Source organism: Chanodichthys erythropterus, chromosome 15, assembly GCF_024489055.1.
Source record: "Chanodichthys erythropterus isolate Z2021 chromosome 15, ASM2448905v1, whole genome shotgun sequence".
NCBI classification, from domain to species: Eukaryota; Metazoa; Chordata; class Actinopteri; order Cypriniformes; family Xenocyprididae; genus Chanodichthys; species Chanodichthys erythropterus.
In genome coordinates, this window is record NC_090235.1 from 6,163,131 (window position 1) to 6,307,309 (window position 144,179).

At 37.9% G+C, this 144,179-nt stretch overlaps 6 protein-coding genes and 1 pseudogene across 18 annotated transcripts; 2 read left to right on the forward strand and 5 right to left on the reverse strand.

Moving 5' to 3' along the window:
• Window positions 1-249: 249 nt before the first annotated feature.
• On the reverse strand, window positions 250-6,077 carry hax1 (HCLS1 associated protein X-1). The gene is made up of 7 exons (XM_067411715.1): window positions 5,897-6,077; window positions 4,615-4,871; window positions 3,302-3,525; window positions 2,718-2,781; window positions 1,187-1,308; window positions 942-1,062; window positions 250-748 (listed from the first exon to the last, which is right to left on the reverse strand). Exons 1-7 carry the CDS (start codon window positions 5,965-5,967, stop codon window positions 684-686), a joined length of 924 nt encoding a protein of 307 aa, XP_067267816.1. The 5' UTR covers window positions 5,968-6,077; the 3' UTR covers window positions 250-683.
• Window positions 6,078-7,009: 932 nt separating this feature from the next.
• ubap2l (ubiquitin associated protein 2-like) lies at window positions 7,010-31,988 on the reverse strand. Of its 6 annotated transcripts, none has more exons than XM_067361706.1 (30): window positions 31,900-31,988; window positions 30,043-30,180; window positions 28,495-28,572; window positions 27,288-27,398; window positions 26,169-26,343; window positions 25,296-25,391; window positions 25,173-25,218; window positions 22,584-22,628; window positions 22,130-22,236; window positions 21,917-21,976; window positions 21,777-21,829; window positions 21,611-21,696; window positions 21,207-21,384; window positions 20,506-20,707; window positions 20,094-20,416; window positions 19,696-19,874; window positions 19,475-19,595; window positions 19,349-19,388; window positions 18,597-18,792; window positions 18,451-18,517; window positions 17,816-18,137; window positions 16,599-16,687; window positions 16,461-16,514; window positions 16,272-16,353; window positions 15,921-16,141; window positions 15,433-15,538; window positions 14,079-14,228; window positions 11,073-11,140; window positions 10,760-10,954; window positions 7,010-8,530 (listed from the first exon to the last, which is right to left on the reverse strand). In XM_067361706.1, exons 2-30 carry the CDS (start codon window positions 30,136-30,138, stop codon window positions 8,435-8,437), a joined length of 3,642 nt encoding a protein of 1,213 aa, XP_067217807.1. In that variant the 5' UTR covers window positions 30,139-30,180; window positions 31,900-31,988; the 3' UTR covers window positions 7,010-8,434. The 6 variants fall into 6 exon arrangements, with proteins under 6 accessions (XP_067217807.1, XP_067217805.1, XP_067217806.1 ...); XM_067361704.1 differs by lacking the exon at window positions 31,900-31,988 and adding an exon at window positions 31,718-31,893; XM_067361705.1 differs by lacking the exon at window positions 31,900-31,988 and adding an exon at window positions 31,182-31,700.
• Window positions 31,989-33,423: 1,435 nt separating this feature from the next.
• tuft1b (tuftelin 1b) lies at window positions 33,424-48,916 on the reverse strand. Of its 4 annotated transcripts, XM_067412313.1 has the most exons (12): window positions 48,831-48,914; window positions 48,484-48,535; window positions 40,541-40,594; window positions 39,669-39,788; window positions 39,513-39,581; window positions 39,234-39,323; window positions 37,534-37,644; window positions 37,209-37,429; window positions 36,737-36,842; window positions 35,735-35,818; window positions 35,558-35,649; window positions 33,424-34,210 (listed from the first exon to the last, which is right to left on the reverse strand). In XM_067412313.1, exons 4-12 carry the CDS (start codon window positions 39,699-39,701, stop codon window positions 34,138-34,140), a joined length of 879 nt encoding a protein of 292 aa, XP_067268414.1. In that variant the 5' UTR covers window positions 39,702-39,788; window positions 40,541-40,594; window positions 48,484-48,535; window positions 48,831-48,914; the 3' UTR covers window positions 33,424-34,137. The 4 variants fall into 4 exon arrangements, with proteins under 4 accessions (XP_067268414.1, XP_067268413.1, XP_067268416.1 ...); XM_067412312.1 differs by lacking the exon at window positions 48,484-48,535 and having other exon boundaries at window positions 48,831-48,916; XM_067412315.1 differs by lacking the exons at window positions 48,484-48,535; window positions 48,831-48,914 and adding an exon at window positions 44,708-44,751.
• A 9,586-nt stretch (window positions 48,917-58,502) lies between these two features.
• Window positions 58,503-71,798, forward strand: LOC137002149 (interferon-induced very large GTPase 1-like; annotated as a pseudogene).
• An 18,903-nt stretch (window positions 71,799-90,701) lies between these two features.
• LOC137002151 (interferon-induced very large GTPase 1-like) lies at window positions 90,702-99,205 on the forward strand. The gene is made up of 6 exons (XM_067361657.1): window positions 90,702-90,736; window positions 90,834-90,871; window positions 91,251-91,490; window positions 93,523-93,798; window positions 93,915-94,187; window positions 94,548-99,205. The coding sequence occupies exons 1-6, from the start codon at window positions 90,702-90,704 to the stop codon at window positions 99,203-99,205; spliced, it is 5,520 nt and encodes a 1,839-aa protein (XP_067217758.1).
• Window positions 99,206-100,769: 1,564 nt separating this feature from the next.
• cgnb (cingulin b) lies at window positions 100,770-129,027 on the reverse strand. 4 transcript variants are annotated; one of them, XM_067361328.1, is made up of 21 exons: window positions 128,870-129,027; window positions 120,644-121,681; window positions 119,102-119,202; window positions 118,605-118,674; window positions 115,046-115,170; window positions 114,141-114,273; window positions 113,724-113,936; window positions 113,368-113,495; window positions 112,097-112,123; window positions 111,175-111,271; window positions 109,788-110,000; window positions 108,319-108,408; window positions 107,922-108,167; window positions 106,181-106,351; window positions 105,654-105,815; window positions 105,354-105,443; window positions 105,149-105,232; window positions 103,378-103,496; window positions 102,833-102,941; window positions 102,498-102,661; window positions 100,770-101,833 (listed from the first exon to the last, which is right to left on the reverse strand). In XM_067361328.1, the coding sequence occupies exons 2-21, from the start codon at window positions 121,670-121,672 to the stop codon at window positions 101,701-101,703; spliced, it is 3,504 nt and encodes a 1,167-aa protein (XP_067217429.1). In that variant the 5' UTR covers window positions 121,673-121,681; window positions 128,870-129,027; the 3' UTR covers window positions 100,770-101,700. The 4 variants fall into 4 exon arrangements, with proteins under 4 accessions (XP_067217429.1, XP_067217430.1, XP_067217431.1 ...); XM_067361329.1 differs by lacking the exon at window positions 128,870-129,027 and adding an exon at window positions 122,110-122,248; XM_067361330.1 differs by lacking the exon at window positions 112,097-112,123.
• A 2,345-nt stretch (window positions 129,028-131,372) lies between these two features.
• On the reverse strand, window positions 131,373-135,801 carry pygo2 (pygopus homolog 2 (Drosophila)). 2 transcript variants are annotated; one of them, XM_067411386.1, is made up of 3 exons: window positions 135,710-135,801; window positions 133,810-133,859; window positions 131,373-133,566 (listed from the first exon to the last, which is right to left on the reverse strand). In XM_067411386.1, exons 2-3 carry the CDS (start codon window positions 133,849-133,851, stop codon window positions 131,944-131,946), a joined length of 1,665 nt encoding a protein of 554 aa, XP_067267487.1. In that variant the 5' UTR covers window positions 133,852-133,859; window positions 135,710-135,801; the 3' UTR covers window positions 131,373-131,943. The 2 variants fall into 2 exon arrangements, with proteins under 2 accessions (XP_067267487.1, XP_067267486.1); XM_067411385.1 differs by having other exon boundaries at window positions 134,977-135,785.
• Window positions 135,802-144,179: the final 8,378 nt, after the last annotated feature.

The following is a 144,179-nucleotide window of genomic DNA, read 5'->3' on the forward strand; positions in this document are numbered from 1 at the left end:
CATTCTACAAGAAACCGTTACATTTAAAGGATTTTAACACGCCACATAAAACTGTGTTCACTATTTTTTATACCTGTTTGCATAAGTATAACTATTGTTAGACTGGAGAGGCTATCTTTACTTATCTATATTGACCGGTTCTCTTAAATTAGTGTTATTTTAAAGGAAATTACCAACTTGAGACTGCGAAGCATCCCCTCAGATGTTACTTAAAACAATAACTGAGAAGAAAAGAAGAAAAAACAAGACATCTCTTTTTTTTTTTTTCTTTATTTCACTCAGAGCGATAACACCGTTAAAAATAGAGTTTATATATATTATACTCCGGTCCATCATCTGCAATATCTTTACGTGGCGAAATCCAACGGATCTTCTTTAACCACAAACTAAAAATGTGGCAGTCCATTTCAGAACACTTGCTTCAACAACTGACCCAAAGTTCAGGATACTGATATAATTAGTTATATATCCTTTAATGGAAATTATATTCAAAAGAAAGAAGTACGCAGAGTTATAGTGTCATTCTGTGGCAGCAAATAATTGTTGTTCGCTCACATAATCAAGACTGGATCTCCACATACACACTGAAGAATTCAATCAAAATGTACTAATTATTATTGGAGCTTGCAGTTGGTGGGTTTGCTGAGAAAGACACTGTCCTTCAGTTTGTGTCCTGAGCTCTTTCAGCCTCGAAAACCTCTGAAGAACTTAGAAAACATTGAGAAATCATCCTGCATGTCAGAACCACCTGAAAGACGCAGAAAATACGTTACTGGGTGATTATTCAAGAATCAAAAGTGTCTTGTAAAAGCATGAGGAATATAACCCTGATATTTTAAAATGTCTTTACTCGCTATAGAAACCAGATTGCTTTTTGAATACAATTTTTATCTTTTACCTTTAAGACCATGCATTACACACAGGGAAAAGAGTTGACTAACCTGGCATGAGAGGACCAGACTGATCTTGTGGCCCATCTTGGCCACCTGGACCCCCAGAGATGGTCACTGTAGTCTCTTCATTACCTTCACCATCTCTGACTGTTCGCCTTTCTTCTACTGTCTACACACACACACAAATGCAATCAGACCTGTTAAAAACAATCTGGACATGCGTGGCATATTTTGAGCCTTACGATTTGTAATCAGAAATACTTTTGAGGATAAAATGATACAGGATCACTCACTCCATCTGGTCTGACCACCTTGGTGACACTGATGGACTTAAAAAATGACCTTGTCTTTGGCTGTGAAGGTGCTGGAGTCAAGATCTGATCCAGCCCACCTGAAGACACCTGTGAGTCCAGATCTGAAGGTGGAGCCAGAAGACAAACGGGTTTTGTAAACCAAAGACAATTTATAGGATTCGCATCAACTGGATATCAAGCAAGAAATTAGGGAATCAAGGCCTATTTATTCAAAAGGCTGAATTGATATCACAATAATCATGGATAAGATGAAAATAACATTTCTTTGTCAAGTCAGCTTTACTTATTTAGCACTTCATAAAATACAGATTTTTTCAAAGCAGCTTCACAGTAATTCAGCTTCAGTGTTGATTGAGTTCATCAATAGTGAAATGAGTTCTATTCAGCTATAAGCAGCTCTACAGAAAACAAGTCATTACTCAGCTTGAGTCAGTTCAATTTTGATTATTTCAGTTCAATAATTCAGTGTCAATGTTGCAAAATTCGTCAATAATGAAATAAAGTTAGTTATAAAGCAGCTCTACAGAAGACAACAGAGTCATCATCCAGCTCAATTGAGGGAGTTTGACAAGCGATCTAACCAATCATAACGCAGAATCCGCCATTTTGTTCGACAAAGCAGTCAGGTTTAACCTCGGTGGACTTGAACTTGAAAAATTGTGTGTATTTATGTCTTTCCGCATTTTAAACAACATTCCTTCTCATGTTTATTTGATGCTATAAATTAACTAGTAGGAAGAGATGATTGGTTCACGAGCCGCTTGAGCTGAGGCGCTACAGCGATCTGTCACGACACATTAAAGAGCCACAAAACGTTTTTTACTGTTCGAATTTCTTAAAAAAAAAAATTATACAGTTTGAAAGCAGGGACTTGGTTTAATATCATAAGTAACCTGCTCTGTCTTGTCTGTCAATGTGTTGTCAGTGTCCTCTTTACTCCGTGATATATTTTTCAATTGACCCTTCGCAAAGACCCGCCCCTCTTAGTTACTGTTGCTTTGTCCGACAAGCCCTGGCACTGTCACGCCACACAGAGTGAAGAAAACATTGTGGAGCAAAGAGCACAATGAAATAAAAAAACACGAGAAGCAATGTTGTTTAAAACACGGAAAGACGTAAATACACACCATTTTTCAAGTTCAAGTCCACAGAGGTTAATCTTCTAACTCCTGACTGCTTTGTCGGACAAAATGGCGGATTCGGCGTTATGACTGGTTAGATCGCTTGTCAATCAAACTCCCGGCGAATGGTCAAAGTTATGTATGCATCCAATAGTGTCAATGTAGTCAAATCGATAATATTACTGAATATGAAGTGTCTTTTAATCCCCTTTGCAGTCTGACATGTCATACTGCAGTGATCTACTATTCTTTTATTTGAAGTGTCTGCATGTCAAACAATAGAGTATCTAAACTTATTTGTGAATTACAAAAATTAGGCCTATAACTTGATTTGAATAATTGTGATTTTTTTGTCAGAACACTAATAAGAATAGTGCAAAATACATTACCTCCATCCTCTTTTTTCTCATTCTCCCTCGGTCTTAATAGACTATCTTTCCAAAGATCATGAAACTAAAAATAAAATGAAGACAATCAGGTGAGAAACCAGCATGGAAAGACTCTATATCAGGGGTCCAAACCTGCTCCTGGAGAGCCACTTTCTTGCAGAGTTTAGCACAACTTGTCTCACACACTGGCCGGGAAGTTTCTATTATGCTTTGTAAAAGCTTGGCTGAATTCATAATCCCATACATCCCTACTATATAACAGGCTAAAAACAGTATGTGACAAAAGAAGTACATATGAATTCACAGTACTCATAAAAGAGTAGGCAAAAATGACCTGGATGACCAATTACTTCCGGTGAAGCACCATGCTGAATGTAGTCTGTGTGGACTACATTCATACTACACACATTCACACATTAGTGCTTATACAAAATCAGTACCTACTCAAGAGAGTATGCGAGTATTTCAGACACAGTCTATGAGCTGGTTCAAGTGTGTTTTATTGGAGCTGAAGCTAAACTCTGCAGGACAGAGCTGGATTGGACACCCCTGCTCTAAAACTGCACTGAATCACTCCGATTCACCTTTGAGAAGGGTCTCCACTGGGGACCAAAGGGGCTGCTGGGACCTTGTGGAGACGAGGAATCCTTGTCCTTTGGTGCCACAGAGGGGGGAGGGAGGGGTGGATTGTTGGGTGAGCTCTCAGGAGACTTCAGCATGAAATCTCTGAACGGGTTACTACTTCCTGCTCCACTCCTGCCTTTCTCGACACCTTCCTGAGGAGGCGGAGCTTCTATTGATGGGACACCTGAGCAGAGAGCAGCAGGAGTTAGTGACTTATATTAAAAATGCATTGCTATCGCTAGTGGGCTTTTGATTTTTTTTTCTCCTTCAATTTAAAATGGAAAAGATTAGATTTACAGTGAGACAGAAGCCTGAGCTCTTCTCTAAAATTTGGTGCCCTTTTCTGGAATAGATTAATCAGTGTTATTTTAGGATCATTGAAAGACTATTACATTTTTATTAATATTTTGATTGGAATATTTTATATTTATTTTTTTTTTCTTCAAAAGTACATCAATGAATTTAAATGAAAATAAGAAATGTTCTTTCTGCAATTAGCTGAAATAAAATAAGTTTAAGATTTTGTATATTTTATTTTATTTCAGTTAATGTTCATTTTATTTCAAGTAACAACTTTTATGGCTTTAGTTTTAGTTAACTATAATAATCCTCATATTACATAGACATGTGTAGTGTCATCCTTACCCTTTTCTTTCCTTCTTTTTTCTTTCTTTGAATTTTTTTTTTAAATTTATTATTGCCCTTTGTTACTTTTCTTATCAGTATATTTAGGGTCCATTTACACAACAAAGGAAAACTTTTTGTGCGCTTTGGCAGCTCATTTACACGACAATGCCATTTTGAGGGCCTGGGAATGCAAACTTTTGAAAACAGGTTTCAAAGTGCAAGTTTTTGAAAACTATACAGTTATTGTCTCTGTGTAAACAACAAAAACATGACTTTGTAAAAACTGTGACGTCATGCGCATGGGTATTACGTGTTCGGCCTATAGATGCGTAGTGTTTCTTTACAAATTGATGCCGCCAACTACTGTCCTGGAATGATTAATACAGCGTTTTTAGTCTTTTTTGTGGATTGGTGTGAACGGGGATCATGTTGACAATGTTAAACGTACCCGTGTGAATAACTATTTTTTCCTGACACCTTTTGTCTTATCATTGTGATATATGAATATAATTTATTAAATTTGTGATTCTACTCAGCTTATAAAATCTAAATTAAATTATGCAAGATGTATACTTTGCACAAAACAGAAAAAAATCCCTGCAAAATGTGCAAATATACATAAACTTGAGGAACAGAGCAAACAAACCTTTATGTCCAAAGCCATGGTGCTCATCAAATTGACCTAGACCTGCAAAGATCTCCTCCATGTCCCTAAAGATCTGGCCGAACAGCTGAGGTTCCTCGAAGCGCATCCCGCCGGGCCCGAAGCTGAAACCAAATCTGAAGGCATCATCAAATGGGTCCTGACGTGGCCTATTAAAGTCATCATAGTGAAATCCACCGTCACTGTCTTCATCTTCATCATCATCATCTTCATGAATCATCCCATCAAAGAAGGGGTCCCTTATCAAAACAGATTTAAATTAGCAAACCAGTCTTAACTAAAAGTCACTGTAGTGTATTAATCTGGAACAGTGCAGGAATAATAAATACACTTCCAGCCAAATCTTTACATTTTTCATAGTTTTAAAACATTAAAAAACAATTATTTCATTTAAAAGAAAAAAGGAGTAAACTCAAGTGACAGGTAGCCTAACATGTTTTTTTTTTTATATTAAAAAATAAATAAATAAATGCATAAGAAACCAGATGCACCTAATTATTACCTTTTTAATTTCTATAGAAAGCTTTATATACATATATATACACATATATATATATATATATATATATACACATATATATATATATATATATACACATATATATATATATATATATACACATATATATATATATACACATATATATATATATATATATATACACATATTATATATATATATATATATATATATGTAAAATGTGTGTGTGTGTGTGTGTGTGTGTATAATAATATGTCATCTGAGGCTGGTTCATTCTTCCTTAGTATTTTTCACATTCTATGATAATAATGATGATCAAAACTATAATATAATTTAGAAATATTCATAGATTACGTTTTTAGCACCAGCCCTCTGTTATTTATGTCCTGATGTGTCAAAGTAAAACTGAAAGAGAATTTGTATTGTGTTCCATATGGCTCCACGGGGAGTAAAATTGCACAGAAATTCTGCACTTGAGAAATTAATTACAAAAGCATTCATAACTGTATTGACAAACGAAAATGCTTTAAAACATCACAATGATCTATAAAGTTTATTTGTATAAAACAGCCATAAAGCATACTTCAATTTACACTAATATAGGAACATCTACGAATAAAAGCAATAAGAGGTAAGAAATAATGTCAAGGATGTCATTTTATAACACTATACAAAACTTTTTAACATATATTATAATTAATAATTAGTTTGATATAATATACGACATAGTGGCTAGTCAACTCGCAGGTGACATTTCAAACTTGAACTCTTAGACAGACTCACCTGCGGCCATCACCACGATAATGACCACCGGGAACCCCGAAAAACCCACGAAACAGATCAAATACGCTCATTTAAGGACACAGTATCCAGGGATCCTTCACAAATGGCACCATAACAAACAGTTGCATCAGAGACCCAGCATAGGTGGAAGGACGAGGAAAACCTACGAGATCTTTCCACTTGCTTCCGGAAAACACATTTCAAAATAAAAGTCCGAACATTGCATTTACGCATGCGCCTACGTCATTATCGACTATTAAAACAAGCTCTGCAATATTTTAAAATGTTTTGTTTTTTTAAAAAAGGTAATTATAACAATCAAAGAATAAATTGTATATCCAGTAGCATTATTATATGTTGCGAAATAAGACTTGCGCAAAGTTCATATTCATCGTTTACACATTCCTGAGGGACGCGTTTACATTTCTGTTTTATGACTCTTCACCAATAGTTTCTTCATTAGTAAACTTTAATCAATAAAAGACTTTAGAGTATAAAAGGGATTTCTCCACTTCCCTGCCACTTGTGTACACAAAATATTTTGTTGGATTACATAAGAGTAAAACAAATTCATCAACTTAACTACAATGTGTGGCAATAATATTTATGGATGATTTCATGTTATTTGAAAGGCAAGAAAAGCTTATTCATTTGAGACCTACCACCTCAAATTGCTCTGAATATTTGTCAGTAAGCAAATTAGTTTTCCCAACTGCTACTGCTCTATGGCCTTCTAAATGCGTTTCATGTATGGCAATAATTTGACTAACATCACAAGATGCATGTTAGAAATTCTCTAAGGCTTTTTCTATGCAAAAAATGAATTGAGTAACCCACAAACTTGACCTTTTAAAATGGGCTGTGTCAACTGGGCATCTCATATTGGGTTTAATTTGGCTACTTTCCTACATTTGTTTGCAAAGCAACAACTCAAATGATCAAACTTTTTAAAACTAAAACACAGAAGCAGACTGCAGTTAAAAGGCACACAAACATAGTTTTCTTAAAAAAGACATTCACATCCAAAAATGATGAAAATGTCTTTTTCTTGTTTATTTACTTAATATTTATATATATTTTTTACAAAATAAAAAACATTATGAAACAAAACAAAAAAAAAGCTAACAAGTCTGTGTAAGGATTTGAGAGGGGAGAAAAGAAGCCATCAAACAAACATAGACTACAGTACTTGTGTTTTTTTATATATATATGTACAAGACAAGTTTATCCATTTAAATCTTTTTAAAACGCACAGTACAAAAAGAAAGTCACTGACAAAGAAAAAAAAAAAACCCATAGTACAATTCTGTCCATCAGCACTTTCCTAATAATCATATTACTAAAAGAATATATTTGGGGACAGAAGGTGGGGCGTTTCAGGGGGAGAATGACTGCAGGTATGACAGAAGGACAAAGGCTGTGGAAAGACACAGGGTGGCCAAAGAAAACGGTGACCTCATAATCCCAAAGCAAATGAGAGAAACTTCACGCTTGCAGCATAACACTGAGGTCAAGTCATGCCTTAACGTAATCAAGTCTCCCTGCAACAGGAAGGGTGGTTAATGAGGACCCCCAAAAAAAAAACAAAAAAAAAAAAAACGGAAAATAATAGTCTGAAGTTAAGGTGACCAGTGCACTTCTCACATCTGGAGAGTACAATAAGGCTCCAATAAAAGAAATAAAAGGAATACACATTGAAGCCTATTTTATAAGTAGAACATTCATATACTGGCCACCCTGATGATGCAATTCATTCATACACGCACAAAATAAAGCCAAACTCACACATGCACATACACACGCAGTACAGAACCAAAGCCTGTGAACTCACCTATACATTTTTTTTTTCATATATTTATATTTGGTAAAAAATAAACTTCACAACTGCACTAGCCGATTTAGAGTGATATCTTCCTTTTTTCCCAAAATAAAATTTGGTAAAAACTCACTGCAAGGGGAGAAACAGAGGAGGTGCAAATACATTTGGATTGCAGGTGCTGATCAAGCAAGCAGCGGAAAAGAGGGAAATAAACAGTGTGCGGAAAACAAAACAATTCTGCCCTCTCTCCCTCTATCAAACCTCTCTTTTTCATTTTATTCATCAGTAAAAAGAAAAAGGGGAAAAAGAACTAAACATTTGTCCTTTTAGAAAACAGATCTATGTTACATATTCCAGAAAAAAAAAAAAAAAAAAAAAGGAGGGTTGGGGGTCAGGGCTTTTATGCATTTAACACAATACAAACTCCAAATACTCAATACTCCGATCATGAAGGCCTAAGTAACTATCCATATATTCGCGAGACCACGCTCCCAGTTAAGACTTCTCCCCCGTGCCCCCTCCTCAAGCGGCGCCTTACAGTGCTATATCTCTCTTAGGACAGCGCCACCAGTGGAATGGGGTTGGTACTGCAGGGTGACCGTGCAGAGAGAGGAGAGAGAACGCCGTGGAGGACAGAGAAAAGGGGGAGGTATCTGGGGAGAAAGAAAAGGTTCCACTAATCCAGCCTTTGGAACAACAGACAGGGCAGGACAGGGGGGTTAATTGCCTCCCCAGTTGTAGCTGTTGTATCCCGACTTGTTGATCTGCGACTTCTGTTGAATGGAGGCGTTCTGACTGCGCTGTCCAGAGCCACTCTGAAAATTAATGGTTCAAATAGTAAAAATATAATTTTAATTATAACAATGTAATTAAAGTAAAACTTACTTTAAAATTTACTTTATACCTTAAAAAAGCCATACATACCACAAAAAGCTTTGATTTGGAAGGGAATACTATTATAATTATTATAGAAAATATTATAGAATAATAGAATACCGTTATTTAAGTATTTAGTACAATTCATTTAAATGTTTATGACTTGGAACACATGTTTGTAGTTATAAATACGATTTATTTGGGGGAGGATATTGATATTAATAAATACAACTTAAAAAAGACAAAAGTACTACGATAAGCTTTGATTTGTAATGGGAAAATAGGTAATAAATCTAGAAGTACTAAGTCTACTACTATTACTAATTTATTAAACAATTTTTAAAAAGTATGACGCTTTGATTTGGAAGGGGAAAAATTAAAACTATTTCAACAACAAAAAAGATCTGGTTACACTATTCTAAAGTGTCCGTATTACAGTGTAATTATACATTTAAGAATGGGAGTAATAATAATTAACCACATGTACTTACTATAGGGTCAGAGTTAAGATAAAGGTTTAGTTTAGGGTTAGTTGCACATAATTATGCATAATTTATATATATTACTACAGTAACTACTAATGTGTAATAACAGGGTTTATGCAGGTTTCAGTAAGTCAAATTTAAGACCTTTTTAAGACATTCTAAGACCATAAAGATTGAAATTTAAGACCTACACGACGCATTACCAAAAAATATTCAAATCAAAGAAATTCTGAAAAAAAAACAAACATTTTATTTCAATGAATTCAGTCATTGAAAAAGCATTAATTTAATTTACAGATAAAGCAATCACATTAGTAACCTTCCACACACATCAATGTGCCAAATGCCCAAAACCTTAGGCCCAAAATGAAAATAGGCTAAAACAAACTTGCCCTCAAATAGAATAGATTTCATCTCATATTTATTTACATTACAAAACAGCATATTAATAGCCTAATAAAGATTGAACAGGCTACTCCAACCCATGTAACAACCAATGTAGCACACACACACACACACACACACACACACACACACCAGATAATCCATTTTAGATAGATAGATACTTACCTCGGGATAATTAGAGTATCGATCTAACATGGATTATCTGATATATGTATGTGTGTATGTGTATGTGTGTGTGTGTGTCCCGCACTGTCCCATAAACTGTGAGCCCAGGTACCTCGACTTAACAATTCCATTGTTCCAGAACAATGGTCCTGGTGGTCTGATTTTAGCTTTCATTGAACTTTACGACATACGGCCCGGTAAGAGTACGAATCAATTCCCTCTTTATAAACTCCCCCAATCCGAATCTCGCCATAAGCGATCTTGTTGGGCCCGCAAGAGAACGGCTTCACGATTACTGAATCAGGGAACATCCCTTGAAAGAGATCGCTAATCTCACTGTTGCTATTAAATGAGTGGTGTTTGTTTAGTCACCGTGTGTACGTTAGTATACAAATCACCTCGGCTTTCGATGTGTCAGTCGCTCCAAAAGTACCCCGAAGGTTGTTCGACGGAGGTGTGATGATATTGCGCTGGAGACCGGAGGGACCAGGCATTGAGGAGTACGACGGCAGTGGTGAGGCTAATTGGCCGAGTCCGCTGAAGGGATTTTGCGGCTAGTTTGTGTTTCTCCGCTCTGTCGTGTGACTCTAGCGCCTTTACACCGCTTCACACCCAGACTCTCTAACTGATTTTTTTTTTTTCTTCAAAGTTTGCAGTGAGCCTCGTACCTGGAGCTGGGTACCGCTTGTAACCAACAGCAGAAATCGCTGTGATCTAGCCATGTCTCGTTGAATGTACACTCCCATTTTCCACACGTAGCCGAACTTTAACAAACTCTGAGGAGACGCAGACGTATTTCGCGGCCAGGTATTGCATTTATCACGGGATTTGTAGTTTTATCACCGCGTATACCAACACCAATATACCCCAGAAAGAACTACGACTCGCTACTTTTATGCTACTTTGTAATAACTTTCAGCAGGTAGCGTTTCTGGAAATGGGTAAAAAAAATTTAAGACCTGACTAAATGAAATTTAAGACCTTGGATGAAAATCTGGCCGTTTTTAAGACTTTTTAAGGCCTTAAATTTAAAGTTCAGAATTTTAGACTTTTTAAGACTTTTTAAGACCCCGCGGAAACCCTGAATAAGGACACTGAAAAAGGCAAGCTCACCTGTCCGTCCTGCTGCAGGTGGTGGTGGAGCATCTGAGAGTGTGGCTGCTGATGGGGGGTCAGGATGTGCATGTAAGGGGCCGGAGCGTAACCCGCTGCAGCCGGTGGGTTGATTGGGCCGCCACTCCCAAGTGCTGAGGGCAAACTGAAGGAAGCACTGGGGGTTCCCGTGTGGAAACCCTGCTTCTCAAAAGACTGGAGGACAAATTAAAAGGCTTTAGCATTTGTTAAAAATAAATAAAATCAAAATGCTTGGTGACTCAAAACTTAGGTCTCCAAGCTAATCAAATTAAAATCTGACAAGGGTGCTCACCTGTGTCTTTGTGTAAACAGACCCTGAAATGTCAGGGACTCCTGTGTTGCTTGATGTCACAGAGACTCCTAAAGCAGAAAAGTCAAAATGCATGAAATGGTGATCACTGAAACTAGCAAAACATCAGTGGTAGTGCCAAGTTAACTTGAGATAGACTGTCACTATAATGCTGAATTGCATTTAATTGGAGAATGAAGAGTTAAGCTTGGCAAATTCAGCAAATGAGGAATGCTAAAATGTGACATTTAAAAAGGAAGATACCCCTAAAATGCTTTTAGGTGGACAGAATGTGGTGCCACAGATAATGAGCAGGTTTTACACACAGCTGTCATAGATCAGTAAACAAAAGTGCTGCCAGTTCAAGGCCAAAAACTAAAAATAAATGAAAATCCACAGAGACAACATCATGAAATGTGCATGAGCCACAAAATGGTACTTGACTATCAAAATAACTTAAAAGGTAAAACGTATGTTTTCACATTCTAACGGATAATAAACAAAACTGCATGCGTCTTGCAGAAGAACATTGTAGCAGGAGCTACTTCTCCGTTTATGTATACAGGGTTTGCACAGATACTGTAAAAAGATTCCAGGAGGAGATCTCACACAAACAATCTCTTTATCTTTTAAATTCTAAAAAAGTAAAATAAAAATATACTATGACCTGGTTTCACAGACAGGGCTTAGGTTAAGCCAGGATTAGTCCTTAGTACCATTAAGGCATTTAAGCTTTTATAAACCTACCTTATAAACATATATATATATAAACATATATAAACATATATAAACATACATATATATATATAAACATATATAAACATACATATATATATATATATAAACATATATAAACATACATACATACATACATATACATTATATATATATATATATATATATATATATATATATATATATATATATATATATATATATAAAAATCCCCCCCCCAAACACCTCAAATAAATTTTGTATATAAAAAAAACAAAGAGAAAAAAAAGATACATAACACCTTTAAAACCAACTAACCAAAAACTAACCCAAAATCGTATTTATTTTTCCGTTTTGATGTCGAATCCATTGATATCCATATGTACACTAAAGACTGAAAAATACAGTGGCAGAAGCATTGGATTCAACATCAAAATTGGAGAGTTCAGGGATGCAAACTCATCAGAATATCTTGATCACAGAATATCTTGTGGAAAAAGCACACACACACAAAAAAAAAAACCTTTAGTAAAGCTGCATTCGTTGCCAAAATAGTAATGTTAGTAGTGTTACACAAGCTATGTTTGGAATAAAAATTATGCTAACAAACATTAGCTTTGGTGAAACCACCACCAACAACTTTAAATCAAAACAAAAGTCAGCCACATCAGGCTAATTAACAGTTCCAATCTTGATATAAATTACTGAAATATTGAAAGTATATCAACATTTAACAGATGCCATAAGGATTTTATGATAACATTTGATACCATAATATCATAATTCTTGTCACCAAATTCAATATCACAAACTACTAGCCTAAATAAACAAGCTCACTAAAGACAATAAGATAAGAAATAAGAAACTAATTACAAGCAATAGGACCAAAAAAAAAAAAAAAAAAAACCCTACAGTAGAATAAATGCTACAAGCATTGTATAAATTCAAATATATAAAAACACTAGTTTTCATTGTGTAAATTAAATGCGTTTACCCTTATTAAAGTTACAAAAGTGGAATAGTCAAGAGCAGTAAGAGATTCTCTTTTGTTTGATTAATATGACAGACATTAGGAAAATTAGACAGCTGGCACTTTAAGATCTTTTACAAGGATGCTTGTAAAGTTGGGCATTTTGACATACACGCATGTATATTTAACCGTTCAAGGCCAATGAAGTGCCAAATATAACTCACGCGCTGTGAGCAGCGGATGTGTCTGTCTCAAAAAGTCTCTCACGCATATGGAGAAATGAGTGGTTTTTCGTTGCTGACTGCGATTCAAAGGCTTAAAAATCACTTGATTTAAACCGCAATGCTTAAAAACGCATGTAAATGATAAGTTTGTGACCATGCACCACTGAAACCTCACATGAATGAGTAACTTAAAGGATGTCCACTTTCAAATAAAAATTCTGTTAATTTACCATTTTACTATTATCACACAATTTATCATTTTACTAAAAATACATTCAGTCGTCGCTCTAAAAATGAATTCAACGAGTCATCTTGTTAATGTTATATATTAATTATGTCTCCGTTTGTTAGAGTATCTGGCGCCACCGCAAGGTTAAAAAAAACAAAACACATTTGCAGAGTATATTCGTATTAAAACGGCTTTTAAAAACAGTTCATGATTCAAAAACATGCACACACTTTTGCTTGCATAAAACTGAAATCTGAAAAGCACACTGCCATCAAGTGTACACAAAACACAAATGTAGCCCAGAAAATCAAGCTGACAAAATGACCAAAAAAAAAAAAAAAACTATTAACAAATTAATGCATTTTCTGTGAGATTCGACAAAAACAAAATCTAAGACCAACTCCACTCATTAGAACTGACTTTTTACTTTGTTTAACAGTCAATTTCAGAGAAACAACTTGCTGATATTTAATAGATATCTTCAAATACTAAGGAAAGGCCATTCAAACGATCCCACTAATCTGATGTTATGCATTTTTTGGGTAGTTGGCTTCTTGCATCCATTAAGAAACACTTTTTGAAAGTGTTAAAGATAAGATTGTCACCACATCGCTGTCTTAAAGTCACAGGTCGTAACAACCCTGATGTTCAATCCAAAGAAAGTGACTTCAGAGTCCTCCACCCTGTACAGAACTTCCTAGGTTCAACAGTTTCCTGAACTCCTTCCATCTGAGACCAGGTGGCATGTGACAGCTTCATCAAGCTTGACCAGTAGTAAGTTAGGAGCAAATGAGGGGAGAGAGAGAGAGCTTAAGAAAGAAAAGGGAGGAGGAACAAGGAAATTGGGGGTTTCAGCGTGAGGCTGCACTCACCCACTCCGGGCCCGGTGACGGAGCTGGCGGGCTTGTTTTGCGCAGAAGCAGCGGCGGCGGCGGCAGCAGCGGCTGCGGCAACGGCGGTGCCGTAGCCGCCCTTACAGAAATCCCCGCTCCCTGCCGAAGCCTGGCCCAAATCCTCATAGCCTGCAAACGGTCAGACACACACAGCCACAGCCCCACAGCATTAGACACACACCAGGCAGGGCCAGAGGGAAGGAGTGAAGGGGACGGGGCACAGGGGTGGAGGCTGGGATGCAGCAAGCTGGGGGAGGGGCCTAATCGGAAAAGAGTACTGGTGACGTTAAGAAGAGGAGGTATGAAAGTGATGGACAATTTACAAACAAAAGGAATGGAAATGGAGAAGAATGGGACGAAAAAAAGAACATTAGGAATGATTAAAATGAACCTAGAAGATATTCATTATGGAAAATGGTAATTACAAAACAAAAAAGGAAAGACGATATGGGAAAAAAAAACTTAAAAATGAAGAAACAAAAAGGACAAGAAGAAACTAAATTATAAGAATATTTTATAAGATGGATGGTGTTAGACTGAGGGAGAGCATAAGAGCAAAGGAATGGGAGGGTATAACACAAACAGTGCTCAAAAGTGGTGGATGGTCAAAAGCAAGCAGCGTGTGGAAAGCATGTGTGAACCCACCACCCTAAATCAAGCGACCTCCCTCCCACCTCATTCTCCTTACATCACTGGTTCCACAGAAACCCACCCACTGGCGGCACTTTGAAGTGCTTAAGACTACTTGTGTGCAAACCTAGAATAGTTTTAATGTCACATTTGAGACTCACTAGTAGAGAGATTCTCAAGTAGATGATTGGCCAATGTTCAAAGATGGCTATATTCTTGAAGCTGCAGATTGATTTTCAGTCCAGAACACTCCAAGTCAAGTTGTATGATGCTCAATTATTAAAACTTCCCCACAAGTAGGATCGATGTTTAAAAGCTTAGCGACACAAAACAAAACTCCATGCAGTACAGTTGTGATTGCCAAGGTCATCTGGTTTTGCAAAACCAAACAAGATGCAGTACTATGGATTGTACCTTTAACATAAGATGAATTGTCTCAGGCTTCACTTCACAGACAAGAAAAGGAACAGACTTGGCCAATGTAGGGTTAAGAGGTGACTGAGCAAGTTTAGCTAAACATGGCTTAAACTCAACCATGAGGAACAAGATGGTAACGAGACCTACTAGTCAGTAGAGTGTTTTTCAAATACTTTAGCAAACTGGTAAACTAAATCTAGGTCAGATTCTGTTGTAAGAACCATCATTCCATCTGAATGTTTTTAATGCATTTTAAATGTTGTATGAATGTAATAAAATGCATTACCAGTGCTATATCCATGTGATCCATAACCGCTAGCCTGCTGGAAGGGTGTAGCTGACGCATTGACACCAACATTCACACCATGCTGTTTGGAGGAGGTAGGAGCCACCTGGGAGGAACATTCAGAAACAGTCCTTAAAAGTCCGCAATGAAACTAACGAAGCGACAGATCTTCTCTTCTGTACCAGTTCAGAAGTTGTCGACTGGATTGACTGAGATATGGTCAGTGCACTCAAAAATACATGCTTGCAGTGAATTGTGGAGGGGCAGGGTTTAAGCAGACTAAATGATTGGTAAAAATGAAGTCCTGCAAATGTCACCAAAAAAAAAAAAATGTTGTCATTTTCACTGGAAGATCCAGTTGTAGTAAAACATACATGGATTACAGGTGGGATAAACACATTAACATTTCAATTACAAAGGTATGCTTTGATACTATGGACTGAGGTGGATCAGAAACTTGGCTGTGAAGATGCCTTAAGAGCTTTTACCGGAAACATGGCAGGGCCGTACTGGAAGGTGTTGGGCAGACCGGGCACACCAGTGTAATAGGGCAGGCTGGTGTAGCTGTATCCTGGTGGAAGGGCCGGGTTAAGAAAGGGTTGTTGGGTGGTGTGGTGCGTTTGTGTCTGGGTCTGCTGGGGCTGGGCCAGAGTTGTGGCAGGGGCAGGAGACGAGGCGTCGCCACGGCCGAACTTCGACAGGTCGCCAGCTAAAAAGAATTCAGAAACGGTTTCAGATAATGAAGCATTGTTTGGGTTCCCTGTCCAGATGCTGAACGCAATGCATAAACCAAAATTAAAAAAAAATAAATAAATAAATAAAAAAAAACAACATCTTACCAGAATAAGGATTGCTCGTCAAACTGCCTTCCCTGCCAGTCAGTGCAGTGGTTGGAGTGGCAAATGGGATACTGTAATAGTCCTGCAAAAGCCAAAAATGACGACTCAGCTTCATACATCACAAACAAACCAGTTTCTGTTGCATTCATGTGATATACTTCAGCTAATCAAACAGGAACAAGCCCTCACCAGTGGTATCCTGGTCTGCAGCATCTGTAAGTCATCGTAGCCATAAACTTGAGGCTGCAGGACATAAGGTTTGTGAGCTAAAACAAGATACCAAATGTGTCAAAGCACTCAGCAGCAAAAAACAGGCCAAACACTCACTGGGTATGGGTGAAGAAGGCCAGGAGCCATAATGTAAGGGTTGGGCAGCAGTGGCGGCACTCCAGGAGGCAGGTTTGGAGGTGCTTTCCCTGTTTAGATGAAGCAACATACAATCAAATGATGTGGAAATGGTTTTATCCAGTTACATCAAGCATTTGACAAATTTTCTTTTTACACATCTCCGAGGCTGCATTTACACTGTTCAAGTGACTCAATTCCGATTTCCCCCCCAATGTGGCACAGTTCGGAAATGACCCACAAACGTGTAAGCAGGTTTGGTTTTAGGCCTCCATGTGTGGAAACAAATCTGCTATGATAGTGCATTTGCGCCTGCTGTGTAATCTTACAGATCGGATATTCCCCCGTCAATGCGAGTCGTACATTGAAAAAAATTTTTTTTTAACATTTTGCGGTATAACAAATGAAACGTATCCAATTGACTAGCAGAGTATTAATTTTGTTCGTTTGTGTTAAATAAAAGGTGATTTGGCTCTTAAATGTGTTACTTTTGAAATCATGCCGAGTGCTTATTGCCGCGGTTGTCAGTGATGGCAACTTCGTGCACAGACACATGGTTCAGTCCAATTGTGGAGACTCCCTATTCATTCCAGTGAAAACAAAAAAAAACAAAAAAAAACAAAGAACTATACAAGGGAGGATTCAATCCCAGACCCTCCGACGTGCTTAAAAGTTCTACAACCTGACAATTATTCCTCTCCCACACATCCTACGGATCTGTGTACATAATTACTGTCAAGAAGAATTTGTATTATGTAATTATTTTGAGGTAAGGATGAAACGATTGCAATAATGCTTCAATGAATTCCATGTCAATAAATTAAACTCAATGTACTATTGAAATTGATTTCTTGATAATATTTGTTTGTTTCACCAAGTGTAGTGTAAATGCAGATATCGGATACAGGTCACTTTTAAAAGATGATTTAAGTGGGTCTTCAAGAATTGACCATCAAGGCCTAGAGTGTAAATGCAGCCTAAGATAATGAAAGGGATGTTGAATAAGTCTGTACATGCTGAAAATGACGTGACGAATGATTATGCATCAATTTAACCCAATCAATCATTGATGTTTTTAATCTAAGCAAATGAAATGATTAAATTTGAAACATACTTTTAAAAAAATATATCTTTCTGAAGGATCCACTTTCTCACAGGAACAGCACTTATATAATGGACTGTAGGATTCAGGTTCTTACCTGAGGCAGCCGTGCTGCGAGATGACGAGGCAGATGAAGGTGCCACAGTGGCCGAGGCAGCAGATGAAGATGCAGCAACTGGAGGGGGGACCATTGAAGCCACACCGGCAGCACTGTTCAATCCCATGGTCAGACTGCTGACGGGGCCCAGGGCGGACTGCACTGAGACCGAACTGACAGACGAAGAGGGGGCAACAGGGACACTGTGGGAGATGGGGGCTGCTGAAGTAGCTGAAGAGGGCGGGGGAACTGAAGATGGAGCCACAGAGACCGAGGAGAAGGATGAGGAGTGCAAGCTGGATTCAGCATCCACACTTGGGTGCTGAGAAAGTTAAAGGAAAATCACAGTGAGCAAAAAAAGATAAATTTAATAGAAAAAAAATAATTCACAAACAATCATCTGTATAAAGAATGAATCAACTAAACATATGAAGAATAAATCAACAGGACTTGATTTTAAAGGACAGTCATTTCAAGGGCAAATCAAGTAAGTATAGTTTCATGACAAGTACACAGACAAGTCATGCAAAACAAGACCAAGAATACATTTTACAGAAATTTACAGAGACAATACTGACTTCACATAGACTATGCTATGTACTGTAAAAAGGAAGTGTGTTTAGTTGCAAACTCACCAGCAGACTTGTGTTTGAAGTGCGAACTGAAGAAGGTGCCAAACTGTTTTGCTGTGTAGGGAGAGAGCTGATAGGAAACATGCAGTATTATTAGTATCTCATCCATACACGCTAAATTGAAGTAACGCAACAACAAAATGCCGTACTTATTGTGTTGAGGAGGGGCCAGTGAGCTGGAAGAGGCATCTTCATGCCCGAGAGCACTGAGAGGCGTCTGATTAGATGTAGTCAACAGGGAAGGAGGACCTGATGAGGGGTCAGCCAATGAGGCTATGTTGGAAACTGATGGTGGGACAACTGATTCGGACGCCGGTTTCATAGGCACTGCAGAGCCTGCTGCAGCTGGGAGGAATAATGGGATATTTAATGTTTTATTATTTGCATGGGGCTCGTTAACACCAATAACTATCAGTGTCCACATCAATGGATAATAACATACTGAGCGCATGCAACAATTATGTTGTCTGTTGCTTTAAATGCTCGAGTTCTCTAAGGTAGGATGTATTCTGATTGGCTGTCAATGTTTATCTTTTATCAGCTGAAAAATTTTATTGCTGATACGGTCTCGTTATAGCTGCGATGTGCACTTTTCCTATTGTCACAGTATTAGAAAGATTAACTTTACAGGGTTACACTATTTTAAGGTGTCTGTTACAGTGTGATTATAAATTCAAGTACTGAGTAAAATTAACTACAAGTACATACTATAGGGGTTAGGGTGTGGTTTTGGTTAGCTGCATGTAATTATAACAATTACTGTAACTTGTACATATTAACTACATGTAACATGAACACTGGACACTCTAAAATAAAGTATTACCCTTTACAGTTAACATAGTTATCGTCCTTGATATTAATGGCCCTTTACATTGAAACCATTTGTTAAAGCTAGTCATACCTTCCAGAGATTGTGACGTCTGTATCGAACTGAACCCATTCTGTGAGCAGAAAAAAAGGTTTGCTTAGATGAAGCATAATATTCATAAAAATTTAAGTGGTACACTGATAGACAACTTGGTCTCACCTTGGGCTGCATGTCTTTCTGCGGCGAGGAGGACACAGAAGGAGGGTAGCGCCGTGTCTGGCTGGCTCTTGGCTCATATAGCTCCATCTGACTAGGGTTGGACAGGGCTGTTGCTTGCTCACTGTGGACAAATCAGAAAACCAATCAATAGACAGTCTGTGATTGTGTTACGCACCATTCAAGAGTCTCAGTCATTGAATATAGTGATGCGAGATACCCACTTGCTAGCACTTGTGTAAAGGCTGTTTTGGCCTTGGTTGCCTGGTGTTGTCGTGGCAACAGCTGCCGAAGCATCATACTCAGGAAGCACCGGTTCAGAACCAAACTGTAATGCTCCAAACTGCAGGTTGAGCCCAGATATATCAGCAGATCCTGGCATCTCCACCGCTAGGGCTGGAATCTGAGTAAAAGAAAAAACATTTGAGTAAAAAGACTGACTTCATTTAATAAATGAAGCAGGAAAAAAGACAATTTGTATGGCAATTATTCATTATAAATCAAAGCTTTAAAACTGTATCAACCATAATCACAATTATTTCTTAGACGATTAATCGGCAGCCAGATTTCATAAATCATGACAGTCCTAGCTGAGACCACAACGAACTAGTAGAATCATGACCTTGGTGGTGATGGAAGCCCTCTTCTTCTGCTGTTTAAGTTTGTGCTGCTGCAGGGGGAGGGGGCTGGACGCCTGCGGGTCGGCTGGGCTGGAAGAGTTCTGCTGACCTGGGGCAGGTCCCGAGGTTTTGGGGACAGGGGTGGTGACGGCCTGGGGCAGTGAAGATGACTGGGTGGACTGAGGGAGCAGAGCTGAGGTGGTCGAAGTGGGTGTGGCTTTGTCCTGCAAGAAGGCATCCATCATGGAGGAGGAAGTGGAGGCAGGCTGATACGGCTGCCGTTTGGTGAAGGGACTGTGCACAGGCTCTGTTTGAGGTTTCATATCTGCAGACAAAAAGAAAAAAAAAAAATAAGACTTCACAGAAAGGGCTGAACTATCATAGAAGCGATTCAAACCATGTTGGCCCTCTTACCATATTGCCCCAGTGTAGTGGGGCTGGTGTCCCAGGTTGAAGGACCAGCGTTGGACGGTCCGCTTTGTGAGTGCTGGGCCGCAAGCTGGGCCAAAGCCTGGGCTGTCTTAAACTGTTCTAGGAATTGAGAACCAGTCGTGGAGCCTCCAGTGGTTCCTTTTGGATCACCAACATCACCGAAACCCTTACTGAGCATGCTCACCTGAGGACAAACAAACAATAGTGTTGAACTTTGCAGTAAGCGTGTAGTGTTGTCAAAAGTACCGATTTCAGTGCCAAGACAGTATTGAAATTTTTAAAATGTGATGCTTTGAGGACTGTTGAGCACATTCGTAAACACCTCTGATTGGCCATTGTGTTCATGCATTCGTCTGAAATGAATGCGATTGGCTACAATGATCAACGCACAAGACGGTTTGAAAGCACACAGAAGTTTGAATTTTGAAGTTGAAAGAAAAAGAGAAAAAAAAAAAGGGAAAAAAAAAAGGTTACATTATTGTTTAATAAAATATGCCTCAAACACTGTAAACAAAAACAAAAAATCATAAATGTTATAAAATATGAAAGCCCTTGAAAAATTAAAAATATATAGACCCTTAATAAAAAAAAGAACAACTACTGACACCAATTGCAGCAAAATGCACATTATATTAACAGCTAAGACGGGACAGAGAATTTAACATATCATATAAGGTACTCACCATGCTGTGCTGGCTGTAAGGAACACTGGAGGACTGGGACAGTGATGCTGTCTGCTTTGAGTTGCTAAACACCAAAGACTGAGACAGAGATGGTGGCTGTGGGCCTTCAAGCGAAGCAGGCTCTGCCTCTGAGGAAGAGGCGGGAGGAGTCTTCCCCAGCAACACCGCCAAATCAATCCTGAATGTCAAACATGGCTTACATCAATAAGGGTATCATAATGCCATGACTGCAGCAGATCATCAGGAAAATGTACGCGTGACAGCATATCAGTGTGGTTCTGAGTGTTGAAATAGCATTCCTTCTAGCTAAAGTAATGTTCTGCGTTCAAAATGTACTTTCAACTTGTGACAAATACTAATGAGTTCAAGTGAATCCATAATGTTGACTTAAGCCACCACCATACCTCTGTCCAGCTGTAATGGTGACATTCTCTTGTGGAATGGGCATGGACGCCACACTAGAGGCAGTGAATATCTTGGTCTCTGACAACTGGATAGAAGAAAACAAAAATTACATTTGCTCAGTCTTAAATTGGAAAACAGGTTTTTGGTCTCGGTTCAAATACTCACATCCTCATTCCAGTCCTCCGTGCCCCACTCTTCCGTGGCAGTTCTCCAAGCACCTGTTACACAGACACTCAGCTCACTTACAATAAAAACAGGTGAACAACTGCTTGCACTGACTATTTTGTAAAGGATTTAAGACTCACCAGGGGCAGAGTCAAACTTGCGAGGATAGTTTGTTCCCTCTCCACCTGTAAACTCGAGCCCTGCGGAAATAGATGTATGTCAGAACAGCAGCTCTGAACATACTATTACAAATGCTTTTTTTTTAATGGACAGTGTACTTCAGCCGGAATACATGCCAACTATGATGGGAACTGGAGGAGGGATTTACAAGAGACATTTAAGGCATCACTCACGGTTTCCATCCTCAGGTTCCAGGTTGCCTGTGTTACTCCAAGTGCTTCCACTTGTGTAGCTCTCCTCTGTTTGGGTTGGCTCAGTGTAGTCCGCTGGGTTGAACGTACTAAAAAACAAGTTGAAAATTTTGTTTTTGAGCAAACAAATGAGGGAAGCAAGAAACAAATGTCAGCGCCCATCAGTAAACACTGTGCAAAAATCACTCCAATAATTCCACTACGACCTAAAAAAAAAAAAAAAAAAAAACTCCTTTGTCGTAATGTGCTAATTGCAATTATGCCAAAGCCACAAATGTGCTTTCCAGTCATTCTCAAACCTAGAAAACAACCGAGTGGAAACTAAACACATGAAGCTCAAATTCAGATGCATTCTTCAGTAACTGACTATTCGCTATTAAACCCTTTGATCCTACACAAACAAAAACCAACACGCTAATAAATTTATTTAACTCACCTCTCATCTCCTGACAAATCATATCTGGGGCCCTTATCAATCTGGCTTTAGGGAGAAACAACAAGGAGAATTACAAGCATCTCAACACAGGCAGAAAGACGGGGGTGCATGGTGTGAACAGTGTGCTTGAGTGTGTGCGCGAGAGAGAGAGAGCGCGATGGCAACAGTCATGCTCGCGTCCATTACCGGTCAAACCACCACACCTGCTCTATAGGCGTAAAAGCTTTAGAATGAAATACCTAAGCTGCTAGTGGTGTGACTTACAAACCCATTCAAGGCTAAACTTGTACTTAGACATCCAAAATTGAACACCAAACATGCAAACTCCAAATGCACACTTCAAACCAAACAAGCAAAAGGCGCAAGTTAAGAAGCCTGACGACAACTGTCAAAGAAGAGTGACCACAGACGGCCTTGACAGAAAAACTAGCCTGGGGCTTGACATGGCTTAGTTGGGATATCAGTACTTCTAGACTACTGGATATTGCAGTTTACACAATATGTAAAAAAGCCAAACTAGATGCTAAAGCTGACATTGAAATTCTGATATTTCTAAAAAGCATGAAATACACATTGAACACACTAAATACTCAGTGCCACTTCACAAGATATTAAAATACATCTTGTTTGCTTTTAGGGCTGGGCAACACACAAAAATATGTACCTTAATTTGGTAAATATTTAAACATTATTATATTGCAATAAAATAACTTTCAATACTTAAATACTTAAACATATCTGCTCAATGAGGCTTTTCTTGGTGGAGCATGAGGGTTTTATTTGGAAAAACTGTGTGATGGACATTTTAGTGACTACATAACTGGCAAATGTATTGCTAATGTATTGGGAAGTGCATTTTTTCCCCCCAGGATTCCTTGGATAGAAAACTCAAAAGAACAGCCATCTTTCATAACAATTGTTGTTAATAACAAATGTCTTCACTTTTAATTAAGTTAATGCATCCTTGTTAAATGAAAGTTAATTTCTTGATATCTTACTGACCACAAATTTTTGAATGGTAGGGTAAAACTCCACTCCTAAGGTAATTCACTCAATATAATTGGTTCTCACTTCATGTTTATTGGAAGTGAAGGTGTGTATAAGAAAATGTGAGGGCTTAGCAGAGCTTCACTTCCACATCATGTAGCTTTAACAAGCTTGTTGATTTTCTCTCCAAATATGAAGTGACCACCATAGACATTCCGCATAAGTGATAAAAATACTGTATTTTCAAAAGGTTGACCTTTCTACCTGTATTTCTACTGCTCACCCATAGTTGCCATGAAACAATTTAATGTTCTCTGTAAATCAACAAGCCTAAAAGGGCATAGCACCAAAAAGCAGCAAATAAACCCACAATAGCTCTTAAGCCTCATTCAGACTGTCAGTCCAAATGCAATTTTTGTGCATATCCATTTGAAATCAGATTTAGCAAGTGCAAATGGAGAGAAAAAAGAAAGAAAAAAAACACATGAAATTGGATTTTTAAAAATCCATTTTTAGCTACATTGATATGTGGTTTGAAATCCTATTCAAATGGCATTTTTGGAAATCCGTTTCAGTCTGCTCTGATCAGATTTCGCGTAGTTTGTGACTCTCTCACGGCACATAAAACATAAAAGTCAGACGTTGTTATAGGAAGCAAGCTGAAAGTTGCTGCAGGATCAAGGTTGTGTTGTTGCCAAGTGCCGGACGAGCAGAAAAATGACAATATAACATGTTTTGAGAACAGCAGAGATTACAGCACGAAATAAACGCATATCAGCCTCCTACATTTCTGCAGCTGCCTCATAAGAGAGTAATCCAGTGTGGCAGCTACACATTGTCTTGTTGTGAATAAGACAACTTCTGTATTGCAAACCCCTCCATGTTGCAGTTGTTGCTTTTGGTGTATACCTACCAATGCAATGGCACTAAACCAATGCAGATATTCAGGAAAATGTAAGAGCAGCATGGACACACAAATCAGATCTGAACAGCTGCGATACACAATGGCCCGGTTTCACAGACAGGGCTTAGTTTAAGCCAGGATTAGGCCTTAGTTCAATTAGGGCATTTAAGTAGCTTTTATAAACGTGCCCTAGAAAAAAACATTACTGGTGTGTATATTAAGACAAAACAATGGCACTGACATTTTTTAAGATGTCACTGCGAGTTAAAACAGCTCAAACATGCATTTTAAATACACGACTAGCTTAAGCCTTGTCTGTGAAACCGGGGGTATGCGGACAGTCAATTTTAGATCAGATTCCAATCAAATACACAAATAATCAGATTTGGACTGACAGCATGATCGAGCTTTACTTACCTGGTTGAACTTCTGCATGGAAAACACGTTAAAAACTTTAAGGTTTACAGACTATGAACGCGCACACAGTCTCAAGATAAGCACACCAGCAGGCCTTAAACCCAGAACAGCACTTTAAGCTTAAAAACTTGTGCCATACCTTCAACAGTTTTGAAGCACAAGTTTATGAATTTTACTAGCTAGCTGAATACCATCGGCTTTTCCCAGAACTTGTCATTCTGGGGGATCTCTAGTGTACATGCAAAAAGAGGAATGACCTGGATGGAGGCACACAAACTTACCCCATGCCCTGAGCTGAAAACCTCCCTCCTCGCCTTCCAGCTCCACCTGAAGGACAGCAAGATAGTCAAACCAAAACCATCAACTTCTTATTCTAATTAATCATTTCCAACACCAGTACTTGCCTCTTCCTCTGCCCCTTCCCCGACGGCCTCGCTCCGTTCCTCTGCCTGCAACTCCACTTGCCTTGGCCCCATCCAACCCATTTTCCTGTCCACGGACTGGAGAGGGAACAAAGGATGGAATGAGTTGGAGAAATATACAAGAGAATAAAATGTAAATACTGTCCCTTTAAGACTCCATTAGTTCTACTATTAAAACTCATTCCTAAAAAGACAACTTGTCAAATTGAGCTTTCCAGAAGTCTCAATGCTGCAAAACACATATGCTTGAACTTTATCCTCTTTTTTTTTATTGCACTGAAATACTTGCATTAAGCAGCATGCAAGCTTTATTTTGAGGAAACTTAAAAGCAGTAAAAAAGCAACAGAAAATTGCTGCTGCTGCACAGAGCCAAAAGCAACAATGTGTTTGGCAAACTTGCACACATTTTATGATTAGTTCTTCTAGTGTTCAGGAATAATAGTATCTATTCTGCTTTCTAATTACCTCACTGTAACTGGGCAGCTCATGTTTTTGATTTACATGTAAACGCATTTTACAAAAGTCTTGTGTCTTGGTTTTTCAAGTTAAGTCAATCAACTACATGAGCCTTATGTTGCTCTCTTTCTCAGACAGAGGCTGAGAGAGTATCCGGTAGCAGCTCAAACTTTGTGGCACACACACTGTCCCTGCAACACTATGGAGAGCAGTGATGGGTTTGTGGTGTGCCGCTGTCTGTCTTGAGATGGAGAAAAGGCTGACTGCAGACTAATAAAATTACAGTAAATGTTGCATCATTGAACAAAACGCCTTGTTTAATAGCAAAACAGTGGCATGATGTCTTTCAGACTAAAATAATAAGTGTAAACAAGTGCATAAGCATTCTCTCCACTCACACTCTCGTCCTCGACTGGCCCCACGGCCCCTCCGCGGGGCCCCTCCTCTGCGACGTGCCACATCTCTTTCTCCTCCTCTCTCTCGATTCTCCTTTCCTTCATCTCCTCCCTCCGTCTGTGTGCTTTCCTTCTGACCTGAAACTCCTTTCTTCTTCCCAACCATCTCCCAAGAGTCCTGCAAAGCAAAAGGAATGGAAAAATAAAGATTTGAGAAATATACTTTGAATCAGGTCAATGGACAATTTAAGGGTGCCTTCACACTGGCAGTTTAGTTCGAAACGGGGCACGGTTCACATGAAAAATTGGTAATGTGAAAGCTGTCATGTGGACCAAGGAAGGCACTAGGGTACCGAACCCAAGACTACCTGTAGGAGGTGGTCTGAGTTCGGTTGCACTGGAACTGTGGCACGATTCACGTGAATGTGAAAGCGACTCGGGTGCGCACTTGTTCAGGATGTAAAATAACATTCACAAGCATTCTAGCCAATGACGACTTCATTACTTCAACAAAACATACGTAGAGGATGACAATGGTGATGATTTACCTGGGATATGAGCAAGAGTGGCAAAAGAATGGCTCGCAATCTGCCGTCAGTTTGCAAGCAGCAGAAAGTGCCTTCTTGCAATGCACATACAGTAGACAAGAGTCTTTTACTTTGCTGCGCATAATTTCAATAAATTAACAAAAAACAATATTGACCCACGTCCCGTTGATCATGTTTGTGATGACATTACATGAAGAATCAATTAAGTGTGAAACCAGACCACCGTTGTGGGAGGCACCTGGAACAAACACACTCTGATTCGGACCATGGCAAATGTGCCTTGTGTAAAAGCCCCCTAAAACTGTTATTGATAAACTAAAATGTAATCATTTTCTGTAATTGAAATAAAGCTGAAATAAAATAAAATTACATAAATATGAAATTTTTCCCAAACTAATTGAAACATGCAAGTTGAAGGAAACTACTAAAACTGCAAAAATATTTATTTATTATTTATTAATATTATATATATATATATATAAAACACAATAGTATGAAGAAGAAAAAAAAAAAAACACATTTAATTTCTCTTACAAACAAACATTTCCACCTCTAAACTCAAGCCTGAACTCACAGTATCAGGGCTGCCCTCCAACAGGACGTTGATAGCTCTGTTGACATCTCCATTGCAGTCGTGAAGCGCTATCATGGACTCATCCTGATCCTTTCCTGTGATGTCAACCAGCTGGAAAAGAGAAAAGGAGCAATAAGAAGCATGTAAACTCTAGTGGTGGGAAGAGATAAGCATAGCGTCACAATATTTTACATGGGGATATTATATAGATATATGGGCACCAAGTACATCTTTTAAAGGCCTGAATTTCAGCTTGGATTGGGAGTATTGTGCATAATTTTACACTAGGCTCTGCCCTTCTAATGCAGGAAATACTGAAATCTTTAATTTCAGACTGTAATTTCACTAAAAATGTATGAGTAAATCAGTACTACATCACTTTCCATCTCAGAGATGTGCAGTAAGCGTTAAGGAAGCGCCTCCTCATAGATTTCTGAACATTGACTACTCGAATAAAGTTAAATAAACATGTTAACTTGACACGCAAATACCATCATTCTATATCTGCACTACAAGCCAGATGTTGCACACGGTGATGATTAGAATCTGTCTAAAAGTTGTCTATATAATGCCACATCTACACTGCCAGCATCCTTGTTCATTATCCATCAGATGAATATGAAGATGCTAATAAATTAAAGTTTTTGCAAGTTCTCATTTGCAGTTGAAAAAAGGTAATAAATCAGCATATTGCATTGTATTGCATAATACTGTATTGTGGCTTAAGAATCGTGATATCATATATCGTGGGGCCTCTGGTGATTCCCACTCCAAGTAAACAACACGGGTGTATGACTTAGCCCCATATATTTTGAAGGCAACAAGATAAATGTAAGTGGCTGAGGGGACTGAAGAAAACATTGAACTATGAAGTGTCTGAGCCTTATGTTGCTTTCCAACTCAGAGTGAGACAGAGAGAGTATCCGTTAGCAGCTCAAACTTTACTTTGGCACAGATGATCCCCGTCAGAGCTTTAAAGAAAGCATTGAAGGGAATTTTGTGTGCTTTTGTGTGTGTAAGTGTCTGAAAATGAAACTGCAGGTACAAGGGCATCAGAAATAGCCCAAGGAAAAACTACTGTCAAGTGATTTTCCAAAGATTATATAGACTTTTTCCTGTATTATAGGGACCATTTGAAAATAGGAGGGAGTAAAGCAGAACCTGCCATTATTTTCCTGTGAGCCAAACTGTTAAGATACCTACTCACCTGTTTGACCTTCTCCTCAAAGTCTGCATCATTATGGTCCGAGATCATCTGCGCGAGTCGGATCTGCTCAGCGGTGGCCTGAATAAATAAAAAGGAGAAAATGGTTAAGTCTGATAGATCATCTAATGACAGTTGTGAAATGTTCAGCAATGAATGTCAGTATCATTCATGAGTGCATGACTATAATATTCTTAAATGTCTTAAAGTTCAAAGTAAAAACTGTCAATCATACACAATTCCCATTAAACCAACACTTTGGAAAAAAAAGAAAAAAAGAAAATCATACTTCAAAATTAGTGTATAATGGTTACCTTGTATTTTTTGCACTCATTTATGGATCATATATAATCTCTTCACAATCAGCTGGGTTCTTGTATATATTCCAAAATGATCAATCATAAAACTGTTGGCAATATGATATTTAAGCCTAAAGTTACACTATTAAAGATGTTTTTAAAGAAAATGCAGCTTGTGTTCTTGGGCAGGTGAATTTTTTTACTCTCTGGATATTAATTTGACAATCTTTTACCCCAAAATCACTTCATAGCCATCAAACTGTATAACAATCTATGTGCTTAAAGTGAGCCAGAATACAGCTAAAGAGAAATAGGTCAGGCTTAGCATTTGCTTGGGCATAGATTTATGATTTATTCCTAGAACCCTTAAATTAATTCAGAAGAACATACGGAGTTAAAGAAGGCAGTGACTCAGGGCATAAGCCTCAGTCTGATGGATCCACACGGATACCCATTTGCAACCAAAATGGTGCTGGTTCTCATGCCAAAGTTTGGCCGGTGAATCAGCAAACTGCACGAATGCATAACCAACTACATAACTTGCCCATAAATGTCACATCACAGATTAGGTCTTACTCAGTTTTGAGAACACATTTTAACATCAAAAAGCTAATTAGCTCAGTACCTTAAGACCTACTTTTTGATGCACCTTTCAAAAGTTATAAATCAATTCACTCATACAACATCTGTAAATATTTTGAGTAATCTGGGAGTGGCTGGAGTTTACAAACCCAAGTGTTGAGATCAGGCACCATTTAATGCCTAACTAGCTGTTTTTGATGGCAGTCAAGTTATTTTACATACATTTATTTTTTCTGTGGTGGGTTAAAGGGGTTTTGGGGTGCGGCGTTAGGAACCATTACGTACCAGATCACTATTTCACATTTTCATTAAAAAAAAAAAAAAAAATACACATTTATAACACTATACTGTGTTATATTACCTTTGCAGTAAATGACAAAAAATAAGTTAAAACAGCTGCGAGAGTGTTTCTAATATAGAACTGCTGAGAGTGAGACAGCAAATTTGACATTTCTCTCTTCTGACTGCCGTAACCAATCGCTAGATTTTTTCCTTCTTTTGTAAAGTCAGCAAAAGCGATCACAGATTTTTCTCTTTTGCTATTGGAGCAAATTGAAATACAAAACTTCTGTAGCTGTGTTTTACCCAACTATGACAACTTTTGCTTCTGAGAACCCCAAAAAAGTGAAAAGGGTCCATTTTTATCAATAGAACATGTTTGTAAACTTACCTGGGGCCTCTGCTTGTGCTGTGACTGGCTCTGTGTCTGACCCTGCGTCTGCTCCCAGTTGCCCCGTGGCCGGCTTCCGCCCACTGAAGTCATCATTTACAGTATATACAAATAACAGTATTTACAATGGAATAACGCCTTTAAAAGAGAAACAGATTGAAAGTGTTATTAACAACTCGCTATAATAAATAAACAGCAATCCTTAAAACATCTCATGGTCTAGAGACAAACCATTTTAATGCAAACAAACAGATAAACCTTGTGTAGCCATTTTGATTAGCCAAAACTGGAAGTAAACAACGTCACATGTCTGACGCTCTACCCATAAAACGACAGCACAACTTTACCAGAACACGGGCACAAATTCAATTCCGGGTATTTCGTTTTGCGCAATTATCAAACGTGAAAAACAAGACAACAAGACGATGTTTACAAGTCAAGCTGCAACAGGTAAACTATGCACACGCTTCCGGAGCTTAACATCCTCAGTTTATCGACATTTTAAACCACGGGGGAAAAACCCACCACAACGCCAGATATTTAGACAAAACAACACCACCAAAACCTGATGCAAGTTATGCAATATTGCATGTGTGGTTATACCAAACAGCCCAGCATAGCAGCTCTGCGCATGAGGAAATGCAGGGCATGTGCTGACCGAAAGAAACTGCGCACTTTAGAACGCGCACAGAATCGACCAGCGTGACAGAAACACGCGGGACCAGCCGCGGGAAAACAGACGGGCGACTTGAGTTAACGGACAAAGCTCAACAAAAACCAGCTTAACGGCCTTTGAACAGGGTGACGGCGAGGATATATCTGTCACGCTGAGAATGTTGGAGACGTGAAAACAATCACACAGCCCATGGGTAGAAGTGTAGGCACGTTTAAATTTCCTTGTCCAGTCACACTATTCTATACAGTACATAAATCACAAGACATATAATTTCCTACATATAACATGGAAAATGCCTAAGAATAGAGGCACTTAAAAGGCATATGTTTCCATTCAAAGGGACATAAAACAGCCTTGTGCATAAAAAAAAGTACCCAATCAACTAAGCTGTACAATGGGCATCCAACAGGTAACCTACATTGCCCGTGGTGCTCGACATCCTGGGAATCCTATATTGACTTACCGGTCAAGGAGTAATCAAACTGTAATCTATTAAACTTAGTTAATAAAAATCTTCAGAGATGAAGGGCTATGAGTGGTCCAGGCGATGGGCCTTGGAAAAGCAACTCGGTATAAACTCAAACAAGCAGATCCAACGATCCTATATGAACACACAATTACACACTGTTTTAATAGTCTTAATGGGTTGTTAAAAAAGTAAAATAATAAAGACAAGCTCTGCATAATGGGTGGCTTCCGCCATGTCCGCGTTTAATAACCTCATGGCCGGTTATCGGGCATCATTATGCTGCCTGCTGGCCAAAAACTAAACTTTCACGGTGGCTAATCAACTATATAGTTTCTTAACGTAAATGAAAGAATGGGCAAATCGTCCGTTAGATTAATCGACACGATAGTAATTTGCATTTGTTTTAACTGTAAGGTACACGCCCCCCGGGGTGAGGCGCATTCTCGTCGGTTCACATGTGCACTCGACACCGAGGCTTCACCGAGGCCTACAGGCCCCAAATGATAAAAATGAACAGGCGAGGTACTAACCAAAGAACCGGCTGGATGTCAGAAATGTGGAGATAACGCCGACCGAAGGAGGCTTTAATATCGACCTCCTAATCAGACGGAAACAAAACACGAACTCTTTTGCGTCCTAAATCGATTCCCCAATGCCGACAACAAGGCCGAACCGACTCGCGCAGACAATAAGCGAGAGACTCAAAATTTACCTGTTTCTCTTCCACACTGACACCCGGATCACCGCGTCACGTGGTTTAATACAGCCACTGCGGATTCACTCGCAGAGACCAACCACGTGACGACTACGTACGTTTGCATATATAACAACTTAAACACAATTATGTAATATGTAATTTGTCACTCTCTAGTTGATGTATTTTATTATGTGTTATGCAAAAACTCACTTGATTACTTATTGACTCTATATCACATGTCTTATTGACTCTATATCACAAATACATATATGGCTTATTCCATGAATAAATTATAGCCTAAAATAGACATTGAACCTGATTTATTTATTTATTTATTTAATAAACATTAAATAGACAAATGTTTAAAGAGTAGGTAAAGGGTTGCAAATTTAGCTGTAGGTCAGTAGGTTAACTAATTTGTCAGTATTTACATACAAACATTTTATGTTTTTAAAACTAGCTACTTGTAACACTAGGTAAATATAGATAGCCTACTGGTTTACTAACTAACCTATCCAGTAGTTTTCAAAACAAAAGTAGAATTTGACCCTCTGATACTTTTTAAAATGGGATATCAAATTGTACTGTATTCATGGATTGTGCAATAAAGATATTTATTTACCTAATAAAGCACACTGTATCATATTTTCTGTATCATACAAATGTTTTAAGTTTAGTTCTACTATTTTATGTAATGTATTGTCTGTTGAAATTGTCTTTGTACAGCACTAGCCGTATCAGAAATGTGCTTTATAAATGAACTCTCTCTCAAAACATTTTCTAAGGCCTCTAAATTATCAACATGACCAAAACATTGCAGAAAATCTGTTGCACATAATCTACTACATGCTTTCTGTCATTCTATGATTGATAATGTATGCTTTTTAAGTAAATGGTCTATAAGATGTCATCTTTCAAGCTGTGGTAGTGTCTTTTTCTGTGAAATATTTAATGATTTTTATAAAGTAGGCTTAAGAATAGCTTTTATATTGATTATTTCATGATGGACTAAAACAAATATACTTTATCCATACATGTTTTTAGAAAAAATAATGTAAAAATGTTACTATATCAAACAGCCTTTTGAGAAATGTTGTTGTATTTCTCTCAATCATTATTGTATTGTGTTGCATTATTGACCCCCTTTAAACAACGACAGCGCTTTGATCATGAAACTTTGTATTAATAGTGGGTTTACAGGGTTAACAACTATGCAGAGCTTTGCTTATTTCCAGCTTCCTTCAGTATTTGAAAGATTTCAGTGTACCGTAGTTCACAGTCCCACCCGTAGATGGCGCTAGTGGTCCGCGCTGAATTTTTACGAGCTCCAGTCCAGACACTGGCTGATAATAATAGGAAAGATATGATAAACTGCATGACCAAAAGTAAGTGCACACAAGATGATATTCTTCCATCCACTGGTGGCAATTAAAATACACCAAATATCTTCAATTAGCCTACTAAACGAGATGGATTTAACAGAATCGCTACACTTTTATAAAAGTAAAAGTAACATTGACTTACACATATTGTGAGCAATCTTAAATACTTTTTATTTATTAGCCCTTAAGATAAATACATGTACCAGCTATAATACAATACCAGATAAATGTGCATAGTACTACAATTCCATCTACAGTAACATAATTTTTCACATTTAATGAGAGATGGATGGAAAGGTAGAGTCTAGCAAAGAATACAGTAACAGAAAAACAGTTCTTCAAAACACAGTACAATTACAGTTCCTGATGGGAAAAGACAGCTTTGCAAGGTAGTTAAATTCAGAGCTGTATATCAGTATATAGTATGTACATACACAGATACATAATTAGCACAGATGCATTTTATTATATATGGGATAAACTGATAGTTTTTGGCTTAATCAGATTACTCAAATTGGCTGCATTATCAGATTGTATACACAATGACAGACATAGTAGCATATCATTAGGAAATATTAATATCAGAACTTATAATATCTGCTACTATTAAGTTGCTTAAGGCATGTAAATGTAGTGTATGATCTGTAAATCCAATATACATGTGATATTTCAATTAATGTGAGATAGAACAGTCCTATATACAAAGTATTGTATTATATACAAAATAAGCGCTACTCATATGTGCTAAACTGATGAATGTTGCATAAGCGTTGGGAGAGAAGGAATTGTTGCTTTTTCCACAATGTGTCTCTCACTCACAGTCTCTCTCTCTTCCTCTTCCATCAGTAATCTTCATCTTTTCTCGTGTTGTTTAAGACTTGATCTCGACCACTTTGATGAATGGCAGTGACTTGTTTCCTGGGCTTGTTGGGGTCAGAGGTTTGCTATAATGCAAAATGGTAAATACTTTTTTGAATATATACAGTCGTGGTCAGAATTATCATCAAAGAAGGCTGTGAAAATACATCTGCATTGTTTATAATTTCATCATTCTTTCAAAAAAAACAACAACAAAAAATCTAATCTTTCTGGGGGTAAATCACATTATGAAATAAATGTTTTTCTCTAATACATGTTGGCCACAATTATTGGTACCCCTAGAAGTTATTATAAGTAAAATATATCGGATGTATATTCCCTTTCTTGTTTACAATTTTTAGCACACAAGAAATTGTCCAGTCATGGCTTCCTGTTCCACAGGAGCATAAATATGAGGAAACACAAAGGCCAAATTCCCTTAATCATCCATCACAATGAGTAAAACCACAGAATATAGTTCTGATGTGCAGCAAAAGATTGTTGAGCTTCACAAAATAGAAAGTGGCTGTAAGAAAATAGCTAAAGAAAATTCCCAGAAGTTCAGATCAACAGGAAATGTTATGAATCTGCCTGGAAGATGACTTGTGTCTATACTGTCTTAATGCACAGCGAGGAGGAGAGTTTGAGGATTCAGCTGGAGAATTGCAGAAAATTGCTGAGTCTTTGGGCACCTACATCAGCACAAGCTGTTTGGGAGGGTTTCAAGAAAAATCCTCTGCTCTCATCCAAAAACAAACTCCAGCAAATTCTGTTGTCAGACTTGACTGGAATTTCAAATGCGACCTGGTTATGTGGTCAGATGAAACTAAAAAAGAGCTTTTTATCAGCAAACCAACAAGATGGGTTTGGTGCACACAGGGATAAAAAGCACCCTATGTGTACAATTAAATATTCTGCTGGATCTTTAATGTTGTGGGCCTATTTTTCTGCTGGAGGTTCGGGACATCTTGTTCAGATACATGACATTGTGTATTCTATCAAATACAACCAGACAAAACAATTAAAACTTGATAGCCTCTGCTATAATCTTATATTGGCCCGTGGCTGGATCTTCCATCAGGACAATGATCCAAAACATACATCAAAATCCACACCAAAATGTGTCACTTAAGGTTCTGCTATGACCATCCCAGTCCCCTGACCTGAAACCTATAGAAAACTGAAGAGGAGAGTGTATCAACATGGGCTTTGGAGAGATGAAGCGATTCTGTATGGAGGAATGGTCTCTGATCTCTTGTCAGGTGTTCTCCAAACTCATCAGACATTACAGGAGAAGACTGTTATCATGGCAAAATGAGTTTGCAAAAAGTATTGAATAAAACGGTGCCATTAATTTTGGCCAATGAGTATTTATTTCACAAAGAGATTTCCCTCCCATTTCTTTACATGTATACATTATAAAAAAGCAATACCTGTAGACAACCTTGGACCCCATGTCTGAGTTATATGGTTTAGGCACTTGGCTGCCCATATAATACTCCATCCGGTCGTGCATCTCTCTGCTCTGTAGGTCAAATTTGATGTAACAGTCACACAGTGAAAGGCAGGAAAAAAATAAAGAGGTTCTCTGAAACAACACAGACACTGACCTCAGCTTCAAGGAAAGCCACCCTCTCTTTGAGGTCGCCGATCAGTCGGTCTCTTTGCTCCATTACGGTTCGTGAATTTTGCACCTGTGAACATGTACAGTATGGACATAAATAAATGCAAGAAGTAATCATGCTGAAACTGATTTTATATGTATTGAAAGATGTAATAAGTTAATCAAGAGTTATTATTGAAATAAAAATTGTATAAAAACGACAGACATTAAATGGAGCTGGATTTATGAAGCATAATGCTTTTCTTGCTTGTATTTCAGTGTTCACAGATAAAGCTATTATGTGTAACATGAGATCTAAAGTGCACCGAAGCTGATCAGCAGGGAAATGATGGCATCTTTTATTTATGTCTGAGGTTGAGTTTCACTTCTAATCTCTGAGCAAACAATATAAAACACATCCTGTTTGTTATTGAGAATCACCAAAAGATCTTCTAAAAATATTGTGTGTATATATATATATATATATATATATATATATATACACACACACACAATATTTTTTTAAAGTAATAATAAGTTAATTGTATACACAGTCAAACCAAAATGTATTCAGACACCTTAAACATTTAATTCCTTATTCACCATTCCATTTAATTCCTTTATTCACTATAGTTAAAAAAAAAATGGTAATAAAATATAATAAGATCTTAGAGTTAAACTGCGTCAGAAAAAAATTCTGAAGATTCTGGAAAAATCTGAATTATGTCAGATAACACTTAAGAAAAACATGGTCAGGTCAAAGTGTCTGAATAATGTTTGGTCCCAAATTTTATCAATTTTACTGGTAGTCTACAGTATGAAGAATTTTTGGGCATAATATGTCACAGTTTACTTTATTTTGCTATCCTCACATTCATAAATGAACTTGAATATCCTATTTCATTTTAAAGTAAATCACATTACATTAATAAAATGGTTTGCAAACGCCATTTAATGATTTGTGTCTGTGATGGGGTGTTTCTCCAAATATCCCATGCGCAGAAATTACCTGTTCAATCATGTTTCTGATTTTCCTTTGTTGACTTTTGAGCATGTCATCCAAGTTATGGTTTTTATCCTTCAGAGTTGCCAGCTCCTTTTTCAGTTGTTCAGACCTGCAGTACAGAAAACCTTCATGCTTCACATGTACACCCTCACAAACATCACTTTTAGTAACAAATGTATGTAACAAAGAAACAACTGCATTAGCAACGCAGAAGGTGAGTCTACTTTTAACGTACAAGAATGAGTCATATTAGGTTGAATTCCATGTGAGAGCCGTGACAATGAAGGATGGTTTCTATGGCAGCCAGTGCACCTAACAGAGTTCTAATTATGCCAATTTATTGCTTACTAAATTGCAGGTGGAAAATATTTAACGTAGCCAAGGAAACAGTTAAACATGAGAACAATGCATTATGTATAGAAGAACAGTAGCAAAAAAAAGCAACAAAAAAAAAAAGGGGGGGGGGGGTGCTCACCTGTCCTCACTATCCATTTTCTTCAGTCCTCGCAGTTTTTCGAGTTCAGCCTCACTAGCAGCCAATTTTTCTCGTAGCGTGGCATTTTCCAGCTCCAAACCACCCATAAGCTTCTGCATCTCTTCCACCTTTTTGCTCTGTTCCTCTGCCTCGGTTTCTGCCTTCTGCATGCGAAGGTTATGCTCCTCTAGAAACCGCCGCTGATATTCAGTGTTTTCTGCCTAATGTAGGTTTAAAAAAATAAGGTGCTTAGTTTAGGAAAGGTAAACCACATTACATCACAGTTATCTTTATTTTCTCTAGTGTTTTTTATTATGTTTCTGACCTGTAGTCTCTCTTTCTCCTCCTGGTGTCTCCTCTCCATCTCTTGCAGACGGGTATACAGATGTTTTGTGACTTCTCTCAAGGCTATACAGTTTTCATCATCCTCCTGGCCCTGTGCAAACATGAGAAATCATTTTACAATTCCTTCTGTATATATAATAGATTTCTTTTGCGTTGTCAACCTTACAAGAAGTACCATGCTATTACAGTAAGATATATTAGGGAAAAGGGATGGTAATATGTATTTTGGATACTTTAAATACCATAATATTTGGATATGGTGATCAAAGAATACAATAGTACATGACAAAATGTGTAGCATCATTTTCAGCTGCACTAAGTTTGATATATAGTATATTTTTAAATACTTATTATATGATCCTATACAAATTTCTAATAATAATTATAATAATAATAATGAGGGTCTATTATACCCTTTTACAAAGTCTTGATTTTGTTTTTGGCGTCTACTAGAACAGGTTTTGATGAAATATGTTCAAAAAAAATATATTTTTTTCCCAATTTTTACATTATTGCAGCACCTCTCTTCCCAGTCTGTCAGTAACACTCTGTTTAGTTCCGGTCTCTATGAAGCCCCTCCTCCCAAAAAGCTAGAGTTGGGGTACTTGGACTCAATTATAAATTAACTCAGACAAACTCTGGTGGACTTGTACTCGAATCTGACACTGACAAGTTAAAACATAAAATTAAGATGACAAGACATTTACAAACGTCTCCCAGTCAAACTCGTTTGGTTAAGGATTTAGACCCAACACTACAAAAACCACAATGTGCTCTTTGCAGATCTTTTTCATGCTCAAACAGCAAAATTACACACTTAAGAAAGATAAAAAAGCATAATAGGTCCTCTTTAAATAAAATAAGTAAAAATATACTCTGTGTGCATGGGAGGTGATATGCATATAATTATGTAGTATATTTAGGATATTCTTGTAGTATATACTTTATATATACTCTAGCTTGCAGAAAATACAACTAATAATAAGTATTAATTATTTTTATAATTTCATATTTTTTGATTATAAGGAAAAAATATAGTGCGTGTGCATGGGAGGTGCAGTAGGTGTGTAGCTGAAGGTAGAATGACAGGTTGTTTACTGAGCAGCCTCAAGTTTTGCAATTGCTGCTCCCAAAGGCATCATGTCAAGGGTGTGACTTTTCACAGGCAGAAGCAAAAAGTTAATGTGCATACGCTCCCAAATCCCAGCACTTCACTGCTCATAAACATGAAAACAAGAATGAACCAAGTTGCGGTCATGTTTTATTGGCCAAATTATTTATCTATGAACATCATCGTATCCTCATTAAAAGGGCCGAACTGTATCTGTTACTTTGAGTCCATTAACGTTATTATTTGGGAATCCGTACAGGAGAACAGGACTCCCATTTTCCATCCATTTTCAAACAGGGTGGTTATTCATTTTAGTTTGAAAGGTTTTAGGTACTTGAGACTGAAGCATAAATACCCTTAATGGAGGAAAGGGGCTATTTTTACTCACAATACAGCATTCAATTCTGTTCAAAACAACTGAAATGTGATACACTGAGTGGACTGAAGGTTTTCTTTCTCTTTCTATGGGAGTGTTTGTTTGCTTTTGTCAGTAGCCTATACATTCTTGCTGTATAGGTGTGTATTTATAATGGTGCAAATGAATTATCTTTGCATGACAAATAGTTTACCTGACTTTTACAGTGAGATCCGTTCACAAAACCATTTGAGCCATTGGCTTTGCTAACAACCATGTCAACTTTAAAGCCATTCGGTGGAGTCTAGGACACAAAACAGATTATTTTACAAATGAGACAGTTTAGCGAAATAATTTGAAAGACATCGAGCAATACACATTGTAGCCACTGAGGAAATGATGAATACCTACTCAAAACATCTAATATTGTGTATAATTTAATTCATTGATTTTGTGAGATCCATCAGAACAGGTAAACATGTCAATATTGTACCTTATTATTGTTGTTATTGTTTTGTCTGGCAGCCATTTGCTCCCTCAGAGTCTTCAGGCAGTATCTCACCTGAAGACAAACACATAGAGATTATGAACACCTACAATGAATTACACATATTTTTTTGGTTAATGAGTGGGTGGTGAAAACTCTGACCTCTTGCACCTGTGGAACCTCATCAGTCAACATCTTGACACGTTTCTGCTTCTTGCCAACAGTTGATCCTCTGGTCTATATTGTGTCCGGTTGAATTATTTGATACTTTAATTACAATAGCTGGAACATAAAACGAAGACATCAACATGAACACATTAGTTTTTAAGTTGTTGCTTTGTGCAGAAACCATGGAGTCTGACAGGGTTCTAAAGGATGATTTTGAGTAGGTGTATAATTGGGTGTTTGTATGTGCACTTTTGACCCTGTGGACATTTATTTGTTGTTTCTGAACTAACAAACGTAAATTTTGTCCCATATCTCACATTATGCATTCTTTGGTAAAAATTATGATGGAAATATGATGGAAATTTTTGGAATAAAACACCTGAAACATTTGTCCTGTTAAGGATAATATCATACTGTATCTAGCATGTAATTTATCCTAAAGTCAAACAATTATATTATAATATTATATTATACATTTTGCATAACTTGAAAAAAATACAAATTTATTGGAAATGATGCACAATAAAAGTATTTGTCTGGAGACAAAGGTAAAACTATAACATTTATACATTAAAGGCATTTAAAGTAGCAAAAAATTATATTGTTATAACCAAAAAGATATAACCAAATAACCAAAAGAAAAAAGTTATTATTCTTTTGTGTTCAGCAGAAGAAAGAAATTGTTACAGGTTTGGAACAACTTGAGGGCGAGTGAATAATCACAGAATTTTCATATTTGTGTGAACTATCCCTTTAATCTCTTTTTAATAGGGATATAAAGTGCCCTTATAGTTGATGCAGCACACATATACATATACATGGCTGTTTACATTTGTTTATCCTTAAATGGAAGGAAATGTGTGTACCTGTAAGAGTCTTGACGATCAAATTCCGGAAGTAGTTGTGCAGTGCCGATGCCGCTTTGTTAAATAGAACAAAGAAAAGACAAGAATTACATCCAAGAACATAAGGTGTGAAGGATAATTATAGAAAATGACTAGGAGACAATTTTCCTACAGACACAGGAAAACACTGTGAATTAGACACAATAAAAGCCCAATTATAATTATGTAATCTCTCATGTACTGAGCATAATGGGAATATATGTATACCTTCATTTCTATGACAGACCAAAATCCTTCTTTAAGGCTACATGAATGAAAAATGGAGAAGTGAAAGCTCAAAAAATAATGTAAAAACCATCATTATATTACATAATTCAGAAGTTAATCCGGAGAGTTAAAGATGATGTAATGTTTTCCGTGATAAATCGCTTTCTGATATCCTAGCTTAATATGTAGACACAAGTATAATTACGTTATAAGTAGGTGGATTTTCCTGAAAAAGTGTAAACATTATGACTATATGATGCTATTAAAAATGTTGATGAATTTATCCGAGCATCCAAACCAGCCCGACACAGAGACGAAGGCTCAACCAATGCTGTTAGTTTTAGGATGGGACTATCTGTCCAACTAGTGAGTTTGGGAAACCTATTTGTAAACAGTCATTATTTTTTGCAATTCTCAGTACAATTGCTTAGTTGAGTTGGCTTGTTTAGTTGGGGTTTATAAGATACAGAAGCTTGCATCATGTTACTTTCCTCGTTATCACTGTTAAACTGCTTTGTATTGTGTAAAGCACTATGTAAATATTGGTGACTTGCCTTGACAAGTCAAACTACAGTTTCCCTTTCAAAATGACAAAACCCATTTAGAAATCATGATAAAGCATTTACAGGCGCAAAACAAAGGTCTATTAATGTATTCAAACTTTGGTTTACAATAAATCAACTTGTTCTTGCAGACAACCGAGTAACATCCGTTCTGTACAACAGAGAGGAAGTGATTACACCTAACCGAGATGTCAACATGTCCATGCAGGAGAACAGGAGGAGAAAAGGGTTTGATCCTCTGGGATGTGACCACAGACAGCAGAAAGAGATATTGAATAAGAGTGAGATCACTCGCATAGACTGCTGATTCATTCCACTGCCAGTTACACCAGATAACAGTGAAGGGTGGAGGCAAGCTGGAAAGCGTCTGTGTAAACAGATGGCAAGCCTTGTATGGTAGTCAGATAGAGAAGGTGTAGGTGGCTTTAGCAGGTTAGTATGAGCTGACTCTGTGTTTAAATGGTACAAGAGATAAGAACACAGTTTGTAGATTAGCATCTATGGGTCATGCTTATGCTAGTGTGTCACTGCTGTCTGGCTCACTGCTGTGTGTGAAATACCATAAATTTTAAACAAACAATATGAATGCAATAACACTGCAGGACGAAAGTAAATTATCTGCTGGTTAGGTTAATCAAAGACATAACTAATAACTACTAGCTGAAATTATACAATAAATTGTTTCTTTTAATGAAATGATGTTATGTTGTGATTATATACATATCGATATTAAAACCTTTTTATATTTTATATATATATATATAAACACATACATTTTTCAATTGTAGTTTTATAGGCATCTGAAATAATAAACTAAGTGCAGTGTAGTGTTGTCAAAAATATAGATTTTTTGATACTGAAATATCTGAAACGCTTCCAATACACATTTTCAGCAGAATAGATACACAAGTTGTCTCGCTCTCTCATCTCTCCGACACAAACCCGCCTTCCCTCACTCATTTGTTTAATTTGCTCTAGATGTATATTATTGATGTTACAGGACTTGAACTTCGGTGAGGGACTGCATGTATTTTGCATAATTTTACTCATTTCCAAAGATTTTGTGCTCACACCCAAAGTGTGCACACATAAAGCTGCTTCTCACTACTAAACTGAGTTATTTTTTGCTGCTTATTGCGTTTAAACAATCAAATACACACAAAATAATGTCAAAATGCTGGTCTTGGAGAGTATTCACGTGAACACAGTCAGTTATGTATTAAAGGTGCCATTGAATGTTTTTTTACAAGATGTAATATAAGTCTAAGGTGTCCCCTGAATGTGTCTGTGAAGTTTCAGCTCAAAATACCCCACAGATTTTTTTTAATTAATTTTTTTAACTGCCTATTTTGGGCCATAATTAGAAATGCGTCGATTCAGGTTGCGGTCCCTTTAAATCGCACGCTCTCCGCCCCCGGAGCTCGCGCTTGCCTTAAACGGTGCATAAACAAAGTTCACACAGCTAATATAACCCTAAAAATGGATCTTTACAAAGTGTTCGTCATGCATACTGCATGCATGCTTGAGATTATGTGAGTATTGTATTTTTTTGGATGTTTACATTTGATTCTGAATGATTGAGGCTGTGATCCGTGGCTAACGGCTAATGCTACACTGTTGGAGAGAGAGATTTATAAAGAATGAAGTTGTGTTTATGAATTATACAGACTGCAAGTGTTTAATAATGAAAATAGTGACGGCTCTTGTCTCCGTGAATACAGTAAGAAACGATGGTAACTTTAACCACATTTAACAGTACGTTAGCAACATGCTTACTAAACATTTAGAAAGACAGTTTACAAATATCACTAAAAATATCATGTTATCATGGATCATGTCAGTTATTATTGCTCCATCTGCCATTTTTCGCTGTTTTCCTTGCTTGCTTACCTAGTCTGATGATTCAGCTGTGCACATCCAGACGTTCTGCCCTTGTGTAATGCCTCGATCATGGGCTAGCATATGCAAATATTGGGGGTGTACACCCTGACTGTTATGTAACAGTCGGTGTTATGTTGAGATTTGCCTGTTCTTCAGAGGTCTTTTAAACAAATGAGATTTATATAAGAAGGAGGAAACAATGGAGTTTGAGACTCACTGTATGTCATTTTCATGTACTGAACTTTTGTTATTTGACAATGCCAATATAAATTCAATTTTTAATTCTAGGGCACCTTTAAGTGAATGTAAACAGTTAAGCGTAATTTTGTAACAGTACAATGGATCCGTATGTCCGGTCTTAAAGTGACAGCAGCCTAATAATAAATTATGTTCACTGATCAATGTTTACATGTGAATAAAAGCCTAAATTAAATCTGTTCATTATAACAAGCAATCGATTCTCTTCAGAAAATTGGGACTAAACCACTCAATTCATATGAATTAGTTTTCCGATCTCTTTATGAATTTTTCGTCAAAGTGGAAGTTACAATGGCAGTCAATGGAAGGAAATCTGACAGCATTCTGTCATCAAAAATATCTTCATTTGTGTTCTGAAGAAGAACGGAAGTCTAACAGGTTTGAAACGACATGAAGGTGAGTAATTAATGACAGAATTTTCATTTTGGGGTGAACTAACCCTTTACAATATATTCAAATTGTAATAATGTTTCACAATCTTACTGTTTTTACTGAATTTTTAATCCAATAAATGTAGCGGTGATGAGCATAAGAGCTTTTTTCAAAAATATTAACAGTTATTTATGATATACAAAGTTATTTTACTATTTTATTTTTTAAAATAATTTGAAATTGCACAAATGTGACAAGTTATCTGCAACACTGATTTGCTATACACTATAAATACAGGTTATATGCAAAAAAATTGACATTTTTTGTGTAGAAAGCAAAACCTTTGTATAAGAATATAAGAATCTTGTAACTGAACGATTGGATATTTAAACCTTACAAGGGGCATTTGCTTTGGGGGAAAAACTGTCTGATAAAATGTTTATGGTTTAATTTACATTTATTAAAAATAAGTGATTTTCTTTTATTTTGCTTCCATGCAATTTAATGCACAACACTGTAACTGCTTATGTACGTTTTGCAGTGTGCCGTTCTTTTTTTTTTTTGATCATGAATCATGACTCATTGGAGTCACTTGCCTTGATTTTCTACAGGACTTTCATTTCTATCGTTTGTAAACCAGCCTGCCTTCACCTGCTTTGCACTGTTGCAGCACACGTGTGCATATGAAATGCATATTGAGCTGAAAAATCATCAGCCCTGTGATGTTTTATCCTTGCGGGCAAAGCGAAGGGGATGTGCGCAAGAGGAGAGAAAGAACAACAGCCTTGGGGGGAAATCTGCAAACTGACACACACTACACAGCAATTTAGAAAAAGAACACTCTAACCTTGACAGAAAAACACGCAGCCTGACAATCAACATGAAAAAGGTGCATTCTAGGGAAAAAAAAAACAGAAAAAGTTTTAAAGGCGTGCTGCCACACCCTGTAAGCTATTAAGACTTAATGTTCTCTTTTTGAGCTCTCACACCCTTCTTATTAGCTTTCCATCTATCATGCAGCACTTTGCATTTGCAGTCATAATCACTTTAATTGTAGCCTAATGGTTTGTTCTTGGCGTCATAAGATTGACATCCTTTTATGACTGATAAGGTAGGAATGGTCTACACATTGAAACATTCCAGGCTCGTATTTGCATATATAAGCGGTTTCAGGTATTTGACCAGGAATTGCGGCAATGCCTAATTGCCCAGCTTCTATGTCACCGACAGCTCAACTTTATTACAACTCTGAATGGGAAAGAAAACAGCATGAACTTTCAAACAGACTCTGTACTGAATCCAACCTCCACGCTTCATTCCACAGCCAGTAGCCTTCACAACATTAAATCAGTCCAGAGGTATCCCATTACTTAAACTAGGACATAGAAAAGAAAAATGTGGGAGAAAGCACTGCAGTTTGCTTTGGAAAACATTGACAAGTTATGACCAGGCTATAACTGAGCAATGCATTAGTGCTTGTAAGTTGTTTACTGTAAATGCTTTAAGTGATAAAGCACTGATCTGAACACAAGATCAAGAAGTATGAATGGAGAGTATAATGTGAGCCCATCTCAAATATAATTGATACGACCACTGCAAAAAACTCAAAAGATCTAAGATGAGACACTTTTCTTATTTTTTAGACTTTTCATTTTGCTCTTTGCGTGCAGATGGTAATTCTGTCTTATGAGCTGTTCAAGTTCTGATGCTGAGGAATTTGCTAGAAGCATACATGTACTTGCTGTTCATTTTTGTACAAGCATGTCTGTCACATCTGCTTGAGAGAATTAATGGTTAACAGACCAGAAACAGATGGATGGTAAAACAGTGGGCTCCCAAAAGTCTGAGAGCACACTAAAAATCTGGGAATCTAAATTAAGTATTTTAGGGTATGTTTACACAACAACAATGCACTAAAAATAGAAAAGTTTTTCCTTTGCGTCCTTCGCATACAGACGATATGTTGTCAAAACAATCCTCGTTCAAACAAATCTGCGAAAATGACTAAAAATGCTGTATTATTTATGCGAGGCCAGTAGTTGGCGATATAACTTTGCCTATAGGCTGAACATGTAATATGCATGTGCATGACATCATCGATTTCACAAATTTGTGTTTTTGTAGTTTATATGGAGACAATAACGGTATCATTTTCAAACACAAACACAAAAGTCTCCGTTAACAGGCCCCCAAAACGCTGTTGTTGTGTAAATAAACGGCCAAAACGCATAAAAAGTTTTCCGTTTTTATTTGAAAACTGTTCTGTAAACGGCTCCTAAGAATTACACAAACACAAAAAAATCAAATTTGAAAAAATTTATGGTAATTAAAAAAAATGCTAAATAGAATTCTCAAACTTTTAAAGCCCCACTGTATTAAGTTAAAGACTGAATCTATGGCTGTCCCCGACTAAAGATTTTTCTTGACGACTAGTAGTCGTTCATTTAAGCGAATATTCGACTAATCGCACGTTTTTGTAACTCACTTCATCAAAGACCGAGACTCAAAAAGCAAATCCAGTTTGTTTTCTTTATTTTACAAAAATAAAAAGTGCTGTGTCCATAAATAAAAGAAGACCCTTTATAGTTTTGAATGATGCATTGACCAAAGTATTTTAAGTTCTTTTTGCTGTTGTCATGAAAAATGCAAGTGATCACCTCCAAATGCGCCAAATAATAGCGCACATTTATCTAGGTTAACATTATAGCAAGCAGCCATGACTACTTGCAAGTTTCAAATGATAAGCCATATTTGAGGTCGGTGAATGATAGAGAGACATTTGGATTTCTTGCCAGACACAGGGGGCAGCAGTGTTAACGATCTGTCCATCATGGACTTCATGACTTCTTGTGGATTTTTTTTTTTTATGCGACTAAACGACCAATTAAGATTTGGTAGACTAAGACTCTTCTAGTTGACTAACGTTGAGTCGACTATTAAGCGGCAGCAATACATAAATGATTCAGAAGTCTACAGAAGTGGTTGGTATAATTAAAGGTTTGACAAGTTAAAATATCAGATTTCACTTGGCAAACATGTACAGACACACGCACATATCCATACACCCTTCAGGTGCGGAACAGAAGTTTACAGGAGGTGCTAAGTGCACATCCATACAGTAAAAACCAGGAATATCTGCTGATCTCAGTGGATTTTACAAAGCTCAGTAGCAGCCTTCTGCAATCAAGTGGAAATACAGTCAGCCAAATGCGTCACGCCATCATCCCATGCTAATATGAAACCTCTTCTCAGGCAATCTTGTTAAGCCTTTGTTAAATCGGACTGTTGATATGGTTCCTCAGAATTATATTGCGCAACTTTATTGCTGGTAATGACAGACCTGTTTATGTAATGACACTGATCCAAAAACAACAAAAGCCGATCATTTACAAGTGCTCAGAAACTCAAATGATTTTGTTTATTTTCCTTAGAGGTTTCTGTCAATGCACATGGCTAACAAGTATGCCCTAAAGGTCTTGTGTTGCAAATTCCTTTTTATGATTTTCATATTTCTAAAGGATCAAAAGTTTTGCATATCAGAAGTAGAAAATATGCTTTGGAACATCATGAGGGTGAGCTACTTTTGAAGTATTCTGAATCATTCTATAAAAATATCACCAGCTATACTTCAAGTGAATAGTACCTCAAAACCATACAAATGCATGTAAAAAAAGAAAACAGATGTGTTTATTGGCAAATGTTTTGGCCTCTTGCCTTTGACAGACACCTGCAAAATCTCCACATATGTGACATATATTAATATAAATAGAGACATTCTCCTTGCATGTGAATTTATATTGACATAAAGATGAGTGCTAGGGTTCACACACACATGCATATCTTATTCTGAAAGGCTAGTACCTGCCATGCATCATTGAGGGCATAGAAAGGTGTGCAAATCCATATAGGTGAGGTTTTCAACAATCTCATTTATCCTTTTGATTGAGGGGAAATGACCTCATCTTGCCCCCAAGAGCCACTGTGCATCTTTTGTGCCAAGACATTATCTAACCGAACTCAGTGAGTCAGCAAAGTCAATGAACTAAGATAATACGAGTCAGAATGGGTCAAATTTCTAAGATCTAAAGTCATCTTTAGATGTGATGTGAAATTATGCAAAAATTTTGGCGCTCTGGACAACAATCTGTAGAATTTGCAAGAAGGAAATATGCTTTTGATTTTCATATTGTTTTAAATATATAAACTGATGTATAGGCTAAGCTATACAGTACTAAACCTTTAAGTAAATATAAATAAAATCCTCTCACAATCATAAAGTATTGCACTGTCAAATATGGTAAAAACTCAGTGTGTTTCAAAAGGTTTGCATGGAGATAATGGGCATAAAGAGAGATAAACCAATGAGTAAGCATGTTATATTTCCCACACAGAGGAAATTACATGGCAACTGATATGATACAGTATCACCAAACCATATCACATGGTCAGTCATAAAGTTAGTAGTAGTTAGTGCTTAGAAGTTGGTGCAATTAAATTCACAGACACACAATAAGGCTAAAATATACATTAAACACAACAGTAAACACATGTTAAGAACATAATTACATGGGGAACTAATGGTTTTGCCAGAAGTTCCCCATGTGTCCTAACGCTAACACTTACTTATTGGTTAGGACGGAACGCAGAAAAGCCACAAACATTGTTGTGTGACATTCTGAAAATATAATGTTGAATGTTTAAATAAAGTAAAAACTTTTCTCCAGGAATAATTCGATATCAGAGATAATTAAATAATAATTTGAATTCATAAAACCAAACGTAAACAGCGTTTAAATAAACTATTACAACCTGCTATTCTCAGGACTGAAAAACAACAGTCATCGGAATTTCCAGTTGATTTAGAAAGTGATATAGCATTTAATCAAATTCTTTAAAATCTTCATATGAAGTTTACCCTAAATATCGTTCAGCAATACACATAAATATGAATAAAAGGCGCTCCGCCTTACCTTACTGAAGACACATGCAGACTGTCTGCTCTGCGATTACTGCATGTTGTTCTGTGACTCACCTAATGCGAAGGCTGTGTTTTGCCATACAAGGCAGGAGTGAGTGAGATCACCAGCGGACCAGCCCTGATGCCTCCCTCAGCCATCACTCTACAGCGCTCCCTACAGGACGATCACCCAACTACAAATGTATCAAAGAAACCTTTTTCTTCTAGAAATAATAAGAATTATTATTATAATAATAATAATTAGAAATAAATGATAACAGTCGTAAACAAATATATGAATTGCACTTTTGAAATATGTTTAAATCATGTACAATAATGTGAGGACAGCAGTCAAGACTAATAAAGGCATTTATAGAGTGTCACTTTGTAGGCCAATCGGCAGTTAGCATCATGCTGGTTCCCTCGACAAAAAAAAAATCAATAGGATTTTTCCATTTTATCCCCCCCCCAAAAAACAAGCTCTGTGATCAACACAGGTTTATGATACTTAGGCCTATATGTTTTGTCCACCAAGATCATTTTCACAGATGCACACAACGTTTATGAATTTTGAAGCTTAAATGTTGCCAGAATAAAAAGCTATAAACGAATTACACCACAGTCCCCCGACATCAATCACCAAGCTCCGACAACTCTTTCATTTTTTATCTAAAAGGCATATGCTTAGTCTCTCTCCCTCAAATAACTGCATTAATAACTGTATTAGTCTGCTATCAAGACTCAAGCATTACTAGCTCTAAGATGACGTTTTGGAATTAGAAACGGAGGCTTGGGATTAGATGTTTAAGAAATTATTCCTACACACAAGAGCGTTTTAAGGACAAAAACCTGACAAATGTCTTTAAAGGGATAGTTGACCCAAAAATGATAATTTGATGTTTATTACCCCCAGGGCATCCAAGATGTAGGTGACTAGACGACACATTGATGTCCTAAGACACTAAATGATCGGTTTGTGTGAGAAACTGAACATCATTCATTGTGCAGATATATGTATATCTGCCGATACAAGCTGTTCTTGTATTGTCTATTTCTGCCACTACCATTTTCAACTGTGCATAGTAAAAAAGTTGCTTAACAAATGTATAGCAATAGTCTTCTTTCAGCTGTTGCACTACAGCTTTATTAGAATTGGCTGTACAGCTGTAAATGATCGTAGATGTTTGTGTTGAAGAGGGTTCTGCCCTTTTCTCTTGTTTCCTGCATTGTTGGGGGGTTAATCATGTATGTTATGTGCAGCAGCAGCATGTCTTACATGTTCATAGCAATGTCCGTGAATCAATTGGCAGTAGCAAGTGTCGGTACTTGCTACAACAGCAACATAGCAGATCTATTCCCTCAAGACCAATTAACACTGACATATACATTACCATGCCAATCTACCACACCAATGACATAATTACCATCACAACTATCTCCCCTAAATGTTTGCTTACTTAATGTATTTGTGTTTTTGAGGTAATTTTGTTGCACAAGATAGCTTGATTTCAAACTTTTTTTTGTTAACAGAATTGTTAACAGTAAAATAAGAACAAATAAAATTACTACTGATAGCACAATACACACAATAGAATAAATATACAAATTAATTAAACTGCTTTAAGTTTTTCAGGGCTATTCATGGAGGAAATACTACAGAAACTGAAGCAATTATATGTAAAATATCCTTGGATAGTCTTCATTGTAAATTAAATATAGATAAACACAGAAGTTACAAAAGTTATTCAGTCAAGAGCAGTGAGTGATTTTCTCTGTCTTTTGTTGTTTGATTAAAGCTGCAGTCCATAAGTTTTGCCTCTTTGTCTCCATCTCTGTTTGAAACCTGCAATTGCAGTTGTTTGTGGAATTATCATCTTTACGTGGGTTGTGCATTGGCATGGCTCCTCAGTGTTGATTAATCTAATGTTTGCCATAGGTGTGGATACTTCGGAATCATGAATTGTAGTCTTGGAATTATAAGAATTTTCACTGGAAAATGTCATCTGAACAAGTAAGTAACAAGTCTACCACTTTTGTTCTGACTGAGAGAAAAAAGCATTAGAGTAAATTGCGCTGCCAATAGTGATTAAATCTAAAGTTCGCTTAGCTTGGATTATGTCAAACTGTGCAAATTATTATTATTGTTATATCTCTCAAATTGTTAATGTTAACAACATCAGCATTGCTTGACTGTGTATTTAGTGTGCGTTATCTATAGATTTAGTCTAATCTCTAATGTTAATTTGTCATACCATACAATCCGTCATCAAAATGATAAGTTTAATTATTGCAGCTGCTGTGAGAAAAGGCTATAAATGATCCGCCTCACGTGCGATATAGCCTACTGGGTGTTCTTTATGTATACAGACATGACGCAAAGACAACCGGCAACATGCTTGAATTTCCTGCAGAAACCCACCAGTACCATCCGATTTATAAAACATTATTACAAGCTTACCATTGTGAATCAGGCTAAGGTAAGGAGATAGTTTTGAACACTGGCTGGTTATGTACATGCTCAAATAATGATTTTGGATCATTTATAACCAAAAAAAGTTACGGACAGCAGATTTAACATTAAAAACATGGACAGCAGCAGGTTTTTTTTGGCTCCTTTCACTTTAAGACCTGACACACAGATCCAATACTGTTGCACATGGGTTTTCTTTCTGAACTGTTTACGTTCATTTAGGACATGACCGATTGTGTTTATGTGAATACTCAGCAAGATGGACATTCTGGCAATATTTTTGTGTTTGACCGTTTAAGAAACGGCACTCTAAGCTGTTTGAGAGGCAGCTTTATGTGTCCACACTTTGGATGCAAGCACAGGAATGAAAATAATGCACAATCCCACTCCAAAATTTAGACCAACCTCTCTTGTGATTTGTATTTTTATCATGAATTTGTTTATGGTATCTGTTGTTATTGAAGACATCAGAGATTGATGGTATATATTAAATGTTTTTTGTTGTTGTTGTTGTTTTTATACATTTTAGCAATTTAAAAATGTTTGATGTATTTTTACACGCCACCCCTGCTCTCGCCAAATGACACCTTACCACCCTGGTTGGGAAACACTGCTTTATAGTATGAATGTAATCTGGACATACTACATTGGTCATGCTGTCATTACCATGTGACCAGCATTAGTTGTGTTGCTTTACTGCTATTCACAGATCCACTCCCGTGGCCTGGGATATTAAAGTGTCCATCGTATTCACACTTCAGAATCTCGCCAGAAGTAGTAGGTCGTCTGGGTACTTTTTGCCTACCCTTTCATAAGTACTGTGAATTCAGACATACTTCTTTCTTCACATATTGTTTTTCACCTACCACATAGGGAATATGCAATTTTGGACACAGTGTGTTCCCTCTGGCACGTTTACAGAAAAACAAATGAAAAACAATTAAAGAGCAGTGTGCAATGCAAAAACGAGTTTTACATGAACCCATCAAGTGCCTTAAAATGCTGTCTAGCTCAGCAGGTTATGGAACATAGCTAGATTATTACTGTGTTCTGTGACAGGATCTGTGACAGGATCAAGGGCAAACATTAAATATTAATGCAGTATTATTGACGCTTGTAAAGTGTGGGATTTCTTCTAACGTGAAATGATTTCCCTTGCAAAGGAGTGTCTGAAAGTATGCATGTTCAAATGAAGCAGAAAAAAATACTTTACATACAATCTATGTATGCTTGATGAATGTGTCTTTATGTTTTCTTGGCATTTGAGAAATCAGCATATAATGATTTCTGAAGGATCATGTGACACTGAAGACACTGCTGAGAATTCAGCTTTGCTAAAACAATCACAAATTGTGAATGCAGAGAGAATTGTTGTGCAAACAGTTTATTAGGTAGCATAATGCACATGAGATGCAGCAGACCTGGGCTGGAGAACTGCACGATGGGATGTGCAGAGTGTTGTCAGAACCACAGTCCATTGAAGAGGCGGAAAAAAAATGTGAAACATGCAAAGTCCAAAGGGTATTACAAAAACCACTAATCGGAAAGAAAACCTAGAAAATAGCTGGTAAAAACTCATAGGAAGGCTACTGAGCATGCTCAGTTTGAACTTTCTCAGTTCTGAAAAACCATTTGAAGCAGAAAAAAAATCCATCTTGCTTATAACTATTACTATCAAAAAAGGATTAATATGCATTGTATTTATGAAATGAAAAACGGTAATACCTTTAAAGCAGACAGTTTGAGTTTCCTCTTACTGTGTAAAGGCTAGCACTTTAAACCTCATTTTGTTGCATCTATTGATGATATTGTGACTAAGGGAAATACCCATAATTCCCTGAACTGGAATAATTAACTTGAGAGAGGCTGCTCACTGCAAAGCCAGTGGTTGACTCCCCATTGCTAGACATAATGGGTGGAGCTAGATGGTCCAACCACACCCTAGCGATAACCCTATAACTCCACCCATTAGATCCACAGAGGTGGAGCCGAACTAATCTCCACCCATTACATCCAGAAAGGGGGAGCAGGATGTCATTTGGTTCTGAGTCTGCAGTGAGACTGTGGGGTTAGGGTTAAGTTTAATTGTTATTGAGAATTAAAGGATAAAACATCTATTCAATGTTTAGTTGGTGTTGCTTTTTTTGTCACCATTAGCATGACTGAGGCTCATTTGGTTAGGTTTGTTCAATAACTTGAACATATCAACAGTTTAGTAGACTTCAGGATTGCAAAATTGTAGAAAATAGTTTGTTCAGGGTGCCCGGATAAAGACCTGTTTGGACTGATATTTGTTGGTGTTTTTTAAGAGGATCTTGCTTTACAGGGTCCATCAACCATTCTTGATATTTTGTTCCCCCTACTGGAGCAACCATATATATTTTTTTGTGAGTAGCAGATGCGCCCCTGGTTGAGACATTTTCTTTGATTACAAATTAAGATATTTTTAATGAAATTTGAGAGATTTTTGTCTTCGATTGAAAGCCTATTAAACCCAAACTCGGATGCTTTAAAACATTTATAAAAAGATCCTAAAATAAATCCATTTGAATCGAGTGGTTTAGTCTAAATCTTCTAAGAGACACAATCACTTTATATTATTAACAGATTTAATTTAGGCTATTATTCATATTATTCACATGTAAACTTGGATCAGCGAACAAGGTTTAAAGCACTGAAATACAGCCTTTGTGTGTGTGTGTGTGTGTGTGTGTGTGTGTGTGTTGGGGGGGTTGATTGATGTTGATTAAATAAAGTCTTAATTAAGTTGATTAAACTTAAAATTTTTAGTTTGGTTGAACAACAAATCTGACTTTCAGAAATTTGCACAACTGCTTAAGTCCTTCTAATAACAAAAGTTACATAATCATCATCATTTACGTAATAAATCTTGTCTGCACAAGCTCAGTAAAGTCAGTTCATACATGTTAAACTTGAGTGATCAATTTCAGTGAATGTGTGAGTGAACATGTCAGATGATGAAACATTTATGTTGTGAAAACTTTTCCTTATATTGTAGCCTTGTGTAAACGTCTCACTCTGTACTTTGCATTTGCTTTTTGCATGGTAAGAAATAGTTTGAATTAAATAGTTCAATTCAATTTGACTTAACATGCTTAAGTTGTGGATGTTGTTTCCACATGTTGGAAACGTTTTTTTTTTTTCATCCACATTATTAACCATAATCAGTTATGACTTATCACCAATATACTGGCAAGGAATGCAGGCCAATGACAAGAAATTTGATTTGCATCATTTGCATCATCACTGGTTTAATCCTTTAACTGTTGCTTTTCATTGACAAGAATACACTGGCTAACATATTTGCAATGCCCTAAATTTGATTGTACTCACTTTGATCTTTACTGGATGGTGAAAATGGAGGGTGGTCGTTCCTCAAATTGGACACACTGAGGGAAAGAAATAACTCAAAGGACCAGGGCCCTCATTTATCAATGGTGCGTACGGACAAATTTGTGCGTAGTGAGTGCGTAAGAACAGTTTCACGTAAAATGTGGGATTCACCAACTTGTACTTGTACGTAGAAATGTGTGTAAATATAAGCACACCTCTGAGCATACTTACACAGATAATCTAGTGGTACAATAGTGACACTACACACAAAAATCATTTAAGAGTGTCACAGTATGCATTAAGTAATCCACATGTTCTGTGTTTCCTTTAATTATAAAACACTTAGTTTATCAATTGTCTAGTTTTACACACAATGCGTCATTGGTGTCAAACCCTACACTGTAAAAAAAATAAAAATATATTATATTTTATATATGTGTATATATATATATATATATATATATATATATATATATATATATATATATATATATATATATATATATGGTGAAGTAAATACTAAAGAAAAACAAAAACAAATGTAAGTTATTTAGTAGTACTCAATTTAAGCTTGTAGAAATTAAAGTGTAAATATCAACATTATAAAATTAAGTAAAACTACTCAACTTTTCTGATACTGGTGTTCCCATCATGCACTGGGCCTTGAATAATTAATGAGGTCAATTTTTCGCTGTTTTCCAGCTATTTTTACACTGTTTTATCGTTGCTTTTTTGGTTAGATTTAGTAACTTGCCATTTTGTGACATTTGGAGTTCATTTTCTACTCAAAATGCCACAATCACACTCAAAAATGTTCCATCGAATGTTACCGTCATTGTGTTATGTGTACCAAGTATTGAGGTCTCTGTGTTCAAGCGTAGCATTACTTCTAATATGTAAATATGGTGTCTACTCAATAGCTGTAATATTACTTGCTTTGTTGTTTGTAAGTATAGCATACATATTATTAGTATGGGTTCATTGAGCGTTATTTTGTGTGTGTAAAATATATTGCAAAAGAATTTTCAACTAAATAAAAAATTACTTATAATTTTACTTATCTTAGCTAAGTAGATTAACTTAAATCCATATTTGAAATTTAATAGAAACTTAAATAGTCTATGTGTGCAAAAACTTGCAAAAGAAAAATTAAGTAAACTTTATCTTTATTTTACTTTGCAAACAATGCGCTCCACAGAGAGCGTGTTTTCCAAGATCATGCTGATCTGCTTGGCAAGAGCTCTCTTTGCCATTATTGCGGTGAGGAAAAAACACAGTCATGTGATATTTAAAGGGAAGTGTTGTCACCATATATGGTTCATTGGAGGCGTTTCCGAATGCTAATGACCTTGAACGTGAACGAGCATGGTACTTACGCACATGTTGGATTTATCAACAATGATTGCTTACTCATGTGCGAGAACTGCGTTCGCACGTTTGATAAATGCGGATTTTCTTGTACTTAGGCACATTCTAAATTTCAATCATTGGACAATAGAACCTTTTCTACGCACTGTTGATAAATGAGGGCCCAGGCCTGTTATAACACAGTACTGATGACTTTATTTTTAAATTCAGACACAAATAGTGGGTTTTGCCTTTGTTCAATAATCAATTGTTGCAATCTTTGGTATTTAACCTTTGCTGGGCACTTTTCTGTGGCAATAAGCTGGTCTGACTGATTTGAGGTTATTGAATGGAAAAATATCTGTGGCACATTGTAAGAGAGTCACAAGAGAACTTTTGTGTAATACTTGTTCATATGTAAATGTATTATGAGGAAAATTTAGATTGCATGCTAACCCTAACCCTAACCAAACCTTAGTAAATCACCTTGCATGATTCACTTTAATACCCTCCTCCCATAAATTTTGTGTCTGAAAGACAAACTCCTACAAATGCATATGCCTATGCAATAAGGTCAGCTGCAAAAATAACTGTCTATGACTAGTTGGTTTTTTGTTTGTTTGGTTTTTTTACACCAAAAGAGGGTTTGCGCTGACCAAGCTGTTAGTAGTTAAATCTAAACCTAACATAAACTGTAATTGTATCACTCAAATCAGATTGATTGATTGATTGATTGGTTGAACAAAGATGTTGATCCAGGAGCCTGTTGTACTTACTGAAATCACGTTCATCAACTTCTGCTTTCTGTTTGCCAGTTGAGGGCAGCATACACTGGAGGAAAAAAAAAAGATACTTTGGACCAACTTAAAAATGTACTCTATTTTTTACAGCCAAATTATATATATATATATATATATATATATATATATATATATATATATATATATATATATTTTTTTTTTTTTTTTTCAAAGACAAAAACATTACAAAGTAAAAAATATATTATAAAAACCATGTGCGATTTACTTTTGAGTTTTAATTTAACAAGGAAATTTATTCTCAACATGATTCCCATTATTGAAACTGCATTAAATGTTTGTTTGGATTTTCTCTGGCATAAGAGATGTCATACAGCAGGGTAAAGTATTCCTTTTCTTACCTTTTGAAAGTGTGCTATGATGTTTTGTAATGCATGCCGGAAAATGAGTGTAAGATTAACATTAATCAGAAAAAAATCCCACACAGCAGCATTTTCAGCTTTGGCAGTGAGCACACAGTTAAAGTGAAAGTATAATTTCATGTCATTTTCTGAGCTGCAAAACAGGTTTAGGTTTGCACCTGACATGTTCCCTCAGTATCTGCTTTGATTACCTGACTTGGCCAAAACACCCTGACATGTCAATATAATTCAGGAGCAACCTTCTTGTGGTGTATAAGCACTCTACACTTTTGCAGTACTGATTTGTCATCCTTTCAATATCTGAAAACATGTTTTATGCATGATATTCCTTCACAACGAATGTACAAAATAAATGAGCAATATCTTGGCCACGTCTTAAAGGATTAGTTCACTTAATGAAAATTAGCCCAAGCTTTACTAAACCTCAAGCCATCCTAGGTGTATATGACTTTCTTCTTTCTGATGAACACAATCTGAGATATTTTAATAAATATCCTGATGCATCTGAACTTTATAATCGCAGTGAAAGGGGTCAATGAGTATGAGATGAAGAAAGTGCTTCCATCCACATCAATCCATAATAAACATACTCCACAAGGAAAAGTGAACACTTCATCATTTAATCACCCTCAAGTTGTTCCAAACCTTTAGGAATTTCTTTATTTTGTTGAACACAAAAGAATAGGCCTATATTTTGAAGAATACTGGTAAACAACAAGTTCCATATATATGTGGGGGAAAAATACTATGGACGCCAATGGCTACCAGCAACATGTGTTCTAGTAAAACTAAATAGACAAGCCATATCATATGTGAGCCCAGCAGGTGAAAACAGATCCAATAAGCTGTGTATAAGAGCACATTTTTAAATCACACTGTACTGTGTATAAATAACAATAATAGAAGACATTTTTTTGAGCATTGTAAGTATGACCTGTAAATGAAAGGAAATAAATGTAACAGAGTCTTTATTCAATACAACAGGTTTTCCCTGCAGTCATTTCATCCTCCACCCATGACAGGAATTGAGCTTATGCATATTTAAAAGTGAAAGTATTTAACTAATTACTGTTTAGTGCATGGGAATGTGTTTTATTTAGATAGAGATGAAAGCACATTCACTTTTTCTTATAAGTCTCAAGGAAGATGCATGTCTAAAACTACACTTATGTGGATCAACCTGTGAGTATAACTGATTATAGTTTGACTTTAGCAGTGTTTTTTAAACTTATTTGTTATGTAATACATATTCAAAACGTAACTATGTTCCTCTTCATTTCATCTAAACATTTTAACAGTTTCTTAAATTCTATGCATAAATAAATAAGAAAGAGATGGAGGACCCCGATGAAAGCATTCAAAGGTAAAGGGGGGGGGGGGGGGGGGGGGTTATAAACATTTATAATTTACTGTGAAAGGACACATTTTAAAAAAAAATTGTGTTGTGTAAAAACAGGAAAACAAGATATAAACAAGAAGAAGAAACTAAAGGTAGGGTAATATATTTGTAATTTACATGCATCCATTAGTTCAACCAATGAGTTTGTGCAAGATGAGAGGTAGTGTACATGAAAGTGGTTTAGAAACGTAATTCTGTGGTGACAAGTGACTAAGAAATTATACACTTCAGCTTTAATAAAAACCCTCCAGCTCATTAAAAAGAGGCAACAATCATGTAAATAAAATCTTCTCCAAATATTCCCTTCCTTCAGGTTACATTAGATTCACTGATGTAGGACCGCACTCTGTGCGCTTAGAGTGGGGAGATCCAGATGTGACTGCAAATAGACAACAGACATTCAAAATCAAATGGAAGGCTTCAAGAGTAACTTGTTCTTACACAACACGTGCAAATCATTATGAGATACAACAACTCCTACCTGGAACAACATATGACATCACATTAGTGTCTATTGAGGACAACTGCAAGTGTTTCTCTCAATCTGTGTGTACAGGTATATAAACTTATTTCTGCTTACATTGATCATGTACATTATATTATGATAAAATACAATACCACAAATAATCAAAGAAAATTGATCAATTTTCACCATTGACTTCTTAGTGCAAAAAGTAGAAAATCAATTTGACAATATATATGTACATTACAAAAAGAAGCATCTAAACTGAAAAGTAGATTGAAAGCAAAAGAAAACAATGTGTTAGTTTTGGATTCATCCGTAAATTAGCATAATAGATACAAAAAAAAAATATATGATGAAAAGACATACAGTGATTTGTTTTTCTTCATTCTTTAAATATCTTTATGGGTGTGTTTTTAAAGTGCATTGTAGAGTACTTTTTTTTAAACTGCAGAATGCATACTTTAGTAAGTGCTTTAACTCCACCTGCATCCTGTATTAAGCCTAACTGCTTTAAAACTTACTAAAATATCAAAATGACTCATTTTAAAGTTTCTAAAGCTAGATTTTTACATTTTCTATATGTGAGTAGAACTTGCCCATGCAAAACACAATGTTAGGGGTTGTTGCCAGGACTTAAAGTGTAACTTGGCCAATTTTCAAACCAATTTGTATTGTTACAACATATGTAATTGAACAAATGTTTACTTATTCTCTGAGTTACCTGGACTGAAAAATTCATGTATATTTGTCAGCAAAAACACATCATCTAACAGACTTTTGACAGCTCTAGGGTTTTAGTGAAAACTGCAGATTGTACTTTTGCATTTTTCTATCCCTGCCCATGGGCAGTTGGGTCATTAACAGAACAGTTATTGTAACAGTAGGTTTGTCACTAGCTGCGTTTCCATTTCCCGTCAAATTGTACAAATTGAGATCGCAAATTGTAAAGATGTCAATTTAAAAAAACTCCATTATCTTGCAAAAAAAGTTAAGTTTGTATGAGGTGGTAATTCGAAAAAGGAATATTGCGCAAAACTGCAATGGAAACGCCGTAAATGTCAAACATTCTTTAAAGATGGCGTGGTATGTCTGAACAGAAGACGACACAGGGTTCTTTATTAAATTCATAAAAGACTAAATAACTTTTTTTGGTTAAAAATGATCCAAAATCAATTTGAGCAAGTACATAACCAGCCAGTGTTCAAAACTATCTCATTATCTTAGCTCGATTCACAAAAGTAAGCTTATAATAATATTATATAATAAGAGCGACCTGGTGGATTTCCGCGGGAAATTCGAGCATGCAGAAGTTTGTCTGTGCGTCATTACGTCATGTCCATAAACAGAAAGGAAGGAGTCCTGTCCAGGCTAGTCGACTTTATCATGTGAGGAGGATGCTGCTTGTAGCAGATCATTTATAGCCTGTTCTCAAAGTAGCTGAAATAATTAAACTTATCATTTTGATGGTGGATTGTAATCCAGAAAGATCCAAATGACAATCATCAGTGACAACTGGAGATTCACTCATAGTCAAAAAGCAAAAGACTTTGGATTGTGGAGTGGTTAGATAAATTGAAATCTACAGGTAACGCTAATACACACTAAATACACATAATCATGCAATGCTGATGTTGTTAACAATAACAATTTGAGAACAAAGTTTAACAGTAATAATAATTTGCATGTGACATGATCCGAGCTAAGCGATCGTTAGATTTAATCATCATTGGCAGCGCAATTTATTGTAGGCCTAATGCTTTTTCCTCAGTTGGTCAGAACAAAAGAAATGTTACTTACTTGTTCAGATGATATTTTCCAGTGAAAATTCTTATATTGGTCATACTTTCAAGCTGTAGAATCTGTGATTCTGAAGTACAGTATCCACACCGGTGCAGTGACTGACAGCAAACATTATATTCATCCGTGCCGAGGCACAAAGCACGTACAGAAAGCTATTCCGCATATGACTGCAATTGCAGGTTTCAAACAGAGATGGCGCCAAAGAGGACTGATGGCAGACTGCAGCTTTAACAAAAAAACGTTTTAGTTGCATAACATTGGTTAATTGAAACGGCATCATTTTGCAATAGTTTTTTATCGATATTTTAAAAATTTCGCAAAAGTTTTGCTCAAATCTGTAATGGAAACCCAGCTACTGAAAACTGTATTGTACTTTGTCTACTCTTTAAACAGCAATATATTGTATTTGTTATATAATTATAGGAAAACTGAAGCAATATGGCAACAGCTTTTTTACTTGTACAAAATTGCGTTTTGCTTCACGGAACTGACAGAATGGCAGTGTCTTTCAGTTTTTCCCCTCTGTTTGGCCTAAAGCACAGTCTTCATGATTTGAACTGTTTCCGTTTGAAATGTTGACTACAAACACAGATTTTGTTCAGATTTTCTCTCATGGCATATTCTTTCATCTGTATTTATGATTCTTTGCAGTCTTTAGCCACTGCCTACAGTGTGCTGGATTCTTCACTGGAAACTTAAAATAACTCACTCCTGCTAAACATTTACTCTTTGAATTTTTGCACCCGGGAGCAATACAAGTTATGCAAGTTATGCACCCGGGAGCAACACAGTTATGACTAAAAGTTTGCTAAGAAGTATTGTCTACTAAAGCAAGGCAGTATTTGACTCTTGACAACCGTATCCAGAGCAGACATGTTGGAATGGACTTGGATGGCAACATGCCCAATGCATTATGGATGTTTAAGTTTTTCTACCACTTTGGTACAAGGGAAGACAACAAGGGCCTATATCATACACCCAGCGCAATGCGGCGCCAGACATGACACAAGTGTTTTTTGCTAGTTTCAACCCGATGCAGTTATCATTTTCATGTCCTGTTTAAATAGCAAATGTATCTGCACCCATTTGTGCACCCATGGCTGGTCTGAAAACGAGGTGTGTTCAGGCACATTGTTGGCGTGTTGCTATTTTGAGGCAACTGAAATAGACTGCACCATTGACCAACTGAAACCTGGTCAAAAGTCAAATGGCGCAGTATTTGTTTTGTTATGTAAAGAGCGTTAAAGGATTCACTTTCAAATTAAAATTTCCTGATAATTTACTCACTCCCATGTCATCCAAGATGTTCATGACTTTCTTTCTTCAGTCAAAAAGAAATGAAGGTTTTTGATGAAAACATTCCAGGATTTTTCTCCATATAGTGGACTTCAATGGAACCCAAACGGTTGAAGGTCAAAATTACAGTTTAATGAGTGATGGTTTCTCTAGATAAGACCCTTATTTCTCATCTGGGATCGTGAAGAACGTTTTGAAGCTGCACTGAAACTGTAATTTTGACCTTCAACTGTTTGGAGGCCATTGAAGTCCACTAAATGGAGAAAAATCCTGGAATGTTTTCATCAAAAACATTTCATTTCTTTTCGTCTGAAAAAAGAAAGATATGAACATCTTGGATGACATGGGGGTGAGTAAATTATCAGGAAATTTTCATTTGAAAGTGAACTAATCCTTTAATAATATGCACCTATATGCAGGTGCACAACAGGCTCTGCTTATTACACTCAGCTTATTACACACACAGGGACGCACAGAAGCAAATTCTGCCATGTAAATAGTGAATCCGCCATGGTGCGAGCATAACTGGCTTTTAAATAGATTAGGGGGAGATAAGACTCTGATTGGAGATAAGACTCCTATTGCTTTTTATGACCAAAACACACCCATTACTCATTAAGAGAATAGGGACAACCCCTTTAGACCATGTGCTGGACGCCGACCATTTTTCCCATCCTTAAACTAGCAAAAGTGGATTCGAATACACCCTAAGAGCACCATCTGTGCGCTTTAGATCATGCACTTAGATTGTTAAAATAGGGCCCCAAGGTTTTTGTTTTTTTCCTGTGCTCTCTATTTGTTAGTAAGTCAGGGGCAAGGGAAAGAAATCGTAAAGGCCAAATGCTGAGGAAAGGTTACCTATAGAATAACTGATTGTCCCGTCTTTTCAGTTTCAAGGTAATTAAATCTACAGTTTGCCCTGCTGTTGGGGCTAAAGGTACAATAACTATATGGGTACTTCTGTGCTCAAAAAATGGGGTTTCACTAAAACTTGGCTGCCTATACTGTAGAAAAGTGGGGTGGGGGGGGGCTGAAATCATGACTAGAGAAAACAGAGAAAAAAACGCTGTTGTCTTCCCTTTTGCCAAAGAAAAAGTAGGAAAACTTTACCCATACACCTTGCTTTAGTAGGAAAAACTTCTTAGCTAACTTTTAGTAATAATGGTGTTGACTTATATTGTTTCCTGATGCAAGAATTAAAAGAGTAAACATTTAGCAGGGATGATTTATTTTCAGTTTCCAGTGAAGGAGAAGTATATAATGAAAGAATCCTAAATCCTAGAGAGAATGCCTCAACAGAAAATCTGAAAAACCTCAGTTTTTGTAGTCAAAATTGCAAACTGGATGGCCAGGAACACATTGTTTTAGGATGGAGGGCAAAAAAAAAAAACACAGAAAGAAACTGCCCTAGAGTTTTTGTTTTTTTGTTTTGCTAATAAATAGGCTAAACCAGTGGTTCACAAACAAAGTCCATGTAAAGTGTGTGAATGTGACATGTTGCTGTCGGCAATCATGTCAAGGATCAGCCAAATTTCTACATGCATAGTCAACAGCAGTTGTTAAGAAAAGCGCTGAGGGGAATTTTAGTGCTATCTACTGGTTTAAAGGAGAATAAAGTCAAAAGCACCTTTTAACCTGGTGTGCCTTTAGCCCCGCTGTACTATACTGGGTGCCCCGTCCTGGTGAGCCTTTTTTATCCTCATGCCAATATAAGATTTTTAAGCAAAATAAACCACTTTAATGATGTATTTTCTCACAAAATGTGTTGATCCATCAGAAAAAAAAAGATAAAAATAAAAATATTATATAAATAAAAGCACATATAAAGCACCCACATATAGACAATATCCAACAAACTCAAAGTGTATACTAAGGGCTATAAATGCAGGGAACAAACAAAGAAAACTAAATGGGACAACAATAACAATAAGTAACCATGTTAACAAACATAATAATCAGACAGAAACCCAGGAAACCGAAACTAAACAGAGCTGTGAAACCGGAACTACTGACATTGTCACGATTATGTTCTGTTTAGGTAAATCCTGTTGTGTCTGTATGACAGGGTATCTGCAGATATGAACAAGTTAAATTTAAGACTTTTTAAGACCTTTTTAATACCACCTTACATTAAATTTAAGACCTAACCTACGATGGAAACACACACATTATTTTATATGTGTGTGTATATAATTGTTATTATTAAAGTACCTGCGAAATGTACTGTAAAATGTAATTTATTCCTGTGATCATTTTCAGCATCATTACTCCAGTCTGCAGTGTCACATGATCCTTCAGAACAATTACAATTTGATTTGATACTCAAGAAACATTTATGATTATTATCAATGCTGAAAACAGTTGTGCTGCTTCATATTTTTGTGGAAACGGTGATATTTTTCTTTGAAAAACAGGAAGTTTAATAACAGCATTTATTTGAAATTATATTACATGTATTTATCAAATATATTATTTATTAAAATATATTCTGTAACATTTTAAATGTCTTCACTCTTCACTCACTTTATAACTTTAAAGTATGACAGATTAAAGTATCAATTTTTGTATTTTTTAAATCTTACCAGAAATGTTTAAATTGGATTTCCACAATTTTAAGCAGCAAAAACTGCATTTTAACCTTAATAATATAAATAGTGAATGTTTCTTGAGCAGCAAATCAGCATTTCTGAAGAATCATGTGATACTGAAACTTCTCTTTGTAAACAACAGAATTAAAAATCATTCTAAATGCAAATTTAAACATCACAAGCAAAGTAGCATTTACAGTTAATCGAAAATGAAAACACACACCTGCTACAGCAAGCATGCTATATAATTAAATCACAGCCGTTGCAAATTATATATTTAATTCCCAACACATTCATAAAAAAAAAAAAAAAAGTTACCGAACACGTTTCAGCGCTGATTCTACTCGCATTTGGTGCGTTGAGCCATTTGAACTCTTTTAGGGACCGTTCAAATGTCGCGTCTAAAAACGCATGGAAAACGCGTCGGCGCCGCTTTCTTCTTTCCAAAGCGCTCGGGCGCTGCGGTGGCGTCTGTCGTTACTACGCAACCATGAGACGCGCTCTCCATGACGAGTTTGTTTCAGCAAATGATATATGGATTACAGCACCGAAAATCACTTTCAGTAGCTTTGCCACGGCAGATTTATTTAAAAATGTGTATCCGTGTACAACTCTGATCAGATATTCCTACATCTTTGCTGAGCTTTGTCCTACAGATGGCGCCGCGCAGCGCTGGACCATTCCGTCGGTGACGTATTAGAAAACATAAAACATACTTAAAACATTTTCGCAGTAATTTTACGAACGCACCCACAATAGCCTAGTTTATGTACCTGTTCGTTTTTTTAATAAAAATGACTAAATTAAAAAAATTAAGACTTTATAAAGCCGTGATAAGACTTTTTAATACTTTTTAAGGGTCTTAATTTTCCCAAAATTGATTTATCACCTTTTAATACTTTTCAAGACCCCGCGGATACGAGTTCTCATTAGTTTCTATGGTTACTGATTAGTTTACCCTCAGCTGTTCTTGTTTAGTTCCCTCATTTACTATGTGTGTTTTCTGTTCTGTTCTGTCCTTTGACAACCCCACCACTGGGTTAAAAATTTAATTTAAAAAGCCTATGGCTGGGTTTGTTCATATTTGACCCAAATTTGGGTTGAAACAATACAACATTTTTTAGAGTATAAGAGCTTGTGAAAAGTTTTTGAGACCACCAACTTGGTTGAGAATGTAAAATAAAGAAATTAAAAAATGATCCTAGCTATTCAACCAGGTTAATTTTTTTTTTTTTTTTTTGTATTATATTTGAGTTTACTCATTATTTTTCCCCAAAGCAATCCCAGCACCTGAGAATTTTGAATATGTGTCAGAGGATCCAACATCTGTATTATTAAAATGGACATCACCTCAGAAAATGGACCCCTCTAATTACAAATTCCAAGTTATACTGTATAAAAATGATGAAGAAATGCAGTCAGTGGATGTGGAATCAAATGAAAATACCATTTTGATGGGCAATCTTCTTCCTGCCACTGAATACAAAGCTACAATAAACGTGATACTGAATAATGGCAAACAGAGTGAACCAGCTGTTTTAATCGTCCACACAAGTAAGTGACTAATTTAGGAGCCTGCTTATGTACAGCCAATGCATTTTAATAATATTAAGTCAAAAATCCTCAAATTAAAATTTTCTGCTCAATACAATATTTTTAACCCTCACTAGAGCCACTCCCTCCAGAAAACCTGGAAGTCAAAAATGGTGCAACTTCTGTTTATCTGAAATGGACTGATCCCATCACTGATGACAAGATCAAAAACAGTTTTAGGATCATCTACAGTGACGAAGCCAATACAATGTCAATTCTAACAAAGAACAGAGAAGCAAAAGTATTTAGTTTACAACCAGGAACTGAATATTCCTTCTCTGTCTGCACTGTAGTCGAATCAAATGGCAAAAAAATTGAGAGCACTCCTGTAAAATTCACACAACGCACAAGTAAGTTATTATTATTTACAACTCTGCTGAAAATACCAGCACAGACCTTTCCAATCTGATCGAGGTTGATTTGGTTCTTCTTTAGCTCAAAGCATGGTGCTAACAAAGCAATGCAGAAATGCACTGATAAAATTTCTACCTTACAATGTAAACTGAAATAAATTATAAAAGGATATTCAAAATATCTTCTTTTGTGTTCTTCAGAAGAAGAAAAAATCATATAGGTTAGGAACGACATAAATAAACATGAGTGAATCACTTTATCGAGTTTGATTGGAGCACCAACATTCAAAACGCTTGCTGGTCTTTTCAGCAGAGAAAGAATAATTTCTCATCTTGATTTGAAGCATATATAACTGTACATATACATATATAACATACTGTATAAAATGCAAATATATAACACTCTATTGCAGATATAAATATGGAATCTGTATTAATGGAATTGGGACTACAAAACCGCCTGAGGCATAAACTGACACTAAAGTCTGTTTTGGAATTAAAGAAACCATCAGATGAGGACCAAACTGCACATAGTTTTAAATCTTTGCCGTGGCTTTTTCTCAGAAAGCTCATGATGGTCAATTCATCAGCCAGACTTATAAAATGTGCTTCAAAGTGTAGGTCTGAAATGTGGGAACCGGAAACCATTAATATCATGGAGGAAACTGATTTTTATAAAGATCAGGAGAGCATAAATCCACTAGATTTGATCACAGCTTTATTTCATTGTGCTGATCCTTTCCTACAGCAAGAGATGGCTCTAAAAATGTCAATGTGTCAGTTCTCTGTGCCTTTGCTGCTGCCAAACTGTGACACGAAGGAGTGCACTCTGATGCTTTGGGCCTTGAGGGACATAACAAAGCAATTTAGATCCCATTCTTTGGGAGAAGATGCTTTAGAGGAAAATAGCATTGTGCAAACTGATTTGCCCCTGATCTCTTTCGTCAGACTAGGAAAAAGTAGCTTATCCAAGTCTGAATTTCTGAACAAACTCCTCAGCAACAATCAGCAAAATCATGACACTTTTGTTCATAGGAAACTGGAAAATGGGAACATTCCAAGAAAGATCTCTAATGGTCTTGTTGAAATGAGCTGGTATCTCCCTGGTGGGAGGAGAAAAATTGACATTTTTAAAGAGCCAGTAGCCTTTGCTAATCTCCGTGGAGATGTTTCTGACTTTAAGGCCCAATTCACCTTCTTGAGTGAAGCATCTGCTGCAGTTTTTCTGTTCTGTGATGATTTGGACTCAAACCAGACATATCTGGATTCACTGCGATACAGATCAAAATTGGTTCTGGTTTGTACCACAGATGGTCCAGCATCAAGAGACAATTTGAAACAAAGATTGGCACAGATGAAGCTCAAAACATACTCAACAATCCACAAGGATAGGAAGATGAATGATGCTGAATTTGTTGTTAAACTAAAGAAGACTGTTGCTGAAATATTTGCAGATTGTACAAAAGTGAGCATCGAAACTATGTCAAAGATCGCACCAGATCTGGGGATACTTGTAGATGAAAACAATACTATTTGTCAAAAAGCAAAGGAAAGGGCAGACCTGATCACACAAGACATCACAAATATACCAGATTACAAAATGAAGGAACTGCTTTTGCAAGGGAAACCATGGAAAGAGGTATCCAAACTTGAGAAAGAAATGTGCCGCCTTAAAAAGGCAAACAAACAAAACATTGAGCACTACAAGAGTGAACTTAAAAGCGAAATTCAAAATATAAGAATGGAACAAGGAAGCAACGACATAAAAGAATCAATGTATCAGTTCATCTCTGGCCTGAGCTGCTCCCTGAATGAGCAGCAATATTTTCTCAAATGGATGAAAATAACTTTGGACAGTCTAACAAGAAAACACCTGTCAAAGCTTAAGGAGCAGTATAGGGATGCATGTAAGAATCACACAGAGGATAAAGAACGTCTCAGAGATCTGGATAATCAGATTTCCAGCAGCTCTTTAGGAGTCCAACACTTCATGAGAGAGTTAAGTCAACTTTATGAATCAGCTCACTTTCAGGGAGACTGGAAGAACATTAACCTGAAGAAACTGCCAGAAATATGTGCTCAGCTGATGCTGAATGGGTTTCCTCTAGAACTTATTGATGGAGACGCATCAAACATTCCACTGACATGGATTGGAGATGTGCTTACGGCGCTTAACAACCTGACATCACCTCACAACAGGATACGAGTTGTTACAGTTTTAGGAGTCCAAAGCACTGGGAAGTCTACTCTCCTCAACACAATGTTTGGAATTCAGTTTGCTGTTAGCAGTGGAAGATGCACAAGAGGTGCCTTCATGCTTCTAATAGGCGTATCTGAGGAATTCAGATCAGAGCTTCAATGTGACTATATCCTTGTGATTGACACCGAGGGGTTAAAATCTCCAGAGTTGGAAAAACTGGCTGATAGTTATGAGCATGATAACGAACTTGCGACCCTTGTTGTTGGACTCAGCGACATCACTATTGTCAACATTGCCATGGAAAATGCTACTGAAATGAAAGACACTTTGCAAATTGTTGTCCATGCCTTTCTCCGCATGAAAGAGGTGGGGAAAAAGCCCAGTTGTCATTTTGTGCATCAAAACACTGCAGATGTTGCTGTGTATGAAAAGACCTTGAGAGAGAGAAAGATGTTCTTGCAGAATCTAGATGAAATGACACAAGCAGCTGCTAAAATGGAGAAAAGGGGCACCAACAAGAAATTTACAGACAGACATTCTAGAGTATAACATTGAAGGAAACAACTGGTACATACCTGGATTGTGGCTTGGTGTTCCTCCAATGGCTCCTGTTAGTACCGGTTACAGTGAGGAGGTGAGTAATTTAAAGGATAGTATACTTGCCATTTTCAAGGCAACAAAAGTCCCAGCACAAAATTTCATGGAATTTGAAGAATGGATACGAAGTCTCTGGAAGGCTGTCCAATTTGAAAACTTTATTTTCAGTTTTCGCAACAGCCTCATCGCTGAAGCCTACTCCAAACTTTGTGTGGAGATTAACACTTGGGAATGGGCCTTCAAGAAGCACATGATTTCTTGGTACACAAAATCTGAAACCAAAATCACTAACATGGGTGTAATGTCAGTGCAGTCAATGGATGCACTTAACATTGATGACATATTGGTTGACTTAAAAAATGAACTTGCTGATGAGCTTGACAAAGAGGAGAAAATCCTTTTTGATAAAATTGAGCAATACTTTGAAAGCAATGAGGATCATGTGCACCTTGTTGAAAATCACAAGGAGGACTTTTTAAATTGTGTGCGGGGTCTTCGAAAGGAGACTGAGATGTTTTTAAAGAACAAACTGGAGAATGCTGTTTTGATACAGAAGGAAACTGAAAAGGTGGAACTTATAAAACAAAAGCAGAGAGATACCATGAAAGACAAAGTGCACAATTTGATCAGTGTCTTTAAGAATAGAAGAAACAACCTCTCTGAAAGTGAACTAGATGAGGAATTTAAAAAAATGTGGGATGGCACTGTGAGGCAGTGTTCCTTCACATCTCTACCTAGGCAAGATGTGGTGAAGGAAACCTACAGACTTTTGCACAATAACTTGGAAATGAAAAGTGGAGCAGTACGTGAGATGCTGTTAAATATCCCCAGTCTAGATCAATGTGGCATTGGACCCTTTTTTGCAAAGGCTGAAACAGACAATAATATAATTCAAACATTCACACATTCTCATCCTGAGCCAAGGGATAAAAGAAACAAATTAATACAAACGGCATGTGAAAGAATAATGCATAAAAGTGGAGAATTCATTAGTTGTAAGACAAGAGCAAAATCAGACTATATTAGTGCTGACATACAAGGGTTATTGTGCTACATTGACAAAAATATGGAAAGCTATAAGGATCTACAGATCAGCCCAGAAAATGAAGCATCTCTCAAGATCCATATTTGCGGGAATGCAGCAAGATCTTTCCAGAAAATGCATGATGACTACATACAGAGAACTGACCCTTTAAAATCTCTGGAAAGGTTCAAGGAGCAATGGTTAGCTGACTTTAAAGACCTCTACTACCAACGAGACCAGTGCCAGAGCAAGGCAGAGATGTGTGCCATCAAATGCTTTGGCCCTGCCGTGATGGAATACATTCAGAAACGTCTTGGACCTGACATTGTGGATGAAATGTTGACAGGTGAAAGAAACTTTGATTTTGGCACACGGTCATTTTTCCAGTGTTCACTTTTAAAACAGCTGCTTCAGGATAAAGACTTCGAAAATATTTTGGGTTATGCGGAAAACTATGAGAAGTTTGTAACTGAGTGGATTTCAGAGAAGATCATTGACCATTTTTCAAAGGAAGATGCTTTTCTAAAGTTAGAGATCAAACATTTGAACGCAATCATCAAAAAAATCAAGGAAGCTGTAAGAGCACAGAGACAGGCGGACATTCGCCATAGCAAAAGAGTTCAAGTGGTAACAAACATCCACAGTTTTGTGACCAATGTCTTTGCACGTCTTGATAAAGAGCTGGTCATACCAGTTGACACCCTCAATGCTTCTCTGGCTTTAAACAACTCAGACCCTGCTGAGTTTGCAGATTGTCTTAAATCATCGATAGACAAAATGCATCAAAGCTTAAAAGAGCAGTTATATAGAGAAAGTGATGTCAGGGATAAGTTAAACAGACTGTCACTGAACAGACCTCAAGAGGTGCTCTTCAGCAGAGTGTTTGGCTGCGGGAAAAAGTGTCCATTCTGCAGTGCACCTTGTGAAGCTGGAGGAAATTACCATTCTGAACATTTTTCTTCCGCTCATCGGCCACAGGGCATTGGTAACTTTAGATGGGTTCCAGAAGGAAAACTAATTCCTGACATATGCTCATCTCTTGTTGCTAGTAAAGGGGATTTCCGAAATATAGACACAGGGTATCAGTGGTATCCATTTAAGGATTACAGACAGGTCTATCCAGACTGGAGGATTCAGCCTGACACTAGTAGTGAGGCCACTGACTTCTGGAAGTTCATCTTTGCCAAGTACAATGCTCAGTTTGCTGAACGATACAATGTTAAACCAGCAGACATACCTTATGATTGGTATTACATATCTGAACATCAGGCATATAAATGCTTGAAAAATACATACAAATACTCAAAAAATTAAAAGTAAATATCAATAATAACAAGGAAAGGTGAACTGAACCACTGACCAGGCAACTGAGCCTGTGCAAAGACCTGTAGAATATTGTACAGCAATTTTTGTTTAGATAACTAGTGTTTGCTGAATGACATTAAATGAAGAAATATGTTTTGGAACCAGGAATAGAGCACTGAACAAATTTGTTAAAACTGGCATTGTTGTCTGCTAAAGTAGCTAACCACAATTTTATTCAATTTATTTAAACAAGCAAAATATTTTTTTTTTAGATTAGATTACTATATAAAAAAAATTGGATTAAAAATAAACATGAATGACCTTCTGTAATATGTTTGTGTAATATAATTTGTTTGTGTGGCATATTAAGCTTTTAGAGAAGCTGAGAGACTTTTCAGAGTTCAATAATGTTAACATGTTTGAAATTTTTTATAATACATTTTATAAAATATTTGCCATTCTAATATGTGTAGAACTTAATGTAAAATGAAAAAATACATAAATGTGAATATCAATGAAAACCATTGTATAACTCTATATATTACTGATTATGATTGTAGAATTAGTCTTACAAAGAAAAAAACACTAAAGTTCTTGATTTTTTTAAAAAAAAGTCTTTTTCTTTATTATTTGGTTTTTCTCTTTTATTTCTGTTCCATCAAAAACACTTATCCATATGCATGTACACCATTTACAGTTTGAGCTGTACTAAATTTGCACTATGTACAATGTCTAATTTTTTGAAGCATTAAATGGCAAAAAGTTTCTTTACACCAATGACTGCAGTCCTAAATGATAAAAATGGTTCCCTTTATGACTAAACCCATACTTTGAGTACAATGATGAATACAATGTTTGCTGTTTATGGTAAAAACAAAAATGCTAATTGGTTTCTACAGGAGAACACTGAGAAATTACTGAGAATTAAGCAGACAAATAATTGACATAAAGGAACAATACAGCATTATCTTTACCATTAAATTCAATAAAAGAGAGAGTCAGAGAGAGAGAGAGAGAAAAGGCCTGTTATTATGGGGGATCATGGTTTATGTCTGTTTTTGGTGGGTTTTAGTTCTGTTTCCTTTTTTTTTCCAGTTAGTTTCTATGGTTTTTCACTGATGTTGTCACAGACCCGTCAGGCTCATTCATCAGCCAATCACAGCACACTCCCTCACCAGAGTTCTAACCACACACACCTGATCCCCATCATTACGCAATCACACCAGATACTTAAACACAGCACTCACCTCAGTTCACGAGGCGAATAAGAAGCTGGATTCAGCCTCGTCCTCTTTCACTGTCCGGTCTAGTTTGATACAAGGACTTCTACGCTAATGCTCCAGCATATTGAGAATCCCATACCTACTTCACTCCAGTGTTCTTCCAAGTCTTCGTGCGTGTATCCCTACCGTTCGTGTGTTCACTCCATCTCTGCACCTTCAATCATCCACGAGTCATCCACCTGCAAGAAAAGGACAGTATTACCATTTGTTTACCATCACTAATATCTATATCACCGTTACTCACCTGGGGCCTGTACCATGAAGCTGGATTAGCTGGCTAGCCAGGTAGGTTTCAGATTAGCCAGCCCTCTCTCGACTAGTTTGCGCCAATCGTGGGTTTTAGGTACCATGAAAGTGACTTGGCTTTTAGCAGTGTTCATCACCATGGTAACTTGCGCTCCACGGCTAACCTGCTCTGGGGCAGGTTATGTTCTGGTTCAGAGATCTCAAACCGAAATTGGGCCAGTCACTCCCCCAGTTTCTCTTGCAAGATGAAATTGTCTGGTTTTAATGATAATTACTTAGAATTATTTTAGGATTATTATTTGTATAGTTATGATCTATATTTTTATTAATCCATTACACACGCATTTCTAGTAAAAGTTAAGCATTTTGTTTCAATGATATATATATATATATATATATATATATATAATATTAGATCATATGGAATATAAATAAGGTGTAAATATCCTCACTAAATATGACTACATCATACATGTGGCCTTGTATGTTTGAGTCTCTATCGCTATACATTATCAACTATATATAAACTAACTTCACAACTGTCACTTGCACTGATGGAGAAAGATCATTTCTTTTATTTGTCCTCCTTCACAGACAAGTATTTTCCATAGGCCTAAGTGTACTTGGAGTGGTTTGGTTTTGTCAACTCGAAACTAATCCTATAACACTGAGTTTGTTCAACTATTATCATGGTACAGGCCCCTGATCATCTGTCATTCTCAAGCTGTTTGTCAAACTCATTCACCTCTGAACCTGTTGTCTCCTACTCTTCTGTCCGTGATAGATGTGGTTATGATTTGCACCTGTTGTTCATTATCGTTGATTAGTTTGCCTTGTTTAAGCCCTGTGTTTTGTTTAGTTCATTTGTCTGTTCGTATCACATTATATTGGTTGTTCTGTTTCTGCTTTGAGTGCTAGTTTTCTAGTTTGAGTAAATTTAATGAGTCCACTACTGCCTGTTTAAATCCAGCTTTTTTTTTTTCTTCATACACATTACGTGGGTGAAAGTATACACCCGGTATGGATAAATGATAATGAAAAATAATCCACTAAACAATTTGACATGCACCAATGACTTTTTTCAGAATGCAGATACTTTGTGCTCAAGAGTCTAAATGCAAAATAAGTAATTAAAGATCCATTCCAAAAGCAAAACATTGTTTTATCATGTGTGGGCCAAACATGGGATTTCCAAATACAGATCATTCTGATCTGAATTAAACTTTTCAAACAACTAAGCCCTGAGGATTCCACCTGATTGCACAGAGGAAAGATTCTCAGTGTATTGACAACAACGCCATCTGCTGGCTGGTAAAGTTTGCAACAGCCATAAAGGCTGTAAATACAATTAATTTTATCAGCTGAGGAACTGAGGGATTTTTTTATATATTTTTTTTCAAGATAGCCAGAATTCATTCAGAATACTTTTGAACAATTGGGCCCAGAGCTTCATATCCTCATCCCTTTCTAAATCATCTAGAAGCTTCGATTTCTTAAATACTGACAATAACCATTATTCTAATACACTGCCTTAGCAACCATCCAAAAAAATTTTTTTTTTTTTTTTTTTTGTACTGGAGAACAGATTAATTCTTCACCTGCTTCTTTTCCTTGACAAAGAATTGTTGATTCATTGGCTAACAAATTCATAATGCCCTAAATAAACGCTCAGAAATGTTCACCAAGGCAAAACAAGACTTTGCGATGGGCAGAAGTGTATGGCAGTCTTTTATAGTCCAGGTAATGGGTGTCAGCTGGGAGTGTAATTAGTCCAAGGTACGGGCTAATGGGAAATATAGTGTGATAAGGGTGTATGTTAGTATTCAGGTGAGGGCTCCCTCCGATGGTCAGAGGAGCTCTGTCTCTGTCCCCCCCCCCGCGCAAACGCCTCCTGGCGTGAGGAGGCAACCAGCATCGAGGTCTTCCACGAGGGCGAGGAGCTGGCCTATCCGGATGGTGAGTGTGGAACTCTTCCACTAAGTTGGGGTCTAGGATATCCTCCGCATCGACCCATGAACGTTCCTCCAGGCCATACCCCTCCCAGTCAACCAGGTATTGAAGAATTCTTCCTCGGCGCCTGGAGTCCAGTAGACTACATACTTGATAAGCCTCCTCGCCTTCCACCAGAATGGGTAGGGGGCCCTGATCACCAGACCTCCCCTCCCCCTCCTCGTTGGGACCATCGGCAGGCTTAAACAGGGAAACATGGAATGTAGGGGAGATACGAAAGTGATAAGACAGAGCAAGATGGAATGAAACAGGTGTGATCTGATGTGTTATCTGAAATGGGCCAACGTACCTTGGACAACTTTCTGCAAGGGAGTTTCAGGCAGAGATCTCCTGTAGACAGGTCATACCCATTGACCTGGTTGATATGTAGGAGCTGGGCGGCGATGGCGGTCAGCTTGTTCTTTCTGACAGCGTTTAGCATGTTGTAGGTGGGTGTGAGCTCTATCCCAGGTAGCTTCACTGTGGTTCATCCAGTCGGTGACGGCCGGTACGTTGGTGGGCTCTCCAGACCATGGGAATAGTGGCGGTTGAAATCCAAGAATGCACTGGAAGGGCGTTATACCGGTGGCTGGTTTGTGTAGGGAATTTTGTGTATATTCTGCCCATAGCAGATATTGGGACCAGTCGTTCTGATTGTGATTGCAGTAAGACCGTAGGAAGCGGGTGAGTTCTTGATTCAGACGCTCTGTCTGCCCGTTTGACTGAGGATGGTAGCCGGAGGTGAGGCTGACATTAATATTGAGGGCCTGGCAGAAGGCTGATCAGAGGCGAGAAGTGAATTGGGGACCCCGGTTGGATACTATGTCCTCTGGGAGACCATAAATGCGGAAGACCCAATTACACAGATATTCAGCAGTCTGCATGGCAGTGGGAAGCTTGGAGAGGGGAATGAGGCGGCAGGCTTTAGAGAACCGGTCCACAACAGTGAGTATAGCGGTGTTTCCATTCGAGGAGGGAAGATCAGTGACAAAGTCTACGGTGATATGGGACCAGGGACTTTGAGGAAGAGGTAGCAGCTGCAGCAAGCCAGCGGGTGGTTGGTGTGAGGGTTTATTGATCTGGCAGACTTGACATGACTTGACAAATATAGTAGAGTCTTTCGGTAGGGTTGGCCACCAGAACCGATTTTGTAAGAGTTGTAGGGTTGCAGCGATGCCTGGATGACCAGATGCGGGAGAGTTGTGCACCATCTCCATGATGCGGTTGCAGAAGTCTAGGGGCACGAAGATCTTTTCTGGTGGACATTCTGGCGGTGGTTCATTTTCGGCGTTGGCCTGCTCCAGCTCCGTTATGATATCCCACTGAATAGGTGCAACGATAAGAGAAGTAGGTAAAATGGTCTCATGGTTTTGGTCTTGATTCTCACCCTCGGATTGATGTGACAGGGCACCTGCTTTGACATTCTTGGAACCAGGGCGGTAGGTTACAGTGAAGTGGAATCTGGAGAAGAACAGGGACCATTGAGCTTGGCATGGGTTGAGTCTTTTGGCAGTTCGCAGGTATTCAAGATTTTTGTGGTCAGTCAGAACAACGAAAGGATGTGTAGCTCCCTCCAGCCAGTGACGCCATTCTTCGAACGCTGCTTTCATAGCCAGTAACTCACGATCTCCAACGCTGTAATTACGTTCTGCTGCTGTGAGTTTTCTAGAATGAAATGCACAGGGGTAGAGTTTGGATGGGTTACCTTGTCTTTGTGAGAGTATAGCCCTGAGACCAGTGTTAGATGCATCCACCTTGACGACGAAAGGGAGAGACGGGTCCGGATGATGTAGAATAGGAGCTGAAGTTAAGCGTTCCTTCAGTTCTTGCAAGGCGTTGATGGCTAATGGAGTCCATGTGAGTATGTTCTGACCCTTCTTCACCATGCTGGTAAGCGGGAAGGCAATGGTGCGGAAGTTTCGAATGAAACGGCGCTAGAAATTGGCAAACCCCAGAAAACGTTGTAATTCCTTGAGTGATTTGGGACAGGGCCAATTGAGGATGGTGGTGACCTTTCTCTCATGCATGGCAACTCCGTCAGGACTGATGATGTAACCGAGGAATGATGTGGATGTTTTGTGGAACTCCCAATTCTCAGCTTTGGCGTAGAGTTGAAACTGGATAAGTCTTTGGAGCACCTGTCTGACCTAGTTGACGTGTTCCTTCATGGAATCTGAATAGATCAAAATATCATCAATATACACAATCACAAATTTGTTCAGCATATCTCTGAATACATCATTGATGAATGCCTGGAAAACAGACGGACTATTGACCAGCCCGAAGGGCATAACAAGGTATTCGTAGTGCCCAGTAGTCATTGAGAATGCTGTCTTCCATTTATCACCCTCCTTGATGCGGATCAGATTATACGCACTGCGGAGATCCAGTTTAGTGAAGTATCTTGCCATGCGAAGCTGTTCCAAGGGGTAAAGGGCAGCAGAACTTGACAGTAATTTCATTCAGCCCACAGTAGTCGATACAAGGATGAAGACCCCTGTCCTTCTTGCCCACGAAGAAGAATCCGGCGGATGCAGGAGAGGTAGATGGTTGTATAAAGCCCTTGGCCAATTCATCCTCGATTTATACTTCTTCATGGCCTCTGATTCAGGCTGAGACAGTGGAAAGATACGACCTCGGGGTGGAGTAGATCCTGGGATTAAGTCAATGGCACAGTCATAAGAGCGATGAGGTGGAAGTTGGGATGCATGTACCTTGAAGGCTACGGCCAGATCTCGGTATTCATTGGGGAGTTGCAACTCAGAGGGAATCTCCGAGGTGAGTTCAGAGGTGGTTTCAGGGGATTTGGCAGCCTGGATGGATCTGATACAGAGAGAGGTTGACTGTGGCAGACAATGGGTTAAACAGTGTTTGTTCCAGTGTTCAATCTTTCCTTCTCTCCAACAGATGTGTGTATTGTGGGTGCGGAGCCACGGCAATTCCAGTATAATAGAGGATGTAAAGGTAGGCAGAATATGGAATTGAATGCATTCAGTATGAAAGATGCCAGTCTGCATGGTTAACGGTCGGGTGATGGGGCTTTATGCATCCTGAACCCAGCGGCCGACCGTCTATTGCTTACACTGTGAGGGGAGAGACACATTCAATTACTGGAATTTTATGTTGTCGTGCATAGCTTTGAGACATGAAGTTCCCCGCTGCCCCGGAATCCACACTGTAAAAAATGACCGTGATTTTAACCGTAAAAGACTGTAAAAATGCTGCGGTGAAAAAACTGTAGATTGATTTACAGAAAGTTTCCGTACTATATACGTTGAATAACTGTAATAGATCTAATGGTACGTTTAATGTAACTTTACGGTAAAATACCATTAAATTCACAGTTTTTGAAAGTTGTAACGGTGGCAGCCCATACAAATTAATCTTTTAAATTTTTTGGTTTTAACCAAATAATGTTTTGGCGCCAGGTATAAAATATACCAGTTACATGAAAAAAAAAAAAAAATTCAAATCATGAGACAAACAGGTATGCAGTTCAAGTGAATGTATATTTTTTTTTTTTGGTCAATCAAAGAAATTGCAATGCAATTATACCACAGAGAAAAAAATAAAATAACTAAGCGAAACTAAGCGAAGCAAATAATGGATTAAATAAACCCAACAGTTCAACTTCAGAAAAAAAAACAATATGCCAAAAGGTGATAACGAAAGTAAAGATGTGAATGCGGGACTCTGTATTTTGTGTGTGTGTGTGTGTGTGTGTGTGTGTGTGTGTGTGTGTGTGTGTGTGTGTGTATATTTTGGTTGGTGTGTGTGTGCGTGCGGGTTGTTGTTTGTGGTGAGGCCTTCGAGAGAGTTGAGCGTTTTCAGAGGACGTGCATGGAGATGGATACCTGAACACTCTCTTCTGCAGGACAACGGCACAGGTCTGCAGCTATTGTTAGGAGTAAGGCCTTGCTTTGTTCACTCGACTCGTTCGCCACGGCAGATGCGAGTCGCGTCGTCTCAGAAGAGCTGGTGCGAATTATTCTGCACTCTTCTGCAGGGAAACAACACGATCTTGCTCCGTAGCCAGTATTAGCAATAAACCTCTTGGTCTCACTCCAGTTTAGCCATGGCAGATGCTGTGATGCGCGTCACGAAGGAGCTGCTTCACCAGGTAAGTCAATTCTGTTTCCTCTCTCGAATACTTCACATCCTGTCTACAAGTTGATGTCCTTTTTATAAGTTTTCTCTTAAATTTTTTTTTTTCCAAATATGGGCACGGATGCTGGAAGGCTCGTGAACTTCCGCACCGTCACACTCTCCACAAACAAACAAACAGGTGGTTTTTTTTTTTTTTTTTTTTTTTTTAGAAGCCCAAGAATTCTTCATCATCTGAGCTTTGCTGGAATAACTGTCTAAGTTTTTCCCTTTCCTGGGACTCAAACTCTTCTGAGGTTGGGTAGCATGGTTTAAGGTTACATATGTGAGCTGTACGGACGTCCTCTCCGGTTTCCTCCAGTGCTATCTGGTAATTCAGTGGGCCTAACTGTTTTAATACCCGGTAAGGTCCTTTCCACTTTGGGGCTAGTAAAGTAAAGGGCTTTTGCAGTAAAGTTGTGTTGAGCACTGGACTGGGGAAAATTTCTTAACCAGACACGACTTTTTTCCTCAAATGAGGCTTCTCTCCGGGTTTTATTGTAACTTCTGAGCTGTCTTTTTTGGGCTTTTTTACAGCACTCATCTGCTTTCAACCTCAGTTGTGCAAGATGGTTGACAACATCATAGGATGGAGTGGATGGTAAAAGACATTTACCCTGGAGTAATTTATCCATGGGACTGTGCAGTTTCTTTCCAAGTTGAAGTTCTGCCGGGGACATCCCAATGCTCTCCTGTACTGCTGAGTTCATGGCAAAACGGAGTTCAGGTAAATACTGATCCCACTTCTTGTGGTTGTCATCCACATATGAGGCAATCATGCATTTCAGTGTTCGGTTAACCCTCTCAGTCATATTTGTTTGTGGATGATATGCTGTCGTTAGTTTGAGTGATGTTCCATTTTGCACACAGCTCTTTGAATATGGAGGAAACAAATTGGGTGCCACGGTCAGACAAGATGAAATCTGGAACGCCCCGCCGGGTGAGGATTTCAGTCCTGAGAATTTTCGCTATGGTTGGAGCATTAGCGTTGCACATGGGGAAGAACTCAACCCAGCGAGAGAAATAGTCGACAAAAACCAAAAGGTACTCTTGACGTTGTGTGCTGCTTGGCAAGGGCCCCATGATGTCGACACCCACCATCTTGTTGGGTTGTGACACAGAAACGGGTTGTAGTTTGCCAGCCGGTTTTTGGTTTTCACTTTTCAGTGTTTGACATTTGGTACAACACTTAACATAATGTTTGATAGCAGTCCACATCCCTGGCCAGAAAGCAACATTGTGCAGACGTTTGTAGGTTTTATATATACCTGCATGGCCACTTAAAGGATGGGAATGGTAGTATTTAAGGACAGCTGGTATGAGACTGCGAGGCAGGTACACTCTGTAGTGGACTTGGCCATCTGACAGGTGGGTCCTATGATACAGTTGGTCCTCTCTAACCTCATATTTGTCCTTCAAGTTGTGGTTGTTGTTGTTCTCTGCCAATGCTTTAAACACCTTGATAATTTCAGAATCTTTGTGTTGTTCCTCCCAAATTGACACAGCAGAGACTGGAAATTCAACAGCCTGTTCCTGACTGGAGTACAAGCTGCAACAAGGTAAGCTGGAAATCCTGGACAAAGCGTCAGGTGCTACATTCAGTTTGCCTTTTCGGTATTCAATGATGAAATCAAACCTTTGCAATCGTAGGGCCCATCTAATGAGACGGCTGGTGGTTTTCGGGGAACCCATGACCCACTGTAGCGCAGTATGGTCGGTGACAACAGTGAACATCTTGTGCTCCAGGTAATGCTGCCATTTTTCAAGTGCCCATACGACTGCTAGGCACTCTTTCTCAGTAGCAGAATAGTTGGATTCAGCTTTAAGGGTGCGGCTTGCGTATGCAATGACTTTCTCCAGACCTTGGTTTTTCCGTTGTTAAAACAGCACTGAGTCCGGTATCGCTGGCATCGGTATAAACCATGAAAGGAAGTTGGAAATTTGGATGGCCCAGAATAGGAGGTGATGTGAGATGAGCCTTCAATTTTTCAAAAGCTTCCTGGCATTGAGGTGACCAATGAAAAGAATGTCCTTTCTTTTTCAGTGCATTGATGGGTTCTGCGATTTTGGAGAAGTCGGGGACAAAACGGTGATACCATCCCGCTAATCCAAGAAAGCGCTGGACTTCTTTGATGTTTCGTGGCACAGGGTAAGATCTGCTAGCTTCCACTTTGGATGAATCTGCAGTGATACCATTGACACTAACAAACGTTGAAATGTTGCAGGTGCATTTTTCAACCCAAAGGGCATGACATTAAAGTGGAAGAGCCCAGATGGAGTGATGAATGCTGTCTTTGGCTTACTCTGGGGGTCCATGGCCACCTGCCAATAGCCGCTGTTGAGATCAATTGTTGAAAAGATGGCTGCTCCAGAGAAAGATTCAAGGATTTCAGTCATGTTGGGAATTGGGTAAGCATCATTCTCTGTGATAGCATTGAGCTTACGGTAGTCAACACAGAATCTAAGGCTACCATCTTTCTTTGGATCAAGGACCACAGGAGAGGCCCAGCCAGAGTGTGAGGGTTCCACAATTCCTGCATTCAACATCTCCACAAGTTGCTCTTGTACCACTGCTTGCTTACCAGGGGACATGCGGTAAGGTCTCTGTTTAATGGGCACTGGGTGCTGGGTATAAATAGTGTGTTGGAGGACATCTGTACGACCTGGTTGAAGAGAACATGTTTGAGGGTTGGACTCCAGGATTCCTCTCAAGGTATTTTTGTCAGTAAAAAGGTATGTGAGCTTCACTCACAGCACTGTCAATTAAAGTTTGTACATCTGTACTGTCAAGTGGTGAGGATCGGCATACAGGTTGTGGTGGAGGGATAAAACTTAACAGGGTGAGGCTTTGGTTAAACATCTTTACATGTCCTGTCTTTTGGCGTTGAGGATTTATATCAGGAACACTGGCATTTCCTGGTTGAAAAGGGATAATCTTCTTGTGGTGTGGACTTAAATTAATATTTTTGATCAATTACATTGATTTGCAGGCCACTGAAGAAGATGAAATCCAGTCCCAGAACTACAGCATAGGCAAGAGCCTTCGGGGAAAAGGACAGCAACAGGTAAAGTGAAAGTTTTGTTGTGTATATGAATTGGTAATTGAAACCACCCCAAGGGAATCTCTGCTTCACCATTAGCTAAATACAATGGACCAAGAGACCAAGGTTGGAGGCTCTCTTGCGGAGAAAACTTTTGCCACAGACTTTCATGGATCATGGTGTAGCTGGCCCCTGTGTCTACTATGGCCTTTCCAGACCAACCACCGATGCGGACTGGAACAACCAGTTGTTGAGGGATGACTGGAGAAGTAACAGGTTTTGGCTTAGAGGTAGGTTTCTTGGAAGTCGACAACATTTTATTTGTTGTAGCAGTCACCGAATTATTCATTGCTTGACTTCCAGACTTACGGGAATGAAGTGGCCGTTGACTGGTGAAAGGATGTTGCGGTTTTGCAGGTTGATTTGATGGGTTAACGTTAGAATAAAGTGGACAACAACCAGGTGAGTGAAGTCCCTTGCATCTCCAGCATTGTACTTGAGGCTGAACAGTTTTTTTTATTGGTGAGGGGTTTTTGAATGGCTTCTTGTGGTGGTTTTCTGGTCATGCATCTTTCATACTGCAGTTGCTGCTCGTGGTCTTTCTCTATCTGATGTCCCAGTTTCACCAGTTCTTCCATGGTACTCACCCGACTACGTAGCTGGCTGGCGAGGTAAGGTTTTATTTTTTTGAGAATCATGTTCACCATTTCAATTTCAGTTAAGGAAGGTTTCCATCTTCTGCAGAGAGCACGATGTGTAAATGCGAAATCTCTGATGGTTTCTCTCTCACCTTGATAATCTCGTGCGGACTCTTTCAGCCAGCTCATCTTCATAGTCTTCTGAGAGGAATGCTGAGAGGAAAGCAGTCTCGAAGTTATTCCAGGTCGTTACTGACGATCGGGCGACCTCCCACCAGTCACGCGCAGTGCCATTGAGTACGCTTCGGAAGGTTGCCAGGATGTCAGTTTCTGAAAGTGGGTGCAATGCCAAAAAGTCCTGACACTGTGTAAGGTACAGCAAAGGATCACAGTCATCAGACGGTCTTCCAAATGTGGGAAAGGTCAACTTTAAATGGTCACTTTTCCCAGCAGGTATAGGAGGACACTCTGGGACATTTTCTAGTGGTGATGGTGTGGTAAGTGTGGCAATAGGTGGTGGTTGTACCCCTTTACTTAGGTGATCAGACATTTCCTTTTACTGTTGTTAGTCTTTCGTCATGTTTGTTTGAAGTTCACTTAATTGGGTAGCAAGCTTGTCAACCTGGGTGATGCACTGTTTACATTCAGTGGAAAGCTGCTCATGATCTGTTTGAAGATTCTTATAGGTATCTCTGAGGTCTCTCTGAATTTCAACCTGAAGTTGATCCACCATAAACCGGACTTCAGCAATCAAGGTAGACTCCACTTTTTGTAATTCCTGTGAGATCATCACTTTTATGGCTTTGACAAGTTGATCTGAATCAGATGAATCAGCTTTAGTTGCAGTTAATGTGGTGAGAATTTTCTGTTGGTTGGCCTCCATTTTGGCAGTCAGGTCTCCAAGTTGTCTATCACTATGGGAAGTGGCAGTTTTTTGCTGTTGAGTGAGTTCACTCACAGCTTTCTCCTGCTGTTTCATGATGTCAAACAGGTTGTCCCAATTACCTTGTACTTGTGTGGTAAGATGTTGTATGTCTTTTCCAGGAGTTGGAAGATAACCAGGCAGTTCGTGCTGAGCTCCTGAAGATGGGGAAGTGTCAGGAGAGGTGCATATTTGCATGGGATCTGATCTTACTTGCCAGGTGGGAACTTGGACTGGTGGACTGACATCTGGTGTTGGGGAGACAAAACGCACATGGGTTCCAGGCAGAGCACTGCTGGACTGAGTGGGTGTTGAATAGAAGGTGGGGACATGTGGTAGTGGGTAAACTCTTGGTTGCTGCTGTAGCAGTTGTTGCTCAGGAAGCCAGACAGGGGTGGATATGTCTGGAGGTGGATCGATGTCCACAAAAGTAGTTGGAGAGGGGGTTGAAGGAGGCGTAGAAGTGGCCATGTTTGTGTTTGGTGTGTCAATGTGTAAAATGTTATGCAAATAATCAATAAATGAGATGAGTGATTTGGAATGTGTGTCTGTCAGTTTGTGGGCACAAGGGGTCAGAGAAAAACAACATACAGGAGTACAGTTTCAACAATTTCCCCCCATTTTCACAATTTCAGCAAAAGCAGAATGTACAAAGTAGAATTTCACTTTTTTTTTTTTTTTTTTTTTTTTTTTTTTTCAGTTCACAAAAAACACATCAAGTGTTTAGATCACACAAGAATTTACCATAAGGTTCTGTAATTCAACAACCAATTCAACAAGTAACAAAAATGTAATGTTCAAGTCCCTTTTCAGGCGCCACTCTGTAACGGTGGCAGCCCATCCAAATTAATCTTTTAAATTTTTTTGGTTTTAACCAAATAATGTTCGGGCGCCAGGTATAAAATATACCAGTTACATGACAAAAAAAAAAAACTTCAAATCATGAGACAAACAGGTATGCAGTTCAAGTGAATGTGTATATATATACCACAGTGATCACATTCAACCAAAATAATAACAGCAAGAAAACAAACAAAAAAAAAAACAATTCCATATATTCACGTCCTGGGTAGTAGTAAGGGAAGTTTCACCGTTCCAGGTGTCCAGTTTTTCTCCACATTATAACTCCAAAATGAGCCACACAAAAAAAATAAAAAAAATAAGCGAAACTAAGCGAAGCAAGTAATGGATTAAATAAACCCTACAGTTCAACTTCAGAAAAAAAACAATATGCCAACAGGCGATAACGAAAGTAAAGATGTGAATGCGGGACTCTGTATAGTATGTGTGTGTGTGTGTATATTTTGGTTTGTGTGTGCGTGCGGGTTGTTGTTTGTGGTGAGGCCTTCGAGAGAGTTGAGCGTTTTCAGAGGACGTGCATGGAGATGGATACCTGAACACGCTCTTCTGCAGGACAACAGCACAGGTCTGCAGCTATTGTTAGGAGTAAGGCCTTGCTTTGTTCACTCGACTCGTTCGCCACGGCAGATGCGAGTCGCGTCGTCTCAGAAGAGCTGGTGCGAATTATTCTGCAATCTTCTGCAGGGAAACAACACGATCTTGCTCCGTAGCCAGTATTAGCAATAAACCTCTTGGTCTCACTCCAGTTTAGCCATGGCAGATGCTGCGATGCGCGTCACGAAGGAGCTGCTTCACCAGGTAAGTCAATTCTGTTTCCTCTCTCGAATACTTCACATCCTGTCTACAAGTTGATGTCCTTTTTATAAGTTTTCTCTTAATTTTTTTTTCCAAATATGGGCACGGATGCTGGAAGGCTCGTGAACTTCCGCACCGTCACAAAGTGAAAAATAACAATTCATTGTAAAATTTACAGTGAAAAACCGTATATTGACATTCCCACAATTCCCTGCGTGATACTTCACATTTTATATATTTTTGTTGAAATAACTCTGTTTCTTCTTAGTTTTTCTCATTTTTTTTCTAATCAGTTATGTACATTAGGGTTTTATGTTACATCTAATGTTGTTAAATTAATGTTTATTGCATTTTTAAAATTTCATGCATGTTACCATGATGGTGTTTAGTGTGTGTGTGAATGACACTGTGTGCACCTTCTATATGTTAGTGTTATCCTCCTCAGCTTGTGGAAAATCTGCTTGTGATGAACTTTGATTCATCATGTGACTCTCATCACCATTGTGTTTGGTGATTATCAGTGTATTATAAAGGTTTAAAACAGATATTAGTACTTCATTAGGTTGGTAAATTAACATTATATCAGTTAATGAAATACATTATTTTACCGTAAATTTAACAGATTTAAAATGTAAAATTCACATGTAACTCTGTAAGTATGTTTACGGTTTGATGTCATTTTTACAGTATTGTTCTGGTAACCACAGCTGCCGGTATTTTTCCGTAGAACGGGATTTTTTTTTTTACAGTGCAATAGTGCAGAAGTCTCTAGATGAATGTTGTTAAACAATAGAGTGATGGGCACTGAAACACATGGGTCTGAGCTGTAAAATGGGTTTGGATCACTCACCAAGCGAAAGCTTTCAGGACGTGAACATACGGGACAGTTGCTTCTCATATGACCAGGACTGCCGCAGTATAGACACAGACGATGAGTGACACGTCGACTTCTCTCCTCTTCGGACAAGTGGTAGGCATTAATTTGCATGGGTTCAATGATTTCTGAATCAATCGGTGGAGGTGTACGGGCATTGCGTCTGGAACCATCTTTACGTGCACGGATGAGATTATCAACGTGAATGGTGAGTTCAATGAATTGGTCCAGGATCTTACCCTCATCCCGGCAGGCTAACTCGGTCTGTAATTCATGCAACAATCCCCTCCGGAAGCAGACTTTCAGCGTGTCACTCACCCAATTGGTTTGTGCTGCGAGTGTGCGAAAAGTTAAAGCATATTCAGCCGCTGTTCTCCTTCCCTGGGTCAGTTCCATAAGACGGTCACCAGCCCCTTTGCCATCACTGGGATGATCAAACACCTCTTTAAACCTCTGTAAGAAACACTCATACATGGGAAAAGCAGATCCATCATCTCCCCAAACCGCCATTATCCAACCCAGTGCTCTTCCAGTAAACAATGAGCAAATCAAAGCGATCTTACTAGTGTTAGTGCTGAACATGGTTGGTTGTTGATTAATGAAGAGTGAGAATTGGAGTATGAATCCCTTACACTTTGCTGGATCACCGTCAAACTTTTCAGGCAGAGACAGGCAGGGGTTTGTCAGCGTTGGCATCCCTGCTGTGTGTGTAATGGCGGCTGCAGCAGATGGTGGAGATTGCGCCGGGGAAGTGTGTGCAACCCTTGAATCGCCTTGATCAGCTCCTCAGTATTGTTGGTGAGACGATTGAGCTGATGCTGGTAAGCAGCAAGCTGACTGGTCTGGGCAGACATGGTGGCACATGGGTGAGAAAAAGCAGCTGGATCTTGGTTAGGAGTCTTCTGTAACGAATCGTCACTCAGACTGGGATCCATTTGCATGCTTTATTAAGAAACCGAGTGGTCATACAGGCAGGGTCAAACAGGTGCAAACAAGAACAACAGAGGCAGGCAGAAAAACAGTGGTCAAACAACAGGCAATAGTTCAGGACAGGCGGATATCATTCACAGAACGGTAACCAATGCAGAGATCAAGATTAACGAAGGTCTTACGGGTGTGGAACGACATGAGGGTAAGTAATGACAGAATTTTCATTTTTGGGTGAACTAACCCTTTAAGTGTTGCTTCTTGTTAGTGTTCTTTGTCCGTACGGATAAGCTCCAACGGTTCTGCACGCATATGTGATTCACGGATTAACTACTAAATTTAACCATCATAGAGTGAAAGTTTTCTCATTTTGAAGTGTTTTGTCTCGCCAAACAATTTTAAAAGCAGAAGAAGAGGCGAAAATCAGGACTTGCGAGCTGTTATCTGTGCTCACTGCCTCACACACTGAAAACACGCACATGCAGAGAGAGAGAGAGAGAGGCGCGTTTCAGACAGCACTCGAACTCTGAATTGATTCCTCTTTCGCATTTTCTTTCGCTTGAAGGGACACATACACACAAAATTATGTTAAAATACCTGTATTTTCTGTTATATCATTAGTGAACAGTTACCGGGTGTGTGTCAGTATATTCGTACCTTGCATTCTGTCTTAAATTGACAGCAGCGTTATATTCTTGCTGTTGTCTGTGTTATTAATGTTAATTAAATTTAATTGAAAAAAATCATCATCATCTACCATGTTTGAGAGAAAAGAAGATAGTGATGAGAGCAAAGTGTGAGTACCAAGCAACATCTCCAGGTGCTGCCTTGAGAACCAGACCAAAAAAGTTATGTGCACCCCTGCATATAACCCCTCACCCCCAATTCAGTATTTATATTTTCTTCCTATATTTCGAGCATTGTGAACAGTGAGCTGCTCTGCCTGCTGCAGACTTTTCTCCTCTTCGCGTCTGTCTTCATTGACTCTGGCCTCTTGTTAACGGCCGTTTACAGACTCAGGCATGATGTGGGCTATTTGCCTTTATTATCACTGTCCCAGTACCTCCCGAAAATAACAGAAAAATAAATACAAAAATACAGTACAAAGACTGGAGCATGTAATGTAATAACCATGCATGTAAAACTCTGTGTATGAATATATGTGGGTGTTCAAAGATATCCTGAAGGTGGTCACAACTGGACACACGGAAGGAAAGGCATTGATCATTGACCAGGACTGTTCCATCAGGCACATTTCTGTTTACACTAGTGTGCTTTATCAAAGTTCCATCAAAGTTAAAGTCAAGGTGAATTCTCAGCATGGCTGCAATCTTTGGTATTTGACCCTTTCTAGAGAACATTTTCTGTGCTGGTCTGACCAGTTTGTGGTTATTAAAGAGGAAAATATCTGTAGCACATAACATAAGAGGACATATTTGTAATACTTTTTGTATATGTAAATGTACTTTAAAAGAAGGTGAAGCGTTTCGGGGAAAGACAGCAATCACATTTGCCAGAAAACATGAAAAAAATTCATATTTTCATATTTTACATTACTATACAGTTTGTACTGCATCTTTTTTAAAAGGTGGTGTAGTCAATAGAATAGGTGATAGAGATGCCCAGGTGAAAAAAAAGTACACTTCTGTAATGTACTTAAAGTGCCCTATTTTTATGCAATAATTTTGTACTTAATATACTAAAAATTATTCTTTAGTACTTCTTAAGATAATCTTAAGAACATCTAAGTGTACTCAATTGAGCTATTTTGAGAGACCATGAAATATGAACTAAAACTGCTTTTAATATACTATCTCTGTATTTAAAAAATGTATTTAGTTACCACTTGTAGTACACTGCGGGTTCAAATGTATATAAGTTGTATCTTAATACATTTCTTTTAAATACAGAGATAGTATATAAAGTACAAAATTAGTGCAAGAAAATAGAGCACTTTAAGTACATTATAGAAATGAGAGTATTTTTAATTCCACCCCAAAATAGGCAGTTAAAACATGGTATAATAAAAAAATCTATGGAGTATTTTAAGCTGAAACTTCACAGACACATTCTGAGGACACCTTAGACTTATATTACATCTTGTAAAATGTCAATTCTAGGGCACCTTTAACTTAAATTGGTTGCCTTAAAATTGTGAGTTCAATAAAATTAAAACATTTGAGTTAATACCATGAAAGGAGATTGGTTTAATCAACAGAAACTCAAAATAAGTTATCTGAACAACTTTAATTATCCAAGTCGATTTGACAAAAGAAAAGTAATTTTTTACAGCCCCAGAAAGGTAGTAAAGTCTCGTAAAGACATCATTAAAGTAATCCATGTGACTCTAGTGGTTTACTCATCATTGGGATGTTTTGTACAAGGCGTTTTCTACCACAGATATTGAGGGGAACATGTCATTGTCTATTAGGCCTTCAGGAGCGCAGCTTTAAGCTTCAGCCATTTTGCAGTTCAATAAGCTCAAATTAAACAAACACAAACCTTTTCACTTTGAAAGACCTTTCACTTTAACAGTATGTGCTCACTGCCAAAAATTCCTCTGCATCAACTAAAAAATTCTTGTGTCAGCGGGTTTTGTAATTTTGCTTCTTGATTTATATTAATCTTACACTGCTTTCCCAGCATACAATTCCAAAATCTTCCTCATACCTAACATTCAAAATTGTTGTGTTCGTTTCCAGTAAGTGTAAACCAGTCTGACCAGTTAAACCCCCAAACCCCCACACCTATGACAAGAACTGAGCTCATGTAATAAAAACCGAAAGTCTTACCTTGCTGGTTAGTGTATATAAGACAGAGACATAGAGACCATCATTTTGTCTTTTGAATCTCAAGGAAGATGCAGCTCTCAAAATGCACTGAATCAACTTGTGAGTATTATAGTATATTCTTAATTTGAGTTATTGTAGACCATGTTTTTTAACAGTCAAGTAAAATGTATTTAAAATTCAATTATGTTTCTCTAATATTTGTTTGAAAATTATATAATCAGAATGCATAAATATTATTACATATTACATAAGTAGACAAATGAGTAATTTTAAAATGGACATTTTTAATTATTTTTACATTCTTGTAAGATTGAATGAGTATTACATTTTTAGATGTCTTAAAATAAATATTATTATTAAAATATTACCTCAAAGAAAACTAGCAGGCTTTGAAGCAAGAGATGGAGGACCATGATGAAAGCAGTGATGTTAAAAGGTAAACTGAAATCAAATAAAGAAAAGAAAATTATTTTATATTTTAATTATTTTAATTTTAAATACCTTGTGAATACCTTTGTTTTGTCTAACAATAGGAATACAAGAACATACAATGATGAAGAAGAAACTGAAGGTATGGAATTAAATTCTTTAAAATTATTTAAATTCTTTTTAATCATTTATGTGTATTCATGCTTTAATGTGCAATTTCTATTATGTATTATGTATAAATTATATATAATTATGTATAAACTTTAAGTCATGTGTGGGATGATTTCCCTAAAACCTGTAAACACTGTGGCTCTATGGCACCTTGATTTCCACATCACAAAAAGGCAAAAACAGCAACATTGGCTGAACCAGTTTTGGCAGGACCATCTGTTCGCAGATAAGGGATTTAAAAACAAAATAAGCTAACATTATATTTTCCATTCAGTGGCAGAGAAGTTACATAGTTCATCTTTAACAAAGGCACTGATCTTTAATCTCTTTTCCAAATATTCTCCTCTCAGGTCTCATTAGATTCACTGATGTAGGCCCGCACTCGGTACACTTAGAATGGGGAGATCCGGATACAGCTGCAAATGGACGACAAAAATTCCAGATTGAATGGAAGAATGAAGAAAAAGATTATACTAAAACAACACATGAAAACCACTTTGAGATAAAACAGCTTTCGCCTGGCACAAGTTATAACATCACAGTAGTGGCGATTGAGGAAAAGAAGAGTTTCTCTGCATTTGTGCGCACAGGTAAACTATGGCAAGCTATTCTTTTATATTTGTCACTGTGTATTGTTTGGCTAAGAAAAATGGGATAAATGGGGCAAAAATTGGCTGAGAAATGAGATCAAAATAGATTTTTTTTTTATCTGGGTTTAGCAAATGAGGGGGGGGGGGTGGTTTTCATAATAGCGGAACCAAAGTCATGAAAAGACCTACTATGAGTTGTTGTTATTCTTCATTCTTTACATTTTATGTGTATTTGAAGCACATTCTAAAGTCTTTGGGAAAGTATAGCATGTCAAATTTTAAAGATTATATGGGAAACGGAAACTCAGTGTGAAACAGAAGTTGCGACAGTCTTTTCTTCCCTATTTTGACCTATATCCGAGATAAGTGGCTTCTTAAACAAGAAAAACTGTAGGTGAGACTTGATTTTGTCCATCGGCACTGTTTGGGTCATTGGATGGTTGTGGTTTGCTATTTCTGTGATCACATGCAAGAAGATAAGTTACATTGTTACATTGATTAAAGTCACTATGAAATCAAAATGGGCAATTCTTATTTTTGTGAAATATTGCAGTATTTATTATAAATGATTTATCCAGGCACATAATTTGTCAGGACAATATGTCACTTACATGAGATTGAGGTCTCTGCAGAACAAATGTGAGCGTTTTCAAACTGGTGTTTGATAAATCTGTTTCTAAATCATGCATTGAAAATAATGCCCCTTACCTGACCCCACCTTAAAACACAACCGTCACTGTGATGTGAGCAAATCACACAGTTGAAAATGCCCGTTCATTATGGCCCACTGCTCTGGTAACTGCCATTACTGTCCTGCAGAGACCTATACCTGACTCACATTAGATCACATCACAGCAATAGCAAACCACAACCATCCAAACAATTCCTAATGGACAAAATCAAGTGAGTTTTTCTTGTTTGAGTCGAAGCTATTTCACTCGGATATATGTCACAATAGGAACTATCACAGCAAAGACTGTCACAGCTTCCATTTCATGCAGACGTTAAAAATTACAAGGGCACATGAACTTAAAAAAATGATGTGTACGAATAAATCATTTATAATAAGTACTGCAATATTCCATTAAAAAAAACAACTTTAAGACATTATGATACAGTCAGCTGCAGCAAAGTGACAATCAGTTGTGTTAAGCAAAAATAAATGCATTAATAGACTATATATTACAATTGTCAATAAGTAGGCTAATGCAAACTCCACAACAGCACTTTTACAAATGAGTCCTTTTACATAACAATATTTAGTAATCAAGAAATCAGACAAAATATTTAACTGATTTGAAGTGGCCTCATAATGTCACATTCCACCATATGTATTTCTTCCACGGTGGCTACCTTTTCTGCATATTCAAATTTGGTATGCTGACGATAAACGAAGGCCAATGAGGTTTAGCCAGTTTTACTCTTCTTTGCCTATTCTCCTTATAATGGGGCTGAGCACCACATTTCCACCTGTTTGCAGGTGTGTTTTCTGTGAGTAATCATTTACATTTGGACCTGTTCCTCACATTTGGACCTGTTTTTGGCTTTAGAACAATGGACTATATAATGAATAGTAGTGGGGGTGGGTGGGGACTCAACAGTCTCATTATATTTTACTATAAAATTACGCCTGATTCTCTAATTAAATGTCTAATTCTCCTTAAACAATAATTTATAAGTCTTTTACACTTAATTTCATTAGTTTCTTCATATTTATAGCAATCGCTATCTCATCTATGTTGACTACTTAAATTTGAAAACACTCAATGATACATTATACTCTATTTAAGCAATATGGGAAAAGCAAGAGTGATGTTGTTCTGAATAATGCATTGAAAAATAAATTGCTCACCCAAGAAACTTGAATAAATCAGTGTCTTTGAACGAATCGGTTAAGTGAATGATTCATTGACTCACTCATAAAGACTTGTCGCCACCTACTTATGTAACAATATAACTTACACAAAAAGTTGCAAAGGTTGGTGGCATTATTTATTCTTTGCATTTATTCATGTATTGTTTTTCCCCAAAGCAATCCCAGCACCTGAGAATTTTGAATATGTGTCAGAGGATGCAACAACTGTAAAATTAAATTGGACACCACCTCAAAAAATGGATCACAGTCTTTACAAATTTCAAGTGATTATGTATAAAAATGAAGAGAAAACAGAATCAGTCACTGTGAAATCAAATGAAAAAAACACTTTAATAGAAGATCTTCTTCCTGCTACTGAATACAAAGCTACAATAAACGCAATACTGAATAATGGCAAACAGAGTGAACCAGCCATTTTAATCGTCCACACAAGTAAGTGACTGTTTTAGGAGGCTGCTCATTTACAGCCAGTGTATTTTTATAATATTTATCCAATCCACAAAGTGAATTATGCACAAAATGATATGATGTTTTATAATTCCCTACAGAGCCACTCCCACCTGAAAACATACAGATCAAAAATGAAGCAACTTCGGTTTATCTGAAATGGATTGATCCTATTATTGATGACAACATTCCTCGCGGATTCAGGGTGATGTGGAGAAGTGAATCCAATGCAATGGAAGCATTTACAGATAAGGCAGAGGTTAATGTGTCAAGTTTAAAACCAGGAACTGAATATTCCTTCTCTGTCTGTACTGTAGTTGAGTTAAATGGCACAAAACTTGAGAGTACTCCTGTAAAAATCACACATAGCACAAGTGAGTTATTACTTTTTTTCTAACCAAATAATAAGCCCAATATGGCCCTTTTGAAAAGACCAGCATATTAGTGCTGCTTTGGTGCTGCTTGTTGCTCAAACAGTAGAGCACGATACCAGTAATGTCAAGGTCATGTGTTCAACCAACAAGAAATGTATGAATTGATCAAATTAATTACCTGAATGCAGCTTAAATTGTTCAAAGGAATGTAAAAAGAAAACTACGAAGCTTGTTTGGGACACCAGCAACCAAAACATACAGTATATGTTGGTCTTTTCATCAGAGAGTGAATCATTTCACTCAATCATTACTTTCTATGATTTGAATCAGGTAAATAAACTGTATAACCTTGCATTGCAGGCATAAATATGGAATCTGTGTTAAGGGACCTGGGACTACACCACTACTTGAAGAATAAACTGACTTTAAAGTCTGTGTTGGAAATAAGGAAACCATCAGATATGGGCCAAAATGCAGATAGTTTTACATCTTTGCCTTGGTTTTTCCTCAGAAAGCTCATGATGGTCAATTCATCAGCCAGAAAATGTGCTTCAAAGTGTAGCTCTAAAATACGTGAACAGAAATGCATCAATACCGTGCAGACATCTACTGGTTTCTATGAAGATCAGAAAGGAATAAATCCACTAGATTTGATCACAGCTCTGTTCCACTGTGCAGATCCTTTCCTCCAGCAAGAGATGGCTCTAAAAATGTCAATGTGTCAATTCTCTGTGCCTTTGCTGCTGCCAGACTGTGACACGAAAGAGTGCACTCTGATGCTTTGGGCCTTGAGGGACATAACAAAGCAATTTAGATCCCGTGGTTTAGAGGAAAACAGTATTGTGCGAACTGATTTGCCCCTGGTCTCTTTTGTTAGACTTGGAAAAAACAATCTATCTAAATCACAGTGTCTGAACAAGCTCCTTAGCAACAGTCAGCAAAATCATGACACTTTTATTCATTGGAACTGTCTAAATGCAAACATTCCAAGAAAGATCTCTAATGGTCTTGTTGAAATGAGCTGGTATCTCCCAAATGGAAAGGAAACTATTGACATTTTCAAAGAGCCTGTAGCCTTTGCTAATCTCCGTGGAGATGTTTCTCTATTTCAGGTCCAATTCGCCTTCCTGTGCCAAACATCTTCTGCAGTTTTTCTGTTCTGCGATGATTTGGATTCACACCAGACATTTCTGGGTTCCCTGCAATACAGATCAAAATTGGTTCTAGTTTGCACCACAAATGATCCAACATCAAGAAACAATTTGAAACACAGTTTGGCACAGATGAAGCTCAAAACATACTCAGTAATCATCAAGGATGGGTACATGAATGAGGATGAATTTGTCAATACATTACAGAAGACTGTTGCTGAAATACTTGCAGATTCTACAAAATTGAGCATTGAAAAGATGTCAAAGATTGCACCAAATCTGAGGATTCTTGTAGATGAAAATGATGCCATGTGTCAAAAATCAAAGAAAATGGCAGACAGAATCACAATAGACATTGAAGATATACTAGAATATAAAACAAGGCAGTTGCCTTTGCAAGGGAAACTGTGTAAAGAGATATCTAAAATGGAGAAAGAGATGTGTCGACTCAGAAAGGCAAACAAACAAAACATTGAGCACTACAAGAGTGAACTTAAAAGTAAAATTGAACATTTAAGAAAGGAACAAGGAAGCAACAGCATTAGAGAAGCAGTATCTCTATTCATTTCTGGCCTGAGCTGCTCCCCGAATGAACAGCTGTATTTTCTCAAATGGATGAAGATAAATTTGGATAGTCTAACAAGAAAGCATCTATCCAGGCTTGATGAGCAGTATAGGGATGCATGTAAGAATCACACAGAGGATAAAGAACGTCTCAGAGATCTGGATAATCAGATTTCCAGCAGCTCTTTAGGAGTCCAACACTTCATGAGAGAGTTAAGTCAACTTTATGAATCAGCTCACTTTCAGGGAGACTGGAAGAACATTAACCTGAAGAAACTGCCAGAAATATGTGCTCAGCTGATGCTGAATGGGTTTCCTCTAGAACTTATTGATGGAGACGCATCAAACATTCCACTGACATGGATTGGAGATGTGCTTACGGCGCTTAACAACCTGACATCACCTCACAACAAGATACGAGTTGTTACAGTTTTAGGAGTCCAAAGCACTGGGAAGTCTACTCTCCTCAACACAATGTTTGGAATTCAGTTTGCTGTTAGCAGTGGAAGATGCACAAGAGGCGCCTTCATGCTTCTAATAGACGTATCTGAGGAATTCAGATCAGAGCTTCAATGTGACTATATCCTTGTGATTGACACCGAGGGGTTAAAATCTCCAGAGTTGGAAAAACTGGCTGATAGTTATGAGCATGATAACGAACTTGCGACCCTTGTTGTTGGACTCAGCGACATCACTATTGTCAACATTGCCATGGAAAATGCTACTGAAATGAAAGACACTCTGCAAATTGTTGTCCATGCCTTTCTTCGTATGACAGAGGTGGGGAAAAGGCCCTGTTGTCATTTTGCACACCAGAACACAGCAGATGTTGCTGTGCGTGAAAAGACCTTGAGAGAGAGAATCAGTTTCTTTCAACAGCTAGACATTATGACTCAAGCAGCTGCTAAAATGGAGAAAAGGGGCACCAACAAGAAATTTACAGACATTCTAGAGTATAACATTGAAGGAAACAACTGGTACATACCTGGATTGTGGCTTGGAGTACCACCAATGGCTCCTGTTAGTACCGGTTACAGTGAAGAAGTGAGTAAGTTCAAGAATGGGATACTTGACATTTTGAAGAAATCAAAATTTCCGGCACAAGACTTCATGGTATTTAAAGAATGGATTCGAAGTCTCTGGAAGGCTGTCCAGTTTGAAAGCTTTATTTTCAGTTTTCGCAACAGCCTTGTTGCTGAAGCCTACTCCAAACTTTGTGCTGAGTTTAACTCTTGGGAATGGGCCTTCAAGAAGCACATGATTGACTGGTATACAAAGTCTGAAACCAAAATCACTAATATGGGTGTAATGTCAGTGCAGTCAACAAACGCACTTAACGTTGATAGATTATTGGCTGCTTTAAAATGTGAAGCTTCTTATGAGTTGGAAAAAGAGGGGAAAAAACTTTTAGATATAATTCAGCAATACTTTGAAAGAGAGGAGGAACATGCACACCTTGTTGAAAATCACAAGGAGGACTTTTTAAATAGTGCACGAGGCCTTCAAAGGGAGACAGAGACGGAGATACGAAACAAACTGGAGAATGCTGTTTTGATACAGAAGGGAATTGAAAAAGTGGAACTTATAAAGCAAAAGCAGAGAGATACCATGAGAGAGAAAGTGCTCAACTTGATCCAAGACTGCAGGAATAGAACAAATACACTCTCTGACAGTGAACTAAATGAAGAATTTGAAAAAATATGGATTGATATTGTGAAGCAGAATTCTTTTACAGCACTACCAAGGCAAGATGTGGTGAAGGAAACATACAGTCTCTTACATAATAACTTGGAAATGAAAGGTGGAGCCGTACGTGAGATGCTGTCAAATGTCACTAGTCTAGACCAGTGCGGAACTAAACCTTTTTTTGTAATGACTGTAAAAATGAATTTACTAACAAGAATCTCTAAATCTCTGCTGCCTGCAGAGAGAAATAAAAAGCACAGGTTAATACAACTGACATGCGAAAAAATTATATTTCAGAGTGAAACATTTATTACGAATAAGACCGAACCAAAATCAGACTATAGTGCTGAAATACAAGAACTGTTGTGCTTCATTGACAAGAAACTGGAAGACTGCAAGGATACAGAGATAAGTCCTGAAATCGAAGCATCTCTCAAGATCCACATTTGCGGGATTGCAGCAAGAGCTTTCCAGAAAATGCATGATGACTACATACAGAGAACTGACCCTTTGACATCTCTTGAAAGGTTCAAGGAGCAATGGTTAGCTGACTTTAAAGACCTCTACTACCAACGTGACCAGTGTCTGAACAAAGCAGAGATGTGTGCCCAACAATGCTTCGCCCCTGCCGTGATGGACTACATCCAGAAACGTCTTGGACCTGACATTGTGGATGAAATGTTGACAGGTGAAAGAGGGCTTAATTTTTGCACACGCTCATTTTTCCAGTGTTCACTTTTAAAACAGCTGCTTCAGGATGAAGACTTCAACAATATTCTGAAATATGTGCACAACTATGAAAAGTTTGTGACTGACTGGATTTCAGAGAAGATTATTCAACATTTTTCAGAGAAAGGGGCTCTTCTGAAGTTGGAGATGAAGCATTTGAACGTAATCATCAACAAAATCAAGGAAGCAGTTGAAAATGCAGAGACAAAGGAAGACATATGCAGTTTTGTGACCAATGTCTTCAAAAGTCTTAATAAAGAGCTGGTCACACCAACTGACACCCTCAGTGCAACTCTGGCTTTATACAACTCTAACCCTGCCGAGTTTATAGACTGCTTTAAATCATCACTAGACAAAATGCACAAGTGCTTAGAAGATCAGCTATGTGGTGAAAGGAATGTAAGAGATAAGCTAACCAAACTCAAAGTGAACAGACCTCAAGAGGTGCTCTTCAGCAGAGTGTTTGGCTGTGGGAAAAAGTGTCCATTTTGCAGTGCACCTTGTGAAGCTGGAGGAAAAAAGCATACAAATCATTTTGTCTCTATCCATCGGCCACAAGGCATTGGTTACTATTCCTGGATTGAAACCAATAAACTAGTCCCTGACATATGTTCTTCTTCTGTTGCTAGTGATGTATCATTCCGACATAAAGACACAGGATATCAGTGGTATCCATATAAGGAATACAGACAGATCTATCCGGACTGGAGGATTCAGCCTGACACTAGTATTCAGGCCACTGACTTCTGGAAGTACATCTTTGCTAAGTACAACACAAAATTTGCCAAGATATATAACTTAAAACCAGCTGACATACCTCGTGATTGGTATAACATCTCTGTACATCAGGCAAATAAATGCTTGGAAGATACATTCAAACGGAGATAATCCAAAAGAATGGGGGAAACAATGGCCAATATCAATGAACCTCAGAAATATAAAAAATATAATACCTGTAAATAACACAAGCAAAGTACTCAAACCACTGAGCAAAAGAACTTGACCCTGGCATATGGAGATGTCAAATATTGTACATTTAGTTTGCTAAATGACAGTCAATGAAGAAATAGTCAGTGAATCATGAATAGAGCTTTCAATGATTTTGATAAACCTGTGTGGCATTGATGTCAACTAAAGTATTTAACCCAATTTTATTTAATTTATATAGGCAAACAAAATCAAAGAATATTTTTTCTATTTCTAATTAATATCAAACATTGTTTGGATGGAAAAAAAAATAATGGATGACCTTCTGTAACATGGCATGATTAACAGTTACTTTTATCTTTGTGGCAGGCTTTAGAGTAGCTGAGATATTTCTTTTCTACTGTATTGTAAATTCACTGACTCTACCAAATATCATACTGTGTGTAATTGTAAATCATTTGCCATTGTAATGTGTAGACTAAGAATAAAAAAAGAGTAAATAACAATGAAAAACATTTTATAACCATTTACTGAATAAAATTGTAGAATTTATTCTTGATTGTCATTATTTGGTCTCTGAAGTCTGACATTTTAAAGTTAGCCTTAGGCCGTGTGTCCACCAGAGCGTTTTTAGCCAGCTGAAAACGCTAGGCCCTCTGCTTAAAATGCCCGTCTGTGAGCGCTTCTGCAGCGTAGCGTTTTTTTCCGTTGAGACGCTTTGTTGCTATGATACTGAATATCCGCGTCACTGTTACTTATAACTGATTTTGCAGATAATTTGTTTCAGGCTAAAGATGTTCACACAATGTGGAATTACTTGCTATGTTCGGAGACCAGCAATATTAATTTCTCACCCATTTTGTTTCTGTTTGTTGATGTCGCTGTACAGCAAGAATGTGACCGTTGGTCGGAGTTGTATTTGTCCCGCTCTTCCTCCACTCTGATTGGACGGCTGTCTAAAAAGTGACAGTGATGAGCGCAGCAGTTGAACATTCTTCAACTCGAGGCGACCAGTAAAAAACGCCCAGCTCTCAGCGCTTGAGCGTGAAAAAGACGCTCACGCTCTCGGCGTTTAAAAAACGCGGCGTTCCCATTGAAAACAATTGAAAAAAATACGCTAGCAGCTGGAAAAAACGCTTAGGTGGACACACGGCCTAAGTATGCTTCCTCATATAAAGCACATACCCATATGCATGAACACAGTTTTCGATTGAGCGGTATTGAAGTGCACTCAAATGGTTCCCTTTAAGGCTAAACCTGTATTTTGAGTTCAACCTAAATAATGATAAATAAAAGTGTTTGCTGTTTATGGTAAAAACAAAAAAATGCAGAATGGTGTCTATAGAAGGGAAGATACAGGGTTACAGAAGAATTTAGCATTCAGTTAATCAAAAAGATGTGTCAGACAAATGTCAAACAGAGTAATGTGACAAACATTCAAGTACTTTAAAATGTTTACTGTGGAAGATAATCTTTAAACGCAGGACAGTATATACATATCTAATATTGTACAGTGTGATATGAAGTTGTTGTCCAAATCAGTTCTTTAAGAGTTACAAATTATCTGAAAATGTACATTTTGGTAAATCTCAATATACAGTACAGCACACATTTCTCTGAAAAAAAAAAAAAAAAAAAAAAAAAAGTTTTATTTGCTGTCTAAATGTATGAAAATTGAATGCAAATATATATATTTTTGAAGCCATTACATCACAAGATTTTTTCCTTTTTTGGTCTTGGCACAAAAGGTGTCATTCACATTGCAAGCTTACTTCTGAAATTAAAAGCAACATAAAAAGAAGCCTTGTAAATGTCCTTCATTATTATTTATACTAGTGCATAACATTAAAGATAATAGGGCAACAACGTACGACAGTGTTTCATTTGAAATTTCCTCTCTTCGTGAGGATTCAAAATAATTTTAAGCTAAAGTAACCATCATGTATAAAGATACAATTATTCACTGATATTTTTTCCATTACCACATGGAATTTTGATAATACGATTAAGAACGTTAAAATCCTTAATCCTAATCACATTTAAATATGAAATATAGAAATAAAATGTACTGTGAGTCACAAACAAAGAACATGACACTCAAACACAGAAGCAAGAACAAAAAACTAATTTCCTTCAGAATTAACCAGTTTCAGCAAAAGCAATACTAAAGGAGCTTTTGGTTGACAAATCTTCACACTGACTGCTTTATTAGGCCCTTAAACCAGTCTAACCCGTCAACCCGTGTCAAAGACATCTGACATCACTTCCTGTTGAAAAGGCTAGCAGTCTGCAACATCTTTTTCAGAATGTTGAATTCATGTCATTTTTATCCTTCATGTCTAATACATATGATCAATCTAATACATATGATCAAAATCATGTCTTGTTATTTGTAAATTTACAAGAAAACACAAATCAAACGTGTGCAAAAGATATTTTCCCCTCTCGTTCAGTCTTTAACAGTTGGTGGTCAGAAGTGGCGTTTCCGTGAGAATAGACGTGATGCTTTTTGAGTCAGAGTAGCTGTCCTCTTCCTCAGAACTTAAGGCACTTCCCAGAGTTGGACGCCGTGATTGCTGAACCTTCCTCCTAACAAACAAACAATCACACACATTAGACTAGAGAGACAAACATTTGCTGCAGATCAGTATTGTAAGTGTACCCTCCAGTGGCCAGAATGTTAATATAAATAAGTTCATGTTCATTCAACACAATTGGGGCCTAAATACATGTGATATCAATGGTGGGATGTAACTACCTAAAATAGCGACACTACTGACTCTTATGTTTTTCAGTATTATTGCATTATCTCAGACAAGTGCAGCTTTTTCCTGTCTCAACCTACTTTATCCAATGAGTAACAGCAAATTGGTGGAATAATATTTCTCTATATGTAATGATGGGAAATCAGATTCATTTGAGTGAAATGGTTCACCTGGAGGGTCCAATTTTATGAAGTAGTTCAAAAAACAGATTCATTTGAGATATGCACACAATATTGGTATGCTGCTGTTCACTTTGTTTTAACTCGATTTTATGAATTGGAATTTATAAACATTTTATAAATTAAAATATATATATTTTTAATAAAATGTAAACAGAAAGTTAAAATGTATAAATATATTTTATTAGTTATATTTAGTGCATATTTATATGTTCAAGCTTAATGCTGTTATCCTTATTAATACAATAGACACACACATTAATACATTAATTCCTAATTATTTGAAATGGATGTGTGACGAACACTCACTTGAGCTCGTTCTCCAGTGTGTTGACTTTAGCCTGCAGCGCCTCCCGCAGCTCCCGCTGCTCCTCAAGATCCCGCAGAACCTTCCGTCTGACGCCCTCCAGACGCTCCACCTCCTCCTCGCTCTCGTCCACCTGACGCTTCAGAGCCTTCACTCGCAAAGACAGCTAGAGAGACACAGCAGCTGTTTAGATGCACACACTCCTCCTCTTGTCTAGCTATAACTACACTTCATTTACAAAATGAAAATGAAAATTAACATAAAAACAACTTTTCATTTCAAAGTGTATCAAGTACATACTCTAAAGTACATGAAAACTACATGTGTGTGTGCTTGCCTGGTCTCTCTGTTCAGCGTGCTGATTTCGCTCCTGGTCCAGTGTGGCCGTCACGTCCTTAAGTTTCCTGTCCAATCTCCTCTGAGCTGCTAGAATGGTGTTTTTCTCCCTAAATGCACAAAAAGCAGTGGATTTATTAATTCCCAGTTTGATGCCGATTCATGACAGGAGTGTTTGTTTGTACTTGTCGAGTATTTCTACAAGGGTTGTCAAAAGTACCAACTTCGGTACTGAAATTTTAAAAATGTGACGGTACGAAATTGATACGAGATTGTGACGAAATGTGAGTGATTTCCCCCTAGCATTTTGAGTGGATCCTTAAACGCCTCTGATTGGCCATTGTGTTCATGCGCTCAACAGATATGTCTGTGATTGGATACAATGATCAACGCTTCAAAAACACAGTGTAATAAATAGACATCATTGATGCTCTTCACCAAATGCTAACACAGATACCACAAGCCCAACAGCGCTTAAAATGCTAGGGGGAAATGCTGGCATCATCACATTTTTAACATTTTTTGACAACACTACTGTGTGTGTACCTCTCTTCACTGCGCAAACGGTCCTCCAGCTCCTGAACCTTGTGTTCTAGCATGGTGACCCCAGCAGAGGGACGCGTCTGAGTGCCCATATCAGCTATACGAGACTTTAACTCCTTTATCTGAGAGACCAAGAGACACGGCAGACAAATAATAGAAGTTTTTAAACACTTAAAAAAACAATTAAGATGACAAAAGATTGTTAATCATGCATTAAACTCATGTTTTTTAAACTAACATATTTCTTTTTTTGGTTTCTGGTCTAGCTGACCTAATAAACCTAAAGAGAGGAAATAAACAAATAAATAAATCTGGAAAAAAACACAATAAATACATTTAGAAACAATAATAAAAAAAAAAATTTAAAAAGCTGGAAAAACTCCAAATAAAAAATCTGGGACAAACTCCAAATAATTAATAAATAAATGGAAAAAAGGATAAGGCATTATCTCCTCATGGTATCATCTAAAGGGAAAAAAAGACTTCTTACAGTGGCATGAAATGTATGTGAACAACTTGCAGAATCTGTGAAAATGAGAATTATTTTAATAAAATAAGAGGGATAATAAAAAATGCATGTTATTTTTTGTTTAGTACTGTCCTGAGTAAGATATTTTACATAAAAGATGTTTGCATTTAGTTCACAAGACAAAACAATAGCTGAATTTATTCAAATAACCCCATTCATAAGTATGTGAACCATTGATTCTCAATACTGTGTGTGGTTACCTGATGATCCACGACTGTTTTCATGTTTTGTGATGGTTGTTCATGAGTCTCTTGTTTGTCCTGAGCAGTTAAACTGAGCTCTGTTCTTCAGAAAAATCCTCCAGCTCCTGCAGATTCATCAGTTTTCAAGCATCTTCTGCATATATGAACCCTTTCCAGCAGTGACTGTATGATTTTGAGATCCATCTTTTCACACTGAGGACAACTGAGAGACTCAAACACAACTATTAAAAAAGGTTCAAACAGTCACTAATGCTCCAGAAGGAAACATGATGCATTAAGAGCCGAGGGGTGAAAACTTTTGAATTCCAATATCAAGTTAAATTGTACTTAATTTTTCTGCCGGGAAACATGCAAGTATCTTCTGTTACTTCCGAAGGGCAGTACTAAATGAAAAACAATGATATTTAAACAAAATAAGAAAAATTGTGACATCTTCATCCTGTTCAAAAGTTTTCACCCCTCGGCTCTTAATGCATCATGTTTCCTTCTGGAGCATCAGTGAATGTTTGAACCTTTTTTAATAGTTGAGTTTGAGTCCCTCAGTTGTCCTCAGTGTGAAAAGATGGATCTCAAAATCATACAGTCACTGCTGGAAAGGGTTCAAATATGCAGAAGATGCTTGAAAACTGATGAATCTGCAGGAGCTGGAGGATTTTTCTGAAGAACAGAGCTCAGTTTAACTGCTCAGAACAAACAAGAGACTCATGAACAACCATCACAAAACATGAAAACAGTCGTGGATCATCAGGTAACCACACACAGTATTGAGAATCAATGATTCACATACTTATGAATGGGGTTATTTTAATAAATTCAGCTATTGTTTTGTCTTGTGAACTAAATGCAAACATCTTTTATGTAAAATATCTTACTCAGGACAGTACTAAACAAAAAATAACATGCATTTTTTATTATCCCTCTTTTTTATTAAAATAATTCTCATTTTCACAGATTCTGCAAGGGGTTCACATACTTTTTCATGCCACTGTATTTCTAAAGTAATTATCTTAATTAAAGCCATTAAAAAGGTGTTTGTGTGTACCTGTCTCTCCAGTGCACTCTTATCCATCTCAAGATCATGTCGGGCTGAACGCTCCTGCATCAGTTCAGAACGAAGCTGATCCACCTAGAAAAAAAAATATTCTAAATCTATATCTCTGCTTGCGTACAGCCTATGCTTGCAAACAAATCAAAAACAAATATGACATAAATGAAAACCAGCCTTTAACTAACGTGCGTCTATGTACCTGCTCTCGACTGCGAGTGATGCGTTCGTTCAGTAGCTCCGCTCCACTCTTCTCCTCGTCTAACTCGATCTCTAATGTCTTCACTTTGTCCTAAAACAAAAATGAGCACTTTCATAAAAATCTCTGAACTACATTTACATACATCACTGCAATGACCTAATAAGCATCTCCCTGTTCTCATTTCCTGTCAGTCTTGATCACACGAATATTCGATGAAGCCTCCAAAACATTTTTAAGAAGAGACTGGGTGCTGTCGAGTTGGTCCCCTCAAAAGTCTCGGTGCCAAACCCACACAGTTACCTCTATCAGGCGGATCTCTCTGCTGCGGTCCGTCTGTGAGCTTCTCTCCGTCTCCAGCTCAGTCTCCAGGTGTTTGAGACGACTGCTCAGTAGATCTTTATCCAGCTGAGCGCTGTCCCTCTCCTCTGAGCATGAAAGCAGATCTTTCTTCAGACGAGACACCTGAGAAACATACACAAACTAAGATTCTCTGGTGTGATCTGGACTCTGAACTGAAAAGCTGTAGGTTCAAGAAACCTTGGGGCTCAAAAGTTAACAACAATAGATGTTAATGGACCCTGTGCTGATGGATGGGGGCAGTAGGAACATTTTTATATATATATATATATATATATATATATATATATATATATATATATATATATATATATATATATATATATATATATTTTTTTTTTTTTTTTTTTTTTTTTTTTCCAAAGGATGCAACTATTTTTGCTATAATTGTTTTTTTTTTTTTTTTTTTTTTTTTTAAAAACTAATGTTGTATTTTTACACTGTAACTAGTGAAACGTGGTCAGTCTCACCTCCTCCTGAGTGGTCTTGAGGAGGGCCTGTGCTCTCTGTAGCTCAATCAGCCTGTCTTTACTGAGTCTCTGAACGTCCTGCAGCTCTCGACGAGAACGATCCCTGAATTCATCCAGCTGAGACTGAAGAACCTGCACCGACTGACGTGAATCTCCCATCATAGCCTCCATCTGATAAAAAGAAATACAGAAAAACATCAAATAACAAATAAACTCAGCAAAAAAAGAGAAATATCCCTTTTTCAGGATACTGTTTTCTAAATATATTTTTGTAAAACACAAATAAGCTTTACAGATCTTTATTGGAAAAATAAATAAATAATGTCAAACTGAAATGTCCGTAATGTAAGACAAGAAGGCAGGGAGACAGGGAAGAACAGCTGATCGTTCTTGCAGTGCCAAACCACGTGTAAACATGCGTCTCTCCAGACATGTTAGAGAACTTGCAAATGCCTTGGAAGAGTGGGGTAACATCTCACAGCAAGAACAGGCAAATCTGCTGCAGTCCTTGAGGACGAGATGCACTGTAGTACTTAAAGGGTTAGTTCACCCAAAAATTAAATTATTCACCCTCATGTCTTTCCAAACCTGTAAGACCTTCGTTCATCTTCGGAACACAAATTAAGGTATTTTTGTGGAAATCCGAGAGCTTTCGGATTCCTCCATAGACAGAAATTTAATTACATTTAATGAATTTTTTTCTTCTGACACAAAAAACACAAAAGATAACTGTTTGGTTACTGGCATTCTTCAGAATATCTTCTTTTGTGTTCACAGGTTTGGAACAACTTGAAGGTGAGTAAATGAAGACGATTTTCATTTTTGGGTGAACTATCCCTTTAAAGCAGCTGGCGGACACACCAGATACTAGGGCTGGGTAAAAAAAAAATCTATTTTTCGATTAATCGTTTTTTAAAATGTGGTCGATTCAAAATCGATTCTCAAAGGCCACGAATCGATTTTTTTCCCCCATATTTATTTCCGCAAACATTGAACGTAAGATTAACGTTAATCTAATTATGAGTCTTCTCCACTAGATGTCACCCTCTTATTTGCCTTGCGCGATGTCACCAAAGAGCAAGAGGCGAACCTGTCATTCATTAATTCAGTGCTTAAATGGCGGTTTCAGGTGCTTTGTCAACGTTGATGCCACCTTCACATAAAATTGAATCGAAAATCGAATCGATTTGGAACATCTGAATCGATACCCAGCCCTACCAGATACTGACGGCTACTTTTGATATTGACCCCTCTTTGTTCAGGGACTCGTTATTCAAATGATCAAAAGTGACAGTAAAGACATTTATAATGTTACAAAAGATTTTGATTTCAAATAAATGTGGTTGTTTTAAACTTTCTATTCAAAGAATCATGGGTTTCCACAAAAATGTTAAGCAGCAACTGCTTGAGCAGCAAATCGGCAAATTTGAATTAATTTTGAAGGATCATGTGACACGGAAGACTGGAGAAATGATTCAGCTTTGCATCACAGGAATAAATAACATTTTAAAATATATTATAATAGAAAATAGTTATTTTAAATTGTGAAATTACTTCATAATATCAGTGCTTTTACTGTATTTTTGATCAAATAAATACAGTCTTGGTGAGCACGTCTTTCAAAAGCACAGACAAAAAAAAATAGTTTGTACAAACACTACCGTTTAAAAGTTTGGGATTGTTACTATATAAATTAATAAATAGAAGCTTTTGTTTATTTGAACAAAAAACACACACACACCTCCTTATTAATCTTCTCCAGAGATCGGTCCAGCAGTCTCTTTTGCTCCTCTAGGTCACTCTTGCCTCGTCTCAGAGCTTCTCTCTCTCTCTCCCTCTCCTCCAACCGTTTGTTGAGCTCGTCTTTCTCCTGACCCAGCCGAGACACTGTGCGCCGGGACTCCTCCAGCTGGTTCCTCAGGCTCCGGTTCTCCTCCTCCAGAACATCTGTGGAGCTACTGTCAGGAACGCTGGACTGCAGGCGTGTCTGGAGACCAGGAGGAAAAGAAAGTTTAAAGATAATGAATTAATTGTACATAGAAGACTCAAAGAAGATGAGATGTATGGATATAGTTATACAAATCATTTTAAAATAAAATGCTAATAAATTTACATGAATATTTTTAGGAACATTTTACCATGCGGGCTATTCTCTCTCTCAAGCGAGCATTGGCCTCTTGAAGTTCTAGGTTGCTTTCAGTATCCGGAGATTGCACTGACATTAAGGGCTACAGGAACAGGATGTAAACAGATTAAGGGGACAAAAATTAAATTTGCTAGAACTTTTCCTCAAGGAAAAGTGAGAAGCTGTATAAAGCAACAAAACCCCAATCAATCAGAACATATTTGCTTATTAAAGTGCCCCAATTATGCTTTTTCAAATATTACCTTTCAGGCAGTGTGTAATATAGCCGTTTGTGAATGTAAAACATCAAAGTGCACAACAAAAAGTTATTATCAGCTAAATTTTTACCAATTCCAGTCTCAATTTCTGTTACATACCTACATACAGCATTGGGGGTAACGAATTACATATAACGAGAGTTACGTAATCAGATTACTTTTTTTAAGTAACTAGTAAAGTAACTCATTACTTTTAAATTTCCAACAAAATATTTAAGTTACTTTTTCAAACAAGTAATGCAAGTTACTTTGTTTTCCCATTTATTGACTGACAGCTCTCCTGTCCCCATTTTGAGAGAAATCAGGAGTAAGTGCAGAGGCAATGTGTACGCCAAGTAAATATGGTTATTCTAGACTAGTTCTAGACTAAATGTGAGCATTTACCTTATTCATTTCACTTTTGGTGTGAAAGGGCCTTTACATTTGCCAAACAACTTTTTTGATGTTATACATACAAACAAACAAACACCCCCGCCCAGATGAGAAAAATTAACAAAAGTATCGTAATGCATTACTTTCCATAAAAAATAACTAACACAATTAATTACTTTCAGGGAGTAAAGCAATATTGTAATTCATTACTTTTAAAAGTAACTCTCTCCAACACTGCCTGTGTAACTTCTTTAGCTGCCCTCGAACAATGTCTACTTTGACCCGCCCTCGAACACTGTAGTTGTAGCTGAGGCCTGGAAGAGTTTGGTTCGTGTTGTCAACATGTCGAGAAGACGTCGTTTTCTGCGCTGCCAAAGCAAACTTCAAAAGGATGAGGACTCGGGGTCAAATTGATAAGGAAAAGAGACACCCTGTGGTAATGGTGTTTCGTTTCCGACATGTGCTGTAAGCAATAGACAACAGACTGGGCTGTCTGACCAATCAGAGCAGAGTAGGAGGGGATTAGAGAGACAGAGTCTGTGAACAAACCATTTTCAGACTCTTTGAGAAATTATGTGATGTGCAATGTAAAATGTGTTTTTTGACCTTCGATGCATGTATATCTATTGTAGGAGACCTCCAAAACAAAATTAGGAACATTTAAAATAGCATAATAGGTGCACTTTAAAATTCACAAGATTGGCAAGATTTTAGACCAATGAGATTCAGTGTGGGCGGTGCTTCCTAACACGATGCAAACAAAATAAACCTGGCTGGTTAAGGCAAAAGCAAATATAGAAGAAAAGGAATTCAATACACCTTTTAGAATTACCTGTTGTGTTTTCTCCAGTGCTTTAGCAAGTTCCTCTTTGTCTTTCTGTAATTGGTCCTTTAGTCTGTCAATCTCTGCCTTCAGCTCCTTCTCTTGCTTCTCATTGGCTCTTGCTGCTGATTTAAGCTCTTCTTCCTTTTTTGCTACCTCTGCTTTCTGTTTTTCCACTTCTGAATGAGCTTTCTTTAAATCATCTCGGCACCGCTGTAACTCCTGAAGATGCAAAGTTACTGTTATTCCAGGCTCTAAAACAAATCTAGGTCTCAAAATACAGCATTCACCATATATTGACAGGTGTTACCAGGGCCGGCTCTAGCCCTTTGGTTGCCCTAGGCGAGATTGCCCTAGCCCCCCTCCCCCCAAAGGACAAATACTATACACCAACTACAAGCATAGATAAATGCAACATAAAGTTACAAATAAAATATGAGTTCTTAAATATAAAATGAAACTGTTCACTGTGTAAATGTAATGTAATATAGATTAATCTTTGTTAAAGCTGTGTTTTGTTGTTTGACATGACAGACAACCGCAGGTATTTTTAGGTTGCTGTCACTTTAAGAGTAAGACTCCATGCACGCGCACATCCGATAGATACACATCCGATTCCGAATTCTCACCTCGTTCAATTAAGAAATAACCGAATGTGTTTTCGAGAATACTTTATTATTTTGACTGACATAATGCGTGTGTATGTGACCATCCAAGTGCATTGAGGACGCGAAAGAGAAATTAATGTAGGGTTTAAGAGCTATCAGGAACGCGCCTCTCTCTCTTTCTAGCTCTCTGTGCGCGCGAGCCTTGTATACGCGTCTGCGCGTACCGATAACACCTGCGTGCGATACCGAATTAAATCCTCTTTTTCCTCTTCTAGCGCTGGAATAGTTTTATATCTATTTAATGTGTGAAATAGCAAAACAAAACACGTTCAAATTATAACCTGTTCACTCTATTGCGGTGATACTTGCAAATGATCCGTGAATCACATGCGTCCCGAACCGTGGGGCTTGATCCGAACGGATCACGGATCAACAACAATCCGTTTAACCGCTAGTTCAAGGTGATGATGCACAATACTAAGCACATTTATTTCATTTAACACCTTAATGGCTGAGATGAGAAGATTTACCTCTATACTGGGTTTTCCTTTTATCTTTCTCCGTTTTCGTCCCTGTGCACCGGAGGGTTTATTAGACCGCTTCATTTTCTTCATCAACTGCGCACCTAACGTAACGTAACGGCGAACCTAGAGGGCGCCCGCGCCCCCAACATATTTGTCGCCCTAGGCAACCGCCTAGGTCGCCCATAGCAATCGCCGGCCCTGGGTGTTACAATGAATCTTTTTGAACAGAGAAAATGGATTGTGGCACTTTATTATGTATCTTACCTTCATTAAAGGGTTTGAATCCGTTTCATCAGTTTGCTTCTTAACTGTGAGCAGCTTCTCTTCCAGTTCCTTCTTCTCCTGCTGAGCCTGCAGCAGCCTGTCCAATGAGACAAACACATATTAAAACACAGCAACACACAATACCACATTCACCAATGTTAGTGCAGATAGCCACTAAAATAATTAATCCTATGGTCGAATCAACATTATAAAAGAATATGTATTATTTCAGAATCTCAAACAGAATTGAAATGATTAAAAAAGATTTGACCAAGACATGAGCGTCCATTTTGATCGCCTGCACAAGAAGGTTTGACATATTAGTAGAATTCAAGTATTGTATGATTAGATTTGATGTACAAGCTCAGATAGTGAGATTGAAGGATTTTGATTAGTTTTAAAGGCATAGTTCATGCAAAAATGAAAATTCTGTCATCATTTACTCACCTTCAAGTTGTTCCAAACCTGCATAAATTTATTGGTTCTTCTGAACACAAAGGAGGATATTTTGAAGAATGTTTTTAACCAATCAATTGTGGGACACCAATGACTTTTTTTCCCCAATACTATGGAAGTCAATGGTTTGGTTACAACAACTGTTTGGTTACAGACATTCTTTAAAATATCTTCCTTTGTGTGCAGCATAACAAAGAAATGTATACAGGTTTGAAACAACATGAGGGTGAGTAAATGATGACAGAACTTTTATTTTTGGGTGAACTATCCCTGCAATTATAACCTGCAGCCAAAATGAAGCCAGGTTAATAGATTCTAGTTTAGTGTGTCAGTATAACTAGGGCCAGATTCTATGAAAGATTACTAATTTAAACTAAAACAATTCATCAATCATAGTTAATTTGATTAGATGAGTCATTTCTGCCTGTGGTGTCAGTGGTTGTGCGCCTACAGGATTCTGTCTCACTTTTGAAATGCGCTGCACTGCCCTCGTCTGGCAAACCAAGAGTGAACACATACAACAGAAAGACAACAATGAACATTCAATGAGCATATCTGACATGAACACATAGCATGAAACTCATAAAACACACAAAAATGCAGACAAACTAAGACAACATATAAAAAACTATCAATGAAACCTGTGGGACAAGATTATGAGATTTAGCTCAGGTCAAATTAAAACTCCTTTAAAACATCTATTTTTTCTCATCATACACTACCATTTAGAAATTTGGGGTCTATATATATATTATACACAGGATGAAACAAATTTTTAGCCAAACATTCATCATACATACTGAAGTCCTCAGGATTACACTGAATGTTAAAAAAGGGTGTTGGTCACAAGGTTGTTTGTATATGATTACAGATGAATTACTTGACTCCTTAGACAAATACGGACTTGAACCTTGGAATGACACCTTAAGATCTTACAAGAAATTATAAAACACAGTGTTTTAAGTGATTAAGATTGCAAGGTCACTGTGTTGTTGGTCATAGTGGCCGTTCCCAATGCTGGATGTCCTGACATTATTGGTAGGCTTTACTGCAATCACATTGCATCTGCATAAAGTTAAACTTTTCTTTAAAAGTGCCTTAGAACCAGTTTTTACAAGATGTAATATAAGTCTAAGGTGTCCCCTGAATGTGTCTGAAGTTTCAGCTCAAATACCCCATTTTTTTTTTTTATTAATTTTTTTAACTGCCTATTTTGGGGCATCATTAACTATGCATCGATTCAGCGCACGGCCCCTTTAAATTGCACGCTCCCCCCCTTTTTCGCTATTGTTCTTGCTTGATGATTAGTCTGAGCTGTGCACAGATCCAGACATTAATACTGGCTGCCCTTGTCTAATGCCTTGAACATGGGCTGGCATATGCAAATATTGGGGGCGTACATATTAATGATCCCGACTGTTACGTAACAGTCTGTGTTTTGTTGAGATTCGCCTGTTTTTCGGAGGTCTTTTAAACAAATGAGATTTACATAAGAAGGAGGAAACAATGGAGTTTGAAACTCAATGCAATCTTTTCCATGTACTGAACTCTTGTTATTCAACTATGCCAGGGTAAATTCAATTTTTGATTCTAGGGCACCTTTAATTTTGATGTTGGACCCACCCACATCGCATCAACAATAGTCAGTATCACTCATTTTGTTGGGATTCACCAAAATTTCGGCATCACCAATATAAACATTCTCCCAATGTTGACGTATGATATGTCAGAGCTTACTCTCGGTTGGTGGAGCTAAGCTGGTCCTTCCATTGGTCGCTCTGCTCTTTGTATCCCTCCAGCTCCTCCTCCAGAGCCAAGATGGAGGCGTTCACCTTCTGACGCTCCTCCTCGATTTCCATTTGAGACTGCAGATAAAAGACACACAAAATCAGGAGGTAACAGTGAAAACTTTATTGCACCCACTCAGATTCATGAAACCGTTTAGACGACCAAATAGATCACAAAGCCAAATGTATCTGGCCTAGTTCAACTAAACAGGCATGACATGACAAGTAATAAAACATCCTCTTGAAGCAGGTACTAGGAATGTGAGAATCACCCTGAAGGGATTTGTCTTGGAAGTGTATGTTCACCTGTGAGACAGTCTCCATGCTGTGACGCAGGGTGTCCATGTCTTGACTGTACTGCTCTCTCAGGGCCTCCATCTCTTTATCATGGGACTCTACCTCATCTTTCAGGGCCCCTTTCAGAGCGGTGAGTTCTCGCTCCCTCTGTCTCAGTGTGTCCTCCAGTTTCTGCCTCAGCATCTGAGACTCGGACAGCTCTGCCTGCACCGTCATCAAGTCCTAAAGAGAAAAGGAAACTAGAATGATTAGCGAAAAACAAATTCAATTCGATTTCAATTCCACCTTCACAATACATATTTTTCCAAAGGTTTGGACACACTTGATTGGATTAATGTCATGATGGATGGATGGATGGATGGAGGGATGGAGGGGATGGGTTGGGTTGAGATGGGATGGGATTAATTTATTTACAATCATGCGTACCAGCTGCATTGTGTCAGACTGAGGTGAGTTTTCCATCATTCGTCTGAGTTCCTCCTGGAGCTGAGCTAGCTGATCCTCCTGCTGCCGTAAGCGAGACTCCGCCACCTCCCTATCCATCCGCAGCTCCACCATTCTGAAGACAAAGAAAATATCACACATATCCAATCAAAAGTCTATACATGACAGAGATATATTTTCTATTGGAAATGGACATTTGCTTCATGTTTTGATCTTGATAAGGCACACAGAGGCCCTGTTTACACCTGTATTAAGATGCGTTTTAGTCAATCAGATCACAAGTAGATGAGGCAGAAACATACCCGTTTATGCCTAGTCTCTTTTGTCCACTTTCAACCACTTCTGTCCTGATTTCTTTTAAGGGTAGGTCTATGGGCGGGTAAATAAATGTATGTGTTTTTTCAGATCTTTCAATCTAATGGACAAAATAATCTTGCGCAATTGTGACCGGAGACAAAGAAAAAACATACGAAGAGCATCAGTTTTTGTTTCTGCACTGATAGCCACAAGACTACGCCAAACGCTGTGATGAGTGCGTGTTAAAAATCAGGAATAGTGCTTGGTACGTTTTTTGGCTTCAAACCAAACTTGGGTCTTCAGCCAAGTCAAAATCCCATCTGGCTAGTGCGCTTCCCATAATGTTTACGCATTGAATCAGTAGGCGGAGAAGGCGGTTTTAGTGGCTGTTTGAACGCACTCGATCACATGAGCGTTTACACTATGAAAGCAATCCGGTCTAATGCGTTTTCGACTACCTCTGAGGTCGAAGATGGACCAGCTTAAAAGATTTTAGTCCCGGTTTACACCCGTTTTTAGCATTGTCCACTTGTTATCCAATCGACCAAAATGCATCTTAATACCAGGTGGAAACAGTGCCAGAGACTCACTGGTCCTGGTTTTCTTGCAGTTCTCTCTTGGTCTTGTCGAGTAGTTGCTGTAATTGTGTGTTCTTGTTGAATTCCTGCTCCAGTTCAGTCTTCATATTGCTGTCAGTCACTAAGATCTGAGGACTCTGTGGAAAACCAAAACCCATTAAGATTCAAAAATTAGGGTTCAAAACCAATATCTCTCTATTGACAGCAAGCTGGTGATTACCACAGAAAACTCAGACTAAACACAAACAAATGTCAAACTTACACTGATGCATTTACTATGGAAGTCTATGGGCAAAGACATTCCAGTAGGTTTAAAAACAGAATTGGACATCTCATATTTTCAGCAAAGCACTTATTTTTCCATAAAAAATGTTTTAGAAGCTGTAAAGTTTTAAGTTGCACCAGTGTGATTACTGTTCAAGGTGGCTGAACAGGCTTTACATTTCTGACGTAAATTCTTCGTCAAAGATTTTTGGCCATGTAAAAACTCTTTCCTGGTATCTTGCGTGCCTTATATGAAAGTTACAGGGTTTACTGGCTGTACGTGGTTATGACAGGAATTAGAATGAATAACTTTTCACAAGATTAGTAAGTGATTTTATCACAGAGATGTTTTTAAATGTTTTTAAAAGAAGTTTCGTCTGCTCACTAAGGCTACATTTATTTAATTAAAAATACAGTAAAAAACAGTAATATTGAGAAATATTATTACAATTTAAAATAACTGTGTACTATTTAAATATATTTGACAAAGTAATTTATTCCTGTGATGCAAAGCTGAATTTTCAGCATCGTTACTCCAGTCTTCAGTGTCACATGATCCTTCAGAAATCATTCTAATATGCTGATTTGCTGCTCAATAAACATTTATGATTATTTTCAATGTTGAAAACAGTTGTGTACGTTTTTTTTTTTTTTTTTCAGGATTCCTTGATGAATAGAAAGTTCAAAAGAACAGCATTTATCTGAAATACAAAGCTTCTGTAGCATTATACACTACCGTTCAAACGTTTGGGGTCAGTAAGAATTCTTATTTTTATTTTTTTGAAAAGAAATTAAAGAAATGAATACTTTTATTCATCAAGGATGCATTAAATCAATCAAAAGTGGCAGTAAAGACATTTATAATGTTACAAAAGATTAGATTTCAGATAAACACTGTTCTTTTGAACTTTCTATTCATCAAATAATCCTGAAAAAAAATATTGAACACAAATACTTTGTACAATTGTACATATTAAATGTTTCTTGAGCAGCAGATCAGCATATTAGAATGATTCTGAAGGATCATGTGACACTGAAGACTTGAGTAACGATGCTGAAAATTCAGCTTTGCATCACAGGAATAAATTACTTTGTGAAATACATTCAAATAGAAAACAGTTATTTTAAATTGTAATAATATTTCACAATATTACTGTTTTTACTGTATTTTTAATTAAATAAATGTAGCCTTGGTGAGCAGACGAAACTTCTTTTAAAAACATTAAAAATCTTAGTGGTTCCAAACTTTTGGACTGTACTGTATATATACAAATATTAATAAATTGTTTTTTAAAACCTCCACCAATAAAGAAAGAATTCCTTGGGTGATTTAAACATTAGATATGAAGAGGAACCTAAAAAATGTAACTACTGTGCTGGAACCATAAAATGTCTTTCATTTTGTAATCAATAGGCCTTATCAAAGCAGAACACATGTAGCTTTGTTCATACAAGTTGTGGCCCGAAACAAACATGCATATTTCTACAAGGAGGATGATTGGTGTGGTCTCGGGGCTATGCATTCAAATTACACCAGCAATTTTGCCTTGAAATTCCCCTCAGGAATCAATACGTCTTGTCTCTATCATATCTACACTTCACTAGTTATTCTTACTGTCAATCACCTTATTAGTTAGTAATAATACTTCACAAAACTGCTGTGGGGAGATTCTGACTGACTCTTGATACAGATACGTTTTAAATGAATCATCTTATTAATGCATGTTGCCGATCTTAATGAGGAAATGCACTGAAACATAAAACTAAATAATTTGATCTGAAAGATCTTTAAAAACACACACACACACACAGCCTGTAGCCAAGCTGTCTGCTCCTCAAATAACCCAGTCCTCTAGGATATCCCATCAGAGCATTCAACTGCTGTTGCCATCATTATAATGACCACACATGGCTACTATGAGGTCATTTGAACTGACCTCTTGTGTTGCAGGATCTAAAGTTACTTCTTGAATAAAAAAAGAACACATTAAGGTAAAATTAATGGGTGCGTCTCAATCAGCTCCCTAGCTTCCGAGGTCGTGAATCTGTATATCGTGTACAGAAAACATTAATCTTAACTATGTCAGATAACACATGGTCAGGTCAAAGTGTCTGAATAATTTTTGGCTGCAAATTTTTATTAATTTTACTGGTTGTCCACTGTATGAAGAATTTGTGGGTATAATATGTCACAGTTTACTTTATTTTGCCATCCTCACTTACATAAATGAACTATAGTGTCCTGCACCCACTAGTAAAAATATACCAAAAATATCAAAAACGTCTGAGTAATTTTTGGTTTGGCTGTATAATCACAGTCTAACCACTAAAATCTCCAAGCATCTGACGAGGTTTACTCCACGCTAATGAGCTTAATTAACAACAGTCACAACGTCTCCCGGCAATACTGCCCACATCAACAGAGTTTATCATGCATGGACGAGCGCTCAGTGGGATATAACTGCAAAAGGCCGTACAACGAGTGCCCATTAAAACTGTAACCCAAATAGACATGCTGAGGGCCCCCAGGTCCAGGGGAAACCCTCCCTCACAGGTATCCATTTCCAGTGTAACTTAATTATTGATGGATCACAAAGAGCGAGCTCTCGACCACGCAGCCCTAATCAGCTTTCCTCGTTGATGCGACGGTTGCCAAGAGACTGTAGGAGGATATTTCACACACAGGAAGCTTATGCAAACACGTAGGCTAACAATATTATACAGACACGCAGTCTATGCATGAATGTACAAACAAGAAGATGAGATGAACATACAGAAGCTCTCTGTCTTCACCCAAAATAAAAATTATTTACTCGCCCTCATGTTTTTCAAAACCGGAATGACTTTTTTTCTTCTGTGGAAAATAAAATTTGTTTTTCTGACCACTTGTCTATATTATGAATGAAGACTAGGGCTGTTTAGCACCAAATAGAACATAAAAATACCACTAAAGTAACATTATAGTGGTCATTAAGTATCATTAAAGTATCATTAAGTATTCTGTAGTCATATGATAGCTTTGTATGAGCAACAAACTTTAAGGAACAAAATTTAAGTGGTTTTTCATTGATAATTCATTCTAGTGTGCCATGAGAACCAGCATCAGAATGTCTTTCTGTGTTACATTCTCAATTTCAAAATACACTCATGCAAAACAGGGACTGATACGCAAACCATGGGCACACACACATATAGGCACACGCACACACACACACACCCTCTCTTGATGTATTTCCCTCATTCAGCAAATGCTGCTGAGCACTATTCAGTGCTGGGAAACTGATTTATTGAACACGAGCATGCTTACCTTCACCTCACAGAACCTTTCATGAATGAGACTCGTTTTGCGTTTGATGGCTGCCTCGCTCTCAATAGACCTAGTGTTAAATATGAAAGGAAATCGAATGAACCAGAGAAAAAATGATTATGGCATGTCCTGAAGAAAACATGAGAGGTTTGTGCTACTGGAAAATGCTAAGATGGCATGATTGCCAGGGTTGCTATGCGGTTGCTAAGGTGCTTTGAGTGGTTTTGAGCATTGTGATACTCTGCTTGAATGCTAAGATATTACTAAAGTTTTCAGAGTGATTTTTAGCATGTTGCTATTTGTTCTAATCCCTAACTCTACGAATGAGAAATACAGAGTATAAGCTTACAAAATATTATTCAATTCTCTTGAGCCACTCCTAAAATGTTACTGCTGTTAACAGTAATATTGCTATGTGAAACCAAACCTTTTAGAAAAGCATGAGGTCTGTCTTTTTGCATTGACTAAAATAACGTGATATACTGCAAAATACATACCCCTCTTTAAGTATGTTGTAAATGGCTTGTTTGGTCTGGGCATCCTCTCCATTTCCATTCTCTGTACTGGTGGTCTGGCTCTTTATGAGATCAGGTGTTACCTGAAAAAAAGGAGTCAAACGATCATTATTTTTAAAATACCATACATGAAATGTCCCTACTACCTAATAGACAACACTAAAATAGATGTTCAGAGAAATAAGCCAATCAAAAAAGGTGTAAGTTTGGTGAAAGATTACATCCTTTCCAAAGTTCTGCCCTCCAAAGGCATGTTAATCAACTTGATGCAAGCAATCTAGAATGTAAAAAATTATTAACAAGCAGAGATCTTTTCTGATTGGCTAAACTTTCTGAATGGCTTTAAAAAAAAGAAAAAAAGAAAAAAGGATGCATATGCCCCTTAACATTTTTTCCATCCTTTTAGCCAAGCTAAAGTCACAATGAAAAGTGAGTAGCAGCATATCTTTTCTTTCATACTGTGACATAGATCTGGGTGTAGCAGATGAACACAAGCTTGGAGGGTTGGGGTTTAAGCGAACTGTGGGTGTGTTCACAATTGTAGTTTGGTTCACTTGGTTCGTTTGGTCCAGATAAAAAAAAAAATAATAATTTAGTCCTGGTCCACTTAGCGTTCACATTGGCATTTTTTTTATCACCGAATATATTTCATGACTTACCAAAAATCCAAAACAATGCTGTGTGCTGGGCTAAATGCAGTCGTTGTATATGTGTAGCCTACATATGATATGGTATTTTAACCAGCTGGGAACTCATGAAGAACCTATAAAATGTGTAAAGGGGTCAAAACAGGAGCAGGAATCCCTTCGTCACACACACAAATGAAGATCTGCTGCAAGGAGATGTGGATCTGATTCCTGTACCGAACTGTACTCACGACTGTGATGAAAAAAACAAGTATGCTTGAGCATTCTGTCTTTTTTAGGGTCACATCTTGTGACATCATGTCCTGTTTTTGGTTCGTTTACATGTCTTTGTTCCATGTTGCGTTCATATTTCATTCAAACTGCATCAGAGTTAATTTAGAAGTGGACCGAGACCCATCTTTTCAGCAGTCTTGGTCCGCTTGTTTGGTGCGCACCAGGGTGCAGGATGGCATCGCTCACATTTAGTCAAATGACCCGCACTATCGAAGCAATCGCACCAGGGTTCGTTTTAATCAAACCAAACATGCCAAGTGTGAACATACCCAAAATCAGGGGTTCCCAACCACATTCCTGGAGGTCCCCCAACACTGCATTTTTTCCAAGTCTCCTTAATCAAACACTCCTGATTCAGATCATCAGCTTGTTAGTAGAGACTCCAAGACCTGAAATGGGTGTGTCAGATAAAGGAGAGATGCAAGATTTGCAGTGTTGGGGGCCTCCAGGAACGTGGTTGGAAACCACAACCCTAAATGATTGGTGAATTTCGGCATATGTCACCAAAGAAAAGTCATTGGCACCACAAGATTCAGTTATGACATTTTAATTAAAAATAACAAGGTCAAAAGGCTATAATATGAAAAAGATATTGAGGACTTACTGGTTTCTTTGGTATAGCAGGTGGTGCCTCCTTGGGCACAAACAGCTTTGGTGATTGGCTAAAAGTGAGAGGTTTAGAATTGGGGACAGCAGCCACTTTAGCCACAGATGTGGAGTCTCGTCCTAGACTGCCGGTTGATGGTTTTGGTGAGCTGAGTTTGGGCACTGCAGCTGGGGTAATAGAAGCATAGGGGTTTATTGTTGGTGAAGTTGGTGGGGCCTCATTAGTAGGTGTGTTGAGGGCATCCGCGCTATGAGACCGAGCTCGTTTATCAAGATGAGGCCGAGTTCGGGCTTCTAAGTTGGGAACTTCACCAGAACTACCACCACCAAACCGGCTAATGAGTTTATTAATGGGAGCTAATGACTTGGTGTCTATAGCTGGAGCTTGGTCCTCATCCAATGAGGCTGGGGGAGGAGGGACCGATCCATTTAGGCCTGTCCCATTCAAACTACTCCCAGTCCCATTCTGCTTGACCTTCCTAAGCCCTGCTTCATTAAAACCATCATCGCCCTTTTTGTTCACCTTAGGAGCAAGAGCAGAAGGGGTGAGGCGTCCTGTAGTCCTGGCCTCAGCTTCTCCCTGAATCCCTGCCTGTCCATCACCAGGTGGCCTCCTTAAGGGGCTCCCATATTCCTCGTCAGGAGAGCTAGGTTGTTCAGTCGGAATATAGGAACCCTGGGGAGTCCGAGCCCCTTCCCTTTGTCCCAGAAGCAGGGTGCTGTACGGAGAAGTCTGAGAGATAACTGGGGCTGAGCTCTGCATTTGTGGTTGGGTCTTCAGCTGTACCCCATAAGAATCACCCTTTTCTCCATCCTTGAGCACCACGTATGGCTGCCCTGAAATGCCTTGCACCCTCACAGCTACTCCATACTTAGATGGCGAAATCCCATTGGTGACGCCACCAACTCCACCAGCCATTCGACTCCTGTCTGGGAACCCTCCGCCAGCATCATCCAAATCTTTGATGAAGCGAATCTGTACACCATAGTCCAGAGGGGGCTTCCTGTCTGCTGAGAGGGAACTCATTGTGACCTGCTGTGGTACCAAGACAAAGAATTTAATAAGTCAGTGCACCAGTCCGTTTAGAGACCTTACTAAAAAGCTAGACTGTTTGGTGGGCCAATTGAGGAGTCCAAAGAGGGACAGATACACAAAGACATGAATTACAAAGCAATGGACCAATTCAGGGTAGACATATTTAATTTTTCACAAGTGAAAACAAGGTTGTGTTGGTTAGATGTACAGTCTGATCGTTTAGTCCTATAGGACTTGAGTGCTTCCATCTTGGCTCACTTTAAATTTGTGTTGGACAATAAATATTACTAATTTCCCAAGAGACCCTTTGACAATCCTCTCTCCACCGCTTGAAATAGTGTCACATCTTGGTAAATAGAAATATGAAGCAATTTTGCATGTGACACAGCTATCAGGTATCAGCATGGGTATTGAGAGAGTCTTCTCACGTTTGTAAAGAGAAAGATATTGTTTGTGTGTGACAAACAGGTGTGCCTGCTGGTAGGAGCAGGTTCTAGCACATTCCACTTTGCTTCCTGTCTTCCCGTTTTCCTAGAACACAGTTCCAGTATGAATGAGCACTACCATTAGTTCAAAAATAGCTCAATCGCTGTGAAGGCAACATTCCTCAAATCATATCAAAGCGGTAAGCGGTAAGAGAAGGATCAAAGATGGCGAGCCTAATCTGCTGAGTAACTGGTGTTTATAGAGACGCATATGTGCTCTTTTGTACAAAACAAGTGATGCAGAAAACATCCTCAGCTATGCAGGGCATCCATCGTCTAAAGCCCTCTTTTACAACACATCAGACGGCGTGTTCTGCTTGAAGTCTTGAAACCATTTCTATCTGTAGTGTCCATGCAAATCAATAATTATGGAAGAATTGCTGTGTGTTAAGTAGAATGTTGCATCCTGTATGCTTATAATGCTGGGGGCAAAAACTCCAAAGACATTGAGATCTAAAATAACAGTCCATAAACCCTGGTCTATCAATGAATAACTTATTGAAATGGGGGGGATTTGGTTACATTATAACTGTCAGTGTCCCTGTTGAGGCATTAGGACTGATTAGCTACTCAAAGTCAGCCATTGTCTTTCTCACATAGGTAGGATTCCAAGCATTCCTGCAAAATGGAACCATGTGATTTCGCATTGGTTAAAGGAGCACATTAGATACGGGAAAAACTGTACATTTTTTTCTTAAGACAAAATGTAAGTGACAAGGTCATATATGTCTCAGACAAAAATACTGAGTAGCCAAATGAAAACTGTTTGCAGTTCTATTTTTTCCAGGTTTGGATAGTTATGTGGACGTGACTCTCACCCTCCACAAGGCACTAGGTTCCACCTACCATCAGAATGGCTGTTTGTTCTTGGAGGAATGTTACTCGACTAGATCATCAGTTCTCTGTGCCATCTTTTTTTATTCAAGCAGTAAAGTTAACATTCAAAGCTGTATTGCACATATGACTATATAAAGCATGTGATGTGATGATTGATTTCTTTGTATTTAACCAACTTACTGCACCGTTTCTATCTAATTGGTCAAACTTTATATTACGTGTCCTTAACTACTATGTACTTACATAAAAAACAAGTACATGTATGTAAAATAAGTGCATTGTAAACAACAGTCAAACCAAAAATTATTCAGATTTATTTAATATTTTTGATATATTTTTACTAGTGGGTGCAGGACACTATAGTTCATTTACAGTGGGTACGGAAAGTATTCAGACCCCCTTAAATGTTTCACTCTTTGTTATATTGCAGCCATTTGCTAAAATCATTTAAGTTCATTTTTTTTTCCCTCATTAATGTACACACAGCACCCCATTGACACAGAATTGTTGACATTTTTGCAGATTTATTAAAAAAGAAAAACTGAAATATCACATGGTCCTAAGTATTCAGACCCTTTGCTGTGACACTCATATATTTAACTCAGGTGCTGTCCATTTCTTTTGATCATCCTTGAGATGGTTCTACACCTTCATTTGAGTCCAGCTGTGTTTGATTATACTGATTGGACTTGATTAGGAAAGCCACACACCTGTCTATATAAGACCTTACAGCTCACAGTGCATGTCAGAGCAAATGAGAATCATGAGGTCAAAGGAACTGCCTGAAGAGACAGAACTGTGGCAAGGCACAGATCTGGCCATGGTTACAAAAAAATTTCTGCTGCACTTAAGGTTCCTACGAGCACAGTGGCCTCCATAATCCTTAAATGGAAGACATTTGGGATGACCAGAACCCTCCCTAGAGCTGGCTGTCCAGCTAAACTGAGCTATCGGGGGAGAAGAGCCTTGGTGAGAGAGGTAAAGAACCACCCAAAGATCACTGTGGCTGAGCTGCAGAGATGCAGTCGGGAGATGGGAGAAAGTTGTAGAGAGTCAACCATCACTGCAGCCCTCCACCAGTCGGGGCTTTATGGCAGAGTGGCCCGACGGAAGCCTCTCCTCAGTGCAAGACACATGAAAGCCAGAATGGAGTTTGCCAAGATGGTGAAAAAGTAAGATTCTCTGGTCTGATGAGACCAAGAAGAAAAACCGTTTTGGCCTTAATTCTAAGCGGTATGTGTGGAGAAAACCAGGCACTTCATCACCTGTCCAATACAGTCTCAACAATGAAGCATGGTGGTGGCAGCATCATGCTGTGTGGGTGTTTTTCAGCTGCAGGGACAGGACGACTGGTTGCAATCGAGGGAAAGATGAATGCGGCCAAGTACAGGGATATCCTGGAAGAAAAACTTCTCCAGAGTGCTCAGGACATCAGACTTGGCCAAAGGTTTACCTTCCAACAAGACAATGACCCTAAGCACACAGCTAAAATAATGAAAGAGTGGCTTCACAACAACTCCGTGATTGTTCTTGAATGGCCCAGCCAGAGCCCTGACTTAAACCCAATTGAGCATCTCTGGAGAGACCTAAAAATGGCTGTCCACCAATGTTTACCATCCAACCTGACAGAACTGGAGAGGATCTGCAAGGAGGAATGGCAGAGGATCCCCAAATCCAGGTGTGAAAAACTTGTTGCATCTTTCCCAAAAAGACTCATGGCTGTATTAGATCAAAAGGGTGCTTCTACTAAATACTGATCAAAGGGTCTGAATACTTAGGACCATGTGATATTTCAGTTTTTCTTTTTTAATAAATCTGCAAAAATGTCAACAATTCTGTGTTTTTCTGTCAATATGGCTTGCTGTGTGTACATTAATGAGGAAAAAAAAAAGAACTTAACTGATTTTAGCAAATAGCAGCAATATAAGTGTAAGTGTGTAAGTGAGGATAGCAAAATAAAGTAAACCGAAATATTATACCGAAAAATTCTTCATACAGTGGAATACCAGTAAAAATGTTACAAATTTGGAACCAAAAATTATTCACACTTTGACCTGACCATGTTATCTGACATAATTAAGATTATTTTTTTCTGACACAGTTTAACTCATATATATATATATATATATATTTCTAATTGGTATAGCACATAATTTAGCATGTTAATTAGTGATTATTTACTACTTTTATTACTAATACTCCGTTTTACTGTTAATAAATAGCTTTCGATTTTCAATTCGTTTTAATTCAGCCACACTACTGTTAATATTTTGTCACATCACACATATCACTCATTTTGTATAGAATTCAAGTAGCGAAAGACCTTTTCTTCTGTATTGTAACAAACATCCAAGTGTAAGTGATTATTGAAAAAGAAAAAAAATGTAGGACGAACACTTGCTTGCTCAAAAAGAGATGAAGGCAGATGAACGTGAGCTTGCATGATGGGGTTTAAGCAGACTAAATAATTAGAAAGATCTGGCATACGTCACCAGAGAGAAGCTTGTCATTTTCACCAAAGGAAGGTTCAGTTATGACATTTTGATTACGATGTCAAAACATTTATAAAAAAAAAAGAAAAAAAAAGAAAAGAAACACATGCATGAATTAATTATTCACATTAAGATCTATAACAAGCATTCAGAATATAGATAGAGAGGATTTTCATTTCATGCGACTTTAAATTCAAATAATTTGGATTTACTTCCTTTTTCCTTTGGTCAGTTAATAACCTGGAAAGTAACAACACTCAAACCACACTCAAACTTCTAAAAATAAAATTCTCAGTATCTACTCTATAGACACATAAAAAAACATTATGTAAATGTGTACCCACACACACATTTTTTATGAGGATTTTATATAGACGATTTGCTTTTTATACTGTACAAACTGTATATTCTATGTCCTAACCCTAAACACAACACTCACTTGAAAACTTTTTTTTTTTTTTTTTTTCAAAAAATGATAATTTAGTATGTTTTATAAGATGTTTTCCTCATGGGACTAAAAATTCCCCCACAAGACCAAAGATTTCTGGTATTACTATCCTTAGGGACATAACATATGGAATACCTGAACCACACACATACAAACAAACACAGTATGCACTGTATGTTATAAATTATCAATACAATAGATCCTTTAGGTTTGTATTATTGTACGCTGACATGACTCACCCGACTGCACTTTTCTTCTTTTTTTGGTTGGTAGCTTCTTGCTACAAAAACCCAAAACAGATTTGTTTGAGATGTATCTGTTTTCACTCTCTTTAAAAGAAAATGTATCCTGAGGGTACTTTATGTCTGAAACTAGTTGGCTTTAATACATTCATTGTCTTGTTTGACACTACAATGGGTAAAATATTTTGCCAATTATGACAACACAGTCTTTAGCCCAACTTTTACTTTTCAATAGTTCCAAACTGTCACCAAACATGGTGTAAATGAATTTACACAGGCCCCAAAAAAATAGACTCTTAACCAAGTGGCATGTGTGCCATCTGAAAATCATGCTATGCTATTTTTCTAACTAACTTTTAACATTTTTCTGAGCCATTTTTTAAATTACTTTTACCCAATTTTTCAAAAGTTTACACAGGTGACCTAACAGAATAACCACATGAACATGTTCCACAAACATGTGACAACCAGAAAGTGTCTTGAAGAGTACAAATATTAATTTATGTTTTGCTTGAAAAGTGTGTGCTACCTTTCTTTAATACAAATGCAACTTTGATATTTTGTAATCTAATGCCATTTTGACATTTTTTAGAGTGCCACAGCCAACTGCTTTTTGGGGCCATTAGACGAGGCTAATGTGCATAATAGGTAAAGAATAATAAACACAACACAACAAGAAATAAAAAGGCATATTTATAAAAGAAAAAAGCAGTACTCTCAAAAGGAGACTAGTGATGCTCTGTTTAAGGATTATGGTTTTCTTATCACCTTTAACAGCCAATCCCGATTATTTAAAAGGAACACTCCACTTTTTTTGAAAATAGGCTAATTTTCCAACTCCCCTAGAGTTAAAGAGTTGAGTTTTACCATTTTCAAATCCATTCAGCCGATCTCCGGTTCTGGCGGTACCACTTTTAGCATAGCTTAGCATAGTTCATTGAATCTGATTAGACCGTTAGCATCGCGCTTAAAAATGACCAAAGAGTTTTGATATTTTTCCCATTTAAAACTTGACTCTTCTGTAGTTAAATCGTGTACTAAGACCGGCGGAAAATGAAAAGTTGCGATTTTCTAGGCTGATATGGCTAGGAACTATACTCTCATTCAGGCGTAATAATCAAGGAACTTTGCTGCCGTTCCATGGCTGCAGCAGTGCAATGATATTACGCAGTACCCGTGAGCCCCTGCTTGCACAGGGAACGTGCCTTGCAACCATGGAGACGTTTGTGAGAGACGCTGCGTAATATCATTGCGCCTGCTGCAGCCATGATACGGCAGCAAAGTTCCTTGATTATTACGCCGGAATGAGAGTATAGTTCCTAGCCATATCAGCCTAGAAAATCGCAACTTTTCATTTTCCGCCGGTCTTAGTACACGATGTAACTACAGAAGAGTCAAGTTTTAAATAGGAAAAATATCAAAACTCTTTGGTCATTTTTAAGCGCAATGCTAACGGTCTAATCAGATTCAATGAACTATGCTAAGCTATGCTAAAAGTGGTACCGCCAGAACCGGAGATTGGCTGAATGGATTCGAAAACGGTAAAACTCAACTGTTTAACTCTAGGGGAGTTGGAAAATTAGCCTATTTTCAAAAAAAGTGGAGTGTTCCTTTAAGCTTATATCAGGAGCTCGGTCATAACTGGATATATATCTCTCTGCTTATTGTCAACTGAATTCTCCAACTGAGTAATATGATAGCTTTTGGCTAGTTTTTGTTGACAAAATACTGTAGCTTGATTAACTGATAAACAAGCTAATAAACAAGAACAAAACAATATTCATTTGAGAAACTGTTTTGAACAAGTAGGCATAAGCAAAATACTATCCATACATTTGCCGATGAGGACTACGACTTATTGTCATTTTATTGTTTATATTTTATGTGCCAGTTTATTGTACTATAAAGAACAGGATAGAATTTGGATTTGAGGCTAAGTTTGAGTTATTGTGTCCTTTAGAAGTATGTTAAACAGTGTTGGAAATAACCAAGAGCAAAATATTAAATTACATCCCGAAGTTTCTCTACTCACGGATATTCTTAGACTTGAGAGAGATGAGGAAGCACGGGCAAAATGCAGAATGAAACTTTTTTCTTTTTTTGTTTCAGTCCTGTAAATTGCGTCACACCCACCCAGCAAGTCAGTCAGTATCGGTGGGATCGAAACCAACATGTTATTTAAATATACAGGGTTAAAGTTACATTAATAATACAGTTAAGATTGTATGGCTACAATTTGGATTCACTGATTAGTTGTGTTGTCCTCTGACTTTGTTGAAGAGACAGAAACAAAGGTACACAGATACAATAGGCTATATGAGACCGAAAACCCCTTCCACTCATTTGGGATGCGCAATATTGTCTACAAACAATTTACAGAAATGATGCCGATCGGTCCCGGTGAGATCCCAGTAGATCAAAGTCATAATTACTTTATTATATTTCAGAGTCAACCTTGACCAGCGCATCTTCACAGTAATCCAGCCTGCAGCCCTCAAACACAAAGCAACAGGTGTTTATCTGCTTCGCTCAGCAGAACTTGAGCGTAAATTTGAAGCCATGTGATTATGGATTATACGAACTCAAAGGCTGGACACAAACCCGCAGCCATGAACAGCAACAAAAACAAAAAGCCCAAGGCAAATATACACAGCTGAGTAAACAAAGACGTTCCTTCTGCTTACCTGATTTCCGAAACCCTTAACTATGACCTTCAGAAGGCACAAAATAATAAAGAAGCCCTTTCTAGGTTTAGTCGCTATAAAAACTTCTAGTTGAGAACGAGGATGAATCGTCCATGCAAAACTGTCAGTGCGTTTTTTTTCCGAAACAACCTGTTGCCTTTGCGTCATCGGTCCGCCCCTCTTGAGTTCTCATTGGCTGGAGAGTTGTCCCAAGGCCGTCTGATGGGAACACGTTATTGGCCGATATCCAACGTCAATCTAATACAAATTATTCAGGACCCGTCCATTAACCAATTTAAGAAACTCGACCCCACTGTTTGTTTCCGTTAAAATTGCATTTTGGTTATATATTTTGTTTTTTAAAAAGCCTAAACTCTTATGTTAAAGGGTTAGTTCACCCAAAAATGAAAATTCTGTCATTTATTACTTACCCTCATGCCGTTCCACACCCCTTCGTTCATCTCGTTCAACACAAATTAAGATATTTTAGTTGAAATCCGAGCTCAGCGAGGCCTGCATAGGGAGCAATGACATTTCCTCTCTCAATCCATTAAGGTACTAAAAACATGTTTAAATCGGTTCATCTGAGTACAGTGGTTCAATATTACTTCAGGAAGATTCGGGGCATAATGAATCGGTGTATCGAATCTGCTGTTCGGAACGCCAAAGTGACGTGATTTCAGCCGTTGGCAGTTTGACATGCGATCTGAATCATGATTCTATACACTGATTCATTATGCTCCGAATCTTCCTGAAGGAGTGTTTTGAAATGGGCCATCACTTTATAAGTCGTTATTTTGTTTTTTTTTTGGCGCACCAAAAACATTCTCCTCGCTTTATAATATTAATATTGAGCCACTGTACTCACATTAACTGATTTAAATATGTCTTTAGTTCCTTTATGGATCTTGAGAGAGGAAATGTCATTACTCCCTATGCAGGCCTCGCTGAGCCATCGGATTTCAACTAGAATATCTTAATTTGTATTACGAAGATTAACGAAGGTCTTACGGGAGTGGAACGACATCAGGGTAAGTAATAAATGACAGAATTTTTATTTTTGGGTGAACTAACCCTTTAAGGTGATAAATAACATGGTTTAAGTAATTTTAAAACATTCACAAGTTTCAGTGTTTGTTATAAAGATTGGTATGCTATGTTCAAAATAAACAATGTGATTTTTTTACTTTTAATAAAAAAAAAATGATAAAGAGTTGATAGTTTTCATAGGTTGGGGCTAATTTCTGAAAAGATAGAAAAACAAACTCCTGTGTAAATAATGTTTTATACAATTGTTCTTCTGGTTTAATGAGTTAGGCCATTCATTGGTAGTCCACAAAACCCAGATAAAAACATGCATTTTCGAGGCATTCGTTTCCTCAGCCATTTCCAGCTGCTTTTTAGAAAGGGAGTTCTTATTTTTTTGAGTGAAATAAAGTCTGTGGTAACTTCAGAAGACTTTAATATTTTAAAAACTCAAATTAGTTGCTGAAAAGTCTCTAAAAAGTACTACAACTATCACAATTTTTCAAATGCTTTACAAACTGTTGCAGTGCTTTCATAGCAACATCTTAGTAAGCCTTTTTAAAAATATAGCAGCTTCAAAATGCAAGACTGAGGTATTCTAGGTTAAACAAAACATTATCTCTTGAAATAAAGTTAACCAGACTTGACTCAAATTGAAAACTGACATTCAAAAAATGAATATGGAAATTTCAGAAGGAACCAATGATGATTTTCTAAGAAATTTCTTGAATATTACTTAAGAGAATCTCATTTTAGCTCCCTTCAAAACGAACATGTTTAAAGAAAACAGATATCTTTAACTTCATGACTTAATTTAGAGGGTTTTCAACCCAAATTTAATACAATAAAAAGTCACCAAAAAAGGCTTGTAAAAAACAATTCAGTTTACTTCTTTCAGTACAGAGCCAGAGCCCAGATCACCCCCCATATTACTGCACATTGCTGGCAAATGGAGGGCACCAGAGCAAGCACATTGAACAGCATACACACAGGTACATGAAGAGTAACAAATAAGAAAAAGGCAACTTGGACAGAAATGTAGAAATAAAAACTAAAGAAATTCTCTGCGACAACATTTGATTCCGTTCTGTTATTTGGTCTACTTCATAGCCCAGGATGTGGCCTAATCGGAACAGTAAAAGTAACGATTAAACAGTTCTGACGAAGTACTGCATTGGTTTACATGCAATCCAAAGACTACATACACTGATATGATTTCCGCTATCGGCTATGCCACCAGCCATCATTGTCCACTTGTGTCAAGAACATTGAGTAACTCAACATGAAGAGAAACAATCTAGAGTTCTCATTGATAAAAATCGCAGGACCCCACTTTCTGTCAGATTGCCCATGTATTCAACAACAGACACAGTGAAATGATTATTTACATGTCTTATATGTCTTTCAGGACGCTGCCGGTTTCCTTTGGATATACTGAAATGGAGATCACTGAGAGGAGAGGTTGTGTGGTGACCGTACACTCTTGCCTTAATCAAAGCATTCTTAGCCAGATATGTCAAAATTTTGAGGTAGCAAGTTGGCGTCAGTGCTTTGCAGATCAACAAGTTGGATTTTGGAAAGAAAAAGAAAAAAAGATTGGACAGCTCTTTGGGGGCTGATCATGTGTATAATCACACAAAAGGTTAAATTCTTGTACATACGCATTGAAATTTGCTTTTCACTGTAGCCAGAATCAAGCTGCTTCTCCAAATTTGTCACCAAGGTGAAATGAAGACCATTGAGTGTAACATCAAAAACAGCTGAATTTTGAAAATGTGTTATGATATTTTATATACAAACATTTCCAATATATGGTACAATGCGTTTCATTCAGAGACATGGGCCCTAAAAGTGCTCAAGAGGGCTGTGAAGAAACAAATGCAACTAGTAACATCAGATTTAGAAGTTCGGTTTTATCCGTATGTCTCCTCTCCTCTGGTTCTCAGGTTTATTCTTCAATTCCATTTCACTTCCTCACCGTGAAACATGAGACATGAAGCACCAAGAAATATATCAAACATCCCTCTTCCCCCTTCTTCCTCTCTCGTTTAGCCATCATTTGCAGCCACCAGCTGTCCCAGTCCCTGGCGCACATAAACCGCTTGAATCTCCTTTGTCTTGAGGCAGAAGTCGCAGGCCCACACCGCGGCACTCTCCCTGGTTAGCAGCCCATAAGCTGGCTCAGTTAGCCCCGTGCAGTCTCTATGGAACCATCGTTGACAAGAGGCCTCACACAAGATGGCCTCTTGGTCATCATGCACTTCTGACAAGCAGAGGCCACAAGGGAACACCATGCCTCCTCCTAGCTTTGGGGGACCGGAGCCTGGGCCAGCAGATGGTGGAGCGGGTCCACTGGGAAGTGGGGACTGGGTGTTGGGTGTAGAGTTGGAGTTGGATGGAGGATTGGGGTTGCTACCTGGGGTGTTCCCACCACTGCTGTTATTAAGGTTGTTCTGGTTGGAGTTGGGTGGCTGGTTTGGCAATGGACCTCCAGGAGTGTTGTTCTGCTGGTTGTAGGATGCTGACCCTGGAGCAGAGTTTGGTGGCGTTGGTTGTTGCTGGTTGGATGGAGTATTGGAGCCGGGACCGCCAGTGGAGTTGGGTGGAGGATGCTGATTGGTTGGCGCTTGTTGAGGCTGGGGACCGTTAAGTGGGCCTGTGGGGGACGAGTTGGGATTGGGGGGTTGAGGAGCCGACTGGGGTTGTCCTGGAGTGTTGGGATTGGGTTGTGGGACATCTGGATGACCTGGGAAACCTCCTCCAGGCTGTGGAGGTCCAGGGGCTGGAGACGGACCAGGGGTGGCACTGTTGGACGGAGGACCGGAGGGGTTAAGGTTAGGTGGTTGCTGTTGAGAGGGAACAGGTGGACCACCACCAAAGTTCTTTCCCTCTTCACCAACAGGAGGACTTGATCCAGGGTACGGGCCATCTTGTGGAGGAGGGAATTGTCCTTGCGGAGGCATACCAGGGTGTCCACCCACCATATTACCCCCACCACCTCCACCACCCATTCCCATCATGTTCATGCCACCTCCCATTCCCCCCATAGGGTTCATAGGGCCGTGCGGGGGCCCTCGAGGGCCAGGGCCGCCAGGTAAGGGTGGGCTGTTGAAGGGATGGCCACCTTGTCCATGTGGAGGCTGTTGCTGAGGCATCCCAAACCTTGGATGAGGCGGACCTCCTCCACCTCCTGGACCGCCACCCATTCCTCCAGGTGACAGCATCGGGTTGAAGCCCTGTCCAGGGTGCATGGGAGGGCTGAAATTGGGTGGCATATTAAATTGGGATGGGCCTCCCGGTGGAAATCCTCCTCCACCACCTCCTCCGCCTCCACCACCTCCAAAGCCTGTCATGCCCCCAAATCCAAGAGGGTGATGTGGTCCAGCATTTGGCGTTGGTGGACCAAATGGGGGTCGCCGACCAGGCTGTCCACCTCCAGGTCCTCCAGGGCCACCCATGAATCCCATACCTCCTCCCATTCGACCGGGCCCACCATAACCACCTCCACCAGCCCCTGGGCTGGGTAGAAAAGAGGCACCACCCGGACCACCCCCTCCTCCAGATCGCGACGGTGGACCAAAGTCATCATCGAAAGGGTTAGAGGCCACCAGGTGATCAACCATTGGAGTAGGAGGGGGAGCAAACTCAGAGAGGTGGGAGAAAGCCGCCCCCTAACAGGACATACAAAGGGTGAAAATGAGTTGGTGACACTAAATTACTTAATTTCTCATATTTTATTCAATTAATACATTGTTAATATTCTTAATGCACTAATAGTCATTAAATGCAATTCTTGTTAATATTCGGCTTGAGGAAGTCAGACAACTAAAAGATTAATAACACTGCAAATGTCACAACAAACTGAGGCTACATCTAAAATAAAACACATTAAAACCAAATAGTCAAAAACTAACCTGAGCATTGGATTTCCTCTTCTTTTTCTCTGGGCTCTTCATCTGGGAACCTGTAGAGGCAGAAATGGAAAAAGGGGAACAATGAACAAAAATGGGGGCGTGGAGTAGGTGTTAGAGCAAGAGCTCTATCAAACAAAGTGCAAAAATCTATTAGGAAGCAATAATGTTCTATATTTCATTGGTCATTTACATGCTCATTGTGTGCATTAACTGTGAACCTTAGTGTAAATGTCTTTTATCTTGATCAAGTCTTTATTTATATTATACTTTTGTGCAAAAACTGGAGACAACTCAGTACCTACGATAAACACAAACTTCTTTAGAACCAATCAAATTATAATAAAATATAGATTATTAATGTGTATCCCATGTTATTAAACATTATGACAAGAAACTAAAGATTAGAGAGAAACTGATAATTTGACTGATATTTTTATTTATATACTGTAATATTAGGTTTGCTAATACATGCTAAAGACTACCACCTAACTAATGGTATTGACAGGTAAAGTCACTTAAATGTAGTTTTAAAAATAATTATTGAATAACATCTCGAATAATCTGAAGTGAAAAATGTAGATTAACAATTAAAAGGATCAAAATAAATATGAAAATAAATTTGGAGCATTTAGATCACAAAAAAATGCATAAATATAACTGCATAATAAAAAGTGTTAATTCATATAACAAAATTATAAAATGTTTTTTATATGAAAATGTTTAATTGTAGCAAAAACAAAACAAAAATTAAAAATTAAAAAAAAACTTTCTGCATATCGGTTATCAGACACTTCTGTCACAATCTGTCGTAAAAATAGGCAGTCATAAAAAGGCAATATCTGTCTATCTCTATTGAAGACAACACTCTAAAGCTGATGAACATTTATGCAACCCTTTAGAAATCCCAAAACCTGATCAAAGGTAAGAAGCTTGCTTTAGGGTAAATACGTTGGAAAAATGTTGAATGCAATGTGTGTAAAAACCCACGAGCACGCGTAAATAGACAAGTGATGCGAGGTTGACATAAAGCTACCCAAAGACAGATCCCCACGAAAACAAGGCCACCGAACATTCAGGCATGTGCGGACAGGGAAAAGGGAGATTTGCAGCCACAGCTGTGTGGATTCCCGCTCGGACACAGAGATGCGCTGATTGACAGTTTCCTACCTTTGCCTCGTTTTCCTTGACTCTGTCCCGCCTGCTGTCCCGCCATTAAAATGACTGTTGGTGCGGTGCCATGACACCGTTCATTTACAGAAATTAGTTTATTTGACGAAAAGCTCCTCGGGTCCAACGAGTATCACCCCGCAGCCCCAGGAATTGCGCGTGAATTGCTTAATTTTAATTGTAGCGATGGGCCAGTGAGGTCAGGCACCTACTCAGCGACATGTCTGAAGGATGCATCAATGTTTTGAGTCGGATTTGTCATCTCTGCACGTTTACATGCATGCACCCCCAAATAATAAAGCGATCTGGTAGAGCATCGCAGATATGTCTGAAAATGTTGAGTTACTAATAAAAAAAAAACAGTCGTAATTGGGATGGACTGAATGTGAATACACATCTGCCTGCCTGTAATGTGATCACATACAGATGTGTTTCTACCTGGATGGCTGTCTAAATGACATTTAGATACAAGCATACCAAGCTCTTCTCCCCATTTTAAACCGCGTTAGATTCGAACGTGCAGTGCGACTGTAAATGACGCATTAAGGGTTTGAATTTAATTCAAACGTGATTTGAATTCGCGATCTAGCTATCGTTAGCCATTTAGCCATCAGCAAGCAAGGTAAAGACGTTAAACGTTGCTCACACAGCTCATTCATATACACCTGACTGTTGCATCAAGACATGGATGTCAACCCGCATATGACAAACAATCAATGTCAAATAGACTTACGATTTAATATTTATCCCCAAACGCGAAATTGGCCATGTTAATTACGGCCTACTCGTTGCCGGACAAAGAGGGACAGCCGGAGTCGATTCGCGCAGGGCATGTGTGGAAAACAGGGGAGGCCGGGTTAAAACAAGTAAGCGATTTCAGTAAATGTTTACGTTTAGAGTGATATCATACACTTATTTCGTATTTAAGGCAACTTTGGGGGCATTTTTTGCGAGGTAAATATAATAAATGTCTGATAATGTTTCGCTAACTGCTTAAGATATTTCTCATCGCCCCCGTGTAATAAACATTTTGGACTGTGCGAGATCATACCACTTTTGCTTATGAGGCAGGGGGGGATTCTGCGTTGTGTATTTTGCGATCTGTTCACTGCAGTTAGTGGTGTTGTAAAATGGTACAATTAGAAATTGTTTATGCTCTTATGCATAGAATTTTGGAGAAAATTAACTCTGACAGTTTTATAAAAAGAAAATGTTAACCCCCGATTCAGTTATAGACGCGTCTGAATGCTTGTATGTTCAGCTCTATGGTTCAGCTGCATGAGTGGAGTTGTAGTTTTACGACTGCCGTCAGTTACACTGAACTTGATTTTTAAAATTTTAGTCCTCTATCTTTCTTTTTGATTAGTCTATGTTTTGTTCTGAGTGAAAAAAGTGTCTTTAAAATAAAATATTTTCTGTCAATACCTAAAGTAGAGTTGTAGGCCTAATTAAACCAGTGTAGGTTAGCCTATGTAAACATTGATCTCAAAAATAGAATACTTAATTACTTTTAGAGTCATTTAATGATTATATGTTATTATTATTAATGCTTATGAAAACGTTTTGTTGAATATTCAGATGTGAATAAACAACTGTCACCATCTTGAGTCAGAAAAGAAATGCATTAATGGATCCAGATACATTTTCCCTACTGATCCAGGATCATTCCCCCAAACTCAAATGATAAATTAAACAATTGCAACACAAATGGCAGAATGACAGATCAGTATTATACAAACTTCACATTTACATTTATGAATTTAGCAGAGGCTTTTATCCAAAGCGACTAGTCAAGAAGCCAGCAATATTTGTAATGCAATGCCAGGTTTAATTGACTACTAGATTAGGAAGCAAACTAGAGAAGAGTTGCAGTTCAGACTCTGTATTAGCAACAGCAGCTAATCCAGATCACTAAACACATCAAGCACACTACAGCTACTGTTCACACTGACTGTTCTCCTGCTTTGGATCTAAGTAGACAGGTAAATGTATCATAACACTGGCTCTGCTGCCCTCTTGTTGTTGATTCAACACTGTACACACCAGCCGAAACCCCTGAACTTCTTTTATTGACCTGAAATTGCCTAACTAAAGGTTAGTCTTTGGCGGCCTCTAGTGGTTATACAAAGAACCAACACTGAAATAACATTGAGGCATCAGTTGTAAAAGTAACAGGACAGCACTTAAGACCAATTTAAGACCAGAGCTATAATTGTCACTTCATTTACTTCTTAAATCATTTCTGCTTTGACTGACTGGATGATACTTTCACACTGCCCTAAAAATAGCACTCTAGGTAGGTACACCCATAGTAATACGATATAAGTGGTGCATAATATATGAACTTAGCATGTCTTGTAAATTAGCAACTGGATTTAACTGTACTGTAACTTGATCAATTCACAGGCATTTTGCTACTCATCCTGCATTATTCCACTATTTAGTTAATTAGTTAGTTCCTGCTAGTTTTGCTTAAAAAATCCAAATGTTTTAGACTTTGAATTTTTTTTATGCTCCAGAAAAACTTTGATGTGGAATCATCTTTGACATTTATGAAAACTTTTTTTTCACTTCTTTCTGCAATAATGTTGTTGTCACTTAAGGCCTGTTTACACCAAGGAAAGTATAACTATAACAATATTAATAAAGATTTTAAATATAGCTGCAAGCAGAAATTATCGGGGTTCAAGCGTTTTAAGGCACATGCATAAAAAGGTATTATCTTTTATTTAGCAAGCCTGTAACCTAGATCACAGATGGAAAAGTCCATTTACAGCCAATACAGGCAATTTATTAAGTAAATATATGTTTTTTAAAGCTTTTTAACAGTTATAGCTTCACATATGGCCCAATCTTCAAAAAAGTTTGCATTCTTGTTTAGAATCATGTGTCACATGTGCTCGCCTAATGACACAAAGTTTGGGAATGATAGGCTTTTAGGTACACTTGGCCACGCCCCTTTTTCTAAATGACCTTGTTAAGGCTACTTAAATTAAAAGAATTCAACATTTTGGGTAACGCTTTATTTTAGTGTCGTAGTTACATGTTACTACATGTACTTACTATAGTAATAACAATAAACTATGCATAATTACAAGTAACTAACCTAAACCAAACCCTAACCGTAACTCTATAGTAAGTACATGTAGTTAATTAATAGTACTCAGTACTTATTTGAGTTACAATGTAACTACGGCACTGTAAAATAGTACCACATTTTGTTTTATAATTACTGACCTAGAGAGTCCATGTTGCGCTGCAGAGGATTTGTCAAGGTTGAGTGAGTCAAACAGGCCCAGCGAGTTTCATTCAGATCGGACTTCATTAACCTTGTCTGTTAGGAGCATGCCACCTTGGACCAAGACACCTCAAGTCAATCGGACTGACTGTTGTGTAGCAATAGCTGTTTTCGTGTTTTTTATAGCGCCACCAAGTGGCCAGTCGCCGCATGCTTTGTCGCCCAACCACAAACTAAGCCTGAACCAGTGTTGCCAAGTCTGCGGTTTTGGGGCTACTTTTACACTGTTGCCGCAGGATGTTTTTCGTGTCCGCGGGTTGAATCGACCCAAAATAACATGATATTTAGTACCTGGAATGCAAATTTTACCAGGGGACCCCCTCCAAAAATGCAAATTTTACCCTCCGGAATGCGATTTTTACCATGGGACCCCCCCTGAAATGCCATTGGGCTAGTTTTGGGCTAGTTTTGAGGAACAATTGGGCAGGTTTTGTTGTGAAAACCTGGCAACCCTGGCCCGTACATACATGTACAAAGTTTGGTGAAATTATCTCATTCTGTTCAAGATGTTTTAGTAAAAGTGGCCATGCCCACTTTGAACATTTTGGCATCCTGTTGCGGACGTGAATTGAAATTTTGACATTTTTTGATAACTATTGACAATCAGACTCCAGAGAAACTTTCTGCACTGTTTTATTTCCGAAAGGGTGAAAAATCTATGACTGATTTGCAAATGTAGGTTTTAAAAAAATACCCGCAATACCCAAAAATTTTACAAGGGTAACATTCAAATCTATTTTGTTAGTTCCACATACAATATAATATAAACACTTGAGTCGGCAACTAACGGTTTAGGAATTATGAGCAATTTCATACTTTTGATCACTGTAGCGCCACCGTCAGGCCGATCGGGACAAGCCTCAGTGACAATGTAGACAGGGTGGATACTACCATCCTTCAAAGTTTCAAGTCTCTATGATCAGAATGCTGATCTTTGAAATCCTAAAATCACACAATGCAAAGTCAAGATGCAGTGAAGGTCCAAAAGTGCAGGGTCAAACTGTCATTCATTCACCTTGTTCTGATCCACCCTTGATCATTAGTTATGAATAATTTCATTGACATCATCCCGGTGTGTCTTTCCTGAGCACTCCTCATGAATGATTTCTCTATTCTCAGGCCCTTTTCAAGACCCATTAGTGTTAATTTTAGCCTCAGGATTGAGTTACTGTCTGCATTGCCTTAAATCGAGATTAATTGTTAATCCAGGGCTGCTGTCATAGGCAGGTTAAGACCACAGTGAAGGTTAGGTGAAGAGGTGACAGAGGCGACGGGGTTAATGACTGTTTGCAGATCAGATATACACAAGTCTATACGGCCCCCGAAGTTAAGGTTAGAATAGCAGCAATACATGATAGCCGAAGGGAAACACGCTGCTAAAAACGGGCGAAGTGTTGCCTCAGTATCATTTCACTGGTATTAGAGACACTTAACGTGCAGGGAAAAGGGGTGAATTGACACCAGCCCTCCCCCTTTCCTTTCAGTCAGTATGCTAAGATCCCTCTCTTTTTACCTTTCTTACTTCATCATCATGATAGCTGAGTCTGATAAGCAGTCTCTTGTGACGCCTGCAGTGATCCAATTCAAGAACAGAGTCATCCTCCACGAGCATATTGTATGAGAGAGACAGAGAAACCAGCTGTTAAGGATACAGCAAACACGTGAAAACGTGTAGTTGCATTGGCCTGCTGTAAACCAAAGCTAAAGATGATGGTCCTACGAGACCTTGGGAAACCCGTTTTACTGTAAATTAGTGTTTGCCTGTGAGCTACAAGAGGGAAAAAATATGGTATCTTGTAATTGTGTTTTTACTGTTACTTAATACTTTTATTTTTACTGACTTAATACATGTGACATAATCTCAAAATTACACCTGACAAAGTAGGCTGCAAGTAAAGCAATCGTAGCAATTAGTAAAAAAAGTCACGATTACAAGAATTACACACCGTGCGCTTAGGTCTTTATGCCATTAAAACATGCAAGTTTCAGAGCTTAAAACATCCTCCTCATTATGAACAAAGCATTTATTTAAAGCCGCAGTCTGTACGTTTTACCTCTTTGTCGCCATCTCTGTTCAAAACCTGCAATTGCAGTTGCTTTACGTGGGTTGTGCGTCGGCATGTCTCCTCAGTGCGGATGAATCTAATGTTTGCTGTCAGTCACCACATCGGTGTGGGTACTGTACTTCGGAATCACAGATTGTAGTCTTGGAAATATGACCAAAATAAGAATTTTCACTGGAAAATGTCATCTGAACAAGTAAGTAACAAATCTGCCACTTTTGTTCTGACCAACTGAGAAACAAAAGCATTACAATAAATCGTGCTACCAATGGTGATTAAATGTAATGATCGCTTAGCTCAGATCACATCAAACCGTGCAAATTACTATTGTTATACTTTGATAATTTACAAATCTCATAAACTTATATTTTATTCACAATAGAATATAGATAACATATCAAATGTTGAAAGTGAGACATTTTGAAATGTCATGCCAAATATTGGCTCATTTTGGATTTCATGAGAGCTACACATTCCAAAAAAGTTGGGACAGATAGCAATAAGAGGCCGGAAAAGTTAAATGTACATATAAGGAACAGCTGGAGGACTAATTTGCAACTTATTAGGTCAATTGGCAACATGATTGGGTATAAAAAGGGCCTCTCAGAGTGACAGTGTCTTTCAGAAGTCAAGATGGGCAGAGGATCACCAATTCCCCCAAAGCTGCGGCGAAAAATAGTGGAGCAATATTAGAAAGGAGTTTCTCAAAGAAAAACTGCAAAGAGTTTGAAGTTATCATCATCTACAGTGCATAATATCATTCAAAGATTCAGAGAATCTGGAACCATCTCTGTGCGTAAGGGTCAAGGCCGGAAAACCATACTGGATGCCCGTGATCTTCGGGCCCTTAGACGGCACTGGATCACATACAGGAATGCTACTGTAATGGAAATCACAACATGGGCTCAGGAATACTTCCAGAAAACATGGTCGGTGAACACAATCCACCGTGCCATTCGCTGTTGCCGGCTAAAACTCTATAGGTCAAAAAAGATGCCATATCTAAACATGATCCAGAACCACAGGAATTTTCTCTGGGCCAAGGCTCGTTTGAAATGGACTGTGGTAAAGTGGAAAACTGTTCTGTGGTCAGACGAATCAAAATTTGAAGTTCTTTTTGGAAAACTGGGACGCTATGTCATCCAGACTAAAGAGGACAAGGACAACCCAAGTTGATATCAGCGCTCAGTTCAGAAGCCTGCATCTCTGATGGTATGGGGTTGCATGAGTGCGTGTGGCATGGGCAGCTTACACATCTGGAAAGGCACCATCAATGCTGAAAGGTATATCCAAGTTCTAGAACAACATATGCTCCCATTAAGACGTCGTCTCTTTCAGGAAAGACCTTGCATTTTCCAACATGACAATGCCAGACTACATACTGCATCAATTACAACATCATGGCTGCGTAGAAGAAGGATCCGGGTACTGAAATGGCCCGACTGCAGTCCAGATCTTTCACCCATAGAAAACATTTGGCGCATCATAAAGAGGAAGATGCGACAAAGAAGACCTAAGAAAGTTGAGCAACTACAAGCCTGTATTAGACAAGAATGGGACAACATTCCTATTCCTAAACTTGAGCAACTTGTCTCCTCAGTCCCCAGACGTTTGCAGACTGTTATAAAGAGAAGAGGGGATGCCACACAGTGGTAAACATGGCCTTGTCCCAACTTTTTTGAGATGTGTTGATGCCATGAAATTTAAAATCAACTTATTTTTCCCTTAAAATTATACATTTTACACAAGTTTAAACATTTGATATGTCATATGTTGTATTCTGAATAAAATATTGAAATTTGAAACTTCCACGTCATTGCATTCTGCTTTTATTCACAATTTGTATAGTGTCCCAACTTTTTTGGAATCAGGTTTGTATATATATATATATATATATATATATATATATATATATATATATATATATATATATACAAACCTTATATATATTTTTTTTATCTTCTTTGTATTATTTTTGAAGTAGTAGTAGTAGTAGTAGTTTTTCACCTGTGTTTTACTATCCAGTATCAAAAAAGTATGAGAAAGTATTGGACATGCTATAGAGATTATGCTGGTATTTGTAATCTACTATCTGTAATCTACATCTCACGTTTGTCTGTGTAACATTTACCCTAAAATGTCAAACATAGTTTTCACAAAGAGCTGTACAAATGCATTTCCATGTCCATATAAATGAGCGAATCATTTGCATGTGAATGTGTGAGGTCGACTATTGTGTAGGAAGTGCGTGTTTGTCTGCATGAACACTGATATGGACACTGCTGTTGTTATCATGAGTACAGATCTTCAGCAGGTGGACGTCTGTCGTGGGAGGGTCAGAAGCAGAGATGGAGGCTGTGGTAGGGACGTTCAATGCGTGAGGTAAGCTGAGGTGTCAGTCAGGGCTGGACCAGACAGCCTGGCCAGATAACGGTGACATGGAGCACTACAGTTACCTGCTGGACTCGGTCAGGTGACACCACCACATCAAAGCTGCCACAACAGCCTCAGCCATGGCCAAAAGACTGTCACTGTCCTGAACACTGGCTATGGTGTGGAGGAAGACAAAATCACTATTGGTTCATACATGTTTTTATAGTATATTAGTTATAATTGTTTTGTGTGAAAGCAGAATTAATGACCTGCACGGATAAAAGTTTTAATGTAGCAATAAAGAAATTAATAAGATGAAACCACACATATTAGCTGTCAAAAATATGAGGCAGAATTTCTTTTTTAAAGAAATCAATATATTAAATGCACAAGGAAACATTAAAGGAGACCTATAATGCCCATTTTACAAGATTTTGAAAGTGAACAAGAAATTCCCACTTCAAGCTCGCAAATACATGACGGCTCGTAAGAGTAAACATTTGTCTGTTTTTTTTGCTTAATTTTTAAGGGCACCTATTATGCCCCTTTTTACAAGATCTCATAAATGTCTGGTGTTCCCAGAATGTGTCTGTGAAGTTCAAGCTCAAAATACCCCATAGATCATTTATTATAGCTTGTCAAATTTGCCCCTATCTGAATGTGAACAAAAACACTCTGTTTTTGTGTGTGTCTCTTTAAATGCAAATGAGCTGCTGCTCCCGGCCCCCTTTCCAGAAGAGGGCGGAGCTTTAACAGCTCATGCTTTGGTTGCTCAACAACAACAAAGCTGGAGAATCTCACGCAGCCAAAATGAGGATTGTCAGCAACGGTGTTCAGCCTTACATTGTTCAAACCTGAGTCGGACACTGATGGAGAGACTCAGGAAGAACCTTTAGAATGAAACTGGACGTTTCTGAATGGTTAGTGGATAAATTTATGTAGTTGCTGTGGAGTTGATTCAACTCATCGACTAGCATGACTAGCTTTTGTGCAAATCCAGTGTTGAATTGACCCTCGTTTGTGAAGCAGTCCTACTACAACAACTCTTCTTCTTCTCTTAAACAGCCCAACATGGCCTCACCCCCTTTGTTGTGTGTTCCCAGGGGCAGGTTTTTGTAAATTTTGGGGTTTGTGATGTCACCAACCCAGGAAGAAGCTTGTTGTAGTCCCTACCAGCCATTTGTTGTAGTCCTTAAAAAGCAATTTCTGTAAAAGAAAATATCTCCTTTGCATTGAACTTTGAGCGTTGTAACTTTGCAGCTACTGTTTATGCTCAAACAGCAACATTATACACTAACTAAAGTTAAAAAAGTAAAATCATAATCAACCACCCCTTTAAATTGATCAAAAGTGACAGTAAAGACATTTATACACTCTTAGAAGAGGTCGAACCTTTGGAGTTCAATAAAGAACTTTATAGTGCAAATATGAACTTCTAACTATCAAAAAGGTTCAAAGTTGAACTTACA

Bases quoted from the DNA above. Each gene is read 5' to 3' on its own strand.
- hax1 (XM_067411715.1), bottom strand. From the start codon at position 5,967: ATGAGCGTATTTGATCTGTTTCGTGGGTTTTTCGGGGTTCCCGGTGGT. The intron at 4,872-5,896 runs GTGAGTCTGTCT...TGTTTTGATAAG, and splicing joins TATCGTGGTGATGGCCGCAG to GGACCCCTTCTTTGATGGGA. The intron at 1,063-1,186 runs GTGAGTGATCCT...GTGTGTGTGTAG, and splicing joins AGGTGGTCAGACCAGATGGA to ACAGTAGAAGAAAGGCGAAC.
- ubap2l (XM_067361706.1), bottom strand. From the start codon at position 30,138: ATGATGACTTCAGTGGGCGGAAGCCGGCCACGGGGCAACTGGGAGCAG. The intron at 19,389-19,474 runs GTGAGACCAAGT...TTCTGCTCACAG, and splicing joins AGAAAGACATGCAGCCCAAG to AATGGGTTCAGTTCGATACA. The intron at 18,793-19,348 runs GTATGACTAGCT...TATTCCTCCCAG, and splicing joins GACGTCACAATCTCTGGAAG to CTGCAGCAGGCTCTGCAGTG.
- tuft1b (XM_067412312.1), bottom strand. From the start codon at position 39,701: ATGTTGACTGATGAGGTTCCACAGGTGCAAGAG. The intron at 37,430-37,533 runs GTCAGAAACATA...AACCTACATTAG, and splicing joins AGGAGAAAGAGAGACTACAG to GCAGAAAACACTGAATATCA. The intron at 35,819-36,736 runs GTAATTTCTGCG...ACATGTTCACAG, and splicing joins TCAGAAACATGATTGAACAG to GTGCAAAATTCACGAACCGT.
- LOC137002151 (XM_067361657.1), top strand. From the start codon at position 90,702: ATGGAGGACCATGATGAAAGCAGTGATGTTAAAAG. The intron at 90,737-90,833 runs GTAAACTGAAAT...GTCTAACAATAG, and splicing joins GAAAGCAGTGATGTTAAAAG to GAATACAAGAACATACAATG. The intron at 93,799-93,914 runs GTAAGTGACTGT...AATTCCCTACAG, and splicing joins CATTTTAATCGTCCACACAA to AGCCACTCCCACCTGAAAAC.
- cgnb (XM_067361328.1), bottom strand. From the start codon at position 121,672: ATGAGTTCCCTCTCAGCAGACAGGAAGCCCCCTCTGGACTATGGTGTA. The intron at 105,444-105,653 runs GTAACTGTGTGG...TTTTTGTTTTAG, and splicing joins GAGAGATCCGCCTGATAGAG to GACAAAGTGAAGACATTAGA. The intron at 105,233-105,353 runs GTACATAGACGC...TTTTTTTTCTAG, and splicing joins TCACTCGCAGTCGAGAGCAG to GTGGATCAGCTTCGTTCTGA.
- pygo2 (XM_067411385.1), bottom strand. From the start codon at position 135,022: ATGGCGGGACAGCAGGCGGGACAGAGTCAAGGAAAACGAGGCAAAG. The intron at 133,860-134,976 runs GTAGGAAACTGT...CTGCCTCTACAG, and splicing joins TCAAGGAAAACGAGGCAAAG to GTTCCCAGATGAAGAGCCCA. The intron at 133,567-133,809 runs GTTAGTTTTTGA...ATGTCCTGTTAG, and splicing joins AGAGGAAATCCAATGCTCAG to GGGGCGGCTTTCTCCCACCT.